This window comes from Nycticebus coucang, chromosome 21, assembly GCF_027406575.1.
Source record: "Nycticebus coucang isolate mNycCou1 chromosome 21, mNycCou1.pri, whole genome shotgun sequence".
Lineage (NCBI taxonomy): Eukaryota > Metazoa > Chordata > Mammalia > Primates > Lorisidae > Nycticebus > Nycticebus coucang.
The window spans coordinates 52825083-52968266 of NC_069800.1; the positions used below are offsets into that span (position 1 = coordinate 52825083).

Here is a 143184-nt window from a genome sequence, read left to right on the forward strand (position 1 = left end):
GCTGGCTTTCTAGCAGGGAGCTGGGAGCCAGAATCTGCCTCCTTTTGGATCCCGTGCCTGAGCCCGCCCAAGTCTCACCTCCTTAGCTCCGCAGGTGCGCGGGGTTCGCGCTCTGAGAGGTGTGGGATCCTCGCCCCCTGCAGCAGCCTTCCTCTCCGCTCCGCTTTCTGCCGCGGCCTCAGGCTGGTCCTCTGCTGGAGTAAGCGGGTTTCCTCCACTGATGCCGCTGGGCTGAAGCTGTTGTAGTCGGCTAGCGCAGTTCTTCCCCGCCCGCTGGTGGCGCCGCGCCCTGCACACCCGCGGTGCGCGGGGAGTGTACACACCGGATGCCCCGCTTGCCCACCTTTGCCTTGGGCCTCCCGCATTCCCTTCTTTCTGTCTGCTACATGGGACAACTCCACTGACCACGGGGGCAGGGGGAGTGGCGACCCGCTGGTTCCCGGGCCCCCCAGACCCCGGAATCTGGAATCCTGACTTTGTTTCACAAGTAGAAACCTCAGCCCCGCGGCAGACAAATGAAAAACCGAGGTCCAGAGCTGCTGAAAAGGGATTTGCCCCTCTGGACTTGGGACCTTTCCTTCTTACCTTTCCCAGTTGTCTTCCTTTCTTTTTCTTTTCTTTTCTTTTCCCTTCCTTCCTCCCTTCCTTCCTTCCTTCCTTCCTTCCTTCCTTCCTTCCTTCCTTCCTTCCTTCCTTCCTTCCTTCCTCCCTCCCTCCCTCCCTCCCTCCCTCCCTCCCTCCTTTCCTTCTCCTGCAAAGGAATTGTAAACTCTTGAAGACTGCGTCCCACATTCCCACAAGGATCTTGCTCCCGCTAAGCCAACGACACTCACACAAGCCAGTTAGGGATCTTTAGTTCCATGATAGCACAAAAAAGATGCTACGTAGCAGTTGAGTAAATGAATGAACATCTTTGTTTACTAGAGAAAGCTTCCTGAGGTGGGGAGCGCACTAAGCTTCACAAAGACATGGAGGGTGCTTTCCCGGCAGGCCTGCTCCCTGCCTGCACATAGCAGGTTCTGACCATGGTTTGCTGCAGCCAATCCATCAATCATGCTCTCTACAAATTATTTCATCTTTGAAATGTGAATTATAATCATGAATCATTGATGTCACCTCAAGAGTGTCCTTGGGAGGCTTACATGAGTCATGTGGTTAATAAAATCCATGTACAATGCTTAGCCCTGTGCCTGACTGTGACAAGGGATGAATACATTATTGATTACAATTAAATAGTCCTCTTTTCCCACCCCTTAATGTCTGAGCATGGTTTGAACTTCCAACTCTCAATCTACAGATCCTGTAAATGGGCAGGAAATGAATGAGAAGGAAGTTAGCAAGAGGATATTCCCAACTGGGGTCCAGACAATGGCTACCATTGTCAATCTTTGTCACAAATGACAGCTAGCATGTATGAAGAATGTATTATTATCTGGTTATGGTCTATGTGCTTTACATGTATTAATTCTTTTTTTTTTTTTGAGACAGAGTCTCACTCTGTCATCCTGGGTAGAGTGCCATGGCATCTTAGCTCACAGCAATTTCAAACTCTTGGGCTTGAGTGATCCTCTTGCCTCAAACTCCTGAGTAGCTGGGACTACAGGTGCCTGCCACAACATCTGACTAGTTTTAGAGACAGGGTCTCACTCTTGCTCAGACTGGTCTTGAACTCCTGAGCTCAAGCAATCCACCCACCTTGGCCTCCCAGAATGCTAGGATTACAGGTGTGAGCTACAGTGCCCAGACTCATTATTAATTTGTTTTATATTCACAAAACTCTACGGGGAAGGTACTATTGGTATCTCCACATTACAGACAAAGAAACTGAGGCCCAGAGTAGTTAAGTAACTTGCTCAAGGACACATAGGTTAGTAATGTCGGGGGTGGGGTGGGGGTGTGTGCGCTAAGATTTGAACCCAGGAGGCTGGCTGTGGGGTCTGTGATCTTGCTCATCACACTGTACTTCCTATCCCTCTGCACTAGACTCTTCCCTGAGATCTTTAGTGATAACACCCTACACTGGCCCAAGTGCCATGTGAAGTGCTTTACAGTTATTATCTTCATTTCCTATAACCCTAGTCAAGTAGGTATTATTATTCTCATTTTATAGATAAGGATAGATTTATTTTTTACTTTTTTATAGCGACAGGTTCTCTCTATATTGTCCGGCTGGACTTGAACTCCTAGGCCTCAAGGGATCCTACCACTTGAGCCTCCCAAAGTGCTGAGATTTACAGGTATGAGCCACCATACCTGTTTTCCAGATAAGGATGTTATGGTCCAGTGATTTCAATGACACACAGTCAGGGTCCAACCAGGAAGCAGAACCTCAAACTCCCAATTTATACTCCCTGTCCCCACCCTGACCCCAGCTGTCCCTTACTCAGCTCTTTTCAAGATGTCAGTTGCCAAAGATGCCCAGGATGGCCTGTGACCCCAGGGTGTGGCAGTCCATCCTGAGTGTGGTCCAGAGCAATCTTTTTACCCCTATTAATTGCAGTTGGCTCCTTGGGCTTCTCTTGTTCTAAGCCTGGCAGCTCTCCTGCCTACATAAGCTGCTCAGTTGCCAGAAGCAATCAGCAGTACTTGGCCATGAACTAAATATGTCTAAAGTGGAACTCTTTATTTTCTCACAACTTACCTCATTCATCTCTAGTTTTCCTCATCTTAGTAAAGGCAGCAACACCCACCTAGAAATTATTTCTTTCACCACTGACATCAATACTTAAGAAGTTCTTCAGGCCGGGCGGAGTGGCTCATGCCTGTAATCCTAGTACTCTCGGAGGCTGAGACAGGTGGATAGCTTGAACTCATGTTTGAGAACAGCCTGAGTAAAAGTGAGACCCCCATCTCTACTAAAAATAGAAAAACTGAGGCAAGAGGATCGCTTGAGCCCAAGTTGGAGGTTGCTGTGAGCTATGACACAAAGGCGCTCTACCCGGGGTGACAGCTTAAGACTCTACTTAAAAAAAAAAAGTTCTTCAATTCTGCATGTAAAACATACCTCAGAATTAATCCACTTTTAACTACCTATTGTCTGCCAAGACTTTAGTACATCTGTAAACTCGTTTGGATACTGAAATTATTTTCCAATGGGTCCCTTGATACATTCTTGTTCCTCACTCCAGCTTCATTCTCCATATAATAACAAGTGATCTCTTAAAAATATAAGTGATTCTCCTGCTTAAACCCTTCAATGGCATCCTGTTGTACTTGAATCTAAGGTGCTTTCTTTCTTTTTTTTTTTTTTTGTAGAGATAGAGTCTCACTCTATTGCTCTCAGCAGAACAACCTCCAACTCCTGGGCTTAGGTGATTCTCTTACCTCAGCATCCCGAGTAACTGGGACTACAGGCACCCGCCACAATCCAAGTGCTTTCTTAAGCCCCACAATGCCCTGCAAGATGATTCTTCCCCACTTCTCCCTCTTGCTGTCGTAAATCATTGATTTATGATTTTACCTGCAATTCCTATCTCCATGAATGTGTCAAACAAAACTAACCCAACCACCTTCAAACCACTTGCTCAAGACTTCTTGGGTGTGGCTCCCTGGGCTATGGTCACACACATTTTGTAGAGTTTGTGGTTTTTTTCCATTAGCTTGACAAAATAATTTGATAAGATAGATCAGAGAGTGGCAAATATATTCTTCAAAGGGCCAGATAGTAAATATTTCAGGCTTTAAGGGTCATGCAGTCTGTGTTTCAACTATTCAAATCTGCCATTGTAGCAAAAACAGACAATATTTAAACAAACCAGTGTAGCAATGTTCCACTAAATCTCGATATACAAAAACAAGCAAAGGCCAGATTTTCCCAAAGGGCTGTAGTTTACCAACCTCTGTGATACAGTGAAACTAGGTAGGACAGAGACAATATTAGGTGAAGTCATCAGGGGGGCTTCCCCAAATGCCTGAATAATGTGAAGGAAGAGTATTCCAGGAAGTGGGAGCAGCATGGGCATCCCCCTGGGGGTGCATGCAAACATGCCCAATGAATCTAAGGATCCTAAATCCATGTGGCCAGATCACAGTGAGCGACAACAGCCCCGTGTGAGATGAAGTCAGAGAGGGGAGTGCATGTGGGACTTTAGGGCCCAGGGCAGATCAATCAGGGTCCTGGCAGCAAAGAGATAATAGTTTCAAAGGGATAGTTAAAGAGAGTTTAATGAAGATATAGAGGTGGAGACTGGGTTTAGGGAAGAATGGGACATCCCAGAGACTGGCAAGAGTGGAAGCTGTTACCTCTCTGCAGCCAGGGGAACTGAGGCCATGGAAGAGGGACTACCAGACAGGAGCTGAGCAACAAGTAAGAAAGGTGGGCTCGGTGCCCGTAGCTCAGTGGTTAGTTCACCGGCCACATACACCGAGGCTAACAGGTTTGAATCTGGCCCAGATCTGCTAAACAACAATGACAACTACAGGAAAAAAAAATAGCCAGGCGTTGTGGTGGGCGCCTGTAGTCCCCTGTGGTGGGTGCCTGTAGCTACTTGGGAGGCTGAGGCAAGAGAATCGCTTAAGCCCACGAGTTTGAGGTTGCTGTAAGCTGTGACACCATGGCACTCTACCAAGGGTGACAAAGTGAGACACTGTCTCAAAAAAAAAAAAAAAAGAAAGAAAGAAAGAAAAAGAAATGGCTGCTGCCAAATAGCAGTCCCCAAAGGCTGGAGGAATAACCATCCTGACCCTTATCCTCCTTTGGATCATCTGCCAGTGCCTCCCTGTTAGCTGCCAACCCAACTAGAAGCCAGAGGGCAAGGAAGCCAGGATGTCAGGATTCACAGGGGTCAGACTCCTGGGGAAGAGGGTAAGTCAGAGGAGGGTAAAGAATGATCTGGAAGGCAGACAGGACATAGCAAGCCCACAGGGTAAGGAGTTTGGATTTTATTATAAGTTTGATGGGGATAGCATTGCCAAACAAAATACAGGATTTCAGTTCAATGTGAATTTCAGATAAACAAAGAATGCTTATTTAACATAAATATAAGGATATCCCATAGACATATTTATGCTAAGCAAGTTTTCATGGTTTATCTGAAATTCAAAAGCCCTGATCTTTATTATCACTATCTTTTAACGGAATGTTTTAGAGTAAACAAATGAATGCTTATGGAGCATTAGTGAATATTTTAGATGTATTGTCATTAGATGAGGGCAGGCCTATGAGATCAGGCCAACAGGAGCCTCATTTAAGAGAAGGGGAACCCAAGGTCACATGCGGGTAGCTTGTGGCTGAGCCAGGGCTCAGGGACATACTTATACCAAACAAGTATTTGTTGTTTGTCTGAAATTCAAGTTGAAACGAGGTATCCTGTATTTTTATTTGCTAAACCTGGCAATCCTAGGCACTCTAGGAATTTGAAGCAGAGGAGTAACATCATCTAAGATTTAACAAATACATTTATTTACAAAATCAAAATTTTAGGTTACTATACACAGGTTCAGAGGATTCAGAGGCACATAAGTTAGTTTCAGGAGCATTTAGATAAATTAATGATGGAAAGGCCCCATCTAACACGTAAAGCAGTATAGGCAAAAGGCCTATATGCCTCTAGCCAAAAAAGCTGTTTGAGAGGGAGCAGTGAAAAGACTTTACGCAGGCATACTTGTGAGAAACTGAGACAGAATCCCATATGGCCGGGTTGGTTGCAGGCATTAAAAACCCCCTGACTTAAGGCCCACATGGGAGCAGAGACTTGCAAACGAGTTTCTCTATGTCTTAAGAATTTCTTGACTGTGCCTTGCTTAAAGACTAAAGTAACTGCCTCCAAACGGTGAGGTCAGTAAGGCAGGTATTCGATCTATCTTTCTCCCCCAGAGCCTCAGGCTTTATCAGATAAGAGCAAAGAAGTAATGGCTAACAACATGTTCTCCATTAAGTCATGTATTTTTAGGAGGATTAAGTTTAGATGAAGTAGTTATCCGTGAATCGGTTAAACCTTAGCCCATAAGGATAGCTTTAGATAATGTTAGTAAAATGGTTATGGGTTAATCTGGTTAGGCCCGTAAGTACCAGGCAAAAGGCCTGGGGCCAAGGTTTAAGTCATGTGTTTATTGATTATGTGCCTATATGAGCTTTGGTAGAAGAAATAAAGATTGCCACGCGCCATGAGAGAGCGGTGGTCCTCTTTATTTTCCATACAATTTCAATCGCGGGTCTTACTCTCCGCGGCATGCTTCTCCGTGAGACCCTAACTGCAACAAAGCGGTAGACGCAGATAAGAGCCTCGACCCACCTGCAGCTGGCTCCGCCTCTGAATCTCCTTGGTTTCACCTTTGCATAGTCCTTTGCTGTTTACCCAGTCCAATGTCTTGTTCCATTCCTACCACATCCCCAGGCAGAAAATAGGTCTCATCAATTGCAATTATGTCATTTACGCCGATGTAGAAACTGAGGCTCAGAAAGTTGATGAAGTGACCTACCCCAGGTCACACGGGGAGAGAGCAGAAGTTACCACTTGGGCCTGTGTAACTACAAAACTCTTTTCTCCCTGCAGCTCCGCGTTCTGCCAGGCGTCCGGCATGAACTCGGCCCGTCTACCCCTGCCAGGGTTGGGGGCTTGGGGCAAGCTCAGGTGTCGGGCGCGGGAAGAACTCCCGCAGCGGCGCCTGCTGGCCTCGGTGCCTGTCGTAGCTTCTCTGGAGCCGGGCGTGCAGGTGGCGCACCCTCCTTGCCTCCTGGGCGGTGAAGAAGGAAGCAGCGATGGCGTGTCGCAGACGGCGGGCGTAGGTCTCCAAGATCACGGTGGAGCAAGCCAGGAGCTGCAGGGCCCCGGCGGCCAGGGGCGCGGCGGTGCGGGGGCGCCGCGCGGGCAGCAGCGGGCAGCGAGCTGCGATGAGGCGGAGCTCCCACCTGGAGGAGCGGTGCTCAGAGAGGAAGGGGCTCTGCGGGGGCGGCTGGTTGAAGAGGAAGGGGATGAAGCCCAAGACCGTGTATGCCGCCTTCAAAAAGGAGAAAAAAGAATTGGTCAACAGACGGGTACAGCTGCGAATGCCACTTGCGGGGACACGCCCAACTTTCCCTGCTTTCATCTGCAAAATGGGCACAGAAATAACCTTGTTTCCTGGGGGTTGGAAAGAAGTAAATGAAACTGGGAATCGGAAACAGGCTCTTCTGGCAAATAAAAGGCACCATACAAATGTTATTTTCGTTATTTTGTCTTTGAGCAGAATATTCTAGGGAAAACGGATGTTTGTGGGCGTTTACTCCTTCCTGAGCGCTTGGAGAAGGCTTCTGCTGTACAATTACCTGTTCCATCAAATATGCACACCTCTATGAGGGGCAGGAGCTTCAGGCATAAGACAGGGCCAGGATCTGGCCACAGAGACCCTGTCTCTAAATTCAAAAGACAAGATAAAATAAAATAAGAAAATAAAATAAAATACCCAAAGTTGCATGATGGGTTACATGTGGCTGACCCCACCAGTGAGTGAGTCCTAATGACGCTGTTCTTAAGCATTAAGCTCTTCATTGGATCCATCATAGCCAGGAAGAATGGTGTCTAGACGGCAGGGAAGTCAGAGGTTAGCAAACATTTGAACTTTGGAGTTAGACTGCTTGCGCTGGATTCTGGATCTGCCAGTACCTACTTCTCCCTGAGGCACAGTGGGCACGTGCTGGGGGGCCACAGCATTTTTAGAGGCCCACAAGAATGTTTTACTTTTGTTTACAATTAGAAGAACAAAATGAACTTTTAAGTGGAAGACTGTGTTTCACAATAGAATATTAATGTATTTGTTTTTATATCAGTGCAGTCACTGATGCTTATTATGGAGGAAGGGACCTGTGAAAGTAATGCCAAGGCCCCATAAAAAGTCACAGTGCAGCCTGATTCTGCCACTTATGGGTTAGATGAACTTGGGCAAGTCCCCCAATTTCTCTGAGCCTTGCTATCTTCTGTAAAATGGGGATGATGATCATTCCTATCTCATAGGATCATGTTGGCAATGAAATGAGCTACCTAATTTCATCAGTTCTGAGATGGATTTTTTCCCCCCACGTTTTAACACCTTTAAAATCAGGGTGTGACTTAAAAGTCAGTGACTTGTAACTGCTTTCAACAGCCCAGGAAGGTGACCCTGTTTTTGCACACATAAATTTGGTTTGATGTCTCTTATCTGTTGGAGCCGGGACACCAGGCCGCCGGCCCTGACCCTGACCCTGACCCTAATCCATTAAACTGTCTGGACGTGCTCTGGGTATGTATCATTCAGGTCTCAGGTGCCAAAGCACCTTAGAAGTCGCGGTCAATATTAGTGGGAGTGAGCATCTCAGCAGCAAACTCTCAGCAACAGTCTATCAGTCTTAGTCTGAGCAGTAGTGTCTCCTGAGGCTATTTATAGAACTGATACACCACAGGTGTGGAGACTGCTAGGCAATAATAATGTTGGTGTTCTCCTCTCATGCTCTTTAATGAGAGACCAGTGATGTTAAATCCCTTCCACATTCCCTTATTACCAAGGTGTTACTCTGGAGGTGTCTCCTACACACATCATCACTTCAAGTAGGTTATAAGTATTGTCAGTACGTATTTGAAGTTTGATTGCCAGGTCAAAATGTCCTCAAAAAAAAAAAATCCTGCTTTGATTCAGCTTAGAAGTGAACGGTTATTGTGTCCACCATAACCAAGGAAAGAGTAGCAGGGCATGAATATGATGTTACTGAAGCGAGTATTCACTTCTAAGGGATGACTCTTAGCCTGTATCTTCTGGCTAAGCAGCAACCTATAAAAGAAGGTTCATGTTGGGCGGCGCCTGTGGCTCAGTGAGTAGGGCGCCGGCCCCATATACCAAGTGTGGCGGGTTCAAACCCAGCCCCAGCCAAACTGCAACAAAAAAAATAGCCGGGCATTGTGGCGGGTGCCTGTAGTCCCAGCTGCTCTGGAGGCTGAGGCAAGAGAATCGCGTAAGCCCAAGAGTTAGAGGTTGCTGTGAGCCGTGTGACGTCATGGCACTCTACCAGAGGGCGGTACAGTGAGACTCTGTCTCTATAAAAAAAATAAAATAAAAAAAAAGGTTCATGCAAGTAGAGCTGAGTTATGCTGAGTCACTAACACCTGCGTGGAAAGGGAGTCTGTCTTTGGTTCACCTGTAAGTTGGGTAAACTTCTGAAGCCCTTGGAAAAGATGAAAGAATTTTAAAGCAGTGAGGATAAGGCATGGCCAATTCATGCTTTCCAGAGGGTCAGAGAGTGCCAGCACCAAAACTGGCGGAGTGGGTGTCTGCAGCTTGCAAGAAAATGTTGGCAACAGCAGTAAGGCGTCACCAACGCTCATGAAGGCACTGAGAACCATTTAGGTGAAAAGTCTCAGACATTGACTCCTGAGCCAGAGTCATTCAGAAAAATTAGGCTCTAAGGGGAGCACGTGTTAGGAAAACCACAAAGTTACTTCCCTATTTTTCTTTTTGTGTCTATGTGAGGAAGGTGTGGTAAAATCTATGTTAAATCACAAGCGAACTATTTTATACAAATACAATTCCCAGGGATGAGAAAGCATTACGTTAAAGTTTAATTGGCAGCATTTTCTCTCCTGATAATATATAAAATAGTGGTGTGACTTGTGATCGACGGCACATTAGATCCCATGAAATACAGAAGATCAAGGGACACACGTGGAACATTGCCCAGCACCCTGCTTTACTGCGACCTACAGTAAGAAATGCATTTTATGGGACTTACTAAGCACAGATTGTATTGTCACTGAAGAAAAATCTCACAAAATAATACATACCCAGATCACCTACAATAGAATAATTTTCTAGTCTCTTCTATTTCATTTTTAAAAAGCTGGCTATACCCCTTAAATGGATTAGATTGATTTCACATAGTTTAAAAAATGCTTTTTCTGAGGGGAGGAGAGGAGGGGTAAAACCTACCTATCAGGTACAATGAACACTATTTAGGTGACAGGCACACTAATAACCCTGACTTAAGCATTATAAAAGCTGTCCATGTAACAAAAACATTTATACCCCCTTAATATTTTGAGATAAAAAGGAAAAACAAAGCACTTTTCTTTTTTCCTTTTTTTAAAAAATTTATTTTTATTTTATTTTTTTAAATAGGGGTGTTGCACTTGGAGGCTGGGTGCAGCCTTTAACTCCTCGCCTTAAGCAATCCTGCCACCACAGTCTCCAGAGTACCTAAAACTACAGGCATGCGCCACCCTGCCTGGCTTGAAAAACACTTTTCTAGTATATATGTACTTGTTAAATATAAGCTATTAATGTTATTAGCTCAGGGTCTGGCACTTTGGCGTATTTTATACAATGAACTTTTATGCGAGATCTCACTAGTAAAAACAAAAAATGAAAAGATTCTGGCAAAAGACAAGATCAAAAACACAAATCTTGACCCTGTAGTAAATATATCCAATAGTAAGTAGAAGTAAACGTTTTATATATGTATATAAATATATATAATATATATATATATTTTTTGAGACAGAGTTTCACTCTGTCACCCTGGGTAAAGTGCTATGGCATCATAGCTCACAGCAACCGCCAACTCTTGGGCTCAAGAGATCCTCTTACCTCAGTTTTTTATTTTTATTTTTATTTTTGCAGTTTTTGGCCAGGGATGGGTTGGAACCCACCACCTCCAGTACATGGGGCCGGCGCCCTACTCCTTCAACCACAGGCATGACCCAGTTTTTCATTTTTAATAAAGATGGGGTCTCGCTCTTGCTCAGGCTGGTCTCAGACTCAAGCTTAAGCAATCTGCCCACTTTGGCCTCCCAGAGTGCTAGGATTACAGGCGTGAGCCACAACACCCAGCTTACATTTTATATGTTTCTATTTAAAAAGTAAAGATTTCAGGCTTTGTGGGCCATACAGTTGCAACTACTCAGCTTTGCCTTTTAGAGCAGCCACAGACAATGCCACATGCAAATGGAAGAGCTATGTTCCAATGAAACCTTTTTCTTTTTTTTTTTTTTGAGACAGAGTTTCACTATGTCGCCCTCGGTAGAGTGCTGTGGCATCACAGCTCACAGCAACCTCAAACTCTTAGGCTTAAGCAATTCTCTTGCCTCAGCCTCCCAAGTAGCTGGGCTACAGGCACCTGCCACAAAACCCGGCTATATTTTGTTGCAGTTGTCGTTGTTGTTTAGCTGGCCTGGGCTGGGTTTGAACCTGCCAGCTTCAGTGTTTGTGGCAGGCATGGTAACCACTGTGCTGTGGGCACCATGCCCCAATAAAATGTTTTTGTTTTTTTTTGTAGAGACAGAGTCTCACTTTATTGCCCTTGGTAGAGTGCTGTCCCATCACAGCTCACAGCAACCTCCAGCTCCTGGGCTTAGGCAATTCTTTTGCCTCAGCCTCCTCAGTAGCTGGGAACACAGGCGCCCACCACAATGCCCAGCTATTTTTTGTTGCAGTTTGGCCGGGGCCGGGTTTGAACACACCACCCTCGGTATATGGGGTCGGTGCCCTATTCACTGAGCCACAGGTGCCGCCCCCAATAAAACTATTTTTACAAAACCAGGAAGCTGCCCGATTTGCCCAGAGGGCCATAATTGACTGAGTCCAGATCTAGACTATTTCAAAGCCCTCCTCCATCCTAATATATACATATGTGAGCTATTGATAATGGCCCCTATTAAACATCTCTTATGTGGCATGGAGCTTATTAAGTGTGGGAAAGAAATCCTTACAACCCTGACAGGAGTGCAGCCACTTTGGGAGAGAGCTAGTGGGAAGGAGCAGGCAGAAACCAAGCTGTATGATCACAGCAGATTCCCTCCCCACCTCCTGGAATGCTTCAAGATCAAGGTTCCTGGGAAAAAACAAAGCAGTACTAGAGTGGCCAATTAAGGGAGCAACTCCTGGTTTGCTCTGAGTACAAAAATTAGTCCCTCTGCAGAAAGGATGACTCTGGCTTGGAGCCCCCTCCCACATTCAACCCTGCTGATTGATAAGGGATAATAAAAGCCTCTTGGAACTGTGTGAAAGCCCAGCTGGCTCCAGGTCAGACTCCATTCTGCTCTTCCTCTCTCTTTTCTCTGCTAATAGACTTTCTAGTCCCTGGACTGGCTTCCTCTCCTTCTTATGGACCCTTCCCCTGACGCTAACCCGAACCCCTCACTAGGTACTTTTAGAGACATGACCACATTGTAAGACTCACAGTAGCCTGGTAGTGTTAAGGATTGATCTGATTAGTACAAACAAGAAAAATGAGGCCAGGACTTGCTGCTACTTGTGAAGAGTGACGTGGGGTCAAGTTATTTTAAGGTCTCTGAGTATCATTATCCTTACCTGCAATAAGGAGGGAAAATAGAACCCACGTCATTGTTCCCACTATTGTGGGAATCGAAAGCGTTGGCTTACCCGTGGCCCAGGGCCCCAAAGCTTATTTAAGGGCTATGACTTGGAGGCAAGTATAATTTAAATGTAAGTCAGAGGGTTAACTACACCCCCCCTTCTCTCAAGAAAAGACCCAGTGCTCTTCTTCCCATCCTCACACTTACATCATACTTGACCGTGAGCGTGATGGGCACAGTGGGCAACTTCTGAGCCCAGTCCACAGCTGCCTGGGCCAGAAGGAAGGCCACGTGGTCTGTGGCCACCATCACAGCCGTTGCCACCAGGAGCAGGGTGAGCAAGCCCAGCCTCAGGAGACAGCTCAGCAGCTCCTCCTGTGACAGCCTCAGCTGGGCTACCTGGAGCAGCCAGGCAGGCGGAGCAGTCAGCAGGTGTGTGTCCTGGGCCTGTGTCAACTGCTGAGTGAGCTGCCGTGTAGCATAGATGTTGTCGAACCGTGGGTCAGTCAGATAGCGATGGAGGTACCAGGCTGACTCCACCAGGAGGCCCAGCACAAACAGCCCTGTGACCACCCGCTGTATCCCCAGCGCTGCCGCCTGGGCCAGAGACTCCAGGCCAGAGAAATCCTCCAGGATCTGCTGAGTGAGCCCAAGCATGTGGAGCCAGAAGGCAGAGCCATTGCCCTGGGCCTCAAATGTCAGGCCCCGGCTGCCCGCTTGGCTTGTGGAGCCCACAGCCTTGGATGCCTTATGCAGCTGGTGAGTGGTATTGAGCAGACTCTCCAGGGAGCCCTCTGTGACACACCTCAGAACCTGCCCGGCTGCACCCACGTTGGCCAGGATGTTTGGTAGCACAGCCATGGTCAGGGTGGCAGCACTATAGGATAGGAGCAGCCGGCGGCCTTGCTCCGTGCCCAGGGTGGGCACGCTGAGTGCAAACAGGCAGCGGAGTGGGGGTACCAGGCCCAGGCCCAGGAAGACCAGGAGGCCACAGACAGTGGCCACCATGGCTGACGGGCCCAGAGGATAAAGCAGCAAGGACGCCAGCCAGTGATGGATCAGACCTGCAGCAACAGCAGCCAAAGAACCACACAGGAGCATCTGGGTCAGCAGCTGGCCACAGCTGGCTGGGACAGGCTGGGAGAAGTCATCCCAGGCAGCCTTCAGTGGGGCAAGAGCCTTGCAGAGCCCCAAGTGCCAGAGCTTCCACCTGCACACAAGAAAATTGGGGGGCCCTCTATCAGGAGGGTGGGGGTGGGTGGGTGTCTGCCACTGCCCCTGCCCCACAAACCCATTGCCTGGCCTGCTAACAGACTCCACACTTTCAGCCAAAGGGCAGGCATACTTCTCAGGTGGACCAATCAGACCCCATACCCATGTGGTAAACTGAACCAATCAGAGCTTTCCCCAGTATTATTCTCACTCCAGCTGTCAGGGAAGAGCCCAATTTGCACACAGTTCCTGGGGATGGGAGATGGATGTCTGAGCTGCTTGAATCCATAAGTACCGTCTTGTGAGGGCAAGTGGTCCAAGAAATGAAGGGGTCATGGAACAAGAAGCACAGGGAAGAGAGGGAATGAAGGAGAGAGGGAGGAGGAGGGAGAGGAAGCGGAGAAAGGGGGGTGAAGGAGTAAGGGGGGTAAGGAATAGGGGATGGAGGAAGGGAGAAAGGGAGTGGGGGAGGGTGGGGGAAAGGTGGTGGGGAGGAGAGGAAGACAGAGTGGGGGAGAGTGAGGAAGAGGAGTGGGAGAGGGATAAGGCTCCTCAAGAGAATGGGCTGCCAGGAAGGAGAGAGATCCGAGACCTGAGCCCCAAGGCGCCAGAGGATTAGGCAGGGTATTTTCTTGTAGTTTGTTGTGTTTGTTTTTATAAGGAGCAGCAAAGGAGACTAAGAAACCAGCCTGGCGCTTGGGAAGGCAAGTAAACAAAATGTTTTGAGAAGGGCATGATCAAATATGTCAAATGTTGGTAGGTCAAGAAAGATGGAGACTGAGCAATGCCTACTGGATTTAGCCACTTGGAGGTCACTGGTGATCTTGGCCCAGGCAGCTTGGTGGTTTGCTGGGCCAAAACCTTAACTAGGTTGGGTCCAGGAGAGACTGGAAAGAGAAGAATGAGAAATACAAATACAGATAACTCTTCTGAGTAAATCCCACAGCAAAGGAGCGGGAAAATGGAGCAGGGGCTGGTAGGGAAAATGGGACCAAGAGAGTCCACCTAAGGGGCAACATGTAACATGTTTGCAAATGGGACATTGTACCAAGATCGGAGATCTTGGTGAAGGGGAGACACTTTGTAGTGAAACCCTTTGGTGGGTGCAGGGAGTGAATCTGAGAGCGTGCAAGGTGGGGCTGGTCTTAGAAAGGCGCAGGGGCTGTTCCTCTTCAATGCAGGTGGGAAGGCAGAGGAAATGCATGCTGATGAGGCAGAATGAAAGGCCAGGCCTGTGCACTTGCACAAAGTACCCTCTGATCCATGCAGAACAGAGTAACGTTTAAGGGCATGACCTCTGGAACACCTGGGTTCAAATTCCTACTCCACCACTCACCATCTGTGGGACCTTGGGCATGTTTTTTTGCCCTCTCTGTGCCTCAGTTTTCGCATCTATAAAATGGTGCAAGCTAAGTATGTATCTCATAGGGTCGTTTTGTATCTGGTAGGTCGTTACCATCTTGTCAGCTATTATCTCTCACTCGAGCGTCAACTCTGCCAGGGCCGAGACTTCGTCTCTTTTGATCACTGATATATCCCAAGTGCCTAGAACGGTTGATAGTTCGTTGAGGGTAGCTTGATTGCTTCTGTTTGCTCAGGCTGGCAAGAAGCAAGCTTTGCAGAGGGGGTAAGACGCTAGAAGGTGATAGAAGATTGAAGAGGAAAGAGAAAGCGTAAAATGGTTGTCCAGGAAAGTGACAGAATGAATGAGCCAGGGGAATAATATACATGCTGAGCAATAGCGAGGACCCCCCCTTGAGGGAAGAGATTACAAATTCTTGTAAGAGAGACAAGGCAGCGTGGTTACCTGGCAATACAGTTACACTAGGCAGGGAGGCAATCACTATGTCGGTCATAGACCAAGCCTCTGACTCGCTTACCACCCTCAGCTTCAGGGACCAGCATCTGACCAGGCCTAACCAAGACCTCGCACAGCTCCCTGTCCAAAGTGATTGGTGAAGAGATCAGCACCTGACCCAAGCTGGGCCGCCGGAGCTTTCCTTGTGGCTTTGCTGCAGTGAGTGAGAAAGAATTGCTCTCAGTCGTCATCTGGAGATCTAAGCTGGTAGGAAGGATGCCTGGAGCCTTGGGGACCACCATGTAGGTTTAGTCAGCCTGGGATAAAGTAACACAGGAAGGCGGAGCTAAGAAAGAGCGTCCCAGTAGCATTGCTGGAGTCCCTGGATCCAGACATGCCTGAAGCCCATCTAGAAATTTCAGTTTTTCTCAAGAGAGTGTGAGATCAATGTCACTGGCAACTAAATGAGTCCTAACTAATACAGAGACCTTTGTCACAGGGTTTCTGTGACAATAAAATGAAATAATAAAGCACGCTGGCATAAAAGAAAGACCCTATAAAATTATACCACTTCATACTATGATGATGGTGTGAATGTTCCCTGGATCCTTCTCTGTGTCAGGGTCTTTGATGACTCCTGTGGACATCGAGATAAATTAAGGCATGGTCCACACACTGGGAGGGGTCCACAGTCTAATTTAGGAGACCTAGACAGACCATCAGCTTTTAAGTTCTTTAAAAAATAACTCTCAGAAAGGTACACCCTGACTGGGGTATGGAGTAGTTGAGGAATGACTAAATGTTAACTGGGTGAGTCAAGAAGGCTTCCTAGAAGAGGTGACATTTCAGCTGGGGGTGGAGGGACAAGTAACCATGCTTAGGAAGGAAAGAGGCTTAGGCATCTCTGTCAGAAGGAACGAAGTGTGCAAAGGTCCTGTGCTCTGACCAGCACCGTCAGGAGTTAGGGACTGGGGGTGACTAGAACACAGTGGGGAGCTGGATACAGTCACAATGCTCCTGCCCCAAGGGCTGGATTCAGTGTGCAAGTGCATGTGTGGTTTACGTTGGCCTGCAGTGTGTGTGTGTGTGAGCTGCCCCCATTTGGAAAGAAGGGAGTTTCACATGAAAATCTAAATTTTCAGCTTTTTTTGAGAAATAAGAGGAGCTGGGTTAGAGTTCCCAGCTTTGCAATAGGCAGCTACAGCTGGGTATCCTGTGACCCCTTTGACGAGGGGACACCCCCTATACTGTGCCCTCCACTCATTGACATGTGGGTCTGCCTGCACAGTGGGGGTGGGGGCTCACACAGGTGTGTCCCCTTCCCACCCTGAAGGTATTTGCATTTGTGTCTAAACACCCCTCCTACAATATAGTTAGCACTTACAACACAGTCGATTTCGGAATAATAAAAATTGACTTTAAGAATTGAAAGCCAGGCACAGCGCCCATAGCACAGTGATTACAGCGCCGGCCACATACACTGAGGCTGGCGGGTTCGAGCTTGGCCCGGGCCAGCTAAACAACAATGACAACCTCAACAAAAATAGCCGGCATTGCAGCCACTTGGGAGGCTGAGGCAAGAGAATCACTTAAGCCCAAGAGTTTGAGGTTGCTGTTAGTTGTGACACAACAGCACTCTACTGAGGGTGACATAGTAAGACTCTGTCTCAAAAAAGGAAAAAAACAAAGAATTGAAAGCCAGTACTAAATCATGTTGGGTGACAAGTCATGTGCTGAGTTTTGTAAATGACAAAGAAACTAGCTGCCATCTATGAAGGGCTTACTTTGAGCTGAGCGTATGCCAAATCTTAAGCATTTTGTCTTTCAATTTTGGAACCATCTGCTCATTACATTATAATAACAGACATCGTTATTACTCTCATTTCACAGATGAGGAAACTGAGGCTCAGAGAGGTGAGGATTTACCCAGGGTCACACAGGAATGGCTGAGCTGGAGATTTGGGCGGTACCCCTCACACCTGACTGCTAACTGCTTTCTTGCCTAAATCTCCAGACCTACCTGGTCCTGAAGAAGAGCTCAGCTGTTCTATGGAGGCGCTGCATGCTTCCTGGAGAGCAGGGGTCTCCAGCAGCCGGAGCAGGTGGATAGGAAGTAGGGGAATCGCTGGGGCTTGGGAAACCCGGTGGCTTCTGCTTTTCCACCCTGCCCTCCTGGCATCTTTGTCCCGCCCCTGCTTGTGACCCACCTCCCAGAGGGCTGGGCAACCTGCTTCATCCTCTCCTCACAGGCAGGAGACTGTGGAAGGTGTGGGAGGAAATTAAAAGAGGCTTTTCCAAATAACACCTCTCTCTGATGTGTAGCAAGAAGGTGGAATCAGTCCCATTTCACAGAGGCGTAAACTGAGGCTCAGCGAAACCACACATCTATTAGCAGTAGTGACAGACAAGAGCTCCTCTCTGCTCCCTCCCCCTCCATAGTTTCCTGCCCTGGAGGAAGCCTGATCCCTGACTCTTGGGAGAGTATGAACCCACAGGCAACAATCAGATCCCTGCTAAGACAAAAAGTGGCTCTGGGTCTCCTGCTCCAGCTCCCATCCTGCCCAACCTTCAGCCTGACTGGAATCTGGTTTCAAATCACAACTCTGTCGTCCCTAGCCGTGTGACCTCAGGCAGGTGACCTCATCTCATCCTCTGCAGTCACTGCCCTCCATGTCCACTTCTAGGCTATTCTGAAAGCCAATTCTTACCTGAATGCTTCTTCCATTATCCCTGTGCCCCAACACAGCCAGCAGGTCTTGCTGCCCCAGGAGGCCTCTGCTGAATTTTCCTGGCTCCCACTCTGTGGGATGGACCCGTAGGGGACACAGGTAGATAGTATTCTAGGCAGCCTGTCATTTTTCCTTATAAGGACATGTTGCCTGAGCCACTTGCTCAGACCTGAAGGGGGTTCCTTGTGGCCTGGATAGGGGAAGTGACATTCTCATAGTCACAACAACTGAATGAGACACCTATGGCCAGAGCCCTCAGAGCACCTAATACCCTGCCCAGGTCATGAGCCCCTCCAGGAAGCCAGATCGGCATCCAGGTCTGCAAGAGCTAAGCCCACAGAGCAGACCAGGAGCCCTGAACAGGGGCTGGCCAGCTAAGGTAACGGACAAAGCAGGTCTAATGCCAATGGCAGCAAATTGCAAAGTGCAGACAAAGGACAAAGGGCAGTGGCTACTCACTTGGGTTGAGAGTCCAAGTCCCTCAATGAGCCCCAACAGTATCAGATTTTCTAATTTTTCCAAAGACATCAGTTATTCCCCTTTTTATATAAATGCCAGCGTTAAAAAAAATTAACACTACTGTGCAGACCAGTCTTAACAGGTCTGTGGACCAAATCCAGCCTGAGGGCCACAAATTTATAACCTGAACAGGAGGCCCCGGCCAGGCCAGTTGTCTAGCTGTTCCCCTGAACTTCAGGGGTCCTAGCTGAAGGAAGCAACCTGAACTCAAATGCCAGCGTTGTCACTTACTGTGCTGTGTGACCTTGGGCAAGATACTGTCCCCTTCTTAAGTTGTGTATCCTGTGCTATAACCAGGGGAATATAGTACCTGCTTCTTAAGGTTGTTTGAGGATTCAGTGAAATAGCAAGAGGCACAAGCTGCTGCTCTGTCTGAGGGAGCCCCCTACTGCTCAGACTTGATGAGGTCCCTGGGTCCCATCACAAAGAAACCTGCAGGCCATTGCAGAAGGGACCGGTCCTAGAAAACACCCACGAGCACGTACCCAGTTTCTGGAACTGACCGATAAAGACCACGTGGGTGATTTCCAGAAGTTCCTCTGGTGGATGTGCAAAGTTTGGGAGCAGGGGGGAATGGAGGGGAAAGGGTAAAGATATTTTTGGCTTTCCTCGGTAAATGTGGGCAGTCATTTCTGTCTATATAAGGCTGGTCTGACCTCAACATCCGGAGGGGGCTTCTGAATCATCAAAAATAGAACTAACTCTGTTGAGGGGAATTTGTGGGTGGAGGATTCAGAGCCATAAGACAGAAGAGGAAGAGGAAGCGGTAAGCCTTCAGATGCCTCAGGGAACTTGGTCTGGGAACAGAATCAGAGGTCCATGGGGTGTTACAGTCATTGAATTCTTCAGGCTGCTGGTTGCCACTGTCCAGGTGGTTTGCAAATGCGGACAGGCAGCTGAAATCTTACCATATGACCTGCGCTATCCAATAAAAACATTGTGAGCCACTGATATGAGCCACATATATAGTATAAACTTTTCTGGTAGCCACGTAAAAATGAAATTAATTTTAATAAAACATTTTATTCAACCTAACGTATACAAAGTATACTTTCCACATGTAAACAATATAAAAAATTATTACCGGGATGTCTTACATTCATTTTGTATACCATGCTTTCAAAACCTGGTGTGTGTTTTATATTTAGGACAAATCTCAATTTGGACTACACACACAGGTGTTACACACAGAGCAAGTGTGTAATAGTCACACGTAACAAGAGGCTACCATGTTGGACATGGCAGATAGAGACCACTTCCATCATTAAAGAAGTTCTGTTGAGCAGTGCTGCTCTAGGCCATTAGAACCAGTGACCACAAACACCTAAATGGACCTTTCCACGTCGTGTAGTTCAGGAGTCATACATTCAAATGCTTTTACAGGTCAGGAAAGTGAGAGTCAGAAGGAGAGAGCCAGGCTAAGGCATTAAGGAGTGGTGGGGACTAAGGCCAGGAGAGAGTTCATGCTCTAACTGAAGTTCCCCTCACAAACTACTCAGCTCCAAACAATTGTTACCCGGTGGAAATGAAGGTCTCATATTTGCTAGATCTTCTGGTATTTTCTTTTCCAAGAGAAGCAGAAATCCAGATTTTTATGTGAAATCTCCAGAATTTTAAAGATTAGCAACTGATTAATAATTTGCAATTCACTGGGAAGAGGACAAACAAAACTGAGGGCCAGTGGCAGAGCTGGGGACCACCAGACTGCAAGCTTAGATTTGGTATAAATCCTCCATGTCCCTTTTTTAAAAGGATTTGTTCTGTAAAATTTGGATTCAGTCAAAAGGCCACCCTCAGGGACCCAGAAGGTCCTATGTTGCCCCAGAGCTGCAGGTACCCCAGAGCTGCACCCAAGTCCATCATGCTGTGCACCTGTGGGTCTGTGTGCCCCCATCTTATCCTTAGCATGCTCCTCATTTATTTTATTACTGGTGGTCACCCAGGGGCTTCAGACAACAGTGATGCAAATCCTCCTACACTGTCTCCTTAGGGATCCAGGGGGTAGTCTGCTGGGATACGTCAGGCGTAGTATAATTGGGTCACAGGAATTCCCTTCTTTACAGCCAAGCTGCTGGCCGGGCTGACTGGATGGTTCGGTCTCACCAGCAGAACTTGAGGGTTCCTGTTTCTGCACATCCCACCATCACTTAGCATCCGAGTTTCTAGTGTTTGCTGATCTGAGTGGTAAAAATCTCATTATAATTTTCATTTCCCTGGTTATAAAACAAGTGGGTTTGGGCATCTCTTCATAACTCTTTGGGCTTCTTAGATATCCCCTTCCAGGATGGCTTTGCATAACCTTTGCTCAGTTTACTCTTGGAGGCTGTGGGAGATGGCTTCCAAACAGTGGGGCCCACCATTCCTCCCTGTCTATCAAGGGGGAGATCTGTTTCCCTCCCCTTGAGCCAGGCCAAATCTGCTTTGACCAATAGAATGTGACAGAATTGACATTCTTGGACTTTCCTGTCCAGGCCTTAAGAGGCCTTATGACTTTAGCTTTTGTCCTCCCTGAAGGCCATTGTCACCTGAAGAGGTCCAGGCTACTCTTGGAAAAGCAATATGAAGAGCTACCTTGAAGGATCAATGACCAACATGGACATTCCAACCCCAGGTTAACTGGTGAACTCTTAGGCCCAGTGGCCCTGGCTGGCCACACTGCACAGGGCAGAGATACACCATCCCTGCTGAGCTCTGTCCAAACACAGAAATGTGAGCCAAGAAATCTCTGTTTCAAGGCTGTACATTTTGGAATGGGTGGTTTATTATGCAGCCACAGATAACAAAACAGGTGTTTTGTTTCGTTTTTACCTTACAAGTGCGTCTGTGTCTCCTGATCATGAGCCCCTCAGCTATCTCTGTACGAGTCCTGGCATATTCCTGGCTCCCATGCCACCATGGATGCACCGGTCACGGTACCATGGTCTTCAGGGCACAGATCTTCTCTTTCTGAGAATGGCAAAGCCCTTCAGGCATCAGGACTGAGTAATGTCCAGTCAGAGCAGTTCTGGGGAGGGTGGGCAAGGGAGCAATGCTTTCCAAGGAGAGCTGCAGAGAGCGAGCTTGTAACCAGCCAGAAGAGGCAAAGTTCTAGTTCAGAGTCTCCAGCTAAATTAGGCAATCTTTGCTCCTCTGAGCCTCCAGGCCCCTGCACTTGCAGTCCCCTGCCTAGAATGTTCTCCCCACAGCCCTACAGCATTTCTCTTCTTCCCACACTGCCACGAGCATCCGACTGACTTCTTCAGGTCTTAGTCCAGCGCCACCTCCTTGAAGAAGTCCTCCCCAATCACCCTGGCTGATGTGGCCTCTGAGTCAGTTTGTCACACTGTTCAGTTTCATTTTCTTCTTAGTCCCATCACGACTCAGATTCACTTTATTTCCTGCTGCCTGTCTCCTCTGCTAGAATATAAGTTCCGTGCAGGCAGGGACAGGGAACCAGCACATAACAGGTTCTAAGTAAATGTTTGTTGAATGAATAAATGGGAGAATGAGTGAACAAAGCAAGGAACCAAAGAGACCTCAGATCAGAGAGTAAAATGGCTTTCTCATAAATTCTGGTGTCGATTTCAAATGTTTACTGAACACTTGAAATAAGTTACTGCAGTAAACAAAATAATATTTACAAACTAATAAGTGAACAAGTTGATATTCTAGAGAAAGAGGAATATAATAAACAAGAAAATAAATAATACGGTGTCCTAAATACTGAGTGGGGAGTAATGAGGGTGCCATTCTAGACAGGATGGACAAGGAAGCCTTTCTGAGAGGTGACATCTGAACAGGGACTTGCAGGAAGTGAGAAAGGGAGCCAGACATGTATCTGGGAGCACAGCCGTCTAGCAGAGAGAACAGCATATGCAAAGACCCTGAGGCAGAGACTTGCCTCTGTGGCTGGAGGAGAGAGGAGTGAGGAGAGCAGCAGGAAGTGAGATCAGACAGGGCACCTCTGTGGAATCTCCAGGCCAGAAATTTGGGGCACTGAAGCTCTGTTATGTTCAGAAAGGCAAATAATCTCCAGGCCTAATGTTGATTAACATTCTTTATTTTACAGTGTTTTTGATCAGAAGTATTTGGAATCATGATTCATCCGATTACAAAACCCATGGGTTTCTTGGTGAATGACCCTCCCCTCTTGTCCCACACAAGGGCGCCACCTACCAACCGCAGTGGGCAGTAACTGAGATTAAATACTGCTGTGCTCTCTTTGAAAGGAGGTGGAGCTCAACCTCCAACTCAAGGGCCTGCCCCCTGCTCTCTGGGAAGCACCTGTGACTCATTTGTGCTGTAGCAGGAAGGAGTTCAGCCCCTGTGTGCTGCCTCCACTGCTCTTGGGGGGGAAACCTCTGCCCCCGAGGCATAGGAAGGCAGAGGTGGGGGAATTCAGGGTCTCTGGGCTGGTGCCATGATGGTTCTGCTTGAAGCATGGAGGGGCTAAATCCTCTAGGATAGCCCTCTCCAGCCCTGGGTTCATGGAAAGACCTCAGTTTTCCCCATCTGTAGAAGGGGACAATATTTCACCTGCCTGAGACATTTTACCCTGGCCTTTTTACAAGGCCCTAATACACCTTTGAACTTTTCTCTCACCGCTTAAAAATGTGGCCTTTGCTAATTAAAATTCCTATCACTTGAAGTGGGGGTAAGAAGATGAAGACCAGCTGTGGAGACAAGAAGCAACGGGCTGTGCTGTAGCCACAGAAGTCCCTGAGGGTCCTGGCTGGAGGGGCCATGGGTCCCCTGTGAGAAGGTGGGGCCCAGGCCTGGCCTGATCCCAGAATTATGACCAAACTGAATCAGATTAAACAGGAGAATACTAAGCTTCTTGGGCAGCAATGGCAGCTGAGATTTCTAGAACTCCCCTGTAGTACTGTGGAGCGCAGAGAAACAGCAAGAAGGCTTTTCACAGTCTCTATGTCGTCGGGAATTCCCGTCACCCCCTGTCTCCAGGGACTGTAAAAAACATCCCTGGCTGTTGTGTGTTAACAGAGGGACTAGTCAAACCACTGCCATAGAATGGCGGTGGCAAGGACCAAGCAGAACTCACACTGGTGTGAAAAGCCGTAATGACTGGGACATGGCAGCCCCAGAGCCTCTCCCAGGAAAGTGATCCTTCACAGAGAAAGATCTTAGCAGAGTGTAACCTAAAGTACTCAGTGGGGGATAATATCAGCTGTGCCTTTGGGGATGGATGGCCTCCTGTCCCCACCATACAAGACAAATGCCGTTCCAGATTTGCTGAAAATTGCTAAAACCATGATCTCTTGCATCCTAATCACATCAACAGCTCACATACAAAGGAGCTTGTTTCTCAGGCAGCAGATCTGGGAGATATCCTGGCCTTGAAGTATGAGAGAGAAAGGGAAAGTGTCCTAGATAATGAGTCTGTGGTCCCCAGTGGACCACTGGAGGTCACCCTCCTTGTTTGCTGCATATTGGATTATGGAAAAGAATCGTTTGTCCTATAAGGTCCTAGCAGCAAGGGGGTGGTGACAGCCCTCTGGGAGGGCCCAAGCTAAAGGGAGTCCCTCACAGGAATTCAGAAGGTCTGAAATGTGTTGTTGGCCAAGGTGGGTGGCAGTGCTGTGACATTGACTGAGTAGACATCGGCCCAATCCGGGAAGGTGCCCAGCTGGAAGATGGTCTGTGCCCAGGTATTCATGGCCAAACTGAGCAGCAGGACGCCCATCAGGTTCATCAGGAGGCCCGTCCGCACCTGAAATGGAGCCATGTCATACAAATGGGGACACTCAGGCCCAGAGACATAAAGGCATTCACCCAAGATCCACAGCTGGGAAGTAATGGAACCAGGACACCCCCCACAATGGTCAATGCCCAAGGCCCTTCAACCTTTATGCCACCCCAGACTGTCACTCAAAGAGCTGCACTGAGTGGTTTCCAGGCATTTTGCTATGCAGTTATCAGAGGGTTATGTCATTTAACCTTGAAGGGACCTTGCAAAGGTTATTACTATTAATACCTATTTTATAGAAGAGGAAAATGAGGCTCAGAGAAGTTGGCTTGTCCAAGGTTATGCAACTTAAGAATAATCTTGTCTGATCAGTAAACACCCCCAACCTGCAACACACACACACACACACACACACACACACACCCTCACACATACACACACATATGTGTGCGTGCACATGCATGCATGCCCACACACATGTGCATACACACACTCTCTCTCTCTGGGTCCAGTCAAGGCTACACTATCTATCCAGTAGAATTTTTCTTCTATTTCTATCAATGCAAAGCTAGAAGCTGACCCATGTCTCCCTTATACTGCTGCGCTCCCAGTGGCTGGAATATAAAATGCATCCAGAAAATACTTGGGCAATGTATTAGTGAACAAGTGCCTGGGTGTCACCATCTCCCTTTGCCACCCCTCATCCCTATCTTCTGCCGCTCTTTCACTCTTCCTGTTTATTCTGCTGGGGTCCTGTGCCTGGAGAACCTGCATCGTGTGTTGGCTAAGCAGACCATCCTTCTCAGGCTGCACCAGCTCAGGAAGGATTGTTTGCATTCCTGGAATACCCATTGCACCAATACCCCAGGCAGCCAGTAGAGAAGGAAAGGGCTGCAGAAGGCAAGAGAGGGGAGGGAGGAGCTGGTTTAGCAGGGAGCTTCAGGGACAGTGAACCATTGCCAATGGCCCAATGCTGCTGGGTTCCTCCAACTGCCACAACCGTTGGCCTCTGTCTCACTCCTGGGCACTGAGGCCCACCCTTGAACTTCAGGGCATGTTGGCTGCTCTCTCTCCTAAACAGAGAAACGGAGCAGGTGGCCAAATAAGCAGGAAGAGAGAACTGTGCCCAGAGAGAGGGGAAAGTCCTTTGTCCCTGAAGCGAACTTTGGAAAGGAGACACTAAAGCAGTGTTTCCCGAAAATGTCTAACTGTGAGAATCAGCCCAGAGTATCTGCTAAAATGTGCATTCCTGGTCCCACACAGAGAGACCTACCGAAGAGATCGGGGCTTGGGGTCAGGGCACGGAGCCCTGCCCCACCCACTGCCCGGAACCCACCCAACTCTCTGGCCCTCTTCTAGGAAGAGCCCAGACTCACCATGTCTTTGACCAGCAAATGTCCAGAGGAGAAGGCAATTGAGTTGGGGGGCGTTGAGACCGGGAGCATGAAGGCATAGGAGCAGCCCACTGTGCCGGGGATCATCAGATACAGGGGGTGCACCCTCAGGCGGATGGCCTGGGACCGGGAGGGGCGGGGCAGAGCAGGACAAGTACAGAGAAACCAGAACAAGAGAAAGAAAAAGACAGAGATTAACAGAGTGAGGAGAACAACAGAGAGGAGAGAGAGAGAGTCAGAAAGACAGACACACGGGCAGAAGCAGACAAGGAGAGAACCAGACAGAGAGAGGGCGAGAACATTCCTAGGGTTAGTGACATTCCAGAGCCACGCGGGCATCCATCCAGTATAGGTTGGGGCGATCTATCTAGAAAACTCCCTCTCAAACACGAACATGCATCGGAACCACCTGGAGGGCTTATTACAACCCAGATGACCAGGCCTACCTCAACCAGAGTGGCTGAATAAGAAGATCTGGTGGGACCCAGGAATTTGCATTTCTGACAAGGTCCCTGGGTGATGCTGGGACTGAGGAGCTGAGAACAGGGCTCTGAAATAACCACCCCCTGCCTGGTCTGTCCTTCAGCCAAATGATCCCAATAGCTGGCCTTTGGCTATCTTTTGTTGGGGAGGTCTCACTAGATTTCAGAGATAAACAGAGCTCAGGGTGGCACCTGTTGGCAAATTTTTCTAAATTTCTAAGGCTGGATCAAAAGTGCCTGTGGGTTGGCCTCAGTCAGAGAGCCACGGGTATGTTATATACCTCTTCCCCTTCCTAGCCTCGCACTTTACTTAAGATAGGCTGTTTTGGTCCCTCTTGGGATTTTTTTGCAACCCAAAGTATATACTTTTTCTCAAAAAGCTCTAAAATAAAATAAATAAATAAATAAAATGCTCTAAAATCACTCCCTTGTGTGTAAAATGTTTTGATGTTAATGATAAGCAAAATGTATAAGAATGTGTCCTATCCAAGTGTCTTTTGCAGAAAAAGCTGCCCCTTTCTAAACCATGCTGAGTCATCCGCTTCCTTCCCTCCCCCATACCATGCATAGCACCCTCATTTCTCTCAAGCCCTAGATCCCTCGGATCCTGGGAAAGGGTATAATTAAATCCAATCGCACTTAGCAAAGACAAGAGAACTTCCAGCCCAACAGTGCTTGTGGAAGTACAAAATGATGAGCCCTGTTGGAGGGCACTTTGCTCATGTCTAAGCAAATTTTAAATGCACATGGTCATTAATCCAGGAATGTACAGGAGGAACTTCTCTAAATGTAAGATGCACAGACAAGGCAAGGTCAAGGCCGCACTGTGGATAAGAGCAAAGTCTGGAAACACCTGTATGTCCATTGGTAGGTGATTGCTTAAATAAACTGACAAGTGCCCATGGATAATGGAATGTTCTCTAGTCATTGAAAAATAATAGTGCTTATCTGTGTGCTAATACAGTGTGACCTCCAAATTGATTCATAAAATAAGTGACCAAAAACTACCAAGGTGATATAGATGAGTGTGTTGGTGTATCACTGTTTGGATACAAAGCATTGACTTGAGATAATGATTTAATTGATCAATATGGGATAATCATACGGTTTGGGCTTCTTTAAATCTGCTTAAATATAAAACTATATGGATAGTTTCCTTTTTAAAATTCCTAGTATAAAATCTGCCCAATTATGATATGTTGGTTTTTTTCATACAATCCTGGATTCATTTTCCTGTTTGCATGTCTGTTTATAGGTGAGATTGAAGTATAGTCTTCTCTTCCTTAACTCTCTTTCTCTGATTCTGGTGTCAGGGTTTTGCTAATACATATCAATTGAATGGCTATGTCTATTTTTTTGGTGCTCGTGTATAATTTGGGTGAGTTGTGAATGATCTGTTCTGGGAAGCTGTGTTTGCTGTCACCTGGCAAACCATCTGGGGCTGGTGGTTTTTAGCCCAGTAGTTCTCAACTAGGTGGAGAGGGAGGATGATTTGTCCCCTCAGGGGGCATTTGGCAGTGCCTGGAGATGTTTTTTTAGATTGTCAAGATTTAAGTGAGCAGAGGCCAGGAAGGCTCCTAACCTCTTCCCATGCGCAGGACAGCCCTTACAACGGAGTGGTCCAGCCCCAAATATCAATAGTGCTGAAACCCCTGCTTACAGGGAGGCTACGGCGTTGCCTGCTGTTAGAATTTCTCCTATAGTTATTTGTCTACTTAGATTTTCCACTGCTTCTTTGGTGATTTATATGTTCTGGAAAACTCTCCATGTCACCATGGGTTAATTTTCCCCAAAGAGGGAATTGGGAGGGTACTTTGAAAACATTTACTTTGTTTACATATGTCTTAAAGAAAATAAACACAGGGTGGCGCCTGTGGCTCAAGGAGTAGGGCACTGGCTCCATATGCTGGGTTGGCGGGTTCAAACCCAGCCCTAGCCAAAAACTGCAAAAAAATAAAAAGCACAGTATTTTTTTTTTTAAGTACCATGGTTCTGACACTTCTGTGAATTCTGGAAGAGAGCAATAACAGCTGTAGCCCCCAGTGAAGCTCTGGTAGCAGGAAAGAGATTCTGAACCCTCATTGGGGGCTGTCCCCTCCCCCAGAAGGACCCTCACCAGCTCCGCCAGCACCGGCAAGAAGATGATGATGGTGGCAGTGTTGCTGGCAAACTCAGTGAAGAAGGCGATGACCACTGTGATGAGCAGCACAGCCAGCGCAGGGGGCACGTTCTCCAGAGGATGCAGCTTCCCGCCAATCCACACAGACAGCCCTGACTCCTGCAGAGGGGAGGGCAGCCCTTCACACCACGGCCCACCCCAGCCGCCTCCCCAGAGAGAGAGTGGCATGGATCACAACAATGAAGCTGTACCCTTCACAGAGGGGAGCCTGAGGTACAGAGAGGGCTCACGCATTACTGCCAGCAGCCTCTCTACCTCTTGAACTCTCCACTCCATACTCTACAGTAGGGGACCTCAAACTACTGCCCGCCGAGGACATTTATCCAGACCTGGGTGTTTTTGCCACAGCTGCCTGTCCTGCTTAGTAGCCGACTTGTCCCAGCCACAGTGTGCATGTGTGGAATGTGCACCAACTCCCCGACTCCGTTCCTTCCCTCTGTCTCTCCCGGCTGGGTGTTATTTCTGTCCTGCTTAGCAACCCATTGTCCTGGCTGCAGTGCGCATGTGTGGAATGTGCCCCACACTCTCCAATTCCCCTCCTACTCCGCCCCTTCTCTCTGTCTCTCCCCGCCCCTCCTTCTCTCTGTCTCTTGACTCCTTATCTCAGTCTCTGGTGTAATCGGAGGAGTCACCAGGTTGCCTGTGCAGAGCCTGCTGCTGCCTAAGGACCGAGGTAAGAACAAGTAAGGATTTTTCTTTTTTTTGAAGTTAGGAGGTCTTTTTTTTTTTTTTTTTTTTTTTTGCAGTTAGTAGGACCTTTTTTTTTTTTTTTTGCAGTTAAGGGGGGCCTTTTTTTTCTGAAGTTAGGAGGTCTTTTTTTTTGCAAATAGGGGGCACCTTTTTTTGAAGTTAGAAGAGGCTTTTTTTTTTGAAGTTAGGAAAGCCTTTTTTTTTAAGTTGGTTAGTTGGTTGGAGATAGTTTCTAGGGGGATTGCATCACAGTGATAATGCAAATAGTCAGTGCTCAGTGCTAATACAAATTGTCAGTGCTCAGAGGTAATGCAAATAGTGCTCAGTGGTTATGATACTTGTAAGTGCTCAGTGTTAATGCAAATTGTTAGCGCTCAGTATTAATGCAAATGGTCAGTGGTCAGTGTTAATGCAAATGGTCAGTGCTCAGTGTTATCGCCTAGGGGCCCCAAACTGGTAATCTGCCTAGGGCCCCATGGGAACTTAATCTGGTTCTGCAGACAGCCAAGGAGTAGGAAACTCAATTTAATTGCCAGTAAGTGCATTTATATTCTTATTGCTATTCAGTTGTGAATGATGTTGTATGTTGTGTGCTACGTAAGCCCTGGTTCACACTGTTGCGATCTCTGAGCAGTGCGACTTCAGTCATATGCTTGTACGGCTGAACTTGCATTAGATTCGGAAGAAAAAAGGCATACGTGCCTTCTTTTTTCCTGCAGTGGAATCTGATCACATGGATCTTCTCACCCTGTGTGGTTTGCACAGGGTAGTGTGAACTGGAAAGGTGGTGGAGGAACCAGCTCTGTCATTGTGCCTGTTCCCGCACCACACCAGTGTGAGCCTGAGGTAAAAGCAGAGTTCCACCATATGGGCACTGGTGAGGCTGAAATGATGTGGACTGGCAAGGCTGCATTGATGGACACTGATCAGACTGCATTGATGGGCACTGATCAGACTGCATTGATGGGCACTGATCAGACTGCATTGATGGGCACTGATCAGACTGTATTGATGGACACTGATCAGACTGCATTGATGGACACTGATCAGACTGCATTGATGGACACTGATCAGACTGCATTGATGGGCAGTGCTGTCTATATGTCTCTGTGTGGGCAAAGTTATTGCTGGTATATTGTTTTTGGAGCGCTGTATATATATATTGGTATTTTACTAATAGCAATTTGGAATCCCTAGGAAACAATGATATCGAGAAAGAGAAAAATTGACTCAGAATGTAGGATATTCAAAGAACAATGGACTTATGATTACTTTTTCATGCAGTACAAGGAAAGAGCTGTGTGTTTGATATGCCAGAATATAGCATCTGTGTTCAAAGAATAAAATTTGCGTCGACATTATCAAACTCAACATAAAGATAAATACGATAGTTTGGTTGGAGAAGTGAGAAAAGGTAAAATATTAAAACTGAAATATACATTGACAACTCAGCAAAATACTTTTGTGAAGAAGAAACAGCTAAATACTTCATCACTGTGAGCAAGTTTTCAAGTTGCCAAGATAATAGCATGCACTGGCAGACCATTCGTGGGGGGAGAATTTGTAAAAGAATGCCTTCTTTCTGTTGCCAAAGAGATGTGTCCAGAGAAGGCCGATGTATTTAGTACAGTGAGTCTTTCAGGACCCTCAATTACACGAAGGATTGAAGAAATGGGAGACAATTTGCATCAGCATTTGCAAAACTCTGCAAAAAACCTTTCCTATTTTTCCTTGGCACTTGACGAAAGTAATGATGCTCATGATTCTGCACAACTTCTAATTTTTATTCGTGATACGAATGACTATTTCGAAGTCACAGAAGAGCTTGCTGCACTGCAAAGCATCAAAGGAACAACTACAGAAGAGGATATTTATGAAAAGGTTTGCCAAACCGTGAATAGTTTGGAGCTGGACTGGGCAAAAATAGCCAGTGTGACAACTGATGGTGCTCCTAGCATGGTGGGGTCTAGGAAAGGAGTAATTGCTCTCATTAACCAAGAGATGGACAAACATAACCATTCTCATCCAATAGCCATACACTGCCTCATCCACCAACAAGCACTGTGTAGTAAATCACTGAAGTGGGACTCTGTTATGAAAACTGTGGTATCTTGTGTTAACTTCATTAGAGGTAATGCACTAAACCACAGACAATTTCAGGAATTTCTGTCTGAGCTAAATGTTGCCTGTGAAGATGTTCCGTACCACACAGAAGTCCATTGGCTGAGTCGAGGGAGAATTTTGAAACATTTCTATGACCTACTTCCACAGATTACAGCTTTTCTGCTTTCAAAAAACAAAGAAGTACCAGAGCTCAGTGATGCAGAATGGAAATGGCACCTTGCCTTTCTGACAGATGTAACAGAGCTACTCAACAGTTTCAATGTGCAACTTCAAGGAAAGGGGAAGCTCATCTATGATATGCAATCACATGTGAAAGCATTTGAAGTAAAATTAGGCCTCCTCATCAAACAAGTGAAGGAGGAAAATTTCTGCCATCTCCCCACAACTCAAAATCTGTTAGCGGAAAAACCATTGGTTACATTCTCAAACAAAACATGTGTGGATTCACTGGAAAAGTTGCAAAAGGAGTTCCAATTTAGATTTAAAGAGCTTCATCTCCATGAACAGGACATACAGCTTTTCCATGACCCATTTTCTATTGACATTGAAAACGTGGATATGATTTACGAAATTGAACTGGCTAAACTGCAGAATTGTGACTCTCTGAAAGATGCATTCAAGTCAAGCAGCCTTCCTAATTTCTATGCATCTCTCCCCTCTGAGACATACTCTGATCTCAGGAACCATGCACTCAAAATGGCAACCATCTTTGGCAGCACTTATGTCTGTGAATAGACGTTTTCCAGAATGAAACATCTGAAATCTCCAACCAGATCTAGACTAACAGATGCACACTTGCATCACTTGTTACGACTAGCAGTGACAAATATGGAACCGAACATTGACCATCTCACTAGCCAAAAGCAGGCCCATAGTTCCCATTGAAATACTGATAAGTTTGTTGATTTAACTTTACTTGTTCTTCATTTTAAATATTGCATTTGTTCCCATCTTGTTTTTTTTACTTCAAAATAAGATATGTGCAGTGTGCATAGGAATCTGTTCATAGTATTTTTTTTTTTTTGTAGAGACAGAGTCTCACTTTATGGCCCTCGGTAGAGTGCCGTGGCCTCACACAGCTCACAGCAACCTCCAACTCCTGGGCTTAAGCGATTCTCTTGCCTCAGCCTCCCGAGTAGCTGGGACTACAGGTGCCCGCCACAACGCCCGGCTATTTTTTGGTTGCAGTTTGGCCGGGGCTGGGTTTGAACCCGCCACCCTCGGTATATGGGGCCAGCACCCTACCGACTGAGCCACAGGCGCCGCCCCTGTTCATAGTATTTTTTTAAAACTATAGTCCGGCCCTCCAGCCGTCTGAGGGACCGTGAACTGGCCCCCTGTTTAAGAAGTTTGAGGACCCCTGCTCTACAGGACAGGGCCCAAACCCCTAGGTCCCCAATAATCCATTTAGTTCTGACACCCCTAAGTTCCAACTTGAGTGGGAGAGAGAAATCGGACCTTCCGTGGAAAATCTTCTCTTCCCTCCAACAGTGGCTATTAATCCTCAAACTATATGTATCAACTATTACTTATATAAAATATTCATTATACTTACTATATAATAATACATTAATATGCAGCAAATGTAATATGTAAGATTTACTATATATCATATATAATATTAAAATATGTATAAGATATGAGGGGTTTCCAGAAAGTATCCAGCCACACACGTCTCTATTTGTCATAGTACATGGCTACTTTCTGGACAGCCCTTGTATATATCAAATGCAACACAATGTAGTTATCAAGAATAAAGCTATCTATAATCAATAGTAAGGAAGATTAATACAATGATGATAATACAGATATTATTACCTTATTAGTTGACATAAGAATCACCATTACTGAGGCCCCACAGGGGGCCAGGCACTTACCTGCAAGCACTACTTGTTGAGTCCTCCGCAAGGTAGATATTATTTGTCCCTGTTTCCCTGTAGAGGAAACTGACCTGGGAAAGTTCTTGTAACTTGCCGAAGGTCCCTCCAAGTAGTGTGAGGTAGACACGTACCTTCATAAGCTAACGTGCTTCTGCACAGCTCCCCCGCCCGGCGCCTTCCTTTGGATAGCCAGTCTGTTACTTTATCTCTTAATTAAGAAAAATGCCCCCAGCTACTCGCTGTCCTCCAGGACCGTGAAGGGTAGGGAAATTCCCCTAGACTTCATTCTCTCACGGATGCTGCAGAATTTGGGGGGTGCTCTCTCTGTTGACTACTCCAGAAGTTACCCTATTGACCGGGATATAATATGCATTCTTCCCCGCCGCCACCTCTGCCCATGCGTCATCAGATGCATTATCCTCAAATAACCCTGATCCAATTCGCTGTGACCGCTTAGTGCAGAGCGGAGAACACCAAATTGTGCTCGATGCTACCCCCTGGTGGTGCCATGGAACAATGGCGCTATATGCTACAATGGCATGGTCAATCAAAGGTGACAAAGGTTTTAGGAGTTGGATTGGTCTCCTAACATTTAGAATCAAATGCATCTCTACCATAGCCCTATTATCATCCCCATACCAAAGAAACTATACATTTTCTTTTATTCTTTAATATAAAATTCACTGCTTATTCAGAATTTAAAATTTCAAAAACAATTCTAGAATATGGTATATATTTTTACACAAATAAAATAACACGTATATATTTGCCCCTTTAATTGACTTAAAATTTACCTTTAATGAATGAATAATAAAGGGTTAAGGACTGGTGCGGTGGCTCACACCTGTAATCCCAGCACTCTGGGAGTCCAGGAAGGTGGATTGCTTGAGGTCACAAGTTCGAGACCAGCTTAAGCAAGAGTGAGACCCCATCTATAAAAAATAGCCAGGCTTTGTGGTGAGCATCTGTAGTCCCAGCTACTTGGGAGGCTGAGGCAAGAGAATAGCTTGAGCCCAAGAGTTTGAGGTTGCTGTGAGCTATGACGCCATAGCACTCTACTGGGGACAAGAAAGTGAGACTCTCTCTCTCAAAAATAAACAAACAAACAATAAATAAATAAACAATAAAGCCTTAAAAATATTTTTGCTCTAGAAGAGTCCTTGTATGATTAAGGTGTTTCTCGTACATCTGTAGTTTGATGCCTGGTAAATACGGTACAATGCAGAGTGGAGGCCCCAGCCCCTCCCCAGAGAGGGCTGCAAGGGAAAAATGGGGCCACTGGTTTTTCCCATAGGCCACATCTCTAGCAAAGAGACCAACCACAGTATGTGTGACTAAACAGAGAGAGGCTGGAGAGAGGGAATATTAATGACTTGGGTGAGTGAGAAGCCAAGCGCTTCCCTGTAGCTGGGCCTCTGAGTGACGGGCTTCCAGCCAGCGTCCGGCAGCCACTCGGACCTTGGCTGGCCTCCCACACTGGAGGGAGGTCTGGCAGCTTCCAGAGGCAGGAACACCCCCAGCTGCTTGGGGTTCTGTTGGGGACTCTAAAGGGACTTCACCTGCTCTTTCCCATTCCCGTAGGAATCCGAAGCTCCATTTCTTTGGAAACACAGAGCCCCACAGTATTCCCAGGGACTTCATGGGCCAGCAACAGCCAAGGTCAGAGGCAGTATGGCCAGAAGGTCAGGAGAAAGGGCTCTGGAGTCAGACAGAATTTGTTTCCCAGCTTAATCCTTTCTGGCCATGTCATCCTGGGCATGTAACTTAACTTCTCTGTGCCTCAATTTCCTTATCTGTAAACCAGGGGCCCTAATAATGCGTGTCCCGGGGTTACTGTTGGGAGATAAGAGTTAACCTGTAAAGTACCTAGAAAAGTGGCTGGGCAAGTGCCCAAGGTGTGCTAGTACCATCAAGTTGCAAGACCCAGATGTGACAGAACTCAGAAATTGTCCAAATGTAGTAGCTGTCAAACTGTGCTCTTTAGAAGCCCCAAAGATGGCCAGAAACATCTGAGGCCACCTTGTAGGAGCCTCAGCGGGTGGGATGATGCCCCCTTTTCCCTTCCTTCCCACTTCAACCAGACCCTTGCCCTCTTCTTGGTCCCTTTGATATATAAATAGGGTCACATCTTATAAGGAAGATGTTACAGTATAAATTCAAAGCTACCAGTCAAAATTCCCTGTGGTCAAAACAACCTTAAAAGATTAAAAATCTTTTAATAGGTCCTTAAAACAGTAGGCTCAGCTATGTGTATACAACTTCGTATAATAATTCTTACGTAGAGAAACTAGTGAATTGTATTAAAAGGAAGGGAAAGAGAAGGCTTTATTTACATGAGTGAACAGCCAAGCTATTGCACCATTTACAAGCTGTGTGGCCTTGGACAAATGAATTAACATCTCTGTGTCTTGGTTTGTTTAAGAGATTACAGTGAGGATTCAATGACTACACATAAAAATAGTCTCTGTACATAGTAAGCACTTCATATGATTTATTATTATTTATTTAATTTATATAATATGCATTCTTATCATGATCACAATATAGTGCTGAGTGTGTGCCAGGCACTCTTCTAAGTACTGTTCTAATATTAACTGATTTAATTTGCATAACAACCTCATGAAGCCGGGAATACAGATGCTCCTTGACTAGTGATGGGGTTATATCAATTCCAGCCAATTTCATTAGGCTGACTATCCAATAAGATGATCGTAATAATACAGATGATGCTCAGATTTCTGGCAGAAGATGAGGGGTGGGGGAGAATACATGTTTCTCTTTGCCTGTAGGATTTACAATATCAAGCATCCATAACCTCAATACATTTGTAGCTAAATTTACTGTGGTGATTGAAGGTATCTATCTATCCATCTCTCTATGTAAATACACACGCAATGTGTACGTATGTGTATATAAATCTATTGTAATAATCAATATATATCGATCACGTTTGTTATCTTGTATATTGTATCTTTTGTAATTGCAGAAGTCAGACTTAAGTATTATAACTTTAATACAGCTTTTTCCTTTCTTGCAATGCATATTAAATTTTTGGCACCCTCTGGATATATGAAGGGAACAGGAGAACATCAGTCTCTCATCCTTAAGACAGTAAAATAATAACAGTTCTAACAGCAGGGAGGACAGGAGCGGCTCCTGGTTCCAGCACCTGATATGCATTAAGCTCTCTTTGAGGTGCTTTGCACACATTGTGTCATTAGTCCTCAGAATAGCCCATCTCATAGGTCATTTGTTGAGTACTGTTAGGTACTAGGATCTTCTAGATGCCTGGAGCAGAGGTGGATAAGACAGAGATGGTCCCTGGCCTCCTGGAGCTTCTGTTCTAGCAAGAGAGACAACCAACGGGCACAGCCCCCAGGATCACTTGGAGGGCAGATGTAGCATGAAGGAGACAGGCAGGGTCATGGGAAGGAGAGGGACAGGGGGTGGGGGCTGTGGATGTGTGGGGGCCCAGGAGGGCATCTCCGAGGAGCTGAGACCTGAAGACTGAGGACTCAGGTTTCTCAGGAAGAGTATCAGACCAAGAAAAGATGATTGTGAGTCTAGCACAGCTGAGAAAGGTGCCCAGGGCCAGGGGACTAGAGAAGAATTCAGGAAGGGAGAAGCTAGTGCCTGGGAGGCAGGCAGGGCCAGGGCACACGCAGCCTGGGGTGCAGGCCCAGGGAAGCCCCGGACCTGAGTTTGAGTACGTGGGGAGTCAGGACATGGTTTGCAGCAGGAGAAAACTGCGGGGAGGACGCTAAATGGGCATTAGCAAGTTGTCCAAGCTCAGAGCAAGCAGGAGTACATGCTTCCAGCCCTCGCCACCAGCTTTGGGAGCCCACACATCCAGGCTCATCCCAGACCCCATCCGAGCCCACACATCCAGGCCCCACCCCAGACCTCCAAACCTCACGAGGCCTGGCTGGGGCCTGGTGAAGACACCAGGCAGGGGCCAGGAGCCAGGATGTGCCATAAGAATTCTGATTGCTCCTGGGCAAGGCTGTGGCTGCCCCGGGAGGAGATGGTCCCGGCAGAGGTTGGGGGACAGGGGCAGCTGCTAAACAAAGGCCCCGTTGAACAGAAACCCCGGGCAGCTGCCCAGGCCTGGGCTGAAAGCCAGACTGGCCTCCCAGCATGCTCAGCAGTCCTGCGGCCCAGCCCCCACTGACAGCCAGAGCGTGTCCCCACACTAGATTGCAGGGTCATCTCATCCAGCCCCCTGCCTCAGGGTCAGGCCGGGTTCAGATCACTGTGGTAAATAGCACCATTTCCACAGAGCTGCTCAGGCCATGAACCTCTGTGTCATTTCCCTTTTCTTTCTTTCTTTTTCCTACCTTCCTTCTTTCCTGCCTTCCTTCCTTCCTTCCTTTTTGAGACAGAGTCTCACTATGTCAATCTTGGTAGAGTGCTGTGGCATCACAGCTCACAGCAACCTCAAACTCTTGGGCTTAAGCAATTCTCTTGCCTCAGCCTCCCAAGTAGCTTGGACTATAGGCGCCCGCCACAGTGCCCAGCTATTTTCTTGTTATAGTTGTCATTGTTGTTTGGCAGTCCAGGCTGGGTTCAAACTTGTAAGCCCCAGTGTATGTGGCTGGCGCTCTAGCCACTGAGCTATAGGTGCTGAGCCTGATTTTCCCTTTTCAACATCCGATCATAATACCCAACTGTGTCAAGCCGTGTTCTAAGTTCTCTTTAAATATTGATTCATTTAACTGTTGTGAGAGCTCTACCAGGTGGGTACCGCTGTTGCTCCCATTTTACAGATGAGGGAACTGAGGCCCAGAGAGGTTTAGCAACTTGACAAAGATTGTACACGTAGGAAGTGGGAGATCCATGATTCCAACCCAAATGGTGTGGCTCCATTCCACTGCATGGCCTCTTCAAGACTTGGATAACCTGCGAGCTGCTTCACCCAAGATTACACCCATTCCTGGGCTGCCTGTAGCTCCCAGGGTTTGAACCCGGCCTGGGCCTGCCAAACAACAATGACAACTGCAACCAAAAAAATAGCCAGGCGTTGTGACAGGCGCCTGTAGTCCCAGCTACTTGGGAGGCTGAGGCAAGAGGATCGCTTAAGCCCAAGAGTTAAGAGGTTGCTGTGAGCTGTGACGCCATAGCACTCTACTGAGGGTGACATAGTGAGTCTCAAAAAAAAAAAAGAAAAAGACCTGGATAACCTGTCACTTCCTTCAAGAAGCCTTCCCTGATACACTCCCAGTGGGGAGCAGCAGTATGAAAAGCAAGACTGACATGTGTTCAAATTATAGCTCTGCTGCCAATGACCTGTGTTACCTAGAATCAGTTACTTAACCTCTCTGGGCCTCAGGATTCCTAAAATGGAGACAAAAACAGTACTTCTACCCATCCATCCCTTGGTTCCCTTTTAAGTCTATACCATTGTACAACTTTTTAAAATGAATAAAATAAATTTTGTACAAAAGAGTACCTGTGCAGAAAACCTGAATATGCCACCCAGATCCTTTCAGTGGAGGCCTTGTTGCCCCAGCTCAGGGGCTTTCTTTGATCTTGAGAGTTACTTCACCCAAGGTCACACCCACTCCTGGGGCAGCTGGTGTCCGCAGACTGATGGATGAACGCTGAGATGCAATGGCCTAGCTACCTCCAACCAGTCAGGCTCCCTCGGCCCCAGTGCTCCTGTGGCGTTGGGTCTGACTCCATCCTCACCTCTCCCTCTGTCCTCTCCCGTGCACAGGTAGTGACACTGACGGTACAACCTAATGAAGCCCCTCTTTGCTCATCTCCATCCCAGTCTGCTTCTTGGAAGCCCACACTGTGACAATTCAATGAACCGTATACATACAGTTCTTAGCGCGTAGTGGCTAGGTGTTGGGCCATTTCTTATCCTCTTTAATTCCTTCCAACAACCCCTTAGAGTAAGGACTTTGATCCTCAATTTATAAAACCAATTTATAAATGGTTAAGAAACCTGCCCAAAGTGGCCCAGCGAGGGGCAGCAGAGCCCACCTTTGAATCTAGGTACTGAGATCCCCAAGCCTGGGCTTCTGGCCAGTATTACAGTTAACAAGTGTCCTACACTGTAATTTTAATTGAAACTGAAAATTAAAATTGTATTAAAAAAAAAGAAATGTAAAGTAATTTCAGGTTTCTTGCATCTTAATTTCAGATTGGCCCTAATTTGTTGTGGTTTTGAATGCCTTGGGTTACAAGGACAGACTCAGGGGTCGGGCTGTGAAGCCTGCCTCTACCATCTCCAGGCTGCACATTTAGCTATTTAGCCCCCTTTTACCTCCATTTCCCCATCTTTAAAATGGGACAGTAATAGTATCTATTTCAGTGGTGTTTATGAAGATTAACCGAGTTAATATTCACAAAGTGCATCAAGCAATACCTGGCATGTGTGAAATTCCCTGGAATAAACTATTAGAAGGTCAGGCTCTGAAATCAGAGAGTTTGAATCCTAGCTCCCACACAGAGTACATTTGTATGACTTTAGGCGGGTTGATTGATTTTTCATGCCTCAATTTTCCTACCTGTGAAATGGGGATAAAAAAACTACCCAGTTCTCAGGGTCAGCGTGAGGATTTAAATAAGAAAATACATTGATATATGTTGAACACTGAGGTTGCTCTGTCCCTGAGCAGGGCCGGCTGACCTGCACTTGCACACCCCCGAGAGCGAGCACTTCCTGAAATTCTGCACTCAATGTGCGTCATCTTCCCCACTCTAGTCCTAGCCCCGACTCTGAGCTCACAGAGCCCTCTGGAATAACATTAAAAATAACACTAATCTATTAATATTCCTATCTAGCACTCATATCACAGTGGTTAAGAGCATGGATTCTAGAGTCAAACTGCCTGGCTTCTAATCCTGATTCCATAGCTGTGTGACATTAGGCAAGTTGCTTCACCTCTCTGTGTCTCGAGTTCCTTATCTATAGAGTGGGGGTAATAACAGTATCTACCTCATTAACTTCATTGGGAGGTTTAAATGAGTTAATGTGTGTTAACCATGTTGAACAGTCCTCGGCCTGGGGCGGGTATAAAACATTGTTATTCCTCTGTACTCACAGATCCCTAAGTCATGACATATTAGTATTAATATTATGCCCATCATAAGCTCCATGAGGGTCCAGATTATGCCTTTTTCCCTCTGAATGTGGGCCCATGTGATCAGATTAATTTAATGAATGAAGAAGCTGGCCATGCCTGCAAGGTCCTTGCTCTGATCCTGAAGGAGCTGGGACTGGACCTGCCCACATCTCCCGGGGCCTATAGCCCACCAGCTGCTCCTGCTCCCTCCCACCCTCGTCTTACCTCACAGCCTTTGGCCATGGCGAAGCCTCCTCCCAGGAGAAGGATGATGTTCCAAGGCACTGTCTCCTGGGCCTTCTTCCAGGTCAGTAAGGGTTCTGTCTCCGTGCTGGGAGCTGGGCAGAAAGAGATACCCAGCACACTCAGGGCCACTCAGCCTCAGGAAGGGGCCAGCAGCCCCACAGGCCCATTTTGTGGGGAGACTCGGGGACCCCAGGAAGCCAATGGCTGGCTCCAGCATCTGATTTGGAGCTTTAGAGTAAAAGCCTAGGAGCATCATGCTGGGGTGTCTGCTCTACTCGGGATGAAAGTAATTTTCCTGACTCCCACAGTTGAAGAAGTTTCTACAACTCCACATCCAGGATGTCATTTAAATCTCCCAACAGCCCTTTTGTGCGGGTGCTATTTTTACTCTCATTTATAAAAGAAAAGGCTTTCTTTGTATTTGAACATGTACAGAGAGGAACAAAAGAGGAAGGAAACTCAGAATAGAAACTAAGGGTATCTTTGGCCGATGAAATTACAGAATGGTTTTTTTATTTCCTTAAAAGAGGCGATGCATTTGATTAGAATGGGGAGCGGATCAGCCAACTTTTTCTGTTAGGGTTAGAAAGTGAATATTTTAGGCTTTACAGCCACACTCACAATCTCTGTTGTAACTAGTCTGTCTTTGTAGCATGGAAGCAGCCCCAGACCACGCATTAGCAAATGGGGACTGTTGTAAAGAAAATTCTGTTTACAAAAGCAAGTGTGGGGCCAGATTTGCTCTCTCTGGGTTGAAAGTTAGGCCCAGAGACAGACCAAGTCCTGGTCCCACTGCGTGCCCTTGAAAAGTGACCTTACCTCTCTGATCACCATTTCCTGAGCCAACACATGACGTGAAAATAGTAGCTAGAGGGTTCCCAGGAACATTGACAGAGGCAATTATGGACCCACAGGTGGAGGGGGCATTTTGGTTAAGTTGACACTTGCATCCCCAGTGTCCACAACAGTGTCTGGCACCTGATAGTTACCCCATAGGTATTTGTCAAATGATGTGTGTGACACATTCAGTCCAATGGTTGGTGCAGAGTAAACACTCCAGAAAAGGGATTTTTCTCTGCAGGCTGTGGCCAGGGAGGCAGAAAGGACAGGTCTGGTCCCTTCCTGGCAGTTACCACCTCCCAGGACACTTCCTGATCAAGGAATCACTGACATTTTGCTTCTGTTTTTTAGCTTTTCCCCAAATTTTACACTGTAGTTTATCCAAAATAAGATGTTATCTTCAGGAAATAAATACAATAAAAGCTACTTAATGAAATCCTTCCATCAGCTAGCATGTAGCCCACAGGTGTACCCAGTCCACAGGTGTATAGAGCCCACAGGTGTATGCCACCCACAGGTATACACAGCCCACAGGTGCATGCAACCCCCAGGTATGTGCAGCCCACAGGTGTGTGCAGCCCACAGGTGTGTATAGCCCACAGGTGCATGCAGCCCACAGGTGTGCACAGCCCACAGGTGCACGCAGCCCACAGGTGTGTGCAGCCCACAGGTGTGCACAGCCCACAGGTGCATGCAGCCCACAGGTGTACATAGCACACACGTGCAAATGTACAGTGCAGGTGTTACGTGCTGCCAGGGGATTCTTGGTCCAAATGTAACACACGAGTAAGCCCAGAACCAGAAGGGGCAACCTGAGATGGCAGGTGGCCCAGCCCCCTGCCTGCCAGAGATAAATATTATTTCACTAAAGGGGTACAAGAGGTCTGAAAAGGTAAAGTGACTTGCCCCACATAGAAGGCAAGGTTGAGATGGGAGGAGGGCGGTGGCATGAGCATAGTCTCATGTCACGCAGATGAAATGACGAAGGTTTTTGGAAACTGCTGTCACATGCCATGCCCTCGGTTAACATTAGCTATTCTTGTTTTTATTATTTTCCCACCCAACTGTGCCCTTGCTTCACAGCCTCCACCTATGTGGATTTCCCACTTCCAGCTTGACTTTATTCTACAGCAGCAGCTCCAAGTACATGCTTTGAACTAAATTGGAATCCTAGCTCAGCTGTGGACTTGGACCAGTGGCTCTAGCTCTCTGAGACTCAGTTTCCTCATCTGAAAAATGGGGTAACAGCACTTCCCTCAGAGACTTACCGGCCAGAAGAAAAGGGCCCCTCTGTTGGAAGGACTCTACCCAGCGCCTTAGCCCAGAGAAAGACCTTAGTTATTTGTTTAACGAATATGTATTGAGTTCTTCCCACTGTGTTTCAAGCACTGTTCCAGGCAGTGGGGATACAGAAGTGGTCAAAACAGTGAAAATTCCTCTCCCCAGAAAACTTACATTCATCTGGGAAAACAGGTAATAAACAAATAAATGCGCTACAAAGAAAAAGAAAATACGGTAACAGAATAAAGAGCGAAAAAGAAAGGCTCTTCTAGCTGGTAGAGTCAGGGAAGGCTTCCCTGGGAGGCGGCCTTTGGACAGAGTCTTGAATGAAGTGTTGGAGTGAGTTGTGAAGTTATGAGGACACAGAGCTTATAAGGACATGAGTCCTCACCATCGCCAGTGTCACCCTCCATTTGTCAACCATGAACACAGTGCCTGGTACTTTCTCTCCATAGAAACCGTGACCACCTTCTAAGGCCCCACGTGAGTCCTGAGTGCTGAATCCTAGAAAGTGTCACCTTCGCCAGAACTTCACAGGTCAGCTGGTGGCCAAAGGGTGGGCAGTGCCCACAGAGCCGCCACTGCCCAGCAGGCAAGGCTGGAAATTCCAGCTCAGGGACTCCTCCACTGAGGTGGCCCTCTGACACTCTGACGACCAGACCCCACACACATGTTTTTTAGTGCTGCTGCAGTTGGCCCACACAGCATTTGTTTTTCAATTTGAATTAGTGGCCAACATTTAAAATCAGGGAGATTTCATGTGACAATACAGACTTTGCTTCTTTTGAAAAACCAGCAAATGTGACTAAACTAGTCCTGTTTTCCTGCCTGGTGACAATCACTGGAGACCCAGAAGCATCTGTCCTCTTCAAGTGGACATTGGCTCACCAGTTTTTCACAGATCCCACCACGCTATGACACTGAGGATCTTGACATTTGCTGTCCTCAGCTGCTATCTTCCTTATAATACAGAAACTAGTCTCTGTTTCACAAGTAAAAGAGGCCGGGCACAATGGCTCACGCCTGTAATCTTAGCACTCTGGGAAGCGGAGGAGAGTGGATTGCTTGAGCTCAGGAGTTCGAGGTCATCCTGCGTAAGAGTGAGACCCTGTCTCTAAAAATAGCCAGGCGTTGTGGCAGGCACCAGTAGTCCCAGCTACTCAGGAGGCTGAGGCAAGAGAATCACTTGAGCCCAAGAGTGTGAGGTTGCTGTGAGCTGTGATGCCACAGCAATAAAGTGGGACTCTGCCTTTAAAAAAAAATGTGAAAGGCAAGATAGCCATGGAGGGACATGTGTTTCATGAGACACATCTTCCTGCACCCAGTCCGCTCCGACCTCTCTGTAGGCATTTAAGATGACAAAACCTGATCTATAAAACTTCTAAAAGCCCTCAGTGGATGGCCTCTAATGGATCCTCATGTTCTCAGTGGGAAGGCCCAGAGAATATAAGAACTTCTTTGAGGTCACCCAACAAATTAGTAACAGAACTGAGACTCCTGTCCTCTATGCTGAAGTGCATTAGGAGTTCACCCACAGGTGACAGATGGAGGGGCAGCTGAGTGAGGGCAGCCAATCACGGGCTGGCCAGGAATCCCCGGGGCTGTGAGACAGATCAAAACAGGCCAGACCGAGTGGCTGTCACTCTCCAAAGTGGGAGCCAGAGAAGAACTCCCAGAGGTGAAGGGACAGACGGAGAGTGAGGCGGTGTGACACAGGTGGGGCAGGGGTGAGCTGAAGCTGTGTGAGGAAGTGACACTAGCAGAGAGTAGATGTTACGAAGAAGACACGAGAAAACGAAGCAGAAGCCAGAAGGCTGCGAACACTATGAGGTGACAAGCAGAAGGAAAGATGAGGGCAGCCAGCTGAGGGACAGATAAGGAAATGGAGCTGGAGGGAAAGCTGGATGCCGCTCAACTGCATGTGAGCTAAGCCCCCATCTGTGCCACAGGCGGACCGGTGTTGATGGAGCCCTGGGAGCTATTTGTCTCCCCTCAAAGCCTCACGCCGTCCTCCCCAAACTTAAACCTCGACTCTCCCATGGCCGGGGCTCTCTGCAAAACGCCCTATTTTTTTTCCCGACAACGTAGTTGAAAGATAAACTATTCCTGACTCCTAATCCAGAGCTTACCCCACCTCCCCAGGAAGAGAGGTGCAGGGTGTGGCCTCTGTCCAGGCAGCAGGTGTCCATGTTACCTTGTGACAGACATCTATGGGAAACCCAGCGGGGCTACAACCCAATGGACATTTTGGTTGGGGGGTGGGGGGCTTGGTGATTTTTTAAGAACTGAATTTGAACTTTAGGCCATTCTGTCTCAGCCCCACCACTTCCTATTCCGTTGAAACCCCCCGTGGGTTCCTCATGCCTGGCTCCTTAGGCATCCGAGGTGCCTCTCCTGCTTTGGGCCAGAAGGTCAGCCACATTTTTCTGTAAAGAGCCAGAAAGTAAATATTTTTGGTTTTGTGGGCCAAGAGGCAAAATTGACGCTATTGTGTAGGCTCTTATATAACTGAAGAAAATAAATTGCCACAAATGTCTTGAGGAAATGCAAAACTTCTTTTATGGGATGCTGAAATATGAATTTCACATCACTTTCACGATTCGTGAAATATTTTTCTTTTTGATTTTTTTCAACTGTTGAAAAATGTGGAAACTGTGTTCAGCTAATAGGCTGTACAAAAACAGGCAACAGCTGGATTTGGCTCGAAGACTGCTAACCCCTGTTGTGGGCTGTCACTTTGGGCAGCCCTAAGTTCCCGGACAAGGTGACTGCTCAGACAGCAAAAGGGGAGAGCAGGCAGGGTCATGTGGTCACCACCATCAGCTGCTCCAGGCCGCTGCATTACCACGGGCCATGCCACAGTCCTCCCTGAGCCCACCAAGACCCCAGCCCTGGCCACCTTACCTTTGAAGTCAAACCACCACTTGAGAGAGGGCTTCTGGGATGGGAAGAAGAACAAAATGATGACAATGGCCACTCCGGTGACAGCATCAGAAAGAAACCTACAAATGAGAAGGCCCCGAAGCATGTGACCCGGGCGTCTCAGCAGGCACAGGTTGGCAGATTTGCAGCTGAGGATTTGTGGAAGGGCATTAGACCTGCTGTGAAGGGGGCCCTGTTGGAGGCTGTGCCACTGGGCTCCATCCTGTGCTGCACCCAGCACGATGCCAAAGCCCTTTACCCACAGCTCCCTGGGGGCATTTGGATGCTGCTGGAGCCCAGACAAATGCTTGTCCACCCAACTCAAGGACCAAAGAGGGAAGAATCTGAGAGCCACACAATATTCACGGAACCCCCATAAGTCACCCTAACCTGGACCCGTGTAAGAGCCCCCTGTGTTTGCGTCCCTCCTGGGGTAGACAGCTCATCACACAATGATGTGGCCCACTCAGACCAGGAGAGCCCAGGTATACCTGTGGTCTATCTGTGGTCTCTGATGATGGGCCTTGAACCCAGAATGTTCTGGTTCCAAGTTCAGTGAAGCCCGGAGCCCCTAGCTAACAAAAGCTCTCTCAGCTCACACATTTGGAAAGAAGAGTATTCAATAGCCAAGAAGTTGGAAGAGATGGTCAATATCACTAAAATCAAAGCACTAATGGAAGACACGCACCATTCATCTGCCGACAGCCAAAACTTGAAAAGGAGAATAAACCCTGGTGAGGGTATCGGAAACATACATGGGCAGTGGGAATATAGGAGTTTCACCTTCTGGAGGGCAGCTGGCAGCGTGTCTGAAAATGTTACCTGTGAATACACCTTGATCCAGTTATTTTACTTCTGGCAATTCATCCTCAGGAAATAATTGAACTCTTGTGCATAGATTATGTACAGGGATGTTCATGATCAATAAGAGCCAAACAAAAAAAAGAAGAAGAAAAGACTTTTGCTAGGGACATGTTTAAATATTGTGCCATCCATATTAGGAAATACCCTATATCTGTTTTAAAAAGATATAAAAGATCTTCACGTATTGACATAGAGTTACAACCAAGATACTTTGTAAACCATTTTTTTTTGGTTTTTTTTTGTTGTTGTTGTTGCAGTTTGGCTGGGGCTGGGTTTGAACCCACCACCCTCGGCATATTTAAAAGGCAAGTCTTTGTAGTACTGGACACAATCCAATAAGAAACTGGTTAAATAAATTGAGGTGCTCTCATTCTGTGGAACATTAGACAATATTTAAAAAGAATGAAGTTAAGCCTAGGCAGGGGCTCATGCCTATAATCCTAGCACTCTGAGAGGCCAAGACAGGACAATTGCTTGAATTCAGGAGTTCAAGACCAGCCTGAGCAAGAGTAAGGACCCATCTCTACTGAAAACAAAAAAAATTAGCTGGGCTTGGTGGCAAGCACCTATAGTCCCGGTTATTCAGGAGGCTGAGGCAGGAAGACTGCTTAAACTCAGGATTATGAGGGTGCTGTGAGGTAGGCTGAGGCCATGGTACTGTAGCCTGGGCAACAGAGGGAAACTCTGTCTAAAAAAAGAAAAAATGAAGATAAGTCAAAAATGGCAAGTTGCCTGTGATCATATTATAGTACCTTCCTATCTTTTGTTACGTGTGTGTGTGTGTGTATGCGTGTATTAAGATATGTGTACCTATCTGGAACAATACACACCAAACTGTTCATCGTGACCATCTCTGGGGAGTGGGCCATAAGTAGATGAAAAACAATTAGCATTTACTTTTTCAATTCAGCATTGTTTCCATTTGTATGAGTATGCATAACTTCTGTAACTCAACAAAAAGGAAAAAAGCAGATTATGTTTTTTAAAATAATACATTGACTATGATCACATTTATGTTTAAAAAATCTGTGTTTTGAGTAGGGCGCCAGTCCCGTATGCCGGAGGTGGCGGGTTCAAACCCAGCCCCAGCCAAAAAAAAAAAAAAATCTGTGTTTTGATAGGGTTCTTTTCAGTGAATTGGCCTGTGTTTTATTGAGATGTAATTAACATGTAATAAAAATGCACCCATTGTAAGAGCATAGTTCAAGGAGTTTTGACAAATATATAACCAACAATGTGATCAAAATTCAGAGCAGACAAGCATTTTTTTTAAAGTTAGAAAAGATTGGATGGCGCCTGTAGCTCAAAGGAGTAGGGCGCTGGCCCCAGATGCCAGAAGGGCAGGTTCAAACCCAGCCCTGGCCAAAAACTGCCAAAAACCCAAAAAGTCAGAAAAGATGTATATCAGGACTGGAGACAGATTCTAGATGATTTTCATGTTCCCTACATTGTTGGAATGCTTACAACACCCATTTTTTATCTGGAAAAAATAACAAAATGCCTACAGGTTTGGAACAAGCATGGTAATAGCAGTAAGAGCCACTTCTCTGAATTCTATGAAATTCTAGTGTTTCTTCTTTGCAACAACTTTCAGGAGATCAGACCTTCCAGCAGCCCTTTTGCCGGTGTAGAGATTGAGGCTCAGAGGGTAAGTTATCTACACAGCTGGCGTGGCCTCCAACAGGGCAGACCCAAGTCACACATGTGGGCCAGGGGGCACTTTCTCAAATGTGGCAAGACCAAACTGAGATGTGCTTTTCATGTACAATACATAGCCGATTTTGAATGTTTAGTATGAGGAAAGAATGTCAATTTATTTTATATAATAATTTATATAAAAATATCTTGTTAATATGTTTCTTTTAATTTTTTTAATGTATCCACTAAAATGTTTTTAAATACAGATGTGACTCACATTCTGTCTCTATCGGATGGTGCTGGTTGAAATAATCAGATCTTGCCAGATCCTAGACACATCTCTCGTCCAAGTATGTTCCTAATCACACAGCATTTGACATAATCGCCCAACCGCTCTTTCTTCAAGCACTCCTGTCTCTTGGCTCCGTGCTAGTCCACAGCTCCAGCTCTTCCTCTTACTTCACTGCCCGCTTCTCTGTGTCTCTAACAGGATCATTCTTCTCTACCCAGCTCCTAAGAGGTGGAGTTCCACACTCTCTCTCTATACATTCTCTTCTTGAGTTCATTAACTCCCATGGGTTTAAATTCCAGGTTTATACAAGGACTCCCAGATTTATTTCTGAAACTCAGACACCTCCCCTGAGTGCTAGTATTGCATATCTAACTGCCTATTGAAATTGATGGGTCTAAACCATGTCCAAAATGGAATTGTGGATAAACCACCCCTGACTCCCATATCCTTTCCCAACTAACCACCACCTATGTAGCTTACTCCCAAATCCAACCCAGTGCAAGTCCTGCCACACCTGACTTTGAAAATTGTCTTTACCGCTCCATCTCCACCGCTGCGACCTTCATTCAGACCATCAAGGCCAGCTGCCTAGACCAGTGACGTTCAACTTGTGTTCCACAGTACACTGGTATGCCATGAGAGGATCTTAGGTGTGTCACAAAAATTTTTAAAGATCATTAATTAAATTATTTTCAAAAGCAGTTCAGAATATAGGAAGTATATTCTTTATTTTACCTTTTTTTTTTTGATCAACATAATTTAAGTGTGCCGTGGAAGTTTAATTGCAGGTTCAAGTGTGCCATGAGATAAAAAAGGTTGAAAAACGCTGCTCTAGACTGAGGATCCACAAACTTCTTCTCTAAAGAGCCACGTACCTTTGACCTTGTTGCATGAAAGCAGTCATAGATACATATAATCAGATAGGTGTGGTTGTAGCCAATAAAACACTATTTGCAGACACTGAAATTTCATATAATTTTCATGCATCAAAAACATTATTTGTCTTTTGATTTTTCTCCAGCCAATTAAAAATGTAAAAGCCATTCAAAAGCATGTAGTGGACTGAATTTGGCCCATGCGCTCACTTACACCTGTTTTCTGGGACCATCTATGTGGTGTTATATAAAATCTCCTAATTTTTCTTTCTGCCTATATTTTTGCTCTTGCTATCCATTTCCTAATGAATGTAGCTTACAATTATTGAGTTCTTCCTATGTGCCTTTCTCATCACTTAGCACATATTAACTCATTTATCCTCAGAACAATCTACTAAGAAAGGTGCCGTTTTACAAAGGAGGAAACTGAAGCACAGACAGGTTGTGTAACTTAAACCCCTCCAGTAGCTGCCCCCTGCTCTCAGATAAAAAAGTTCAAAATGCAGAACAGGCCGGACAAGACACCTTGTGATCCGGCCCTCACCTGCCTTCTAGCTGCTCCACACCCATTTTACTCCCTTCTCACCAGGGCTCCATCACGCCGGCTGTTTCCAGTTCTTCAAACAGGTAAGTTTGTTCCTAGCTCAGGTTTCAGGAGAAGACATTCCCAGTGTGCCTCCACTGCTTTTATCTCTACCTCTGTTTCTTTCCAGAACAATTCAAAATCAATGCTCTCATCCCATTATTTTACAATGGAACCCCCTCCTGCTTTCCTTCATAGCACCCACTACAATTTGCAGTTATTTATCTTCTAACTACATGCTTTTGATAGAGTCTCCAGCATCTAGCATGATGCCTCGTACATAACAGGTTCTCAGTAAATGTCAACTGAACGAATGAATGAATGAGTGAATGATTTACTCAGATTCACCCAGCTCAGAAGTGGCAGAGCTAGACTTCGGATCCAGTTTTGTTTGATTCCCAAGCCAAAGTTCCTAACACAGGAGAAGCTAAATGTTTTATCATTTAAACCTAAACCCTTTTGAAAGTGAAATATGAATATAATTAATAATCCATAATAATGGTATTAATATTGACATCATTATTATGATAATCTGGACACCAGTCTCCCCAGCCGTGATGCCTGTCTAGCTCCCTGTGGCCCATTCCAGAATCCTCCCTGTTGAATCCCATCTTGGGGAGTCCCCAGAATCTCACCCGGGAGTGAAGAGGCTGGCCCAGCCGGGGATGAACTTCGGATCCCGGGAGAAGAGGAGGACGGCGAACATGCAGAAAAGAACGAAAACAGCCTGCTCGGCAAACCTGTGGCACAGATATGCAGGCACAATGGTGACCCTGAGTTTCAGGGAGATCATAGTATGAACAGGCTCAGACAGGTGTCTGTAGGGCATGACTGGGCCCAGGCCCCACCTCTGAGGAAGCTGAAAGAAAGAATCTACTCTCCAGGGAGTCCCCAGAGTGAGGGGAGGGATGTCCCATGGCATAAGCAATTTATATCCTGGGGCTTCCACACTCCCTCACGGTCCTTCCCGAGCATCAAGACAGCCTGTCCCCAAACTGTTCATATCCTTATCACTGGGAGTTTGCCAAAGTCCTGTGGAAAAGCAAAGACAGAGAAAGAAAGTGAGAAACAGAGGAAATGACCAAAAAGCAAGAGAAACGGGCAGCAATGGAGGCAGGCGGAGAGAGGGGCGCCTACAGACAGAAGGAGAAGAAAAGCACGCGTGGAGGAAGATGACAGACACAGAGAGAGGGTACTCATACGGAGAGACAGACTGGCGGACGGCGAAGAGAGAATCCTCAAATGCTGGAGGGAATCACTACTCCATGTGCCCACTTCACAGTTTGGGGAGCACAGCCAAGAAAGGGTCGGTGCCTTGCCCAAGGCCACATAGGAACTAAAGCCTAGTTGTCACCACGTGGGGAAATATGCATTAAAGAGGGTCTTCAAAGCCACCAGAGACAGTGTCAGATATCCCATATGATTCAAGTTCAAATTCTAGTTCATATGCTTTTGAACTAGTAGGAACAGGGTATGTATGGTGGAAAGGCAGCATATCCCACCCCAAGTAAACCCTGAGGGGCTTTTTATCTTCCACCAGGGCAAGAGGCTGACTGTGTAAGCTACTTCCCACCCTCCATCTCAGGGTCTCAGGCCTTTGATCCTGAAATTCCCTGGGACTCAGACCCCATGGGCCCAAGTCCAAGCCAGGAGGGAGCTCCCCTGGAAGACAAATGCCTGGCTCACTCCCCACCACCAGTATTTCACGCACTTGGTGGGCCCCAGGTTCTGGAATTCTTCTCGAATCACACCTAGAGCCCTGTCTTCGGCATCAGCTCTTATTGAAGATTTCTTCGCCCTCCAGGCCCTGCAACAGAAAGCCGGTGATTAGGAACGGCCACTGCAGATATAACTAACTTCTTACCTGCCATCACCACCATCACCCAGCCAAGCCACATTGCCTCTGTTCTGGAGACTGCCCCTGCCTAACTACTGGTCTTCCTGCCTCTGCTCTTCCCTCTCTAAAACTGTCCTCTCCACCTATAGCCTGGCTGATCTTTTAAAATTGTGAATGTGATCATGTATCTCCCAGGCTTAAAATCCTTTAGTGGGTCAAACAGGTACATGAATAAACAGAAAAATCAATAGAAAAAAAAAGAAAGTCTGCAAATAGATTCAATCACAAATGTAAATTTATTCTATGAAAAATGTGACATCCCAGATTGCTGTGCAAAAAAAAAAGGGGGGGTGGATATCTGGTAAATGGTGCTAGATATAGAGATTAATGGAATAGAATGGGAAGTCCAGAAACAAACCCATCCATCTATGGGCAACTGATTTTTGACAAGGGTACTAAGACCATTCAATGGGAAAGAAAGAGTCTTTCAACAAACCGTGTTAGGACAACCGGATATCCATGTGTGAAAGAATGATTTTGAACCCCTACCTCATACCTTACACAAAACTGAACTCAAAATGGGCCAAAGACCTAAATGTGAAGAGCTATTAAAACCATAAAACTCTTTTTTTATTATTAAAATCATAGCTGTGTACATTAATGTGATCATGGGACACCATACACTGGTTTTATAGACCGTTTGACACATTTTCATCACACTGGTTAACATAGCCTTCCTGGCATTTTCTTAGTTATTGTGTTAAGACATTTATATTCTACATTTACTAAGTTTCACATGTACCCTTGTAAGATGCACCGCAAGTGTAGTCCCACCAATTACCCTCCCTCCGCCCATCCTCCCCCCCTTCCCCATATTCTTAGGTTATAACTGGGTTATAGGTTTCATATGAAAGCCATAAATTAGTTTCATAGTAGGGCTGAGTACATTAGATACTTTTTCTTCCATTTTTGAGATACTTGACTAAGAAGAATATGTTCCAGCTCATAAAACTCTTAAGAAAACACAGGGATAAATTTTCATAGCCATGGATTATACAGAAGTTTTAGATATGACACCAAAAGCACAAGCAACCAAAGATAGATACATTGGATTTCATCAAAACTTTAAAATTTTGTGTGTCTGGGCGGAGCCTGTGGCTCAAAGGAGGCCAGCCCCATATACCAGAGGTGCCGGGTTCAAACCCAGCCCCAGCCAAAAACTACAAAAATAAATAAATAAAATAAAAATGAAAAAATAAATAAAATTTTGTGTGTCAGTACATGGTGGTAGAACAACTGGATGGCCATCTGGAACAAAAATGAAATTGGATACAAGCCTCACACTCTACCATAAGGATGAACTCCAAAGAGACCAGAGGTTTAAATGGGAAAAATATAAAAATACTAGAGGAAAATACAGAGTTATTTCTTTTTTAACATCTGTAATGGGAAAACCTTTCTAAACTGTAATGGAAACTTCAGAAGCCATATGAAAAGAGATTGATACATTCACCTACATAAAATTGACAAATTCACATAAAATTTTTAGAAGAAAGGAGCACCATAAGTAAAATCAAAAGACAAATCAGGGAAAAAATTATAAATCATATTGCAGAATAAGCACTAAACTCTATAATATGTAAAGATCACTAGAAATCAATAAGAAGACCAAGATCAACAATCCATTTGAAAAAATGTACAAAGCATGTGAACATATGGTGTAATGATCCATAAGAAAGGAAACACATGGCCCCCAAACATATGAAAAGTTGCTCAAAATTATTCCTGGTAAAATAAACATGAATTGTTTTTCTCTTATCAGATTGGCAAAAATCCACTTTGCTACCAGAAAACAGACACTCTCACACATTGTGCACAGGAAAAGAAATTAGTGCAATTTTTATAGAAAATGATTTAATAATATCTATTAAAATTAAAATGTGTTTATTCTCTGACCCCAAAATCCTACTTCAGGAAAGAGGATTTTTATCTTATAAAAATGCCTGCTAATATACAAAATGAAATTCATCAGGAAGACTGGCCACTGGGAAGATGTTTGTGTCTGCTTATATTTGCTCAAGGAAACTCTGGAAGTCCAGGAAACCAATTAAGAGTGATACCTGTTTGAGGGGGGATATGTTGGGTGAGTAGACCAGTGTTGTTTGGGGAGAAGAGACCTCATTGATACCTCTCTGTATTGTTTTGAGTTTTGAGAACTATATGTATGTGCTGACTATCCAAACTAAATAAACAAACAAATTATTAAAAAAACAAACCGCACAATAGCTTTTTGTGTGAAGATCAAACTCCCACAAGGCTCTCAATAATCAAGTTGAGGGATTTTCAACCCCGGCACTATTGACTTTGGGGGCCAGATAATTCGTTGTTGTTCTGTTATTGTAAGATGTTAAGCAGCATCCCTCCCTGGCCTCTACCCACTAGATGCCTGGAGTACTTCCTCAGTTGGGGCTACCAAAACATCTTCAAGCATTGCCAAATGTCCCCTAAGGGGGTGGACAAAATAATCCCCAGTTGAAAACGCTTATTTCCTTCCCTGGCCTTATCTCCCACAAATCTCCCCCTCACTCCCTGAACTCAGTCACTTAATCTTCTCTCAGTTCCAGAACATTCCTTGCTACCTCTGGCCTCAGGGCCTTTGCACTTGCTGTTCTGTCTCCTTAAAATGATTTCCATCCCCAGGGTGGCGCCTGTGGCTCAGTCGGTAAGGCGCCGGCCCCATATACCGAGGGTGGCGGATTCAAACCCGGCCCCGGCCAAACTGCTACCAAAAAAAAAAAAATAGCTGGGCATTGTGGCGGGTGCCTGGAAGCAAGAGAATCGCTTAAGCCCAGGAGTTGGAGGTTGCTGTGAGCTGTGTGAGGCCACGGCACTCTACTGTGGGCCAGAAAGTGAGACTCTGTCTCTACAAAAAAAAAAAAGATTTCCATCCCCAGCTCCATCCCTCCCTTTACTAAGTAAACGCTACTCATTATTCATATCCCAATTCAAAAGTCAGTTCCCCAGGAAAGTTGTGCTGACCTCCCAGGCTGGGTGGGAGAGTCCACCCAGGCACTCATTTTTCTCTTCCCTCATGGTATTTATCACTGTTGTCATTCCTGTAGTCTCCCCCGTCTAGAGGGCAAACTCCCCAAGAGCAGGGATGATCTCTGCCTTGGCCACTGCTGCCTCCTCAAGACCTATGGCAGGGCAGGCACATAGTAGGTACGCAGTGGATATTTGCTGAGTGAAGATGGAGTCATGGGACTGGCCTGAATGTTTTCAGTTACTCACTCAGCAGCACCTCTCTCCCTGGGTTCCCTTCTACCTGCGTTTTCTCCATTGCAGCCTCCTTTGAGGTCAAGTACTACAGGTGCTATGAAAACACTAGAAGGACAAAGGGCCTCTGTTTGGGGCTCAATCCTAGGCAGTTCAGTCATTCTTTCTTATTCAGGTGTTACTTTTGATGTAGCTAACTAATTTTTATCCTCAATCTACAAGAGAAGAAATTAAAAAAAAAATTAAAAGCCCAGGAAAGTTCCCGAGTTGCTCAAGATCACATTGAACCATGATTTGAACTCTGGTCCATCTGTCTGGGCTGCTTCTCTGTGTTCGACTGGGCTTTGAACCCTGAGTTTCTGCTATAAGGAGTCCTAGAAGACATTTGAGTCAAGGATCATCACACTAGAGCCTTTCTGTTCTCAAAAGGTTTTCACACCTGTTTGCTCCAGGGTTGTTTCTACTGGTCCCATTTTATAGATGAGAAAATTAAGGTTTAGAGATGAGTGGACAGGAGTGGGTCAGAGAACAACTTTACAACATGCCTACCGCCCCATCCCCAGTTCTGACTATTTCTCAACCTCTAGGCATTCATAACTTATCTTCACAAATGTTGCTATAACTACATACCACTGGGCTCTCATATTAGCTACATATTTTCTTCCAGAAAGACTCACCGTTTGAATTCTAAAAATGTATTTAAATAGAGAACTTTAGGTAACTCCCATAAATAGAGAACAAGAATCATTTGCAATACATACAAAGTAACTGTAAAAATAAATATATCAGCTGGGTGTGGTGGCACACTGAGAAATCTGAAATGGGAGGATCACTCGAGCCCAAGAGTTCAAGATCAGCCTGGACAACACAGCAAGATCCCATCTCAAAAAAAAAAAAAAAACCCAACCAAAAAAAATAAGTAAATAAATAAATGAAAGCAAAACACCGCTATTATATTTTGGCTAGACATCATTACTGGCTTAAATCTCTAAGCCTGAAACTTGCTGTTTATTTGTTTAAAAGGCTGATTCAGAAATGTTAGAGAGCTGCTAAAATTTCTCCAGCACTCAGATGAGACTTTCTCTTCAACATAAGCAGGTTGAATTGATGAGAGGAAATAAAGGAATATTGTTCCCACAATACGTTTTTTTTTTTTTTTCTTGCAGTTTCTGGCCAGGGCTGGGTTTGAACCCGCCACTTCCGGCATATGGAGCCCTACTCCTTTGAGCCACAGGTGCCGCCCCCACAATACGTTTTGAAGTTATTTAATACCTTGCCGTCATGCCTCCCCCCAATTGTCTTCTCTACCAGAGCCCCATAAAATAGGAAGCAGCGCATTTTTCTCTCCTCTGGTTGTGAGTGTTTATCTTATTTAAAGAAAATAACTATTAATAATTATTAATGACCAGTGACATTAACTGAGAGCCTGGGTGTGGCAGGCAGGCTATACACACTTCCAATCTTTATGTCCCTGGAAAGTCAAGACATGACACTATGCCATGAAATGATGTCAACCATCCCCAGTGTTCAGAAATGGAGGCTGAGACCAGGAAGGCCATTCCCTAGTGAGCTAGGAAGCTGGGAATCTACACCATTCAGTCTGCCTCTGAAGCTCCAGCCTTTCCACTTCCCTGCTTCTTCTCCCAAGAAGAAAATGCGAAGTACCTCAAGCTCATGCCCCCGTACAGGAAGGAGATCCACAGCCAGCCCGCCAGCAGGAAGAGCAGCATGAGAGGAAAGGCGAAAACAAACCAGGAGCCAAAATTCACCACGTCACACTGCGGGAAGAAACTGGGAACAGAAACAGAGGAGAACAGAACAAGATCAGCCGAGCTCATCTGCTGAGGAGTGGGGTGGGGAGCGAGAATGAGGGAGGCAGGAGCTACCAGCACAGCGGGTCAAGGTAGGAGTCATGGGCCCTTGCTATTACCCTTTTAAATCTAGCACATACATTTTTCCATCCCTCTAATAGAAAGTGCTCTTTTTCTCTTGTTTGGAGGCTGCTGATTTTGCCCTAATGGGACCTTAAGTGGCCGGTGGTCAAGAATGAGTGAGTGGTCAGGTTTGGAGGCTCAGGCTTATAATCCCAGCACTCAGGGAGGCCAAGACAGGCAGATTGCTTGAGCTCAGGAGTTCGAGACCAGCCTGAGTAAGAATGAGACCCCCATCTCCACTAAAAATAGAAAAATTAGGCAGGTGTTACAGTGCGCACCTGTAATTCCAACTACTTGGGAGGCTGAGGCAAGAGGATCGCCTGAGCCCAAGAGTTTGAAGTTACTGTGAGCTTTGACGACCCCACAGCAGTCAACCCAGGGTGACGGTGTGAGACTCTGTCTCAAAAACAAACAAAAAAACTGAGTAAGTGAGGCAGGCTGAGCTAGACCACAGGGCATGGAAGTGGGCACACTTCATTAAAGGGGTTACAGGCTATTTGCTGCCCCAGTGGTACAGGCCTGGTAAGCCCAGAACTGCATTTTTACCTGAAATTATGTAATAGCCAAATGTTAGCAATCTATTACAATGTTCTCATGACTGTGGGGCTTAACAAAGCACAGCCGAGAGCTGCAGCCTCTGCTCCTTCATTATAAAATAGTGTGCAATTTTAAATTACAAACAAACTTTATGGAGACCTTTTATTATATCCCTGTATGTAGATCTTAAATATTAGTCCTAGAGTGATTTCTTTCTCTGCTAAACATGGTTAAACAGTGTCCAAACTCAGTTTCATCAAGACCTCGTTAAGTGTGAAAGGATTGAGAGCAATAACACTCAATGTTGGTGAAAATATGGGAATATAGGCAGACTCCTGATGCCTGTTCATTAGAATGCTCTTTCTGGAGAGGAATTTTGTAAAATGCATTCAGAGCCTTAAAAGCATGCGTTATCCTTTTACAGAAATTCCACTACTAAAAATGTATCTTTAAAAAAAAACCCAGAAATGTAGTCAGGAATGTATGTGCTAGATTTAAAAGGGTTAAAGGGGGCAGTGCCTGTGGCTCAGTGGGTAGGGTGCTGGCCCCATATGCTGAGGGTGGCGGGTTCAAACCCAGCCCTGGCCAAACTGAAAAAAAAAAAAAAAAAAATTATAAAAAAAAAATAAATAAAAAAAATAAAAGGGTTAAAGGAAGTTACAGAGTGATTTGTTCAAAAGTATACAAATATAGGGTGGCGCCTGAGGCTCAAAGGAGTAGGGTGCTGGCCCCATATACCGGAGGTGGGGGTTCAAACCTGGCCCCGGCCAAAAATTGCAAAAAATAAAATAAAATAAAAATAAAAACAAAAAATAAAAAACGAAAGTATACGAATACAACTTATTCATGGGCATTGCTAATAAAACAAAATACCAACAGTTTTTATATAATAAATAAGCAAATAAAAGAAAATATCAATTAAACCCTTTGTAGTGGGATTCTGTTATTTTCCTTTTCTTTTTCTGTATTTTCGACAATCAATAAGGATATGTGTATAATTAGAAAAAATAAAAATATTATTTTAAAAACTGAAAATAGCAGCAGTTATTTGATCAGTCACATAATTCATAATAGCAACATAATAATAATAATTACAAAGTAAAAACAATCTAAATGTCCATGATTAAATAAAGTATGATACTTACCCCAAATGGGATACTATATAGTCATTAAAAATTTTAGTAAAAGTTTTAATGACAAATCAGACTATAAACAATATGATGACAATAACACTGTCCCAGCAAACCCTAAGACCAAACACCCAGCTTCTCTCCCAGCAGAAAACTAAGAAATCTAATCAAAGGCCAAGCCTCATTCTCCCCACACCTGAAGCAGGAACATCTTGGTTTCTGGATTTTCTGCCATTGACCCAAACCCACAGGGCACAGCCAGGCCTTGTTCAAAGAACAGAGATAAAAAGACACATAAAGACAGTAAAATTCAGTGGCCTTAAACTGGATCTCCGCAAGTGAGGGTCAGACTGCCCCGGTGATTCTGATACATACTGTCATCTGGAAGTCACTGGTTTCTATCATCAAGTGTTAAAATCAAAGAATTTCAGGCTTGAAGAATGTAGTGGCAGTTTATCTCACCAGATCTTAAGGGGAGATCTTAAAATGATCACGTGGGGCAGAAGAGCGGCATACTGAAAAGTTTCTCATGAAAGTAACTGATTACTCAGACGCTTAGTACTGATGGAAGATGAACCCAGCTGGCTGTCCCTCTTCATCCTCACAGCTTTTTTTTTTTTTTTTGCAGTTTTTGGCCTGGGCTGAGTTTGAACCCGCCACCTCTGGCATATGAGGCCAGCACTCTACTTTGAACCACAGGCTCTGCCCCATCCTCACAGGTTTTGATTCTTTGGATGTGCACCAGGTAAAGAAGTTGGCCAGCTTTGGAGCCATGATAATTTTTGTTGCCCATTGCTTGTTTGCCAAATGCATACATTTGGATTTATTTATTTATTTATTTATTTTAATTAATTAATTTTTCTTTTTTTTGTAGAGACGGGTGTTGCTATTTTGCCCAAGCTGATCTTAAGCTCAAGCAATCCTCCTGCCTTGGCCTCCCAAGGTGCAAACATGAGCCACTACATGTGGCCTACATTTGCATTTAGGGACATTGAATGAACATATGACGATGCCTTCTCCATTGCAAAGGGATCTTAGAAATCCAGCCTCTTAGATCCCAGAATCTGAAAATCTTAAGAGATAGAATTTCAAAATAGGGCGGTTGCCTGTGTCTCAATGAGTAGGGCGCCAGCCCCATATACCAGAGGTGGTGGGTTCAAACCCAGCCCTGGCCAAAAAAAAAAAAGAATTTCAAAATAGATGTTTAAAATCTTGGAAGCCAAAGGCTTCAAATAATGGAATTGACAAGTCGTGCAGTTATAGAATCCTTCTCTTTCACTCTTATGCGCTGACTGCTGACCACCAGTCACCGCAGGTCACTGTGGTGGGGAGACCACCTCCCAGCTGGGCTCACTCTAGTCTTCCCAGGACAGGACAGCCACAGCCGGCTGCTCCTCTGCGCTCAGCTCCAGAGGAGGAGCCGCCTGCCTGCCCTGTAACCTCACCTCCTCCCGCCCGCCCTTCGCCTGGTACACCCAGCCTCTCTGGTCCTCTTGCTGTTCCCTAAACCTCCCCAGGAACAGTCCCACCTCAGAAAGCCTTTGGAGGAGCCATGGCCTCTTCTGGATCGCTCTTCCCTCCCATGTCCCTGTAGCTCCCTCCCTCCCTTCTAGGTCTACAGATGACACTTTATTAGAGAGGACAGACGTACCTGCACAACCCACGTAAAATAGCACCCTACTCCCAGCACTCTACCACCTCTGTTATCTGTGCATTTGCTGTTCACTTACTGTTCCCCTCCCAACAGAATGGAAGCTCCCAAGGGCAGGCATTTTGCTGAGTTTTGCACATCTCTGTGTCCCCACAACCTGGTTAATAGAAGGCCCTCAAGACACATCCCCTGAATGTTGAATGAATGAGTTGGAGGATCGGGAGGAGCAGAAGCTCCCCTGGCAGGGACACTTGCTTTTACCTCTTGAGCTGGCCAAGCAGGATGAGGTTGGGGGCTGTGCCCGTGAGGGTGGCGGTGCCCCCGATGCTGGCCGAGTAGGGGATGGAGATGAGGAAGCCCTTCCAGATGTTCCTGCGATATTCCTCCTCCTTGGAGTCACCCAGCGGGTCCCGGGGAGCCTCCACCTCCTCAGTGTGGCCTTTGCTTCAAACAAACCGAAAGAGAAGCCTCTCAGAACACATGGAGAACCGGGCTGCACGCTGCTTGGGGCTTGGGAGAGCTAAGTGGTTTTTCTGGAAGGCAATTTGGCATAGCTATCAAAACCTTCAAAAATGTACATCCCTACAGCTCAGACGGTCTCCTCTAAGAATTTGCCCAAGGGAGTTTGCCACGGCATTAAATTAATTTAAATTAGAGACGACCTAAATGTTCATTAAAAGGGGCCTGATGTTAAAGATGATTCTTTATCCTGCAGGGAACACTAATGCAGCTGTGATGATTAGACTGGTGTTTATTACAATAAAAACAACTCAGCATACAAACTAAAATGAAGAGGCAGGTCACAGTATTATTTAGTTTTCTATTTTAGAAATATTCATAAATATGCAGATACTTTAAAAGTCTAGAATAGTATATACAAAGTTGTTTGAGTGCCTTTTGGGGGAGTGGAATTATGGATTTTTTATTCCTTTTTTTTATCTTCTCAGTTATTTTTCTTACACAATTAAACAGTTTGGGGCAAGTATGAAATTAAGAATTATTAAGTATATAATTAAAAGCTCATGATGTTGACATAAATATATTGAGTGAGGATGGCTCCATTAAGTGAATCATACTCCATTAAGTGGAGGATTATACTCCATTAAGTGAAATAGCAGGTGATATAACAGCATATGTAGAATTATCAGCTTTTAATTTAAAAATGCATTTATGTATACACAGAGATATCAAGAAATAGTCCAGAGTGATATTTACTTAACTGTTATAATCTACCTCTGGGGAGTGAGATATCGTATGTCTTTTTCTTTTTGTTTGAGTATTTTTCTGTACATGTGTTAATATAAAATGTTTATAAGTGAATGAAATTAAGAATTGCTATAATGCTGTAACTATGTGAAGTAAGATATGTTGGTTAGCTTGATTGTAGTAAATACATTAATTTTGTATACATATATTTAAAAAATCTCCTTGTATGCCTCAAATGCATACAATTTTTATTTTTCAATTATACCTCAATAAAGCCAAGAAAAAGAAAATTAAGATAAAAAAAGAACTGTTCCAGTGTAACAAATCAACATTAAAATTTTTTAATTTTATTTTTTTAAATTAAAATTTAGAATGTCTTTTTAAAAGAATGAAATATAATTCAAATATATTCTGGCCTTAATTACTACATAGAAACTTCCTCTCCAAAAGCAGTAGGGACATGACCTAGTGTCTGTGTGTGACAGGAAAGCAAAAACCAGTGTCATGGTCTGATTTCTTAGGGGGGACAGTCCTGGGACCCCAAATATAATGAGTATCAGCAGAAGAATAAGAAAAAAGAAAGGACCCTCTGTTTTATCTGGTGCAGCACCTTCTTTGTTCAGATGGGGAAACTGAGACCCAGAGAGGGGAAGGGGTTTGCATGCAAGGGATGTGGACGTCCAGAGGGCAGGGACTGGGTTTTTTCTAGTAGACCCAGCACAAGCTCTACCTGGGCTGATGCTTAGAACATATTCCCAGGTCTCACAGTTATGAGTGGCTGGTCCAATCACAGAGTCCAAATCTCAAAGTTGGACTCAAAGCCCCAAAACTTGCCAGAATGGGGCATAGGCTGGGGGATGAAACAGGTGTAAGATCAGGTCTCTTCTCTGCTGAAACCCTCCATTGGCTCCCATCTCATTCAAAGTCCAGGCTACCTTGATGGCCTACAAAGGCCCACATGTCCCTCCACCCTTAAGCTGTCATCACCCAAGCACCAAGCAGTTTCTCAGGCCCACCTCCTATCATCTGCTCACTCACTCCCTTAGCTCCAGCCTCACTGGCTTCCTGGCTGCTCTATGACCTCTCTGGAGCTTGGCACATGCTGGTCCTTCTGCTGAGAGCACTCTTCCCACAGAGTCACCTGTGACCCATCCCCAGGTCCTGCAGGGGTTTGTTCAAACACAACCTTCTGGGTAAGGTCTTCCCTAACTGCCCCCCAGCCTCCCTTCCTCCCTCACCCTCCTTCTTGCTCTATTCTCCCTTGTGGACTTACTGATCAGCTGCTGTGCTGTGAATTTTACTCATTTATCTACTTCTTGCCACTAGAATGTGAGTTCTGTAAGGACTGGCATTTTTTGCCTTTTCCTTGTAGCATCTCTGTACCTAGACCAGTGTCCGGCTCATCATAAGTTGTCAATAATATTTGTCCAATGAGTGAAATAGACTTGATCAATGCCCAGCACTGCCTTGAGCAAGTCACTTTACTCCCTGCTATTTCATCACCATTAAATCAAGATGACAGTGTCCTAATAACAAGCGTTACTAACTTACATTAAGGCACGGTCAACCTGCTCTATCAATATTATCTCAGTTAATGTCAAGACGACCCACATGGTGGCTTCCCATATCATGTCTAGTTGATAGGCAAAGATTAACTGAGGCTCAAGGAGGTTAAGTGATTTTTCAAGTCACGCAGCCAGTAAGTGGCAGAGCCAGAGTTCCAAGTCAAGTCTGTGTGACTTCAAACCCTACCATCTTGACCACGCCGCCATAATGCAAAGGATACATGTGACGTTAATGTGAAGATGCTTTCTAAATCACCTTGCTGTGAGGATTGCTATTGCTTTTTGGTTCTTAGAGCTTCTGAATCCTGCCTCTTCCCTCTCCTCCTTGACCAATACGTAGTTTGTATCTCGCCACTCTTCTGGGTCCCTCCTTTCAAGAGGAAAGCTCCGAAGACCTGGAGATTTTCAGGATTTTTTAGGCTTTAATGTGCTTCCCTATGCTTTTCACATCAGGATTTTTTAAAAGGAGACTCTTGAGGTCCATGTTGAAGCCATGGGAGTGGAAACCTAGGCCTTAAGTCATTTGGTGACAATGACCTCCATGGGAGGGGAATGGTTTGCAGCATTGAATTCTTGTTCATTGTACCCTTGAATTAAGAACTGGCCCTTCCATAATTTCACCAGGGACTTACTCTTCTGTGCTGGCAAGAAATTGCATCTCCATGGGTACAGTGGGCAGGCCGTTTCTCCGCACCGCAGCTAGGAGGAAAGAGCATGATGTCTTTAGGGCAATTTAGTAAGTGGGGCAGAATTGTTCCAATTTCTGTGTAGTCAGTCAAGGCTGCTTCTTTATTACCAAGAATCCTGTACTATTCATACTATTCATTGAATCTTTTTTTTTTTTTGCCTAAATAACATTTTTCGTTTGTTTTTCTTGTTTTCTTTATTTTTTTATTAAATCATAACTGTGTGCAAAAAAGAGAGAGAAAAAAAGACAGAGACAAGGCTCGCAGGATTCCATCCTCCTGCCCCACCATCCATATTTGGAGATGGCCCCGGGTCAGTGGACAGAGGATTAGCTGCAAGCCTGCTTGACAGCCCACAGCTCAAGCCTAGGCTTACCTGAGCAGCCATTGCCAAAGGGATATTTGGGAAAGTCCAGTTATCAGTGGTAATGGGTCAGCAATGGGTCAGGTGATCCCATTGTCCATTCATCCAAAAGGTATTTATTGAGCTCCTACTATGACTATGAGCTCAGAGTACTCAACGAACAGTATAGACAAAGGTCCCTGGCTCCTGTGAAGATCATATATTCTAGAAAGAGAGAGAGGCAACAAATGAATAAAGACCATTTCAGATAGTGGTGAACGAATGGCATGGAGGAAATAAAATAGGGCAATGCATGGAGGGGAGTAGGTGGACCACTGAGGTTGGGTCAACAAAGAAATCACTGTGTGCCGATGTCATTTCATCTGAGACCTCAAAGATAAGAAAGAGCCGGTCACATGAAGAGTCTTGGAAAAGAGCGTTCCAGGAAATGGGAACAGCAAGGCCAAAGGCCCTGTGGTAGGGGGGAGCTTGGCAGAGTTGAGGAGCCAAGGAAGTAAGTGTGCTGGGAAAGGCCAGGAGTAGATGGGGGATGGGGCTGGGCTGGGCAAAGATCAACAGGAGCCACATCAGGGATGTGGATCCCATGCAGAATCCAGTGTCTAAGAGGGATGACATGACTTACATATTGCAAGCATCCTTGGATCTGGTTGGAGAGCATGGACTGTGGACGGTGGGGTGGCAAAAATGGAAACTGGGAGCCCAGGTCAGGATTTATTGCATTTTTCAGGAAAGATGATGGCAGCTGGCCCAGGCTGGTGACCACAGAGATGCTGAGAGTGAATAGGTTGTAGAAGTGTTTCAGTTCTTTTTTTGAGATAAGAGCTGGATGTCGCTTGGAACCCAGGGCAGGAACTCAGGCCCATGAACCCCAGCCAATCCACCAATCAATTCCTATGGAGTGTCTCTGTGTGCTTGGCACTAAGCAGCAAGAGATAAAGGTCCATGTCCTCATGGCTGATCTCCAATAGGGGAGACACATCATAGGTGACTAAGTAAAATGAAAATGAGCATCATGAAGGAAAATTAAAAACAGACGTTTGGGGTTGAGTCCCGCAAATATCTGGGGCAAGGAAGAGCATATGCAAAGGCCCTGGGGTGGGAGTAGACATAGTATGTTGGAGAGGAAAGGGGAGACCAGTGGGGCTGGAGGAGCCTGAGGGAGACAGAGAGAGAGGGGAGGGGAGGTGACAGGAGCACAGAGGGTGGGGGTGGCAGGAAAAGGGCTGACCACCCAGGGGTCTTGGGGCTCACAGTAGGGCCTTTGATTTCTCCTCTGAGTCAGACAGGAGCCAGGGTAGCTTTTGAGCAGAAGAGAGTCAGGTCAGGATCTTACTTCATTTTTAAAGTATCCTGCTTGACAGATCAGACAGCCTAGGAGTCTTGACAGTGTTTTGGAGACCAAAAAAAAAAAAAAAGAATGAATTAAAAGTTCCTGCAGGGCCTGGCACCCATAGCTGAGGCAGTAGGTGGCCAGCCACATACACCAAGGCTGGTGGGTTCAAGCCTAGCCCGAGCCTGGTAAAGACAATGACAACTGCAACCAAAAACAGCCAAGTGTTATAGTGGGCACCTGTAGTCCCAGCTACTTGGGAGGCTGAGGCAAGAGAATCACTTAAGCGCAAGAGTTTGAGCTGTGAGCTGAGTTTTACTATGAGCTGTGATGCCACCAGGGTAACATAGTGAGACTCTGTCTCAAAAAAAAAAAAAAAAAAAAAAGTTCCTGCAGCCAGAACCACCACAAAGGAAAAAGTAACGCTCCCCTGGGGCCTGGATCTGTAACTGGTGGCTAACCATGTGAGCCCTGGGTTCAGATCACAGCTCCATCCCTTACTATGTGACCCAGTGGTTCCCAACTGGGGTCAATTCTGCCTCCAAGGATGTTGGACAACGTCTGGAGGCAATTTGGGTTGTCATAACTGGGGGCGAGGGTGGCACTGCTACTGGCCTCTGAATTGTTGCTAAACATTCTTCAACACAGGCCACCTCACCCTAACAAAGAATTACCCCACCCAAATGGCAATAGCACTGAAGTTGAGAAATCCTGATTGACTCTTGTCTCACCATAATGTCCCTGAACCTCTTTTCTTTTTTTTTTTTTAAGGCAGAGTCTCACTCTATCACCCTGGAGTTGAGTGCTGTCGCATCATAGCTCACAGCAACCTCATACTCTCGGGTTCAAGCAATCATCTTGCCTCACCCTCCCGTGTAGCTGGGACTACAGGGGCCCACCACAACACCCAGCTAGTTTTTCTATTTTTAGTAGAAACCAAGGCCTCGCTTTTGCTTAGGGTGGTCTCGAACTCCTGAGCTCACACAATCTGCCCACCTCAGTTTCCCAGAGGAAGCTGGGATAACACAATTCTGCCTTCCAACATCCCCTGGAGGGAACCACTGATCTAAGGTCAGAAAGCAAGGGATGGCTCTGTGATCTGAACCCAAGGCTCCCATGGTTAGCCACCAGTTACAGACCCAAGCCCCAGGGGAGCGTTACTTTTTCCTTTGTGGTGTGGGTTCCAGCAGCAGGAACTTTTTTTTTTTGAGACAGAGTCTCACTATGTTACCCTCACTTCTTTAAATCACAACACGATTTAGAGATCACAGTTCTCTTAGGGTTGTCAAGAGGATTAAAGCAGGGACCAGCAAACTTCTCCTGTAAAAAGCCAAATAATAAATATTTTAGGTTTGGGGGGCTGAATGGTCTCTTTGTATTGACTCATCTCTGCTGTAATCGCAGGAAGGCGGCCACTGATATCACATACATGACTTGAGTGGGGGTCAACCTTCACACTGGGATACTGAAATTTGAATTTCAGATAATTTTCACATAACGAAATATTATTCTTGTTTGGGTTTATTTCAACCATGTAAAAATACAAAAACTATTCTTAGTTTACAGGGAGCACAAAAGCAGGCCAGATGTGGTGGCTCACGCCTATAATTTCAGCACTTTGAGAGGCCAACGTGGGAGGATCCTTTGAAGCCAGGAGTTCAAAACAAGCCTGAAAAACACAGCAAGACCCTGTCTCTAAAAAAAATAGAAAAATTAGCTGGGTGTGGTGGCATTTGCCTCTAGGCCCAGCTACTTGGGAGGCTGAGTCAGGCAGATTGCTTGAGGGCAGGAGTTTGAGGTTGCTGTGAGCTCTGAGGACAACACTGTACTCTAGCCTGGGCAATAGAGACCCTATCTCTAAACCCCACCAAAAAAAACAAATAAATAAACAGACAGGCAGCAGACTGGATTTGGTAGGCATGGTTTACCAAACCCTAATATAAAGAATTTATAAAGAAGCCAAGTACGAGCAAGGATTCAATAAACGCTGGTTACTCTTGAAAAAGGATAAAAAAGCGGCCATGACGTCAGGAACTGGTCTGACACCCATAACCAGGCCATGTTGTTCTCCTGGTGGACTTCAACAATCTAACAGAACACTGGCCTCAGACAAAGTCCCTCTGAGACGATGACAAAACGAGACAAAGCTAGTCCATTTCATAATCTTGTCTAAGGGCAAGGCCACTGTGCTGTCCACAAGATATTAAGCATCTCCCTCTCTTGCTCATTGAGTGGCGGCTACTCCTTTTTTTTTTTTTTTTTTTGAGAAGACAGAGTCTCACTCTATCACCCTGGGTAGAGTGCCAAGGACTTCCAGAGTGCTAGGATTACAGGTGTGAGCCACTGCTCCTAGCTGCTTCTTTACCCAGTCTTAGAATTGCCTCTGGTTTCTGACAGTGCGCAACCTAAAGCCCCATCCTCTCACAGGTTCTTTTTAGCACCCTCCTACTGATAGAGTCACGGTGCAGGTGCCCCTCACTGCTGCGGGATCTAAGCCTGAAAGTCAAGTCAGCTCACCCTGGCTGGCGAGGACAAGGGTCTCGGAGCTTTCATGCTAGAACACAAGTCCACAGCAATGCATGAGGCCAGGGGCCCAGTTCTCTGAAGCAAGGAGGGAAGGGTTGTTAATAGCATACCAGAACGGCAAGCAAGGTTGCTGCTCTGCAGGGGATGGCCAGACAGAAAGAACTCTGACCCTGTGACACCTAGCCCGCTATCTCGAGCTCATTCTGCAATCTTCCCACCTGGGCCGAGACCACGGCTGTCACGCAGCATCCCACATCCACCAGCTTCTCAGGCATGATCCACCTCCGTCCTCCAGCCCTGGCTGGACATTAGAATTCCCTGAGGGTCCCAGCCCAGAAGGTCTGGTTTAGCAGTTCTGGAGTGGGGCTGGGGTCCCAATATTTTTGAAAGTTGTGCAGATGATTCTTTTATGCAGACAGGGTTGAGGGCAATTCATCTGAAGTTGCAGATATGGAAACTGAAGACTCTGGTGGCTGCCCAGCACGCCCTTGGAGGTGGGGCCGGTGTGTGCTCACCAGTCTGCCACAGTCTCCATAGGAGCCCCTTCACTCATGCAAGGCACCTGGGCACTCGCTGCCAGCACGTGAGTGGGAGAGGCTGATGTGAGACTGTCCATACTGTAAATACCCAGTGGAAGGTGTCCTTACACACAGAGCTGCAAACAGTAATTAGCTTTAGCACATACAGTCAGAAAGGGGGCAGCTAATCTTTATGCAGATTTGTAATGTCAAAACATTTTATACCAGCTATTATTTTTCTAATGATGATGATAGTGATTAAGTCAATGAAGAGGAAATGTTTAAAAATAGGAGAACCAGAGTGCTGAGCACTCTTAACCATTTACCCAGGGTCCAACCCTGGGCTTCCCATGACCACAATGGCCCAAGAGACCACGTGGAAAAGGCCAGGGGGGCAAAGTCTCCAAAGAGACTTCTCTGGGTCCAGAAATCACCAGTTAGGAGCTTCGTGTTTATGTAAGATCTTAATCAATTTACGCCCATCCTGGAGTTGGTGTCAGGAGTGGGGACTGGGAACTTTCACATTTGAAATCTTACAGCAGCCTTACAAAGCAAAGCAAGATTTTTCACATTCTTTTGTACATGTGGGGAAACTGAGGCCTACAGAGGCTGGTTAAAGTTGGGATGCAGAAGATCCAGTGTGTCAGTGGCAGAGCCAGGCTTGTACCCAGGACCGTTAACCCCTTGAATCTCACTTCATGTCCAAGACCTGTCACTTAGCAAGTCTGATGCGGACTGATAACTCTCATCTTGCCTCTCTAATAGGACTGAAATGACCTTGAAGTTTGCCATGCAGAAGGGTGAGAAAGAATTCTTCCGTAAATTAGAGAAAGAGCACCCCAGGGAAGGTCAAATGCCCCGAAGTTAGGCAGGTTTATGTCCGTGAATTCATTTAGCATTGACAACAGTCTAGGCCAGCAGTTCTCAACCTGTGGGTTGCGAACCACAGGAACTGTATTAAAGGGCCACAGCATTAGGAAGGTTGAGAACCACTGGTCTAGGCAGTAAGCATTATTATTTCCATTTTGGTGCAAGGAAACTGAGGCTTTGAACAGTTAATTAGATGGATTATCCATTCATTTATTCATTAGTTCTATACCTTTATTAAACACCTACTATGTGTTTATGGGTCAGCAGTGTTTTAGGGGAACAAAATTGTACCATTGAAGATTGTTCACAGCAATGAAAAAGATACATCCCTTATGTAGCTCGGAGTCTTTGGAGGAGACAGGTCATGAGCAAACAGTGAAATCCCTCCCAGGGAGGAGCAGGAAGCATCAGTGGGCGTCAGGGTGGAGGCTCTTATTCCTGGTCCTCCAATGTGGTTTGTGTATAACCACCACAGGTGCCCTGCTTCCTATGGACCTGGCTCTTACCCTTGTTTTATAGATGAGAAAAGTCTCAGGAGGTGGATCAACATTGTGAATGAAGAGTGACCTGAAAAGCCACTGTTTCAGGAAGGGTAGAACCTTGGGCACTCTTGGTGGCCAGCTAGTCTTCTTTGGGCAGAGAAAAGACAGGGGAAAGAGTTTAGATTCAAAAGCCAGGGGGGGCCCTTCCTGGGCAAGGGACATTGGTCAAGTCACCATTTCGAGTATCAGTTTTCTTCTCTGTAATATGGGGGTGCCGGTGCTGTCTCCCCTGCAGGGCTGAGAGCATGCTCACAGGAGGACACTTACCACTCACAAGGTGCCAGGTCCCCCAGGCAGTGCAGGGCACAGAACTGGGTGCAAGAACTGGGGAGAGGCAGTGAGGACCCCTGAGGTCTTGTCCTGTGAGCCCCACCCTACCCCAGGTTTGACCCCTCTGTACCAGGCCACACAGCATGGAGCTCATAGGCATAGATCTGAATTCAAACAGAACTCAGTGACTAACTCATCACTACCTTAGGCAAATCATTTTGCCTCCCTGAGCCTCTGTCTCCTCGTCTGTAAAATGGGGGGTCATCACTTTCTAGTCCAGTTATGAAGATTAAGCAAGCTGATGAGTATGAAAAATTCAGCACGGTGTCTGATGTATGACGGTTCTTCAGGAAATGGGGGTTCACATTATCATCATGATTACTGCCATGGATGACCCGTGTGAACTTAAGCTCCTAGGAGTCTCCATGTCCCTCTCCTGGCCACTAATAGAACTCCCATTCTTTTTATCCCTGTCCTCACCTCCTAACTCCTGGTCAAAACACAAAAACTAGGTAAAAGGGTACATTTCTCTTTGCACAGGCATTAGCCTTGCTTTAGGTCTTAGAGGCTGATTATTAACCGATTCCTGCTCTCTGATCCCAGGCCTCAGAAAGCAGGTGTCTGTCCCAACCCCCCAGGGTCCCCTGCCCCTGATGTCCTGCAGTACAGGGGAAAAGATTCTGGATTTCACTGCATGACCACTGCATGTGACCTTGGGCAAGTCCCATCCCCTTCCTGAGTCTCAGATTTTACCCTTACAAGGAAGGACTTGGTTTTCAAACATTTGCTTGGCTACTTTGAAAAAAAAAATCTCATGTGGGAGAAAGAGGCAGGCTCTGAAGTCAGCCAGCCTGGGTCTAAAACACCAGAGACACTGCTTTGAAACCAGGTAATCTGGAGGGCTACTTCATCCTCTTTCTTAATTTGTTCCTCGATTTCCATGTCTCTAAATAGCTCACTCCTTGTTCGTCTCCTTCAGATAGAAGGCCCGTGAAAGAGTTACCTGGAAGCACTGAATATAAAACAGATAAAGTAGGTGCAGCTGGGGTTGAAATAGGGGAAAGGGCAGAGTCCCAGCTGCTTGCTGTCCTCCCCAGGGTGACTAGGGGGCAGTTTGCTTGGAGCCCCCAGATTTAGAGGGTACATTTAGAATGCAATAAAGCTGATACTGTGCAGCAGAGGTCAGCAACTTGCCCTAAGCAGGGTGAAACCAACCCACTGCCTGAGTTTGAATGGCTTGCCAACTAAGAAGGGTTTTTATACTTTTAACTGGTTAAAAAAAAAAAGAAAACAATAGAAGAATGCTATTTCATGATGCAAACATTATATAGGATTTTAATTTCAGCACACCTGCGTGAAAACGTATTGGCACAGGGCCATGCCTCCTCGGTTATATTTTGGCTGCTTTCTCTCTGCAAGGGTGGAGTTGAGCAGTTGTGACAGAGTGGCCCATAAAGCCTAAAAATTTACTATCTGGCGATTTATAGAAAAAGGTTTCTGATCCCTACAATACAGCCTTTTTTCCCTTCCACACAGAAGCGTTTGCCTATGTATGGATCTGGCTATGCTATATTACCAACGGTGTGATTCTGGACACATGATTTCACCTCTCTGAACCTCATCTGTGAAGTACTTATCATCATTTGTAGCCTTCAGGGCTGTCATGGGAATAAGATGAGCAGGACTCCTAAGTGAATGATGGGGAAATATACCAGTGTCAGTAAGTGAGGCTAACTTAGATGGTACATGGAGCAACCTCTAAATTCAACAGGTATGTAGTTTTTTTTAGTGCATAGTTGAAAAAATATGACTAGCACACAAAACTCATGGTTTCGTGGCTAATGCTTGTTGTGTTCGTTGGGTAAATGATCCAAAGCGACTAGGACAGATCTCCCATCTATCTCTGAAGATGTGGTTTCCATCTTTGAGTCTCAGGTGTTATCTCTTGCTCCCACCATCACATTCACATTTCACCCAGCAGAGAGAAGGAGGGAAAGAACCCAGAAGTTGCACACATCATTTCCATACATATCCCATTGGCCAGACTTACTCACCTGACCAGATCAGATCACAAGGGAACCTGGGAAATCCAGCCTTTCTTCTGCACAGCCTGTGTGGGCTTCTGTTCATTAAAAGAACAAAGGACGACTCCACGCTGGAGCTATAGGAGCAACTTCTGCCTTCGTATGTATTGATTTAAAGCTTCCTTTTAAAGTATATTTATATAAATACAAAAAAAAAGGTATTTCAAAGTGGATGTGGCAGCCACTTTGCAACCATGAGAGAAAGACCAAGGGAATCACAGAGTTGCCAGTGAAAGGTCCTGATATCACTGTGCCTCTGAACTGACCCTGCACCTGCCTTTCTCTGACTTTGCTGTGTGATTTGGGAAAGTCATTTCCTCTCTCTGAGCCCTCAGTAATCATCTAAAACCATAGTGGCTAGGCCTGGTGCAATGGTTCGTGCCTGTAATATTAGCACTCTGAGAGGCCAAGGTGGGTAGATGGCTTGAGCTCAGGAGTTTGAGGTTGCTGTGAGCTGTGATGCCACAGCACTCTACCAAAGGTGACAAAATGAGACTCCGTCTCAAAATAAATAAGTAAATAAATAAATAAATCACACAGTAGCTGCTTATATTTTATTAAGAACACAGTTTCAGGGCTTCAAGGGACTCATACCTCTCAGTTCATAACACATTATCACTATTTGTTGCACAAGGACCCTCTTCTATTTGATGGATTTTTTTTCAGTCCCTTCCATTCCAATTTGCCACTCCCACCCTTCCCATGGCCATTATTCTGATGTGTTTAATGTGTAGCTTTTTGGGGGTTGACATTCTTGCAAAATGCTTCACCATTCATATGTACTTTCAGTTTGCAGATTAGGATTACTCCCTATATCCCGTTCTGTTTTTCCCCCCATTCATAATTGATTTGTGAGACCCATCTGTATAACTATATGACTCACTAACCCTTCTCTTGTAAAAGCAGCGTAGTGATCAGGCGCAGTTACCTATGCCTGTACCAGCGAGGAAGCCCCCAGGGCCACCAATGCCCACACCACAGGGAATGCTCCAGTGAATAATGCTGTGTGTGTCCCCTCCTGAGTCTCTGGGAGAGTTCCTTCGGCATTTGTACTCAGGAGCAAAACTGCTGGGTTACAGGGCATATACACATTTAATTTGATTAAATTCCTGAAGAATGCTCTTAAGAAAGGCTGACCTGGTACACTCCCTTTCTCGAAGTGCACCAGGGTTCCCACGACCTCTGTTCTTCCCAACACGGGCATTATCCAGCTTTCTTATTTTTGCACCTCTCACGGATTTAAATCTCATTCTTTCAATTGGCATTTCTCTGGGCATTAATGAAGCCAACCCTCTCTTCAATGCTTTAAAGTAAGATTTCATTACAGTACCCACTTCATAGGGCCATTTTGAGAGTTGAGGTACAGCATTTAACTCTTTGCTCAGTATTTTAGTAAGCACTCCAGTGCTCAATTAATGCTTTTTTTTTTTTTAAACAAAGTCTGGTTCTATTGCCCAGACTGTAATCCACTGGTGTGCTCATAGCTCACTGTAACCTTAACTCCTGAGTTTAAATGATCCTCCTGCCTCAGTCTTCCAAGAAACTAGGACTACAGGCACATGCCACCAAGCCCAGATAACTTTTAAAAATTTTGTAGAAATGGGATCTTACTATGTTGCCCAGGCTGATCTCAAACTCCTGGCCTCAAGTGATCCTTCTGCCTCAGACTCCCACAGTGCCGGGATCACAGGCATGAGCTACCATGCCCCACAAGGAATGCAAATTTTTTAAAACCAACACACCATTTTTTGACTTCTCTTTATTATTATTATTATTAAAACAGCTGGCACATAGTAGGTGCTCGATAAGTGCTGCCTGCTCTTGGCCTACCTGACATTCTGCTCCCACTCCCCTGTACCAGTGGCGTCAGCTCCAGTCCCTCTGCACAGCCTCACCTGTGTTCTCTTCTCTCTCCTGGCTGAGGTCCTTTGCAACTTCCTTCTGGCCAAAGAGACTCTTCAGTATGGCGTTGGCTATGGGCAGCATCATGGCAGTGGAGGCAGTGTTGCTCAGCCACATGGACAGGAATGAGGTGGTCACCATCATCCCCAGAATGAGCCTGGGGAACAGAGGGAGTTAGAGGCAGACCCAGAACCGAGGGCACTGGTCCCACTTTGCCATCCCTGAGAAATCCATCCCATCCATTTCACAGAACATTGAAGCTCAGAGACGGCAAGTCAGTGGGAAAGCAGGGACCAAACCCACTTGTCAGGTTTATTTTAGATCTAGGAAAACTGTAGCTCCATATATTTAGGTAAACTGATCACAGGTGCCCGAAGTTCTAAATACATCCTAGGGGTGACATTTTCTTTCCCTTATCCCCAAATCTTTGATGGCACCCGTTTCAAAACAACGTTGCCAGGACAGCAAGACACTCCACCGTCTTGCCCTAATGGCCTTTCCAGACTTCTGCCACCCCATATCCCCTTTAACTCCCACCAGCCACCCTCTGCTTAGACTCTGCTGAACTCGCCAGCACCCAACACGCCTGAACTCTCCTGTCTCCCCACCTCTGCTTGGTCCATCCCACCAAAAGAATCCAAGTTTCATGATTTTTTTTCTTTGTATTGAACTCTTAATCCATCTGAAATTTGTTTAGATGTGTCGTATTAAGTCAGATGTAAATAGATTGTTTTTCATGGAATGAACCAATTGTCCCAACTCCCACCATTTATTGAATAATCCTCCTTTTCCTTGCTGATTTGGACTTTTTCTAGATTATTTATGCTGTGTTTTAAAATCTGTTTGTGAGCTAGCATCTTGGTGCTTTCATTGTAACTTGATGGTTGACAGTGAAAGCAGCCCCACCCAGTCTTGAAAGAGGAGCTGAAATGTAACCTCCTCCAGGAAGTCTTCCCCCCTTCCTCTACATGCCACGTGGGCTCCAGCACTGGGATATGCCTCCGGGGGATCAAATTCCTGTTGGTGTTGAACTCCAGAAGGAAACACACATTTGCAGAACCCAGTGGAGTGCTTAGCACAAAGGAGATGCTGGAAATTTGCAAATCATCCAGAGTCGTCGTCTTCTACATTCTCCCTCCCATCAATTTTATCACCCAAATAACTCTCAAACCTGTCCATTCTTTTCATTCACCTCCATGGCCAACCTACCATTGTCTCTTGTCTGGACATGCAAACAGCGTCCTAACTGGGCTGTATCATTTCTCATCCCTGTCCTGCCCACCTGGTCTCTATAAGGCAGCTAAGAGGAACCTGTGAAAAATGGAAATCTAGCCGGCTCACTCCTCAGCTTAGAATCTTTCTTTTTTTTTGGAGACAGAGTCTCACTTTGTTGCCCAGTAGAGTGCTGTGGCATTATAGCTCACAGCAACCTCCAACTCTTGGGGTCAAGTGATTCTCTTGCCTCAGCCTCCCAAGTAGCTGGGACTACAGGCGCCTGCCACAACATCTGGCTATTATTTTAGAGATGAGGTTTCCCTCTGGCTCAGGCTGCTTTCTAACCTGCGAACTCAGGCAATCCCCCTGCCTCAGAATGCTGGGATTACAGGCGTGAGCCACCATGCTCGGCCCCCAGCTTAGATCTTTTAAAACAGAGATTTATAAAAAGTAGGTCCATGGATATAGTTCAAGACCAAAGGGGGGAGATTTGTATCTTCATTTTGCTAACGTCTAATCAAAATTGAGTATTTCCTTCAGTGATAAACAGGCAACAAAGTTCAGTCATATGAGCAGAGCCTGAGACTGAACCTCCAAAAACAATCACAGATATTTGCATATCCCATTATGGTAGTTGCAGATGTCTGGAAATATCATTGACATTCAAAATTGCGACAAAGTTATGGTTGTGGTTAGACCCATCACAATGTCTTGTCATTTGCTATGTCAGTAAAGGAACACATATCATGCTAGAGCACAAAGGTGTGTATGTGTGCTTTTAAAAATTATTTGGATAATCTGGGCACAGGGGTTCTTGCCTGTAATCCCAGCACTCTGGGAGGCCAAGACAGGTGGATCTCCTGAGCCTAGGAGTTCAAGACCAGCCTGAGCAAGAAAAACCAGATGGATGTTATGGTGCCTACAGCCCCAGCTACTCAGAAGGCTGAGGCAAGAGGACCATTTGAACCCAGGAGTTTGAAGTTTCTGTGAGCTATGACACCATGGCACTCTACCCAGGGTGACCAAGTGAGACACAGTCTCAAAAAAACAAAACAAAACAAAATTATGTGGATAATTGTGTTTTGTTATCGTTGCTATTGTTCCAAATCCTATGTGCTGTGTTTTGTGCATTTAAAAACATTTTTCTGGCCAGATCTTCAAGATTTACCAAACTGCCAAAGGGGTTCATGGAAGAAAAAAAATTGAAATAATACCCCGATTTTAAAGGCCACCCAATTCTCTGCATTCACCCAGTTAGTCCTCGCTGCAACTCTGTGAAGCAGGTACCTTGGCATCACCACTTCATAGGCAGAGGTGGTCAGGCATTTCCCAGAGCAGCTTTTCAACCCTCTCCCCTACACACCTTTAGAAATAACTCCCCACAGGCCTAGCACTGCATCTGGCACACAGTGGGTGCTCACTAAATAGTTGAGGTATAATTAAGTACATGGATGGCAGGAAATGACAAGTCTCTTGGCCTGGATAGTTAACCAAAGAGAGCAGGTTTGGGCTCCGAAGGTGTGCTCTCTCTGCCTCCCCACTGCAGGGCTGGGCCCATTACCTGGTGTCACCTGCCGTACCTGGCCTTACCTGGCCGGCTGCACCCCAATAAGCATCAGGACCTTGAGGGCGATTCTGCGGTGCAGATTCCACTCCTCGATGGCGCTGGCCATGATCAGGCCACTGAGGAAGAGGAAGTTGGTGTCCAGGAAGTACTGGGGGCAGACCTTGCTGGAGGGCAGGATGCCCATGAAAGGGAAGAGGACGATGGGCAGCAGGGCTGTCACCGAGAGGGGCAGGGCCTCCGTGCACCAGTACACCGCCATGAGCAGGATGACAAACAGGCAGCGGCCCTCCTGCAGGGGAGACGCACACTCAGGACAGCTGAGCTTAAGGGCACAGGGGAAGAAGGCCTGCGCGGGGCATGGCAAGCATGTTTCCGGGAAGCAGCAGAAGTAGCTAAGTGCCCAAGGCTTTGACTTTGAGCAAGCTTTGACTTTGACTTTGAGGCACCTTTCTGAGCCTCATTTTGCTCAACTGTAAAATAGGGAAGCTATATCTGTCCACCTCTTAGAACCGTTAAGAGGATTAAATGAAATATTCTACTGTCCAAGACAACACCAGGCCATGTTCTACACTGCTTCCCAGGGTTCCCCATCAGAATTGAGCTCAGGGCGCCCACAGTGGTAACTTTCTCATGAACTCACTCTATGTTGGCTTCCTCCTCCGTGTCGCTTCTCCACCGTCCTTCCAGGACTTCCTGAGAGCCCTATCAAGTAAACTGTTCTCATGCTCAGCTATAGCTGAGCAGATTCAGGTAGATCAAGGCCATCCACCTCCATCGCTGGAGCTCTTATACACAAACCTTGCTGCCACTCTCAGCTGAATGTTAGAAGCAATCAAAGGCAGACAAAGCGATCGGAGATTCAAAACAAAATTGATCAGTGGTTGTTGGGCTGGGGTGGGAGGCGTACATGTTGCAAGCAACGGGTATTGCGAAGGAGCACAGAACGACCTTTTGGGGTGATGGAAATGATCTAGACCTAGGTTGGTTACCTTGGTGTGCACATTTGTCAAAACCTGTTGAACGACGCACTTGCTCTCATCACAAGAGTGATGATGATAATGCGTTCACATCTGACAGATCATGTCCCACAGGATCCGTAGCGCCTCCTCCACGGTCACTGTTGGAATGAAAGTGCTACTGCCCTCTGCTCGCTGTCTTTGTTCTCTCAAGGCATTCAACTTGCATGTTCCAGGAAACACAAACTTTTTCTTGGATTTGGTACTGCTTGGCACCATTTTATGATTTTTACTGCTTACTTGCGGCAAATGTTGTGGACTTTATTCTATTTCCACAGTATGTTGAACAGAGCACCATCCTAACAAGAATCATCCTAATAGAGCCTATCCTTGGCAAAACAGGCCAGTTACCAAGTTATGTGGGAGACACTATGCTTAATTAATCCGTCTTAAAAGGAGACATGGGAAGGACCAGACAGACCTGTAAGACAGATTTGGCAATAACTCAACTGAAAGATACCAGTCCCCAGGGTCCGGTGGGGGCAGTGGAGGTAGAAAGAAGTAATTTAATTTGTTATCTATTTCCAAGGTTAAGCCTAACAGTTTTGCTGATGGATCTGCTGTGATGGGTAAAGCAAAGCAAGAAGTCATGATCAATTCCAAAGTTCTTGGCCTCAACAGTGCAAAGATAGGGTTGTCATTTACTGAGATGAGGAAGCCCGTGAGACACACATCAATTTCCAGACCTAGAGAAACAAATCCCAAGACTTTGCTTAACATGCCCTACCTTGGGGAATTCCCAGATTCCCAAGTTCCCTAGCTTGTACCGGCGCTCACATGCACTCATGAAATTTGCAGAATTACAGAAAGTCTCCTACGACAAATCCTATTTTCCTATTGGCTTGAGATATATCCTTCTGGAGGAAAAATAAACAGATCCCTAGAGTTAATACAGAGTTATCCTTTAGAACATCTAAAAATCATTTGTTGGAGGCAGGGAAGAACAATTAATTATAAAACAAATTAACTCAACTTGGAATGAATATTCCAAGAATCTAGGTTACTGGACACACGTTAAAGGTGGAACGCAATAATAGTGAATTAAATCCCACAACTAACATTCCCTAAGTTTTGACTTGTCATCTTCTTTTCAGTTTCCTAAACTAGGTAGATCCCTACATCTCAGGAGTGAGATGTCTTAGAGTACTGGTTCTCAACCTGTGGGTCACGACCCCTTTGGGGGTCAAACGATTCTTTCACAGGGGTCGCCCAAGACCATCCTGCGTATCAGATATTTACATTACAATTCATAACAGTAGCAAAATTACAGTTATGAAGTAGCAATGAAAATAATTTTATGACTGGGGGGTCACCACAACATGAGGAACTGTATGAAAGGGTCGTGGCATTAGGAAGGTTGAGAACCACTGTCTTAGAGACTCACAGAGACCAGAATCCATAAATAGGCATAGCCCCCAGCCCTTTGTCCAAGCAAAAATTGTATATTGAATCACAATATTCTGAACAGAAAAAAATCTCGAATGTAAAAATCGGATAAAAAGGAGCTTTTCTGGGAGAAGCGGGATGAGGAGCTCTCTACGGGGCTTCCTTGTTCTGTCCCTCTGCCCACCCTGGAAGCTCCTAAGACCTCCCTGATTCAGGAATTCCTGGCAGATAGTCAGATCACTATCAGTTGTGTAACATTTCCCTGGCTCTTCAGATGTAGGGACTTGAATCAGAAATGGGGAAAGCATAAGACAATAGGTAGATGTCAGAACTGTTTCTAGAACCCCAAAAGCTCCCCAAGCAGCCGAGACCCCGTAGAGGGCTTTTTGTGAAAAAGGCCCCCTTAGCCTCCCTGGGTACTTGAAGCTAAAGGATGTCACTCCAGGGTTCTGCAGAGGCAAGCAGAGGACAGGTCCATGCCAGGGATTTCCAGTACAGCAAACAAAGATGTAGGAAAAGGGCAGTACAATAAACAACACGCTGTTTACAAAACTTCAAGGTTCTGCCTGCAGAACTCCTGGAGCCACCTGGTAAGCCAGTGTGTCCAAAGCTTCCGATGCGGCCAAGGCCAACTAAACATTCTTAGGGCCTGTACCTCTGCAGAGGAACCCGAAAATCAACAACAGACAGTCAGTTTCCATTGCTCAGAGAGGTGAAGTGGCTTCCCTAAAGGCACACAACTTTGAGAGATGGAACCATCTCTCCTCCTGACCTGGCTCCTGGTATGGAGGAGGTACGCTGCCCTGTCTCCATGCCCCTATGGTTTTTGATTTGCTTCATGTAACTGGTCATCCCCTGAAAGCAGATTTTATAGCTCTATTTGTTTTTTCTCCCATAGAATACAAGCTCTAGGATGGCAGGAATTGTGTTCGCAGTGCCAAGAACAGTGCCTGGCACTTAATAGGCACTCAAAATGTTTGTTGATTGACTAATAGCTGCTTCTACAACGTGCAGAAAATCTGTAACACCTCCTATCATCCATTCATCTACCCTTTCAGCAAACATTATTCCTGACCATATCCTAAGCCCTGGGCTGGGCGCTGAGATGAGAAAAATGACTAGGATATAGTCCCTGAATTTTAACAAGAAAATCTGACCATGCCGATCATAAAATGGTCCTTGGCTGGGCTCGGTGGCATGAGCCTCTTGTCCCAGCTAGAGGCAGGAGGATCATGTGAACGCAGGAGTTCCAGGCTGCCACACATCACAATTAGGCCCGTGAATAGCCACTGCAGCCTGGGTGACATAGTAAGACCCTACCTCTAAAAATGAAACAAACCTCCAAACATTTCTTTATGGCCAGCGCTTCTCAAGCTCAAATAACTTTCCGGACTCTTTCTGCCAAATATCCCCTAAGCAGAGGTGTGCTGGTAAATGCTGAACAACTGGTTTTCTGAAAAGCTGTGTGCATGCACATATATGTTTATTAATGTTTAATTTAGTAACTGGGTAACAATTTTTTTAAAGAATTGACAATTGGTGGGCAGCACCTATGGCTCAAAGGAGTAGGGCACCGGCCCCATATACCAGAGGTGGCAGGTTCAAAACCGCCCCGGCCAGAAACTGCAAAAAAAAAAATAAAGAATTGACAATTGGGGGCGGCGCCTGCGGCTCAGTGAGTAGGGCGTCAGCCCATATACTGAGAGTGGCAGTTTCGAACCCGGCCCCAGCCAAACTGCAATAAAAAAATAACTGGGCGTTGTGGTAGGCACCTGTAGTCCCAGCTACTTGGGAGACTGAGGCAAGAGAATCACCTAAGCCTAAGAGCTAGAGGTTGCTGTGAGCTGTGATGTCACATCCCTCTACTGAGGGCGACAAAGTGAGACTGTCTCTAAAAAAAAAAAGAATTCACAATTGGATTTCATAGGACAGCATGAGCTGGCTCCAACTCACCACTGCGGGCCTCCAGGCAGAAGAACATCCATGTATTACGGGAAGTCTGGGTCACATTGAACTGCAGATTTGCCCTCTTTAACCCATGCTTCACATCATGCTCCACCATGAATTTATGCTTTTTAAAATATACAACTACTTCCTGTGACATCTTCCTGCTGGTTCAGGACCCTGTGCTGGGTCCCGCCTGGAAGACCAGCAAGTATCCCAATTTGGAATATCCAGGTCCTCAGCAGGGACTGAAATCTCACATGCCCACAGAAGCTCAGATGTACCATAAACGAAGTCTGGGCCTCCCTCTTGGACAATGTCTCGTTTTTGCATTTTGAAAAAGGCATGAATATAAGATGTTTCGTTCTCACTTAAGGTCTATCATAAAGCATCTAGACTGCTAGACTGGAGTCAGCCCCTCTCTGGGGTTGGCACCTGTCCCTCCTTGGCATTCAGGGTTTAGTGCCGAGCCTATCCCCCAGTTCATCTGGTTCCCTACTGCTCAAGGAGGCAGACATGTAGGCAAATCCCTCATCCCCAGAGAGGCAAGTGCTAAAACAGAGTTAGGTACAGTGAGCTACGGAGCAGAGGAGGAAGGGAATTGAGATGGCCAGTGGGGTCTAAGGAGGGCAGGCTTTGCTATGGTCTGAATGTTTGTGTCCCCCCAAATTTATATGTTGACACTTAAGCCCCATTGTGGTGGTAATAAGAAATGGGGATTTGGGGAGGTGATTAGGTCAGGAGGGCTCTGTCCTCACCAAAGGGATTAGTGCCCTTATAAAAGGGGCCTGAGAGCCTTTGTTCCTCCCTGGGAGGACACAGCGATAAGGTGTCATCTCTGAAGAGAACAGCAAGTCCTCACCAGGCACTGAACCTGCCGGTGCCTTACCCTTGAACTTCCCAGCCTCCAGAATCATGAGCAAGGAATTTCTGTTTGTTTAAAAACCACCCAGTCTAAGGTATTTTGCTATTGCAGCCCACATGGACTAAGACACTGCCCCATCGCCCTTTGGCTCCCACCATTCCTGTTTGGACCAGTGACTTCTTCAGCTTTCTTTAAATTTGGAAGCAAGTTTGGCCAGGAATGCCAGGGAAATGACACTCCTAGTCTCCCAACAAAGAAGTTTGGTTGTCTTTCAGGTGGGACAAGTGAGGCATGTCAGTAACTCAGAGGGCGCCAGTAAGACTGAGTCCTGATGTCCCCTTAGTAACCTCTTCATTGACACACGTGTTCCACTTCCATGCTCTCCTCTGTTCCACTTCCCCATTGGCCCCCAAATTCCTTACAGTCAAATCCTTGTTCCAGTGTTTATCTGGAAAACCAACCTAAGAAGACTTCTCAGAGATGGTAGCATCTTTCTGAGCTAGGACTTAAAGGGGGTTTGACACAGCAAAGGAAGGAGGCTGCCTTCCTGTTTATCCCCGAAGCTTCTTTGAGTTAAAAAGAAGGATCATGTCTTCCAGCTGGATTTGGGGCTTATCTGAGTCAAACCCAGTAGGGAGAAGTCCCAGGCATGACGTGATATGAGAGAGTTCAAGCCCTGTCATCAGAGCCTGAGGGTTTAGCTCCCTCCCATGTATCCCAAGGTCAAACTCTTGCCCAAGGTCAAACTTTCATCGGCTTTCACAGGACTATTTCCCCCACCTTTACACTGGTCTTCATGGCTTCAATACATCCTCCAGATGAGCCACCAAGGGAATATTTCTAAAATGTACCTCAGATCATGTCCTTCCCCTGCTCCAACATCTCCTGTGGCTCCCTATGGCTCTCAGACTCATAGGCATGGCATTCAAGGCTCATCAACTGTGTCCCAAAACTCTCTTCTGACACTCCCCACTTTCACTGCTCTCATCAGCACCATTTGCTCACTATTTGTCATTCTCTGGCGACTTAGCACATGCTTTTCCCTTTGCTGGGGAAAAGCTAGTGTATTATGACTCATCTTGGAAAGGCCAACTGTACTGTATCTTTCTCACCTCTGACCCCCACCCTGAAACCCCAATCAGTTCCAACATCTACACTTCCACAGCACCAGAGGGCAGGACAGCACAGGGAGAACAGGGCTTATTGCCAGACCTTTTGGATTTGAACCCACACCTGTTCCACCCCAACTTGGGTGACTATGGGTGGGTGACTTAACTTACCTGTGCTTCAAGTTCCCGTCACTCACAACTCAGACTCCTGACTAACACACTCTCCTTGTCACACCCTATGTTTTATTTTATTTATTTATTTTTCTGTGGTTTTTGGCTGGGGCTGGGTTTAAACCTGCCACCTCTGGCATATGGGGCTGGCGCCCTACTCCTTTGAGCCACAGGTGCTGCCCACACCTAATGTTTTAACAGACTACATTGTATGTGATCTCTTTACTATTACAAAATTAAAAACATCTTTGTCACATGAGCGTGAAAAGGGAAGAACAAACCTTTACCAAATGTGTACTACATGCCTGAAACTATTCTAAGTATCTTGCTTCTATTTGTTCATTGAACAATCTTATGAAGGGAAGGTTACTATGGTCTTCATTTCCATCTCACAGATGAGAAAACTCAGGTACAGAGAGGTTAAGTAACTTACCCAAAGCCACACAGCTAGGAAGTGATGGATCTGAGGCTCAAACTCAAGCAGTCTGGTTCTAGACTAGGTGTTCTTATCAAATATGTCCTATTGGCTTATCTGGAGTGTCTTGGTATGTCAACTGGTGGGAAGAGACAGGAGATAGGAAGGGAGGGAGGGAAAGAGAACAGCAGACTGTTTCCCAGTACTTACTAGTGTGAATATACAAGATCAATCTATTTATTATTTAATAGAATAATCACAGGTTAACTTTGTTTTCGGAATATTCACTTGTTACTTTCAAAAGAATCAGCCAATATAGGCATATATATATTTATCAAGTAGACACTGGAATAAAAGAAGCTGTGACTCCTGACCCAGAAAAGTACATTAAGTACGTTCTATACCAGTAGAATAACTGGCAGCTGAGTCAGTTTCTAGAGGCCGAACCAGGAAGTCTTAGGAAATCTCCATGTCACACTTCCCGGTCCATCATCCAAAGTCACGTGACATACTCTCGAGAAAGAATTCTAATGCCAGCTAAGTTTTTCCAAGAACTGTTCTGCCTACCACTTCCCTAAAAATTCATAGCTAGTATGTTGAAGGCTCTAACAAATCACACCATAAGCACATTTGTCTTAACACAAAGTTCCCAAAATGCATTTGACCACAGATTGAAATACCCCTTAAAATCGTACATAACTTGTGTTCCAAGGGAAATATCTTGGAAATTCTGCCAAATTTTAACCTGCAAAGACTCATTTGTTCAAAACAATCTGCTTACTCGCCATCTGCCTGACTAGACTGGAAGGGGAGCCCTGTCTGTCTTGTTTCACTCACCCCTGGCCCCAGCAGCCAGCACAATGCCCAATGCACTATAGGGGCTCAGCATATCGGTAAGCGTGAAATCAGGGAATAAATAACTGGATTGTGACCCTTATTCTTTGCTGGCACTATGCTGGGGGATCCAGACGTAAAGACGAGTAAGTGAACATCTTCCCTCAAGGAGCTCAGAGCTAGGGGTAGGGAAGGTGGGTGCAAGCTCAGGTAACTACAGCACAGAGCAACATGTCCAGTGGTAGACATGGTTCTAAGTAAGTTAAGGACGTCTAGGGGAGAGCAATTAGCTTAGCTTAGAGGACAAAGGGGAATAGCAAGGAAAACTCTACTTAAACTAAATCTTCAAAGAATGAAAATTTTTGCAGGGACCTAAGGTCAGAGTCTCCCACTGTCCAGCAAGCATTTGGGTATTTATTTACCTATTGTTACTTTTAAATCTGAGGGAAATTTTTTTGAGCAGTAGAGACTCTTACAAATTTAGTTTTCTAACTCTACAGGAAATGTTGAGAGAGGGAGAGAGAGAGACCATTGCACAGCACCAAAGTTAAAAACCTAAGAAGATAATATCATTTCCCTGCTAGTAATACTCTAAGATCAAAACTTACTAGATAACAAGAAGAAAAACAAGGACATGACTCCAGATCTTACAGTATTAAAGTGATAATAAAGAGATCATTTGAACAACTTTGTACCCATAACTTTGATAACTCCAAGGAAACACAGAAACTTGGGGGAAAACATACCTTACTCAACTAAAAGGAAAAGAAATGGAAAAACTGAATATTTTAGCATCTATTAAAGACTCAGAATCAGTCCTTAAAAACCTTGACACACGGGTGGCGTCTGTGGCTCAGTCGGTAAGGCGCCGGCCCCATATACCAAGGGTGGCGGGTTCAAACCCAGCCCCGGCCGAACTGCAACAAAAAAATAGCCGGGCGTTGTGGCGGGCGCCTGTAGTCCCAGCTACTCGGGAGGCTGAGGCAAGAGAATCGCTTAAGCCCAGGAGTTGGAGGTTGCTGTGAGCTGTGTGATGCCATAGCCCTCTACCGAGGGCCATAAAGTGAGACTCTGTCTCTACAAAAAAAAAAAAAAACAAAACCTTGACACACACACAAAACACTCCAAGCCCTGTGACCTTCAACAGCAATCCTACCCAACGTTAAAGGAATAAATAATACCATCTTACACGAACTCTTTCAGAGAATAGAGAAAAAATGAACACTTCCCAGTTCGTTTTATGAGGCCGAGATAATCCTGTTACTTGGGTTATCCTGGCAAGAGCATCAGAAGAAAAGGAAACAGAATGTAATGGTTGAAAACAGTGGCATGCAGAGTCACCCGGGAAATTTCAACTCTGAGAAGCTCCACCCACAGTTTGCTCTTCCTTCCTGCCTCTATCATTGCGCAGAAGAATGGTTAATGGTTACAGTCGAAACGACCACCACCACTACCACCATTTTCAGAATATTTACTAAGTTCCGAAGTTCCAAGCATCTTCCATGTATTTTTTTATTAAATTAAATATTACATGTATTAACTCACTTTAACATCCATAACCACCTTTTTGAGCAGGAGTGCTGTTACTTTCCCCCTCTGTTCAGGGGGGAATTATAAAAAGACATTGACTTAGGTTGTGCATACAAAGCTGTGATTCAGTTCCAGCCTGCCATTGCAGGTCACGATCTGCATAGTCTAAACAGGAATTCCAATTTTTAAACACTTCTCTCTCAATGAAAAGTCCCCAAACATAGTGATGGCTAGCACTTAATTAGTAAGTAATTCATTTCCAAGTAATGTGCAAGTGTTAACCCATTCTATTCTTACAACGACACTTTGAGGCAAGTATTAGTAGCTCCATTTTACTGGTGGGGCAACTGTAGCAGAGAGGATAAACCAGATAACTTGCCCAAGGTTCCCAAGGCAGAGACAGGACTTGAACCCAGGCAGTCTGACTCCAGAGTTTTGTAAATTACCACTATGTATTTCTGCACAGTCCATGACTGCTCCTGTCAAATCCCCATGTTCTCTTTTACCTCCTAGCATGCCTGAAATCTCTCACATTCCTATGCCCAAAGAACCTCTCTCAAGCTCCCTGTCATGTTCTGGCCACCTCTGGCCTCCATCATGTCCCATGTCTACCCTACTCTGTCCTGCAGGGCACGCTCTTAGTAACTATCCCATTCCCTCCCAGTGCCCCATCCCAGGAGCCTCATCCCTCTAGTTCTGGCTCCTTTTCTCCAGAAAACAATCTACCTAGAAGCTCAAGTCCTTCCTCTTTTCATGTGATAGCAGCAAAACCCACTACCGCCTTGACACTAATAATAATCAACACCCACTGAGAATTTGCTGTGTGCTAGACACTGCTCAAACTAGTATACCTGTGTTACCTTAATTTAATTGTCATTGTCACAACAACCCTATGAAGGTAGGTTCCGTGATTATCTCCCTGTCACAGATCAGGCAACTGAAGCACAGAGTGATGAAGAGTTTGTGTAAGAAGGCAGCTTGCTAGGTAGAAACCAGACTCACTGCTTTATGTGTTATGCTTCTAGGGAAAAGGGAAGGAGGGGAGGAGTTGAGCAGGCTGTTCCCAGATGTCCTATCAGCATTGGGGAGAAATAGCAAATACTTTTTAGTAGGAGTATTTCCCATGTGCGATTTGGGATATACTTATACTTTAAAAGAACTCTGTTCATCTGACATTGGAAAAGAGCTGGGCATCCTGTATTTTATCCAGCAACTCACCTGGGCTAATATTTCAAGGATATGAGGAGAAAAAGCTCACATGATTCTAAGGACCAGATGTGGGTCACAAAGAGAGAAGTCCAGCTCAAGGCCATTTTCCACCCTGCCTAAGAGGTCTGCTTCTGAGGGACATAGGACCCCCCAAAAGCTCCCATGCATGGGAAACCAGGGCCTGGAGGGAAACAGCCAGAGAAAAACATTTCCCCTAAGAGAAGGGCAGAACCTCTCACCCCCCAACTCCTACGAGGTCCACAAGAGAAGCATCTGCTGTGAAAGGAAGCTGGGTGGAGAGGCAGTCATATGTCAGCTGCTTCCCTGCCTCTCCTTGTCCCCAGGTTCTCCACAGTGGAGGTCAGAAACCTCGCTCAAGAAATGAGGGATGCAGGGCACAAGGACCCTCTTTCCCTCTTCCTTCCCAGCTTCCAGCCTGTAGAGCACCCCAGTCGGGGAGGGGAGAAGATATCACATCTAATCATCACTTGGAGCTGATTCTGCCCACATTCTCTCTGTCTCTCCCCTACTAGGCCTTAGGGACGGAACTAACTGCCAGAGAGCGACAACTTCCCAGGGGGCTCAGAGGCAGGGACAGAGAGCAGACCTGTCACATACTAAGAGGTGGACTCTGAGATTCAACAGGCCTGGTCCCACCTCCAGGTCTTTGCACTGCGGGTCCCTCTGCCTGGACCTCTTGCTGCAGCCCCAGCCCCCTCTCTGGCCAGTTGGTCCCTCCTTGTTCAGTGTCATTTGTTCCCTCTCTGGGGGGTCCTTCTCTGATCACATTCTTGATCACAATGATCACATTGTTCTGGCTTCCTTCTTGTCATGTATTACTAGCTGCAGTTTCCTTTTTGTTTTTCACTATTATTATCTCACTCCTCCTCTAGACCCTGAGCCCCCTATAAACAGGGTCCTTGTCCGTCTTTGTTCACCTCTGCCTTCAGTGCTTCAATAGACATTTGTTAACTAAATGAATAAATGATAGAAATCAGGCATCACACACTCAAATGCAGGAGGCAATTTCATGAATGAAGTTGAGCTGGTATTAAAAAAAAAAACATCATTTTCTCAAGTCTGATTTGCGCTTCTGACAGTGCTGGATATACAAAAACACGTTATTTTAGCAGGAGAAAGAAAGGCCCAAGTTTGATGGTAACTTACAGCTGGCACTGGACGTCAGTGTCACGGGTGCAATAAGGAGGGGTGGAAGGGAAGGGACTGTGAGGAAAAGGGAAGCCAGACCACCCCTGCCACCCACAGCTAACAACTGCTGCTCAACTCCTCTGCTTGTCCTGATGGAAAATGTGCTCCCCGCAGTGCCAGATCCTATTTGTCAAGAGACAATTGAATTTGTGCTTTTATGTAAAATCTCACAGTTTTAAAAGATTTGCTCATCAAAAGGAAATTGTGCCCCCCCCAAAAAAAAATCTGCAGGTCATATCCAACCATATTGGGATCCAACCATATTGGTTTCCATAGTCACCAATTTATGACCTCTCACCTCAGTTGTTTTCATTGGTGGAGTCACGGATGCCTTTAGTAATTAATGAAAAACCCGGAAAAGTGCTTACACATACCCCCTGATACTGAATGCAATGTCAAGATGTTGACAGATTAGTAGCAATCATAAGGCCCTGTATTAAAAATCCTTGTTCCATTTTAAAATCCCCAGGTATAAAAACTGAGGAAGAATGGATTTCTTCAGCACCGTCCTGGATACCACTGAAGTTAGCAAAAGCACTGAGGGGAATCCAGGTCGACCCCTGGTTTTGCTCCACCCCACAGCAGTTCTGTTCCACTTCTGTCTCTGGCCTCTCTGTTTTGTGAACTCAGCCCAGCCACGTGGCCACGCAGGAGGTTCAATCTGCGTGTTTGCAAAATGGAAGCTTCTTTTGATCTCTCAGGGGCAGATTACGGTAAGAGCTTGGAGTCACATGATCCCAACGCACCGGTTCCTTTGAATTTTAACTTCTAGAGTTCAGAGGTTGGGAGAGGTGTTGTACACTCATTTCCTGGGTCAACTCAAGTCAAGCAGTTGGCCGACTCACCACTTTGTTCTGCCCAGAGGCTCTTCTGCAGAGAGCAAAGCTTGCTGAGCCCACCCGGGGAGGTAGGATAGCTGCTCCAGGTGAAACTTACTCAACTTATTCCCTCGGCCTCCAGAAGCTGTACTGGCTAAAACCTCTAGAAGGGGAGAAACAGGAGGGAGGCCCAATGGAGATACCAGCCAGAGAAGTCAGGTACCACAAGCAAGAAATCTGGTCCTAAATATCAAGACTGACCCTTGAGGGCAGACAGTGGAAGAACTTGATATGGATGGGACCTGAGAGAGGACTGAAATGCAAAGTGGTCAGCTGCATTCCAAGAGGAGAGAAGGCCAAAGAACTCTAGAGTTGGGCTGTCCAAACACAAGAGCCCCAGACCACGGGTGGCGTTTAAGTTTAAAGTAATTAAATGAAATGAAATTGAAAATTCCAGTGTGAGTAGGTAGCATCTACTATTTTGGACAGAGTAGACAGGGAACACTTCCACCTTCACAGAAAGTTCTATGGGATTGAGCTGCTCTAGAGAATTCAGGCCAGAGGACCAGGAAACCTGGGCATGGTGGTTCTGCTATTGAATTCTTGGGGCAAGTTACTGACCACTCTAAGCCTGAGTTTGTTCATAATGGTATTGGGATGTCCACGCCACAGAGGATCCCGTTAGGATAAATGTCCGTGAAAGCATTTGAAATGTGTACTTAATGGGGAATAATCTTAGAGCTGAGGTTATGAATACATTTTAATTTCTTCTTTATATGTTCTATTTTTCTTTTTTTTGTTTTTTTTTTTATTGTTGGGGATTCATTGAGGGTACAATAAGCCAGGTTACACTGATTGCAATTGTTAGGTAAAGTCCCTCTTGCAATCATGTCTTGCCCCCATAAAGTGTGACACACACCAAGGCCCCACCCACCTCCCTCCTTCCCTCTTTCTGTTTCCCCCCCATAACCATAATTGTCATTAATTGTCCTCATATCAAAATTGAGTACATAGGATTCATGCTTCTCCATTCTTGTGATGCTTTACTAAGAATAATGTCTTCCACGTCCATCCAGGTTAATACGAAGGATGTAAAGTCTCCATTTTTTTTAATGGCTGAATAGTATTCCATGGTATACATATACCACAGCTTGTTAATCCATTCCTGGGTTGGTGGGCATTTAGGCTGTTTCCACATTTTGGCAATTGTAAATTGAGCTGCAATAAGCAGTCTAGTACAAGTGTCCTTATGATAAAAGGATTTTTTTCCTTCTGGGTAGATGCCCAGTAATGGGATTGCAGGATCAAATGGGAGGTCTAGGTTGAGTGCTTTGAGGTTTCTCCATACTTCCTTCCAGAAAGGTTGTACTAGTTTGCAGTCCCACCAGCAGTGTAAAAGTGTTCCCTTCTCTCCACATCCACGCCAGCATCTGCAGTTTTGAGATTTTGTGATGTGGGCCATTCTCACTGGGGTTAGATGATATCTCAGGGTTGTTTTGATTTGCATTTCTCTAATATATAGAGATGATGAACATTTTTTCATGTGTTTGTTAGCCATTCGTCTGTGGTCTTTAGAGAAAGTTCTATTCATGTCTCTTGCCCATTGATATAAGGGATTGTTGGCTTTTTTCATGTGGATTAATTTGAGTTCTCTATAGATCCTAGTTATCAAGCTTTTGTCTGATTGAAAATATGCAAATATCCTTTCCCATTGTGTAGGTTGTCTCTTTGCTTTGGTTATTGTCTCCTTAGCTGTACAGAAGCTTTTCAGTTTAATGAAGTCCCATTTGTTTATTTTTGTTGTTGTTGCAATTGCCATGGCAGTCTTCTTCATGAAGTCTTTCCCCAGGCCAATCTCTTCCAGTGTTTTTCCTATGCTTTCTTGGAGGATTTTTATTGTTTCATGCCTTAAGTTTAATATATGTTCTATTTTTCAAATTTAAACAACCCACAAGAGTATTTTTTAAAGGAAGACGTTCTCTGAATACAAAAACAATATAGCTGAAAAATTCTTGGGTTACACTTTGAGCATTTTACTGGATATTTAATTATTATACTGCAGACATTTGAGACCAACCTGATTTCCTCTCCCATATAGCACCCTTGACTTCTTTGCCTGGACATCCATAAGGTGTTTTGGTGAAAACTTGAAGTCCATTAATGTTAGCACAATGTATCTCCATGTGAGTGAGAGTCTGTAAGTTTTTTCCAGGAGACAGTAAGCTCTTTCAATCTGCATATATTTTAGTTTTGTTTCAGAGAAATTTTCTTCTATTAATGATTCTAATATTAGTTTTGTGTTTTATTTATTTTATTTTCTTCTTCAGGAATACCAGTTATACATGTGTTAAATTTCCTTTGTCTTCCATATCGACCATTTCTTGTTCAAACTTTCTTACTGGTTTTTCTACTTCATCTTATTCAGTCTTCTTTAGCTTGTATATCGTGCCTCTGATTATGTTTTTAATATTCTCTCATTTTGCTATTTCTAATGAAGCTTTGATATTAGAGTGGCTGTATTTTTCTTTTCTATTTACTTTCGAAGTACTGCTTTTTCATCTCCCTCTCCTTCTTAATGTTTTCTTTGAACTTTTAGTTTCTTAGTTTGAGATTTGCTTTAAGAAGGCCATAATTTCTTAAATTTTTTTCATATTTCACAGAGAAATATCTGTTCAACAGTTTCTCCTAGTTCATAACATAATGCTTCTAGTATTTGTTCTTTGTTTCCTTTTTTATGTTCCTTTTCTTCTTCTTTTTTTTTTATTTTGAGACAGAGTCTTACTATGTCACCCTCAGCAGAGTGCTGTGGCGTCATAGCTCACAGCAACCTCAAACTCTTGGACTTAAGTGATTCTCTTGCCTCAGCCTCCCAAGTAGCTGGGACTACAGGTGCCCACCATTTTTTTGCCCGGCTATTTTTTTTTTTTATTATAGTTGTCATTGTTTTTTAGCAGGCCCAGGCCAGGTTCGAACCTACCAGCCCCAGTGTATGTGGCCAGCACCCTAACCACTGAGCGATGGGCACTGAGCCTTCCTTTTCTTGTTATTACTCACACTACCTTCTGGTAGGTTCCAAGCTGGCTACTCATCACAGAATTGACACCATTGTTTTAAGACTAATTATTCATTGGAGGAATATGTGGGGAGAGGGGTTGGGCACAGGTGTTTAAGCACTGGCCCTGCTATCTCACAACCCTTTCTTACCAATACTGCCCTGGCACATGCCTTCCCTCTAAGCAGGCTGGAAACCCAAGAAGATCACTGTTTTTTGGTGTTGGCATTCTTGACTAACTGGGAGAGAAAACCAGAAGGTTTACAGCCATATAGTAGATCACTGTCCACCACTGTCTTCCACCTGCCACCCCAACATCCTGCTCCTTGCCAAGGGTCTTGGAGCATCCTCAGTCCTTCCTATGTGTGCTTGCCCCAGATTTTTCTAGTGGTTGGTCATGGTCCCCAATCCAATCCCACTCTAGTATTAGGAAAAGCTCATGGAGTTGGAAAATACTTCTGGAGAACTCTGTGTCCTGCCCAGAATCTGCAGGAGTGTGTGTCACTACTGATTTCCTTCTGTGGTTTGGTCCAAGTCCCACTGCTATTGTCAGACATTTTGCATACACTGGAAGTGGGGTTGTCGTCGTTCCTTTTTTCATCAAAGATGGCCTTTTCTTCTCTTTTTCTTGCCTTTGGAGGCTGTTTTCTTATTGGTTCAGAAAAGTGAACGGAACAGAAAAGTCTTTATTCTACCAACTTAAACCACAAGTACCTTCCACCTCGTAACTGTGTCATCAGAAAGCGCTGTGTTTTCATTTGCAAATCTGTACCTTCTAATCTTTCTGCAACAAACATGCACAATATTGAAATAACATGGGCTTTGGAATCAGACGAGCCTTAATTCAAGACCTAATTCTTCCACATTCAGGCTGTTAGTCCTGAGCCAGGTAACTCTTCTCACTCTCCATTTCCTTTCATGCTGTAGACACATATTAATAGTACCTACCTTGGTATTTAGGTATAAATGACAGTATAAGTTACAGTGTAAGTTAACCATGGACCCAGTGTTAATACTTAAAGAGTACTCATAGTAAATATGAGCTATTATACTTTACTATGATTAATCATCTGTTAACACTATAATAATACAAGTTTAATTTCATAAAGCCAGACTTCAAAGTTACTGGTTTTTCTTTTTCTTTTACTTTTGCTTAGGTTTTAGAGACAGGGTCTCACTTTGTCACTCAAGCTGGAGTGCAGTGGCCTGATCGTAGTTCATTACAGCCTTGAACTCTAGGCTCAGTGATCCTCCTGCCTCAGCTTCCCAAGTAGCTAAGCCTACAGGGGTGTGCTGCCACACCCAGCTAATTCTTTTTCATTTTTATTTTATTCTTTTTAGAGACAGGGGATGGGTCACACTATGTTGCTCAGGCTGGTCTCGAATTCCTGACCTCAAGTAATCCTCCCATCTCAGCCTCCCAAAATCCTGGGATTACAGGTATAAACCAGCATGCCCCGCAAAAATATTGTTCTTAAATCTTAAACTATGAGAACAAGAATGAATCTAAGATCATGTATTCCAATGGTTCACAACAGAGGGTGATTGTGTCCCCCAGAGGACATTTGTGATTGTCATGATTGGTGGCATCTAGGGAGTACAGCACAAGGATGCTGCTAAGTATCCTCCAGGGTCCACAATAAAGAATTGTTTGTTCCCAATAGTGTCGTCGTCAATAGTGCCAATGTTGAGAAATCCTGGCCTAATCTAACCCCTAGTGCAATGGAGGAAATGGTTGCACAGAGAGGAAAGTGGCCTGTCTGAGGTCACACAGCAAGTCTGAAGTAGATTGTGCAAGCTAAGGACAGGTTTTATCTCAGTTCCTCGGAAGAGCACTGTGCCCTGAGTTTTACCAGGCAGCAGGAGTTGGGAGTAGGGCAGGCACCAGAGTAAGGCTTGCATGTGGACCTGACAGTGAGCACCTCTTCAGTCCTGCTCCTCAGACCCCTCACTAGGCTTCCCCTAGTCCTCGCCTTGGCTGGGAGTGAGGACGGTGGGTGGAGTTGTGGTGGTTGGTCATGGTCCCCAATCCAATACCACTCATGCCAATCCAACCCAGACACAGTCTCCAGGCTCTGGTTTTCTTACAGAAGCCTTGAAATCCCAGCTTCTCAGGCTTAGCCAATACATTACCACAGAGATTAAAGTCTGCAGAAGTGAGGGGGGAAGGAGGGAGAAAGAAAATGCTATGTCAGGTGGTTAATTTTTGAGCCAGGGAATGATTTCCAGGCAGACACAGACAACTTTTCTCCTGCTGCCCCCAAGCTTGTCCTGTTCACTCAGGAAAGAAAAGAAAGAGAAATGGTCTGTTCCCCAGGGCCTAGGGCGGGAGCTTTCAGGACACTGTCTGTACAACCACTGTCCCCTTCCTCCCGGCTCCCTGCTGGGCTGCAGCTGGCATGCTGTCAGGGCACTCACTGTGACCAGGCTCTTGGCAGGTTCTGCTCCCTTCACGCCAGGCAGAGAGTTGGCTGGCCAACCCTTTGGGGAGCAGAACTGGGCCCAGCTGCCCGTGGCAGTGTCCTCCTGCTGATTGTGAGGGGTCCACTACCCAAAAGTGTTGAGGGCTGGGGCTGTGAGGCTCTAAACGTTGAACTCTGGCAAGGCAGAAGCCAAGCCTTAAACCTCATGGTGTGCCCTCACCAGCCCTGGCCCAAGGCTGTCCCTGCCCAGCGGTCAGAAACTCCAGAGCCCACATGGGGTTTGAAGCACCATAGCTCAAGCCCTTGTGACCCATGTGTGTGATCTTGGCCAAGTCGCTTACCTATTCTGAGACTCCCTGTGCTCTCAGATAGCATGGGAACAATGAATAGCATCACAGAATCCCCAAAGGGGGACAATGGCTGGGTGGTGGCCAGCTCCAAGAAGCAGGAACCATCAGGATCAGTGGAAAGAACAGTGAAGAGGGAGGTGGGAGATGGGGGCTGAGATCTGGACCCAATGCCAAGAAGTAGAGGTGCCTATGGGTTCTGAGCTTGGCATCCGGTGCCAGAGGCCGTGGGTTTGAATCCCGCCTCTACAACTTCCTAGAGCAAAGGATTCTGTTCCCCAGTTTCGTTATTTATAAAATGGGGAAGATGATAATAAAGCTAATCAGAATCTCAACCTCACAGAGGTATTGTTGGGAGGATCAAATAACTCCACATAGGTAAAGTGCTGGCATCAACACGTAACGCAGAGTAAGCTACATATGTACACATAATACACACACTTCCGTATACGTTGTTAGCTACTGCTGATGGGCTGTGTTGCTCTGAGCCCATTTCTTGCCCTGTCACATGAGACATTTCATCTCAATGCTCCATAAGCCACTTGCATTTGGGGATGAAGGTAACGACTGTGGCATCACCTAGATATGGACCCCAAAGGAAAGGAGTTGGGAGCACACACATGGCAGGTCCAGGGGAAGGACCCAGCCTGGCAGGCCAAGCATCACCTAGTAGGAGGCCTCCACTTGGAAAGAGGGGACTACTAAGGCCAGCTGAGGCTCAGGGAGACAAGACCTCTAGGAGCCACATGGTCCTGGGTGCATCTGTAAGTGAGCATGTATGCTACTTAGGACATCCTCAGAGCACGTCAGGAGGGAGATCGGAGGGCACATGGACGTGCCTGTGCTTTGATAGCCTTGCCAGGCTGGGCGTTTCTCCCCCCACCTTGGAGGCAGCCTTCCCTCATGGCCTTGGTGCCGTTCCACCACCACTCAGGATAACTACACACCAGGCACCATTCTGCAGATTCACTTGCTAAACTCCCCCCACCGCCTCCAGGAGGCAGTGACAACTGCTGTTTGTGGGTGCTCGGGTCACTTTGCCTCCATGCAGTAGACCAGAAGAACAAAGCTTCCATGTCTGCAGGGCGTGGCGTGCCCTGGGTTATGGCAGACTTTGGTTTACCTGCACATCACAGCGACTCTGTTCGGAAATGAAAACTGAGGCACAGAGAAGTTTGGCAACTTCTTCATCTGTGTATGCACATCTAGCAAGGGATAAAGCTGTGATGCCATGTAGGAGTCTGACCCCAGGACCCTCATGCTAACCGTATGGGCCCCGGACCTGAGGGTGAAGGTGATAGTCACAGCCAGCATTTACTGAGCACTTACTATGTGTAAGTGCCAGTGTTAAGTCCTTTCGCTCCTCACCCACGTTGTACCAGAGAAAATGAAAGGACAGACACTCAACAGCAAGGCCTCTATAGGACTTCACATGCCCTCTGGGTCTGAGCTGTTCTTAGTGTGCCCATTATCTGGAGGGAGAGACTGAGGCAGGGAGGCTTAAGCCAGACATTAGCCCAGGGTGGTGCAGAGGGAAGTAGTTGAGGCGCCCAGAGGACTTGTCTCTGATTTCCAACCAGGGCTCCCCCCACCTTCTGCCATGCCCAGAAATGCTCTGCAGAGACAGTTGAGGGCCCAAGACTCAACAGGGGCCAGAGTGGGGTGGGGAGTGGGCAGACCTGCCCCCCGCTACCCCTCCCCTAGAGTAGAGAGTGTTAGACTCCTGGACTCATTAGTAGATGTTGTGACAAGTTCAAGTTCTTGGAGCCATTCATTTAAAGTATTCTGGGGCAGCTCACACCCTGTGGCTGCCCAGGCCTCACTAAACATTCACAAGCCAGGCAGGTGGATGGGGTGTGGGAAGCCACACCGGGGCACAGGAGCCCTGGTGGCCTCCCTCAGCCTGAGGACAGAACACATTGTTCTGGGAAAAGAAGCTGACTCACTGTGTGACCTTGGGCAGCTCTTTCCTCCCTTTCTTTCTCTCTGGGCCTCGGTCTCTCCATCGGTCTAGGGCATGGAATGGGGGCGGGGGTGCCTGTGAAGCTCCCCTCAGGCCTCTTCCATCTCCTGCTTCTCCCAACAGCCGTCCTTCACCTTTGAAGGCTGGAACCAAGAGGAGACCTTTCTCTGCTGCAACTGAAACCCTTCCTGGGGGCACGGGGGTGGGATGTGCCTTTAAATCCTTCCTAGGCTCTTTAGTTCTGAGACAGGGGACCAGGAGACCAGGAGCCAGCATCCCAGGAAGGGTTGCTGAGAAGACCAAGCAAGATCACTGTATGTCTGGCACACCTGCCATGTTCCTACCTCGGGACCTTTGCACTTGCTGTTTTCTCTGCTTGGAATGTTGTCCTTCCAGATGCTTGGGGCTTGCTCTTTCACCTCCTTCAAGTCTTTGCTCAAGCATCGTCTGGGGACATGTCCGTATGCTCTCTTTCTGATAAAACCCTCCTGACTCTGAAAGTGTACCACCCCAGCTCTTCCTCCCTGCCCCTCTGCTCTGCTTTTGTTCTGCATGGCACTTATCCTTGTGTGACAGACCATTCAGGGGTCCTCAAACTGTGGCCTGCGGGCCACATGAGGCGGTGTGATTGTATCTGTTCCTGTTTTGTTTTTTTACTTCAAAATAAGATCTGTGCAGTGTGCATAGGAATTTGTTCATAGTTGTTTTTTTTTTAAACTGTAGTCCAGCCCTCCAACAATCTGAGGGACAGTGAACTGGCCCCCTGTTTAAAAAGTTTGAGGAGCCCTGCTAGATCTTACTGATTTAGCCAGTGGTTTGGGGTTTTTTGCTTTTCTGTTTTATGTCTCCACTTCTAGAATGTCAGCTCCACAAGTGTAAGGACTTGTAACTGTTGGGTTCACTGCCACATCCCCCTAGGATTCTAAGTTGGTGCCTAACAAGTACTCAATTACAACTTTTATATTGACCATATTAGTCACTTGTGGACAATGTCCAGCACACCTGAAATCCTGAAGAAATGTCTGTTTTGATTGCACATTCCTTCAGGACATGTTTATTAAGCATCCGCTGTGTCCAGGCATTGGGGTACGCTGGTGAACAAGATGGGCCAGGACTCCATTTGCACTTAACTATTCGCAGGGCACTTGACTGTTTGCAAAGCCCTTGGTTTCCCTGGCTGTTTGTCACAGCTCCAGGAGAGAAGGGGACCCATGGGACAAACAAGGAAACCAAGGCTGGCAAGGGAAGGGCCTTGCTTTCACTCATAGAGAAAGTTCTTGGTCCAACATGCATCCATCCCAACTCATCCAAGCCCACATCCTACACTCCACTGCTTTTTGGGTGCTGGGTGTGTGCCCTTCTTGACATTTCCAATTCTCTGCTGTTTACTGTCATCCCGCCCACACCCTGGTCCAGCTGGCCCTGCCACAGGCATCCTGAGGTCACACAGATGAGGAACCAGCGTAGTGCTGGGGAGGCTGACCCCTGCTGCAGCAGCCTGGCCTGTGGCTATTGCAGGCTCCTTCTGACAAGGAGCCTCCACCTCTGTATCCCCTCACTTCTCTCGTCCCTGGGGCTCCAGGATTCTGGCCAAGAATAGAAGGACAAGGGAACCTTCACTGGAGTCTTTCTCTGACAAAGCTTATCTCTAATCTTCCCAGCAGCCCCCAGGAGGTGGGCTTTATTCCACTTCATAGAGGAGGAAATGGAGGCTTAGAGAACGGAGGAATCTACCCAGTTGAGGAATCTACCCAGTGAGTAGACAGTGAGACCGAGAGGATTCAGTAATAAGCCTCATCATTCCAGCCCCCAGATCCATGGGCTCCCTGGTAGTGCAAAAAACAATACTGCTGCTCTCAGTAGTAGCAAACATCTGCCTAGCACCTTCCATGTGTCAGGTGTACCCCTAAGTACTTTGGGTATGTGAGCCAATCCTCACAACATTCTTATGAGGTAAGTCCTAGCAGTATTCTCATTTTACAGAGGAGGAAACTGAGGCACAGAAAGGCCAAGCAACTTGCCCAATGTCACACAGCCAGGGAGTGGCAGAGTAAGTCCCCACTTACTTAGAGTTCACATTCTCCTGGTGCTGTCCCTTCCCACCCACACCCCCGCCTAGAAAGTGGTTCTGGGGTCACAACAGCCCAGGTGAGGCAGGCCCCTTTTGGAGAGTGGGCAAGTCGAGGTCTGGAGCTCCAGTTTCCAAAGCAAGAAAAATGATGGGAGCAGGAAACAGTCAGGTGTCCCAGGTGGACATCCAGTTTAGTGGGGTGAGGTCCTTTCAGAACAGGAGGTGGGAGCTGGGCGTCTGGCCGGGCTCCCCCAGACCTGGACCCCCGTGGTCCCAGACACTGGCAGAGCTGGACTTGCTTCTCTGTAAGGCACCTGCATTTCTGTTTTTGGACTCAGGCACCATGAGTATTTCTGACCGGCTCCTGCCCTTCCCAGAGAGGGCTGAGGGAGCTGCACAGACTGGGGCAGGAAATGGTTAGAAGCAGCAGGAAGAATTTTCCTTTACTCTTCCCTTCGCCCTGGGGCCCCAGAGCCAACTTCCAGCTTATCAAACGAGAAAGATGCAGGAGGCATGGTAAAGAGAGGGACTGAGGGATGGTCAGGGCTGTGGGTGGTGGCGACAAGGCTTCTACTGTCATCTTTCCAGAGGCGCCTGCAGCCCACCCAGCTTTGAGAGACCTGGGGACCAGGAGAGCTTTGGTTGCACCTGGGCCACCTTCATTTTCAAATCCTCTCTTTCCTGCTAGGCCCTCTGCTGTCAGGCTGCATGCCCATAGGCAAGCACTCCTCTCTCTGAGCCTCAGTTTCCCTATCAGCAAGACGGGACCCTTTTGCTGGTAAGAGTTGTCAGGGAGATCAAAGGAACGAATGCATTTAGGGTAGGGAGTCTGAGCCTTGGCACTACTGACATTTGAAGCCAGAGAATTCTCTTGTGGGGCCACCCTGTGCACTGAAGGGCTGTTAGCAGCATCCCTGGCCTCTACCTGCTAGTTGCCAGCAGCACCCTACCCCATTTGTGACATTCAAATTGCTTCCAAATATTGCCAGATGCCACCTGGGAGCAAATATGCTTGAAAAACCACTAATTTAAGGCATGTCCTCTAAAGCCTGAAACGCAGCAGCTTTTTTATCCATGAAGGTAGCCAACGTTTTCCTGAGTTCTTTACAAGCACCAGCTATTACAGTCATACCCATTTTACAGATAAAGAAACTGAGGCACACAGAGGTTAAGTAACTGGCCCCAAATCACACAGTTGGTTAACAAGCCAAGATTTGAAACTTAAGTAGCTGAGCCCAAGCTCTTATTCACCCTACTTGACCTAACTAACTATGTTAGTTCTTCTCTTCATAAAATCCAATCTTCAGAGAGCTCTCTGAGACTTCCAAACTCTTGCTGCAGTGTCTGAATGACATGGCTCTCCCCTAGGAAGATGTCCTCTGCTCCATTGATCAAAATCGCTCCCTTTGCCCTGGTTCCCAGTGAACCATGAGGGAGAGTGGGCCATCAGCAAGGCACACCTGGGCTCTAATGCCAGCCCCTCTGCTCATTGGCTGCCTCTCAGACGCTGAGCAAGTGGCTTCATCTCTCAGGGTCTCGACCTCCTTGTCTGAACAAAAGGGTCCTCACCTCCAAGTCACGGCATGGCTGAGAACAGACTCCAGAGCCAGAATGCTGAGGTTTGAATCTCACCTCTGCCACTTCTCAGCTGTGGGAGCTTGGGCAGGTGACTGAACCACTCCGTGCCTCAATTTCATGTGCAAACGTGGAGAACAGTAGACCTGCCAGAGGGGTGGGGAACCTGTGGCCCTGGGGCCATATGTGGCCTTCTGAATCCTTGAGTATGGCCTTTTGACTGAATCCAAATTTTATGAAACAAATCCTTTTATTAAAAGGGGTGAAGGGCGGTGCCTGTGGCTCAGTGGGTAGGGTGATGGCCCTATATACCAAGGGTGGCAGGTTCAAACCTGGCCCTGGCCAAACTGCAACAAAAAAACAGCCGGGCGTTGTGGTGAGTGCCTGTAGTCCCAGCTACTCGGGAGGCTGAGGCAAGAGAATTACCTAAGCTCAAGAGCTGGAGGCAAGAGAATCGCTTAAGCCCAAGAATCACTTAATGCCACTGCACTCTACCAAGGGCGATAAAGTGAGACTGTCTCTACAAAAAAAAAAAAAAATAGTAATAATAAAATAAAAGGGGTGAAGAAGAGAAAGATGAAGTTTTTCTTGCCTCCTTTGGTGCTTAGAAAAGAACAATCTTGACATCAGAAGGCTGCACCTAGTAGGTGCAGAAAGGCATTGGTCAGGGCTTGTGAGGCCTTGTGGGGGACACAGATGAGGGCATGTGGCCAGGATATCAACAAACTGAGTTCACTTCCTGCGGCCTCCTGGGACAGCACCTCCCTGCGAGAATGCTTAATACAGTTGAAATCAAATCCTTCTCTCAGCCCAGACTGCTGACGAGGCCCCCCACAGGAGAGCAGAGCAAAAGTGTGTGTGTGTAGGGGGGCTCCACGCTGGCTAGCAGGGCGGGGAGGGGCGGGGGCCGGGGTGCTGGCTCCCTGGCCCTTCTCTGATGTCTTCTCTGGCTGGAGTTCGCTGCTGTGCTCTGTGTATGGGCACTCGTACCACCACCATGGGCACATTTCCACTGACCACCTCTCCTCAAGTGTATGTCAGGGACAAGTACACAGAGCAGAGACCCTGGTATCCCTATTTTGCAAATAATAGCCACAGCAGCAATGCTTTATTGAGTACCTACTATGTGGCAGGCACTTTCAAGTCTCCCAGGAGGTGAGTTTCATTGTGCCTATTATGCAGATGAGGAAATTGAGGCTCGGGGAGGGAAACAATATGCCAGGAGGCAGTGTGGCCTTGTGTGGCTCTTCCCAAGGCCCTGATGCATTTCGGGCACACGTGTGTGACTTGTTCCAGGCCCCAGTCAGGTCTGGTTCTGGCCAGCATGCTGACTTTGTGTCTTCACAGACGGAGAGTGTCAGAAAAATCCTGCTCATCAGTCCAGAGGGCACTGTCCTGTTGAGTTGGGTCAGGAAACACGATCTTGCTCCCACCGTACCACTGGGAATCACGGCGGCCTGTTTACACACCTGGCAGGAGCTCCAGGAAAGTGGAAAGTTGGCTGGGCCTCAGAGGAACTATTCTGAGGCCCGCAGGTCTGCATGCCCACTTAGGGGAAGGGGTAACAGGTCAAACCTGGTGGGGACAGCATGTAGGGCGCACAGGTGAGGGATCTGAGACCACCTGGCTGGAAGAAGCTGGCAAAGACCATACATGTCCCCTCTGGGCCTCAGTCTTCCCGGATCAAAAAGAAATGGCTGGAAATACTGATTCCAGCTCAAATGTTCCACAAATCAGGAGGCAGCTCGGGTTTCAGGAAGAATGTGTGTTCTATAATCAGAACCTGGGTTCAAATCTAAATTCATTTATTCGACACTTGTTTATTGAGCACCCACTATGCGCCAGACACTGATCTGAGTTCAGGGGCTGCTGCAGAAACATGACGGACATGGGGCCTACCTAGGGAGGCAGACACTGAACAAAGAAATGATCATTTCAGATCAGGAAGAATGCCATGAAGGAAATAAAACAGGAAGCTGTTTAACAGAGTGATCTGTGGGGTAAGGAAGGCAAGTGTGCTTAGGAAGAGGTAATCAGGGGGGACTCTCAGGAGGAGGTACCACTGGAGCTAAGACCTAAACTACCAGAAGGATTCAGCTGTGGAAGACCAGGGGCAAGAGTGTTCCAGGGAATAACAAGTGCAAAGGCCCTGAGACAGGAGCAAGCTTGGCAGGTTTGAAGAACCAAAAGAAAGCCTGGGAGGCTGCAGCATAGCGAGGAAAGAGGAAAGTATGGGAGATTGTAAAAACCACGTTTTCTAGTCTCTGTAAAGAAAGAACCAGAGATATCTCCACTTCTGCATATGGGGAGACAGGTTCCGAGGTAAAGACCTTATGAATCACACAGCTCATCGGGGCACAGGCCAGAGATGAGACCATATCCAAATTAGTCCAAAGCTGGGACCTTTTTCACCAAACTGGGCTCTCTCCTGAACACCAAGTTTTGTATCCAGGGAGCAAGAGGCCCACGTGATGGGATGCTCATGTGATTGATGGGCAATTAGTACATTCAGAGATAGACATCAGGCTAAACTTCCCAAAGCCCTCCTGGAAGAACCTGGTGGGGCAGTCCTGCCATGTATTCATTTCCTATCGTTGCTGTAACAATTTACCCCAAAGGTATGTGCTTTTAACAACACAAATATACTCTTTTACAGTTTTACAGGTCAGAAGTCTGAAACCACTTTTGCTAGGCTAATGCCAAGGTGGCTGGACTGGTTCTTCCTGGAGGCTCCAGAAGAGAATCCATTCCTTGCCTGTGCCTGCTTCTGGGGGCCTCCTGCATTCCTTGGCTCATGGCCCCATGTCACACCACTTTTTGCTTCTGCTTCCATCGTCATATCACCTCCTGACTCTGACTCCTCCTGCTTCCCGATTACAGGACTTTTGCGATTACACTGGGTCCACCTGGACAATGCACCTTCCTCTTTCAATTTCAAAACCCTTTACTTGATCACATCTGCAAAGCCTCTTTTTCCATATAAGGTAACATGCATGGATTGAGGGGATTAGGACACTGGACATCTCTGGTGGATCACTCTTCAGCTGACCACATGCCAGAGACTTCTTTTACTTAGCAGCTCTCTGAGCATCGTGGTGGAAAGAAGGCCATCTGGATAGAGAGGAGGAAACTGAGGAGCTGGGCCTGGCAGCCAACCTCAGGGGTCCCCAGACAAGGCACATACCCAGGCAACAAGTCCAATATTTCTTGAGGCGTAAAAGGTCAATTCCAGAAGACTTTGGATAGAACACTGAGGTTATTGACTTTTTAATTCTTTTTGCCCTCTCATTATTTCCAAAACAAAGTCTTAGTTTGGTACTAGATGTCTTTAACGCCTCACTTAATGATTTCCCTCCCTAACAAAGAGAGTGCAGGTCTCAAGCTCTGGGCTTCAAGTACGTAGCAGCATGTGATCAGAATTAACTGTTAAATATTTATCTATTTATTGCTAGTTTTCTTCTTTTCATCATTCATGATCCTGATTTTCCATGCATGGTACCAACATAAAATCTCCTTTTTAAGTCACTGAATTTAAGTTTTTTTAAATGGAGGGTAGGGCAGAAAGGCATTAATGTAAAAAAAAAAAAATTAGGTAAATAATAAGAATGTAATTAAGTAAATAATATTGAGTGGGGAGGGGGTGGTATCTGGATGCTGGAAATTAAATCAGATGCCACTCCATTTGGGGTGCATGTAGACAAATTCCCTGTCTGAGCCTTCTGAGGTTCAAGTTTAAAGCACTAGGAAGCATCTAGACAGAGAAAGTGCTCAATCTGAAGCTGGACATGAAGTTGTTTTTTGAGAAACTTTTGTTTTGGGAAGACTCTCAGAACTCTGACCACCTATCTTCCAAAATTGAGGACCAAGAGATGGGGAGACATGACCAAAGTAATTTTAATAACTGTGTGACCTTGGGAACATTTCTTAACTTCTCTGTGCCTCATTTGCCTCATCTGTAAAAAATGGGGATAATCATTGTTCATTCATTCTTCTTAAGGCCAATGTGAAGAATAAATTAGCTAAATGTAAATAGCATATAAAAGAGCATTTGGCAAACGTGGGGGGAAATTTGTGGCTATTACTCTTATTATAAACTCCCTCCATATATTGGGTAATACAGTTTTTGTATCTTCTATTAATTTGCATAACAACCCTTTGGAAGGGTGTGAGTCCTCCCCCACTTCACAAATGAGGAAACTGGAACTCAGAAATTCAAAGTCTCCAACTCAGGCCCACTTCTTTCATCGTTTCAGAGCCAAGAACCAAACCCAGTTATGCCCAATTCCATGGCCCATATTCTCCATCATTTAGTTTCTTTTAGCCTCAGTTTTCTTATCTGCAAAATGGGAGAGCTAAAAATTACCTGGACCATTGAAAAGTATGAATTTATAGTGTAGGCACAAGATATTATTTCACTGAGCCCAAATAATAACCAGAAAGGAATGTGATATTATCACTATGTTACAGGTAAAGAAACTGAGACCCAGAGAAGTAAAGTGACTTGCCCAAAGTCACAGACCAAGCATGTGGAATGAGAATCCAGATTTGATTCCATATCCTCAAAAGTGGGAATGAAAGAACCATTGTTCTGGTTGCCTCACTGCCCATGATTGGGCAAAGGCAAGAACGTGAGCCTCTGACTTTAACAAGTATACTACCGTCTCCAACAAAGATTACCACCTCAGAACAAGTCTGCTGCTAGCTCATGTGACAAATTTGTGCAACTCAGAAAGTAGACCCAGCTGTACACCAGGCGCACATCTTGGCACGTGGAATCCAGTCTGGTTCAGCTGCACTTGCCTCCCCAAGGCCCCTTGTGCAGTACACAGCCTGCACAACACTCTGTAGCAGCCCTGCCTTGAATATCCTCAAACTCTTCCTCCTTAGAGCATCTTTAAAGTCACCTGTGAGCACCTACTGTTTAGAACTCATCTTGGACAGACTGTCTGTACATCTCACTCTGGTCTGGTGGGTACAAGGCAGGAAAGGGGACAAGACTTCTCTGCAAACATCTGGGGCTCATGCTTCTTTGAAAAAACCTATTTTAACAGTCCCATCCATACCCACTAGCTACTAAGCCCACTCCCCAAACCTCCAACTCCCAAGACGGCCATCATTGGAAAACTTTGGGGTGGTCCATTAGAAAGTATCTGCGCTTCCCGAGCCTCTGGTACTCTTCATAGCAAGAGCCAGGATCCTCAGTGGCATTGGAAATTGCAGCCACTGCATTCCAGAGCTGTATCCCACTCTTTTCAGCCTGCTGACTGCGTTCCTGAGCAGGAGGACATAATGTAAGAATTGTTCCTCCCGATCTGCTCTGCGGATTGGCTGCAGCCTCCCAGCAGACCGGCTCGCCAGTCACCAGATACACAAGGACCAACCCTCTCTACACACAGATTCCCAGAGCGTCAGAGCAGCAGCGGCCTGGGGACCTCATCAGGCTGGGAACCAGGTCCAAACAAGGGGCTGTCCCTCACTCAACCACCCAACAAGTGGCAGATGACCAAGCATCTCCAATCTCTTTCCCAATCTGATATCTGCAACTTCTCAAAAAGTTTTAGGATCCATACATACAATATAATCTGCATTGGTGGCTCCAGAATTTTCACGTGGAAAAGCCTTAGAAGTAGCAATCCGATGGATGGGGTGGATGACGAGGACACTTATCTTAAAGTCATATTAAAGCATGATTTCAGGTTAGGTCAGTGTTTTTCAACCTTTTTATCTCACAGCACACTTGAACCTATGGTTAAACTTCCATGACATACTTCAATTACGTTGATCAGAAAAAAAAAAAGAATATACTTATTATGCTTTGAACTTCTTTCAAAAATAATTTAATTAATGATCTTTAAAATTTTTCACGGCACACCTAAGATCCTCTCTTACCAGTACATCAGTGGAAAATCACAGGGTTAGACCACCAGCCTTTGTGTGGGAAAGCTATCACAGGGAGTGACTGGTTAAGATTACAAGAATTGTCCTGAAGCTCTGTGTGCACAGCAAATCCACTGTGTTTGCTTCAAATGTATGTCACAGATCAATAAAACTCACAATGTTTTCTAAGGATACATTTTTATTCACATTGTACATTAGATTGAGCAACACATCAGTTCTTAATATCAGAGAATATAATAATGATAATTGTATATATTTTGCTATATGGGGAAAGGGCTTCGGCTAAGGTCCTCCAAGAAGCCAGACCTGCCTCCTGGGAGGAGGCCCTGGTTTATCAGTCACTTAAAGAGGGAGTGACATCTACAGCCACACAAAGGATCCCACAAGGGAACTGTAGGGAACAAGGACAAGTTTTCATTGAATTCCAACTGAGGAGAGCTTGCAAGGCACAGCTGTTAGAAATACAGACGCTGTATTCTGGCTTTGTACCTGCTGGGGGACCTTGGGCAAGTCACCTAACCTTGCCGAGTTTCTATTTCTTCATCTGTCAAATAGGAATGCAAATAGTATCTGCCTCCCTGATTGTTATGGACAATATATGGGCAACTCCAGACAAGTTCTGAGAGTGGTAACTAGCACAGAGGAGCTTAGCCCTGAGAAAAACACCTTCCTCATCAGGCTTAGCACATCACAGAAGGTCATATCACAGGGACACTCACTGTGAACTCCTCCCCTGCCATTCAGTTTCGCACACTGGGGTACAGATGGAAGGGAATTCCCTGTGAAGCTAATGAAGCTTAAACTTCAGAGCCTCTCCCAAACCATGCACTGAATTTTGTATTTGTAAATCTGTATCTTTTTCTTATAGAGGACTCCCCCGATGCCCATCAACTGGTAGGGCACTTGGATCTGCTCTGGGGTTCAAGTCCTTGGTAGAGGGCAGAGCACTAAGAATCTATCAGGATACACAGCCTGTGTCTTTCATCTCTTTTCCCCTAGAACTCTGCCCAGGGCTTCAGAAACCAATCAGTCCAGGCTTATCCACCCATCCTTTTACCAAGTATGTTTCCCAAAGCCTTGTTCAACCCCTCACATCAATCCCAGAACCAAGCGTGGTGATCACCCCATTTCACAGAGAAGAAAATAGGGACCCAAAGAGGAAAGGGGTTTAGTTCAAGGTCTGTAGGTCAGCAAGTGGCCCAGGACGGGCTGGTTTGTGAAAAGGTGATCTAATTCTTATTCTATCATGTATTGTTTTTTCCCTTCCATGTCAATAAAGTCTAACACCCTGGACAATTCCAAACTAAGGAACTTGCTTGTGTATGAGCCCTGGGTCTCCTTGGAACCATCTGATACCACTTTCCGACTCCCTGTGCCCAAAGAGGGCTCTTCCCTCCTGGCAGCTCCCCCCGGTCTCTGACGATGAGTGTTGGGTGACACGCCACTAAACTACACCTTCTGTGAACTTTTACTTGGGTGACCATTGAACATCTCAGTGAGAGAAGCAACTTCCTGGAGGCAGCCTTGTCTTACAAGCCTAGTGCTTTCTGATGATGCCTGAATGGGCACAGCTGAGGGAACCAGTGGGGACCTGTGTTACCATCTCCTTCCAGTCCCCACTGGTGTTGACTGTCATCACGATCTGAACTCAGTCTGCAGCCTTTGATCTTACAGTAATCACTTTCTTTGGGAGTCTGGAAACAGCAGGAGTTCTGGATTCTGAAAAGCCAGAGACTGAATTCCTTCACTCACTTGCTGCGTGCGTGACTCTGAGCAAGTCATCTCCCCTCTCTGAGCATCGAAATGGCCTAAATAATCCTCCCCCTCTGAGGGGTACTGAAAGGATTAGACAGGGTGGGTGATGTGCAAAAGGCAAAAAGCCCTGCCTCTAGTCAGCACCCATCACATCTTGGCTGCCCCTATCACCCAAGGGCCTGGTGCAGAAAAAGACTAGCCAATGTTTATCTGCCACTTACCACGTACCAGGCTTAGTTCTGGAAATTTTACATAGAATTTCTCATTCAAACTTGTATTCAATCACTACCCAATGGGTTGGCACTACCATTTCCTCCATTTCTATGTCTGAGTAAACTGAAGTTGAGAGAGGTGAAGGGACTTGCTCCCCACTGACTAGCACTTGTTATGTGTTCCTTGTGACTGTCAAGCAAAATGTGCAATCCAGCGCCAGGCACGTGGAGCTCGGAAAAGACATCATTCCTACTTAATCGAGCAAGTCCCGAGGGTGGGGTGAGACTCGGCCCTCGGAGCAGCGGGAAGGGGGAAGAGAAGTCGGGGCCGCAGCTTCAAGGGGAGAGGGTGCGCGGGGGTCTGGCACCTCAGCGGCTTGGGAGAAAAGGGTCCCGCCCGCCCGTGGCAGCCGGGAGGCACGGGCAGAGGAGGTGTTACCTTAACTGGGAGGAAGACCACCACCGGCAGCAGCGCGAGCGGCGTGAACAGCAGCACCAGCCGCCGCCGCACGCTCCACACCTTCTTGGCCGCTGCCGCCAGCACCGCCATCAGCGCGATCGCCCGGCCTAACCCGCCAGCCAGGGACTGCCCCGCCTGCCCCCTGCGCGCGCTTAAAGCCTGGGGGGAGGGTCCGGGGAGGGGACTGCGCTCGGGAGCCCGCCCTCTCCTACTCCTCCCGGAGCAGAAGGGTGGTGCCTGCGCCCCCGGGACAGGGCGAGGGAGGCCCGGAGAGGTTGGGCAAAGTTAGGCGCAAGAACTAGGGAACCAGGACCCCAGCGCATCGGGGCAGCGTGGCCTTGGGTTTAAGCCTAGCTGCTTCCCAGTACGTGGACCGGGGCATCTGGCTTAACCTCTCCTCGCCACTGTTTACTCGCCTGCGGAAAGGCTGCTAATGAATGTGAATGTGCACTTGCTGGTATTACCTGGGTTCAAAACCTGGCTCTGCCGCAACCGTCTCTGCGTGGCCTTGGGCTACAGCCTTTGAGCCTGAAAGTGGATGACGACAGTCTTTACTGGACAGGAGGCTTGTTTAACAAGGCAGGTACCTGCCAGACCACGCGCTCAGTCGGAGCTGCTAGATTGCTATTGATACGGTTGTTCTTATTTCTCCTAGGGTGGGTGAGTCACCTGTAGGCTGGAGAACAGAGCAGCCTTATCGCTCCTTTTGGATAAACGCGCAGGAGTGCAGCTGTTGGGTTGAGTGGTAGAAGTTTTTAAAGAAACTGTCAAACTGCTTTCCTAAGTGGTTGAACCATGTTACACTTCCATCAGCAATGTAGAAATAATCCAGTTTCTCCACATCCTCGACAGCATTGGCTTGGACACTATTTTGTATCATATTTTAACCATTGTGATAGGAGTGTAGTGATTATCTCATTGTGGCTTTTTGTGGTTTTGGTTTTGTTTTGAGATGGTGTCTCACTCTGTTGCCCCAGGCTAGAGTGCTGTGGTGGCCACAGCCTAGCTCACAGCTACCTCAAACTCCTGGATTCTAGCGATCCTCCTGCCTCAGCCTCCCAAGTATCTGGGACTAGAGGTGCCCACCACAATGCTTGGCTAGTTTTTCTATTTTTAGTAGAGAAAGGGTCTCGCCCTTGCTCAGGTGGTCTCAAACTCCTAAACTCAAGCAATCCACCCGCCCCAGCCTCCCAGAGTGCTAGGATTACAGGCAAGAGGAGCCATGTCCAGCCTCACTGTGGTTTAAATTTACATTTCCCTAATTTGCATTTCCTAGTGATGTTTAATATCTTTTCATGTGCTAATTTGCCATCTGTATATCTATCCTCTTTGAGGAACTAACTCTTCCTGTTGTTTGCCCATTTTCTAATTGGATTATTTGACTTTTTTACTGTTGAGTATAAAAGTTTTTCTATTACTCCTTTATCGGATATGTTGTTTGTAAATATTTCTCCCAGCCTGTAACTGTTCATGCTTTTAACAGTCTTTCACAGAGCAAACATTTTAAATTTTGATGTTGTCAAATTTATCAAATTTTACTGTGGCTCATGCTTTTGGGGTTAACCTCTTTGCACAGCCCTAGATCCCAAAGAGTTTCTTACGTTTAGTTTTATTTTTCTAAAAGTGTCACAGTTTTGAAACTCTGAAATCATTCCAAAATCACTCCCCAGTCTCTTCTCCCCCAGCCTCTGGAAACCTTCGTTCTACTTTCTATCTTTATTAATTTGATTGCTCCAGGTAGCTCATATAAGTGATTGATCATAGAGTATCTTGTCTTTCTGTGATGAGCTTTATTCATTTAGCAGAATGTCTTCAAGGTTCATCCATGTGTAGTTGGGTACAATGGCTCACGCCTGTAATTCCAGCACTCTGGGAGGCCAAGGAGGATGGATTGCTTGAGCTCAGGAGTTCAAGACCAGCCTGAAGGCTTGGTGCCTGTAGCTCAAATGGCTAAGGCACCAGCCACATACACCAGAGCTGGTGGGTTCGAATCCAGCCCAGGCCTGCCAAACAACAGTGACAGCTACAACTAAAAAATAGCCGGGCGTTGTGACGGGTGCCTCTAGTCCTGGCTACTTGGGAGGCTGAGGCAAGAGAATCACTTAAGCCTAGGAGTTGGAGGTTGCTGTGAGCTGTGAGGTCACAGCACTCTACCCAGGGGGACAGCTTGAGGCTCTGTCTCAAAAAAAAGAAGACGACCAGCCAAAGCAAGAATGAGACTCTGTCTCTACTAAAAATAGAAAAACGAGACAGGCATTGTGGCAGGTACCTGTAATCCCAGCTACTCAGGAGGCTGAAGCAAGAGGATTGATTGAGCCCAAGAGTTTGCGGTTGCTGTGAGTTGTGACACCACAGCACTTTACCCAGGGTGACAGAGACTCTGTCACAAAAAAAGTTGGGGGGGGGGGGTTCATCCATGTGGTAGCATGTCAGGATTTCTTTCCCTTTTAAGACACAATATTCCATTGCGTATCTGTACTGTATTTTGTTTATCCATTCGTTTGTTGATAGACATTGGGTTGTTTCCACCTTTTGGCATTTGTGAATAGTGCTGCTACAACCTGGGTGTGCAAATATGTGTCTGAGTCCCTGCTTTCAGTTCTTTGGGGCGTATACTGGAAGTGGAATTGCAGGATAATGTGGTAATTCTGCAGGGTTGTTTGGGTTTGGGTTTGGAGAAATGGCCATAGTGTTTTCTGCAGACACTGTACCATTTTACATTCCCATCAACAGTGCACAAGGATTCCAATTTCATCACATCCTTCACCGCCAACGCTTTTTTTTATGAATAGCCACTCTAATGGGTTTGAAGGGGTACCTCGTTGTGATTTTGATGTGCACTTCCCTAATAATGAATAATGTTTAACCTATTTTTATGTGTGTCGTGGACACTTGCATATCTTCTTTGGAGAAATGTCTTTCCAAATCCTTTGCCCATTTTTCATTTGAGTGGTTTGGTCTTGGTTGTTTGTAGGGCTTTTTTAGCAGCTTACCCTACCTTGGACGTACATAGCTTATCACAGTCTACTGGCACCACCATTTCACTACCCCCGGTAGGTATCTTTATGTCCCTTTACTTTACTGTGTTTAAAATATTATTGTTTTGCTGTCTGAGACCATGACAAGTGTTTGGAACCTTCTTCCATCTCCTTCCCCTTCTCCTTCACTTCACTTTTGGCTGAGACCCAGCACCTGGGCTGTCCTGTGGCCACTGTGGCTTCAGCTCCTGCCAGGCCAGGGTGTGGAGAATCTCAGCTACCTCCACGGTGGTGTGTGCTAAGCCTGTGTGGGCTTCCACCTAATAAAGGAGTGCTCCTGATTGTGACATCACATCCATCCCCTTGGCAATGGAGCTTGTCACTAGGAAGGAAGACTTAGGGGGACAGTAGCCAACAAGATGGGCTACTGGGAGCATCTCCTGAGTGGCACTGAGCACCAGGGGGTAGGAGCCCTGTGAACAGGGACGTCTCCCTCCCAGCAACACTCGGAAGGACCTGGGTTTCAGTGATGAGACATGGGGTATGATGTAACCCACTTCCAGGGGGATATCGATGAAGACCTTACCTGCCCTATTTGCGGTGGAGCCCTGCGGGAGCCAGTGCCCGCACCCCACTGTGAGCAGGCTTTCTGCCATGCCGGCATCACCCAGCAGTTCTCTCAACACCAGAACAGTCCAGTGGACCATAGCGTTGTGATGTCGCCTCCTGTGCCCTGTACCTCGGATCCTGCGGAACATGCTGTCAACCTGCCGATTGCCTCCGACAACGCTGAGTTTGGCTTCAGTGCCCTTGCTGGATTGGATAATCTCACATCTCACCTAAGCGACCGTGAGCACAACCCCAAGCGGCCTGGGACCTGTGAACAGGGCGGAGGCCCGGAGATGCCCAAAGATGAGCTGCCAAACCACAATTGCATTAAGCACCTGCGCTCAGTGGTACAACAGCAGCAGATACGCATCGCAGAGCTGGAGGCCATAGCAGCGGAACACAAGCACCAGCTGGCGGAGCAGAAGCGAGAAATCCAGCTGCTAAAGGCATACATGCGTGCAATCTGCAGTGTCAACCCCGACTTTCTTCGCAACCTGGGGCAGACGAATACAACGAGATCCTCGAGCGGGTGAACTCCCCTTCAGCTAGAGTGACCCGCTGGGGAGGGATGATTTCGACCCGAAGCTGTGCTCCGGGCTGTAATCAAGCGCCCCCTGGTGGAGAGGCTGCCCTGTCTCTATTGTCAACAAGCTGATTGAAAACGCCCATGAGCACAGCTGGCCCCAGGGTCTGGTCACACTAGAGACTGGACAGATAAATTGGAGCTCCTGTGAGAACTACGCGGCCAAGTGCATCCCTGGCAAGCAGGCTGTTGTGGTAATGGCCTGTGAAAACCAGCATATGAGCGATGACATGGTTCAAGAACGGGGGCTTGTCATGATATTTGCACATAGTGTGGAGACATAGAACTTGAGGGGCTATTAGGAAGAGATGGAAACAAGAAAAATCCCATTGCTCCAGCAACTGGATCCTGAGTCTTCCCCACTGTCCTTAATGCTTGGCTTATATTTGAGCCATACATCTCCCGCTCTTCTGGCACTGAAGGACCCTAGGGTACTTTGCTCAGCCTTTCAGGTGGGAAACCTAAATTTCCTCCTTTTGCTATATTTCTTCCCCTGAAATGTCTGTAAATGCTCGGTCTGGGTGGGGGAATGTCCCGTATCCATTGTCCTGCCTAGGGTCCCTGGTTCTAGATATTTTCAGAAAGCACAAAGAGATTGGCTTTTCTTAGAGGATCAGGGTGGAGTGAAGAATCTAATCAGTCCCTCTCCTCCAAAACCAGGGATCAGAGTAGGCAGGCCTGTGGACTCCAAGCAACATTTAGACGGCAGCTCTGGGGAGCAGACATCCTGAATAAAGGTAAGGGTAGAGCCAACACCCTAGAAATAGTGAGGCCTGTGACTGTGTCACTGACGGCCTTTAGGAAGAGACCGGACCTCTTTGCAAAGCAATATCCCTGTTCAGCACATTTTAAAGGTGCAGGCTTACACCAGGTGTGGTGGCTCACACCTGTAATCCCAGCATTCTAGGAGGCTGAGGCAGGTGGACTGCTTGAGTTCAAGAGTTTGAGACCAGCCTGAGCAAGAGCAAGACCCCATCTCTAAAAAATAATGTGGCAGGCACCTGTAGTCCCAGGTACTTGGGAGGCTGAGGCAAGAGGATGATTTGAGCCCAAAAGTTTTGAGGTTTCTGTGAGCTGTGATACCATGGCACTCTACCAGGGTTGACAAAGTGATACTCTGTCTCAAAATAAATAAATAAATAAAAATAAATAAAGGTGCAGGATCTCGCCAGGCCTGCAAGTCCATAGGTTGGGATTCCGAAAATTTCCAGACTTCTTCTTTCCTACACTTCTTGTAATTAGGGAATGTCAGGGTTGGGATTTGGGGTTAGTTTCTCTGGGCTTCTGTGTTCAGCAAGAAGCCGCTGTCTGGCTGTTGCTGAAAAGGCGTAGGACCTGCCTCTTGTGGCACAGGCCATCATAGCCCCGTAGACCCCCTCTCCAGCCCTGTGAGTATAGTTGGTTATTCTGATAATTTCCCTTGGGCATTATTTGTTTATATTTCACAAGCCCCACCCTCTCTTCACTATTTTTTTTTTTTTTTTTAGAATGACCTGGTTATGGCTACCCCACTTTCTAGCCCAACCACATTGTTGGCAATTTAATTTATTTACTTTTTTTAAGAAAGGAAAAAAGAAAAAAAAATCAACAAAGCTGAAAACTTTACTTTTGCTGTTCCTATCATGGGGATTCTGGATAGGGTGGGGCAGTGATGGAGTCTGTTTTATATTTTTCCTTTTTGGTACAACCTTTGACTTTAATATAGGAAGAGCCAAGGGAGTCCTTAGCTGAAGTTATCATGATGTCTCTCTTAACCTTCTAAAACGCCATCTAAAATGAGGAGCTTCCTCTATTCCCTTGATGGATGTGACAGTTATAGCAATGCTTGTGCCCTCTGGAAAGTTTTTGCCTAGCCTTTCCAGGGTCTCATCATAAAACTCTGGACTTAAGAGTATTAATTGGAAGGCACTCCCTCCCCTCCCCCACACACGTAAGTTTTTCTTGGAGCTATATAGCTGGATTCACCAGGCAAAAGAGATAGAAATTATGCTTCTGTATCTTTAAGTACAGGCTGTGCTAAGCCTAATTCACACACACACCTGCCAAGGACTTCAACTCCATTCCAGGCTACCTGGGGCATCCCTTGATTCCTAGGGTGATTGGCAAAGTGAAAAGGGAGGGATAGTAGATGTGATTAGTTTAATATGTAGGGATTAGGGCTGGAGAAAGAAAATCTCCTCCCTACTATAACAGCTTCTCTTCTTTTTGGAGTTTTTTCCAGGTCAGTTTGCTGTAGGCCTAGGCAGTTGGATCGTGGCTCCACTGAGATTGGGGTAAAGGGATACAGTTTGAGGGGAGTAGGGAACAGTCATGTGTCCCAGCTCCAGGACACTGTGCTCAGGAATTTGAACATGTTGCTTTAGTCTGGTCACTACATTTCCTCCACTCCCCTGCTCCCACCTGCCTTATCAAGGCCCGTACTCTCCTATCCTTACCCTCAGACGGAGCCGGGAAGCTCAGGTGAGGCTTCCCCACCCTGTCTCTGCAGGTGCTGGTTGTGTTGAATCCATGGTGTTGACTGTTCTAATAACAAACCTTTCACTCAACTCTAAAAACAAAAGAAATTATTGTTTTCAGTATTTTCTCTACATAGATCTAGAACCACTTTAGACAACGTTGTAATTTTTTGCTCCAAGGGTCAAGCATAATTTAGAAAACTCAACAGGAGTGAGAGGCTATTGCATTTACCTATATTTTTGTTCCCTGTCTTCTTTCCTCCTTCCTGATGCTCCAGTATTCCTTTGTTCATCGCATCCCTCTGTTGAAGAGCTTTCTTTAGTCATTGTTTCAGAGTAGATCTTCTGGCAGCAGATTCATTTAGTTTTCCTTCAGCTGAGAGTATCTTGATTTGCCTTTCATTCCCAAGGGATATTTTCACTGAATATAGAATTCTGATCTTTTCTTTCAGTGCTTGAAAAATGTTTTGCATTTTCTTTTCTTTCTTTTTTTGCAGTTTTTTTTTTGGGGGGGGCTGGGGCTGGGTTTGAACCTGCCACCCCCAGTACATGGGGCCGGCACCCTACTCCTTGAGCCACAGGCATGACCCTGCATCTTCTTTCTGATCTCCATGGTCTTTGGTGAAAAATCAGCTATCACTTGATTGTTTTTCCTGTCGGGGTAAGAGTCATTTCTCTCAAGATTTTATTTTTCTTTGTCTTTAGTTTTCAGGAATTTGACTGTGATGTGTCTTGGTCTGAGTCTGGCTTCTGTCCCTTAAAGCAGTGTTTTCAAGGTTCATCCGTGTCGTAGCATCCATCAGTATTCCATTTCCTTTTATAGCTGAATCATTCATTGTGTGGATAGACCACATCTTTATCATTCATTCATCCGTTTATACAGTTTGGATTATTTGCACTTTTTCTTTTTTATGCAACGTTTCATGAATGTGTGTGTCATCCCTGTGCAGGGGCCGTGCTAATCTTCTCTGTATCGTTCCAACGTTAGTATATGTGCTGCCGAAGCAAGCACAGTATTATTTGCACTTTTGAGCTATTCTGAATAATGCTGCCTCAAACGTGGGTGCATGTAATGCAAGTTTTTCAATGGATGTATGTTTTGTTTCTCTTAGATATCTAAGAGTAGAATTTCCGGGTCATATAGTAAGTCTATGTTTAATCTTTTGAGAAACTTTCAGATTGTTTTCCAAGGTGTCTGCACTATTTTACAATCCCACTAGCAGTTAATGAGGGTTCTAGTTTCTCTCCATCCTTGCCAACATGTGTATATTATCTGTCTTTTTCATTATGGCCATCCCAGTGGGTGTGCTCTTTATTTAAAAAGATTCCTCTGGCTGAGATGGTAGTGGCTGGGATCAGAGTAGTAATGGTGAAGATGATAAGAAATGATGCAATTCTGTATCTGTTTTGTCAATAAAGCTAACGGGTCTTGCTGAAAGTATAATGAGGTTATGAAAGAGAGGAATCAAATGAGATAGTGGAATATTTCCCAAAGCGTGAGAGGCATACCAGTGAGGAAACACAGGTAATTTGATGTTGTACTACATGGCATTGAAACAGTAACATTGAATTGCATAAAGTTGTTATGTCGGACATTTATGACTGTGTCTTTTAAGGGGCATAGTCTTTTTGTTCTTCCTCTCTCGTCCTCCTTCCTATTCCTGGAATGTGGGCATAATGACTTGCATACCAGCAGCCTTCTTGGATCATGATATATGAGAGCATTGTCATATCGGATGTCCCCAGTAACCCATGCCTCCTGGGACTCACAGTTTTGTATAGTTCCTCCAATAGTGACTCTGGGCTTGGTCATGTGACTTGCTTTAGCCAATGGAACATTAGCAAATATAATACAAACAAAGGCTTGAGAACTGCTTGCATATTAGGGCTTGTCTTCTTTAATGCTCTGTCTTGGCAGCCAGTGTCGTACCACAAAGAAGCTTGGGTTAGACTACTGAATGATGAAAGACTCTATAGAGAGGGACTCAGATGAAAGGCCATTTTGGATGTCCTAGCTCCAGCCATGCTCCCAGCTAAATGTAGCCACCTGAGTGACCTCAGCTATATCACATGGAGCAAAAGAACCACCCAACTGAGCCCAGCCAACCACAGAATTATGAGAAATAACAAAATTGATTTTGTTTCAACTGTGATTTCTAACACAGTAATAGACAACTAGAACACATGGAGACCTTGAAAATGGAAGGTGCATACTAAGGATGGCAAAGCAGAAAGATAGGAGTTAGGATCCTTAATGAATCTATGGAACTACCTTTGAACTTTGTTGATGAGAGGGTACAAAACCTGATTGTGGAGACTTCTGTGTTTACATGTTCAGTTATCTGCAGCTGAAGTTGCCGCAGTGGGGCTAGCATGAGCAAGTGGGAGACTTATTTCCACATCACTCACTGTTATGGATGCTGCCATGTTCTGGCCAGTGACCTTAGAATGAAAGGCTCCGACTGCTGGGAATGCTCCCAGCAGCCAATCCTTGGCTATCAGCCCATATGGGGATTGCCTTAATGAACAGTGCCAACTCAGCCAAGGTCATGTTTGCTTCCTGGGTGGCCTGCATCCAGTAACTGATTGAAATGGGGATGCGAGTGCTCAGCCTGCTCACCTGAACATGAAATAACTTTCAGGGGCCATCCCCCTTAAGAGCATCCATAAAACTGGCCAAGGCCTTTGCTGAGGCTGCATCACAGCTCAGCTTCTCCCTCTGTCCAATCTTGTTCTCTTCTCTTACCTTTCATGCGTATGGATCCCAAGGGCAAGCTCTAACAAATGTCCTGCACACTAATCTCCAAATCCTGGGGAACTCAACCTGCAACACGGCCTTTTGAATTTTATATGTCTGTACTAACTGTAAAAACAATTAAATAAGAGTTCATATATAAAACCATATCACAGTGTGGGTTCTCTAGGAAACGGAGGGAGTTAGAAGTACAAAGACTTGACAATAACACCTGTGGAAAGGAAAAGGAATGGGGAGAAGCAGGTTTGGGTAGAGGGGGCCACCAGGCAGCATGCAGACCCAACAGAGTTTCTGCCATGACAGTAGAGAGCTCCAAGCAAAGTGCACCTGTTGGAGCACTGGGTGGTGGGAACTCATACCACCATCTTGCTCAACCAGCCTCCGGGCAGAGGGCTCCTGAGAAGAGCACGACCTTGACTTGAAATCTGAGGCAGTCCCTCAAGGAGCTAATGGCTGGGCAGGATTCAGTTTGAACGGTGATCTGAGTAGCAGATTTCCATGATTGCCACTACTTTTTCAGAGTCCCACTTAACAGATCAACAAACTGAGAGTCACAGTGTCTGTTCCAATACCAGCCCGAGAGTCAGGGTCAAACTACTACCAGTTCCCTGCTTGGAGGTCCTTCCATCAGATTTCAAGCCAACTCAAGTGAAGAGAAGGAAAGTATGGCTTGGAAGCTCCCTGCAGGCATGGGCCATGTCTCCTCATACATGGCTGTTTTCTCCACTGCCTGGCACAGAGTGGGTGGAAAATAAATATTAGGTTGAATTGAATTAATGTACAAATCCCAATATTTGGCAACCTCCCACTGGAAGGGCAGGCTGCTGGGATTCCTGGTGCTCACAGTCCCAAGTGGCACCATTAACCCTCAAGCTATGGAACCCATAGCCACAGGAGGAATGTGTGGATTTTGTAATCACCTGTTCATTCATTCAGAAAACATTTATTGAGTTCAAGTAGTCTATACCAGGCCCCGGGGATCCAACATGAGATGAAGCAGGCAGCTTCATTCTTTCCCTGTAGGGCTCCCTGTCTAGTGGGGAAGGCAGTTCAAATGTCAGTTCTCAAAGTGTCTGTGGTAGTTATAAAACATAGCCATGGACCTTACGCCAATTTTTCCACTGAGAGGTGGGGTCTGCGACCAACCTTCCATTCCTGCAAGTGATATGACTGTGTGGCTTCCAAGGCATGGTCATAAAAAGGTCATGTGGCTTCTGCCTTGTTTCTAGAATACTCTTCCTTGTAGCCCTGGGCCACTTCCCCGAGGCTGCCATGCTGGAGAAGGCCACACGTAGCTTCTATGGTTAACAGATGAGCCTAGGCTTTGGCCATCACCACCACCACCCAGGCACAGGACATGTGAGTGAGGCCATCTCAGTCCCTCTGGATGATCTCATCTGCTGCCTTTCCTGATACAGAGAAGAATCATACAGCTGAGCCCCACTCCCATTTCTGCCCACAAAGTAATGACATATTATTATAGAGTTGTTGTTTAAAGTCTCTAAGAACATTCTCGTCTGTTTTTTAGCAGCAACAGATGCTTGACGCTGAAACACTGTACCTCCTGAGGTTGGACCACCTCTCTGAGCTGTTATCCAGGAGAACGAGGAAGTCTCAAGCATCCCCTGTCATATTCCCAGTGCCTGGAACATGGTAAAAGAGCAATAAACATCAAAGGTTAGAGCATGCTTTTCAGCATTGTAGTCTATTGTTATAAACATCCAGCAAGACCACCAAGCACCTGGGCATCATTCTGGGGGCTAGGATATACTGCAGTGATCAAATCAGATACCGGAGCTCTTATATGGTAAGGTAAATGAGTAAAATATGCAGCATATCACATGTGCACAGTGCTGTGTAGAAAAATAAAGTAAGGACTGGGACAGATCAAGAAGGAGTATTATCAGCAAATCTCAGCCTTCCCTCTGCACAAGAGCCCCTCAGTGCCCTCCCCCAGCCCCATCTCTGAGCCCCATACCACTGTTAGCATCTCTCAGTGTGACATTTTGTTCAAGGTCTCTGCAGCTCCAAGACCAATATTGGCTTTGAAGCAGGTCCCATCAGAGAGCCCTCAGACCAGAGTTGCGATTGGTCACCTCCTTTATGTCCCCTGGAGTTGGGAGTCCAGCAGCTTGGTCTGGCAGGGCCTCTCCTCACTGTGGAGGTGGGGGCAGGCCCTCCTGGCCTGAAGCTTTGACTAACTCTGGGTTTGGGGCCATCCCCTAACCTCCTCTATCCCCGGCAGAGGGTGAAGGTTTACAAACACGGAGAGGCCTTTGATCGGCATTACACCCCCAGCGTTCTGACTGTTTTTTGTTCCAAACTGCAGGCCAGGATCATACTCTGCTTTGCCTCCAGCAGGGAAGACTATGGGGAGGTGGAGTGTGTGTGTGTGTGTTTGTGTGTGTTTGGGGGAGGAGAAGGAGATTCACAGGGGATCCTCAGTTGTCTTTCCTACGGGCAGGCTGTGTTTGCAAAAGAGAATTCAATCCAACCTAAAAATGTTTATGGAGCACCTTCTAAATTCCAAGCACCATTATAGAAACTAGGGTTAGAGCAGTAGGCCAAACACGGCTCCCTGTCCAGGTCCCATGTCCTGGGGGTGGGGAACACAGACAGCAAAGAAGCAGGTGGATGTGGAGGCTGCCAGGTGGTCGCACATGCAACGGGGGGGAATAAAGCTGGGGAGGCACACAGGGGCTGGGGATGGAGGTGCCGTGGGTAGCTTCTCAGACAAGGTGGCATTTGGCAGAGACCTGAAGGCAACAAGGGAAGTAGCCATGCGATGATTTGTGGGAACAGTGTTCCAGGCAAAGGGAACAGCACATACCATCTCACCAGGGATGGGAGTGTGACTGGTGTGTTGGGGGAGAGGCAAGGAGCCTGGTGTGGCTGACTCAGGGGAGCAGCAGGGCAGAAGAGCAAGTATTGGTGTGGGGGCAGGTGGCCCTTAGTTGGGAGAAATCACCAGAATGTTTTTTCCTTTCTATTCTTTCGAGAGATGAGGTCCGGCTCTGTCACCCAGGCTATTCATGGCTCACTGTAGCTTCTAACTCCTGGGCTGCTGGGATCCTCCTGCCTCAGTCTCCTGAGTATGTGTATGTGTGTGTACGTGTAGGAGGGGAGGGATGTTCAGAGGGATCCTCAATTGCCTTTCCTACGGGCAGGCTGTGTTTGTAAAAGAGAATTCAATTCAACCCAAAACAGGTGTGCGCCACCACGCTGGCAGATGTGCCTGGAGATGTTGTCACTTTCTCCAGGCTGCTGTGGAAACAGACTGTGGGGTGAGGGTGGCAGTGGAAGACCAGTGAGGGGCAGCTGGAGGGCTTCAAACAAAAGGTCACATGGCCTCAGCCAGGGTGGTCAGCAGGGGGAACAGAGGTAGGTTCTAATCAGGTGCTCAAAATCTTTGTATTGCAGTGCAATAAATAGATACAGAAAAGTACACAAACTCAATCCGCCCCGTGCAACCAGCACCAAGCTCAAGAATAGAACTTGCCCACCCGCCCACCCCAGAATTCCCCACACACACGCCAAATCACTGCCTCTACCACAAGGGCAGCCACTGTCTTAACTTCCTGATTATATTTTGAAAGCAAAGGTGGTAGGATTTGCCACTGGACTGGAGGAGCGGAGGGCTGGAGAAAACAGGGAGTTCCCAGATTGGGGCTGATGCTCTGGACGCGGAGCTGCCTTTACTACCATGGGAGGGTCGTGGTAGGGCACAGACCTGGGACAGGACCAGGGGTTTGTTTTAGACATGTCAAATTTTGAGATACTTGTGATACAGCAAATGCAAACGCTCATAGGATCAGGAACACAGGAGTAAGAATTACCCCGCTGTGGGCCGGAGATGGTGGCTCACGCCTATAACCCTAGCATTCTGGGAGGCTGAGGCAGGAGGATCCCTTGAGCTTAGGTGTGTGAGACCAGCCTGAGCAAGAGTGAGATCTCATCTCTACTAAAAATAGAAAAAGTTAGCCTCGTGTTGGGGCACATGCCTGTAGTCCTAGCTTACTTGGGAGGCTGAGGCAGAAGGATTGCTTGAGCCCAGGTTTTTGAGGTTGCAGAAAAGAAATATCTCATTCTCCTTAACTCTATAATGAGGAGAAGAACAGGACCAGCATGATGATATGTGGTGACTGGCAGCCAGGCTCAGAGTGAGGAGCAATAGGGAGGGGTGTGCACTGGGGTATCTGGTCCAACAGCAGAGGTCTTAGAACTGGGGCCCTATGGCCAGATCTCCTAATGATGTTTCCAGAGAAATCAGATATCTGGATTTTTATATGAAACCGTCTCAATTGTTTAACCTTGGCAACCAAAACACAAACATTATGTGGACCCAACAGAAACGTCTACAGGAATAGCACTGTAGACTCAGACCAAAACTTCACTTTAAAGGTGGGGACACTGAGGCCCATGGAAGTCTAGAATTTCCCCACACTCACAGAGATTGGCCAGGCCTTGAGTAGGCTGGGTCTCAGTACAGAGGTCTGGCCTCCCAGCCCTTGGTGAGAAGGGGCTAGAGTCCATCTGTCATCACTCTTTGACATGGCTCTGAATAGAGAGGACTATTTTTCCTAATATGGCCAAACCCAACAAGATGCTGCGAGATGCTGTGAACAAGCATTCCCCTGGGGAACAGAGCTCTGTACCCGGTTGGGTTAGGAGTGCTTCTGACTTCAAGTGATAGAATTAACAATGGCTTCGGCTTTAGAGATGCTTTCTTATGCATGTAGTAAGTCTGAGCAAGGCGGTTTGAGGAAAGGCATGCACTCTGCCATCTCTCTCCCCAGGGTCTTCCTCTCACTGAGTCTTTCCCTCAGGGCTGGCCTCATGGTGTCCAGATGGCTGCTGCGGTTACCATCACTGCATTCAAAAGCAGAAGAGTTGATAGGATGTGTTGGGGTCAGAGCAGGGAGAGAATTCTAATACCCCTCTCACCTTGTACAAGAAGCAAAATCCAATCTCCCACAAAAGCAAATTTTGCAGATTTGCTTTTGTGACTTATTGGTCAGAAAAGGGTCACATGCTTGTCCCTGTATCAGGAACCAGCTTGACCTCTGAGATGCAACTCTGGGTTCCGTCCAAAGGGTATAAGAGGGATGACCTGACCTCTAAGATGAAGCTCTGGGCTCTGTCCAAAGGGAATAAGGGGGATGGCTTTCGGAAGGCACCAATGCCTGGCACAATCTCTACCATTTACAGGCTGATGACTCTGGGAAAGTTGCTCAGCATCTGAGCCTCAAATCCCTCACCTATAAAATGGGTATGGTAGATAACTGTTGTTTTTGGCTCTCCCAGAATCCATTTCCCATTTTTCTCATAACACACCCAGATTTTCCTTAGAGCAGATGTTCTCAGAATAGCCTCAGTATCACCTGGGAGCTTGTTAAAAATGCAAATCCTCAGCCTTGTCTTAGAACTTCTGATTCAGAAACCCTGGAGTTGGGGCCTGGCAAGATGAGAAAGTGGGTCTTGTCTACCCTCAGCTTGTATGGGGAATAAATCGTGCTGTATTATAATCATCTGATGTTCTCTAAAAATAATAGCAATGTGATAGCATGATCACATTAATAGCAATAATTGCTCATTGTTACAATGCGCCAGGCACTGTGCTAATGCTCCATGTGCATGGAGGCTTGTGGTGGACATCGATGTGCGACCCAGATCCCTTCTAGGAAGGACTGCTGGCCTGAGAGGCAGGGAGAGCAGTCAGCCCCCTCGGGAACTGCCTCATGGTGGGCACAGAATGGCTTTGCCTGAGCTCGTGCCCCTTCCAGGGGTGGCCCACCAATGACTGTGCAATGGGGGGTTGTGAGGGGCTGGCTATCTCAGCCCATCCTGGGAATATCTCTGAAAGGCCATTCTGGCTGCAGAGCTCCAGCCCCACTTCTCCCTCTGTCCTCTACTGCTTCCCTCCCTGCTGTTGGATGTTGATTCCAAGGGCTGCACATCTCAGACTCTGCTTCCTGGGGATCCTGACCAGTGCCCATGCTCACAGCAACTCCGCAAGGTGTCACCATTGTCAGTCCATTTTACAAATGAGCACACTGAGGCTGAGAGAGGCTCAGGCCATGCAGCTGGTAAGCGAGGAGATGTGGGATGAGAAGCCACCGAACTTTTGAATAGAGACGTAATACAATGTGGCTTCAAAAGAGTCCCCTGGCTGCCAAGTGAGGAAGGACAGAGGGGCGAGGGCAGAAGCCGGGAGAGCAGTGAGGAAGTCGCTGCTCCAGCAGAGCAAGTAGGGGTCAGAGGACTTGGCGGTGGCTGGACTTTTTCTTCCCTGCAGCTTCTTCAAGAGCCAGACACAGCCACAGTGCTCACAGAACACCCAGGGAAGAAATGAGTGAAGACAGGAAGGAACCAGACAGCCTCATGCTTGCCTTGCTTATTCATTGTAACTGGTGACTAGCACAGTGCTTGCCATGTCAGGTGGCAACTAAGGTGCTGAGTGAATCAATGAACAAGTTTAAGGGAGGGAGGGAGAGAATAAAAGACGGCAGGGAGTTGGGAAGAAAAGAGGGTAGTAGAGGAAGGAGAGAAAACAGAGAGGAAGGAGCGAAAGGGAAGCAAAAGGGTCGGAAGTGAAGAAAAGCGGTTTCTGTTGTTTTGTTTTTTTTAACCTGTTAGCACAGTGAATGACAGTAACTTGCGACCTCTGGTGGCAAAAGAGAGCAGTTCTTTGGAATTACCTTGCTGCAAAGTAAAGACTTAAAAGAGGAGAAGCCTAGTTCCCAAAGAGAAGGTTAGGTAGGGGCTGTATTCGTTTTCTATTGCTTATAACAGAATACTAGAAACTGGTTCGTTTATAAAGAAAAGGAATTTATTTCTTACAGGTGTGGAGGCTAAGTCCAAGATCAAGAGGCTTTGTCTGGACAGAGCCTTTTTGCTGGTGGAGACCCTATCATCCCTTCAGGGAGTCCTGAAGCAAAGCAGGGAATCACATGGCGAGGGGACTAAGTGTGCTACCTGAGGTCTCTTTCTCTTCTTGTAAAGCCAACAGTCCCATTCCCGCAATAACTGATTAATCCATCACTCCATGAATGGATTAATTCTTTCATGAGAGCAGAGCCCTCAGGCCCCACTTGTCAATACTGTACTGCCTGCCACATTGGGGATTAAGTTTCCAACACAAAACCTTAGCAGGGGCCAACCTTCCATCAGGGCCTGGCTGTCAGGACCTGGGACACGAACTGAGGCACTTGCCTTGGGCACAAATTAAGAGAGTGCCAAAAAAGTCGATAATCAAAACAAATATTTTAGTGTAACAGTTTCCAAGATCAGACTGGCAAACTATGGCCCACAGGCTAGCTGCCTGTTTTTGTAAATGAACAAATGTATTGGAACCAGGATCAGGATTAGGGTTTACTTTCTTAGTTACGTCAGAGATTATACTCGATGAGCACACCTGCACAAAGATAGATGTTCGCAAATCCCCTCACCTAGCACGTGGTGTAAGCATGGTCAGCTCATCTAACAAGAAATATATGCCTTGTTTGGAGAGCACACTACACCAGGCTTTAAAGATAAGTCCAGGTGCAGTGGCTCACGCCTATAATCCTAACACTCTTGGAGGCTGAGGCAGCAGGCTCGCTTGAGCTCAGGAGTCTGAGACCAGCCTGACCAATAGTGACCACATCTTTACCAAAAATAGAAAAAATTAGCCAGGCACAGCAGGCGCCTGTCGTCCCAGCTACTGAGCAGGCTGGTGCAGAACTCCTAGTTTGAACCTAGGAGTTTGAGGTTGTTGTGAGCTATGACGATGCCCTTGCACTCTACCCTGGACAACAGAGTAAGACTGTCTCAAAAAATAACATAAAGGTGAGTCTATTCTGGATCTATGTCTCTTGACCCATGGACTAGCCACAAGAGCACCTTTAAATGTTCCAGGAAATGTGGGCCTGTGTCCTTTTTAGTGTTGGACACATCTCAGTGTCACTCCACATTTCCCTGGCTGTCACTCACTGAGTGAACATAAGACAATTTATCTGTGCCCACTGGCCGCCTCTGTCAAGTGGGTCACTGCACGCAAAGAACTAAGTAACCACTTAAGAAAGTCAGCTGCAATTATAAAAAATTGGGGTTTGAATCCCAGCTCTGTCACTTACTGTGATGTAGGACATACTTCACGTTGTTGAGTGTTTCCTTGGGTGTAAATGGAGTTTACAATCCTCGTCTGGTTGGGGTGGGGCCGGGGGAGGGGGCGGAGCTGCACAAAGCTGCCAGTGCTGTTGGCTCAGCTCTGCAAAGCAGCACTGTTCCCCATGTGGACTGAGGGCTCTGCAACTACAAGGGATCCTTAGCCCTTACTGACAATGAACAAAAGGAGAATCCACTGATCCCCTAGAAACATTTGTTTAACCGCTCCTTTCCCATCATGGGCCAAGGACTGAGCCCACAGCTGGACAGCAGTCATTCTGGGGACATTTATGAAGCCTCTCCAGTCTCCAATATCCACCTCTCTCCCTCTCATTATTGCTTCCCCAATGCTGCTGCCACTTTTACAGTCACTGGCCTTGTTCCCGACCCTGCTGGATGGCAGATCCTGTGCCACGTGGTGGGAGAACACTCACCCCTACTTCCAGCCTTGGCTACTGACCTGGCCAGCTGCAATAGTCTTCTTGTTTCTACTTTTGCCCCTTACACTTTTTCTGCAATCCTTTCAAAACAGTCATCAGATGTCATCCTGTTAGAAATGCTCAAGTCCTACATGCCAGCCCCACTGGCCTTCATACACCTCAACGATGTTGCTCCTTCACCAACTTCAGACCCCATGGTCCTTCTGCCTGGGATATGCTCTCCTATCCCCTTCATTTCTGGTTTTCCTCCACATCTTTGGTCACCACTGTCTGAAATTGTCTTACGTACTTATTTTACATTCCCTGGGTGAGTAATTATCTCCAGAACCTGGTACACAGCGAGCCCTAAGGATTTTGCTGCTTTAATGCCTGCACATGTAAGTCATTTGCCCCACAATATAGGTATTAGCTTACATACAAGGAATACATATATGCATACACATAGCAATACATATAAGGAAACTGAGGAATGAGAAATCTCAGTCACATTGAAAATATTAATAGAAAGAATTATTGCCAGCTTCTGTGGCCCTTGGAGTTCCTAGAAAATAAGGTTGTATTATGCCAAGACGTATTATAATATAAAGATGTGCCAAAAATCCAATTATCTCATTTCTTAGTGGAAAAGAACAAAAGCTTTGGAACCAGGTAAAAGTACCTCTTGCTACCTGTGATATTCTAGACAAGTTCCCTCCTTCGGGGGTCCAGTTTCTCATCTATAAAATGGGACAAGACCTAACTTGGAGTTGTTTTAGATCCAATAAGAAAACTCCTAGCACAATGCCCAACTGGCAATTATGCAGGCAATGATATTTATTCTCCTCTCTAATAGTCACAGCTACCCAGGAAGGGAAGTTTTCACTCATTCTTGGTCACCTGTCATCAGCAAGGCACTCAGGTGGGGGCTAAATGTGATGAACAAAAAACATGGTCCCGGTCCCATCAGATGTTCACTCTGTAAGAACAGGCACTGAAGTATCACCTCTGATCACAATGGAACAAAGCTGGAAATGGGTAATTAATGGAACACTCACAAGTACGTAGAAAGTAAATAGATTCTTAAACATAAAGAGACTCTTAAACAATCAAGGGGTCAAAGAAGAAATTATAAGGGAAATTAGAATATACTTACACCAAAATTTATGGTATGTGGCAAAACCAGGGTGCAGAGGGAAATTTATAGCTGTAAAGGTCTACATGAAGAATTATGTGAGGGAGTATGTTAATTAGCATGGAGGTAATAATTATTTCACAGTGCATATCAAACATATCATGTTGTACACATTAATATATAGAGGGTACCAGAAAATGTATACACATTTTAAGGAAAAATTGTATCAAATTTGTAATTACTCAAGTCACATTTGACTTCTGCAATTATAAGAGGTGCTCACCTTGACTTGTATTTGCCTTTTATCATCAGTAGACATGGAATAATACAAATTTAATAGTTTTCTCCTTTCTTAAAATGTGTACACATTTTGGGGGCACCTTCTGAATTTATTATACCCCACACACACACATCTTTCGGAAAAGAAACAGGCTGAGCAAGGTTAAGAGCTAGCTGCTGGCACTCTGCAAAAGCAGGTTTCCCGCGCCTTAAAACAGGATTTATCAAACTTTAGTCATTCATGAGCCACTTTAACATTTTTGCTCTATCTACTTACTGCTCGTGGTACAAATCAACTTAGTTTTTGCCTACATGTAAGTTTATTTATTTATTTTGAGACAGACTCTCACCCTCAGTAGAGTGCCATGGCATCACAGCTCACACAGCAACCTCAAACTCTTGGGCTAAAGTGATCCTCTTGCCTCAGCCTCCCAAGTAGCTGGGACTACAGGTGCCTGCCACAACGCCCTACTATTTTTTATAGGAGGTCTCACCCGGGCTCAGGCTGGTCTCTCACTCATGAGCTCAGGCAATCCATCCACCTTGGCCTCTCAGAGTGCTAGGCGTACATTAGAAGGCAACCATAAAAATACAGAACAATAAAAATATTAAATAAATTTCATTTGCCTAAAAGCTTTAAGCTTGCTTTTTTAAAAAAGAAACAGGAGTTTAACAGATTTTCCATCTTTTTTAGTATAACCATCAAAGACCAAAGTATTTTACATCAGAACCTAGAACTATCTGGCTGGCTCAGTCAGTAGAGCATAGGACTCTTAATCCCAGGATCCTAGCTTTGAGCCTCATGTTGGGCGGGCCTGGTGCAGTGGCTCACACCTACAATCCCAGCACCCTGGGAGGCTGAGGTGGGAGGATCTCTTGAGCCCAAGATTTCTTTTTTTTTTTTTTTTTTTTTTTTGAGGCAGTCTCACTATGTCACCCTTGGTAAAGTGCCATGGCATCACAGAGCTCACAGCAATCTCCAACTCTTAGGCTTAAGCGATTCTCTTGCCTCAGCCTTCCAAATAGCTGGGACTAGAGGCACCCACCATAAAAACCCAGCTATTTTTTTATTGCAGTTATTGTTTAACTGGCCTGGGCTGGGTTCGAACCTGCCAGCCTCGGTGTATGTGGCCAGTACCCTACCCACTGCCCTTGAGTCCGAGATTCTGAGGTCGCTGTGAGCTATGACAACAGGGTACTCTACCCAGGGTGACAGAGTGACTCTGTCTCAAAAAACAAAGAAAAAAACAACCCTTGTCTATATATACATTTGAAACAAGTTTCATAAAAAAACACACTGATTATTTTCTAGTCTATGATTCTATTTCATTTTAAAAATGCTAGTTATATCCTATGAAGCTGGTTTCATGTGCATAAAAAAACAACATTGTGCTGGGTGCAGTGTCTCTCACCTGTAATCCTAGCCTGAGTCAAAGCAAGACCCCGTCCCCAAAAAAAAAAAAAAATAGCCTGGTGTTGTGGCGGGCGCCTGTAGTCCCAGCTACTTGGGAGGCTGAGGCAAGAGAATCACTTGAGCCTAAGAGTTTGAGGTTGCTGTGAGCTATGATGCCACCGCACTCTACCAAGAGCAACAAAGTGAGACTCTGTCTCAAAAAAAAAAAAAAAAACAGGGTAGCGCCTGTACCTCAAGGAGTAGGGCACTGGCCACATATACCAGAGGTGGTGGGTTCAAACCCGGCCTCAGCCAAAAACTGCAAAAAAAAACAAAACTGGGTAAGAAGGTCGATATACTATCACCAACTGAGACTTTGTCTTTGTCTCACCAGGAATAAAAAGAAGTGTCACTAAGGAGTTTGCTGCTATACACATGAACATGAGGTCAAAATTTGGGAGAAAGCCTAAGATTCATTTTAAATACCCAGTTTTGCCTAAAACATGTCTTATGCGGATAGTAAGCTTTTGAGAACAGTGAATTACAGATGATAATGACACTTTACATGCATAAGCATAGACACTACTTAAAAAAAAAACCAATACTTTTATTTAGGTATAACCTTAGATGCCTAGCAGTTCTTTAAATTTACTTTGAAAAAAGAGCGTAATTGTGTGTGGCCACCACTGTTCTAACCAACCATGGACCTCTTTCTTCCTCTTAAGCGAACTTCATCTAACTTTTTTAGCACTGGCCTGGGCTTTTTGGAGGAGATGAAGTAGCTCTTCAGTAAGGCTTCAAACACAGTCTCAGTGTTGGGATGGGTACTGAGGAAGGCTTTCTCCAAGACGTACAGGTCTACTCCCTTATCTTCCGGAAGTCCTGAGACGAAACTCAGTCCAAAGTCTATGAGCACAATGTTCTGCTGTTCCAAGGGGGGTTTCAGGAGCATGTTGGAGGTTGTGAGATCCCCATGAATAAGGTCTTCATCGTGCATTCGAGCCAAAACCCGCCCAATTGTCTTGGCTAAGCCAAAGAGACCTTGAGGAGATCTGTCAGTCTCCATAGCGGATTGGATATAATCTCGAACAGAAACTGAGCCTTCAATTTCTTCCATGTATAAGCAGTTGGAAGCATAGTCCACAAAAAAGACAACTGGAGCAGATATTCCTGCAATCAAGACATGAGTGGTTACAGGTTGGGCTCTTTTTTAACTTTCAAAGATTGATTCAGTTTTTCAGTCACCTCTACTTATTTCAGAGTCTTAAGAATGCTGCAGAAAATGGTGCGCAACTTAACTCAGGGAAGTTTTCCCTGCTCATGCCCTGGAGGATATGCCTGAGACCACCCCAAACATAGATCTCTTTTTTCCTCTTAAGCAAACTTCATCTAATTTTTTAACACTAGCCTTGCCTTTGGGAGGCGGTGGAGTAGCACAGATAGTCTATGATTCTATTTCATTTTGAAAATGCTCAAAAAAAAAGGGCGGCACCTGTGGCTCAAGGAGTAGGGCACCGGTCCCATATGCCAGAGGTGGCGGGTTCAAACCCAGCCCTGGCCAAAAATCACACACACAAAAAAAGAAAATGCTGGCTACATTCCACTTGGCACATCTAAGTGGAGGGGTACCAAAGTTTCCTCCTCCTTTTCTAAACCACCATTTATGAGTGGACTTCCTTTGCCACACTTACTCCCCACACTTACTCCCTACAACACAAAACAAAACAAGAGCCAGGAGGGGAAGCATGGCCCAGTTAGAGCAGTTTCTGACAAGGACACAGACAGGGTGCCAAGCATTCTGTTGGCTTACAGATTCTTCTTGGTAGACAGAAAAGAATGGGGTTCAAAGCCTTGCTCCCTTTCACATTAGTTGTGCAACCTTAAAGTTACATTAACCTCAGTTTCTGCCACTATAACATGAGAATAACACCTCCAATAAACTAGTTCAATGAATCTTCACTGAATGCCAATCATGCTCGGGATACTTTTCTAGAAACAGAGCTGTATCAGTGGGGACACAATAATAAACAAGGCAACTACACCCCCTGCTTAATAAAACTTGTCATAGGCGAGAGAGAAAATTTGAACACACAAGTAACTCCATTAAATCTCTGCAAGGGCAGACGTGTCTGCTTATTCACTACTGAATTTTCCCCCAGATCTCTCAGCACCTAACAATGTCCCAGCGCACAGCAGATACCTAAAAATTACTAATCAAAGGCAAGAAGTGTAAAGCCAGTGCTTCTGAGTCACGGGATACAGTAGTAAATGGCTGGGCCACATCCTCCTAGTGTAACCGTGGGCAGGTTACTTTTCTGAGCCTCAGTTTCTCGTCTGAGGACAAGGTTTATGGAGATGGCTGCATAATAATATTTCAACGAAAAAGTAAAACAAATCAATGAAATCTAATATTTAATGATTAGAAATGCCAGGAACACATTTAAACACAATACATGGCACATATACTTCCTCTAAGGGTCATAAGATCCCTGTGACACGAATACTGTTACTGTGACGTCCATTTACTGATGAGGAAACTAAAGCTGAGAGGTTAAATAACTTGTTGAAAGGCTGCATGTGAAGCCGCAGAGTTAGTATTTGAAGCCAGAAAGCCTGGCTTCAGAGCAAGTACTTGTGGTTGCATTTGTTTCTTAAAACGAATGAAGAGATAATGATTGAAAACTGAAAGGATGGCTGGGCGCGGGGGCTCACGCCTGCAATCCTAGCACTCTGGGAGGCCCTAGTCCCAGCTACTCTGGAGGCTGAGGCAGGAGGCTCGCCTGAGCCCAAGAATTTGAGGTTGCTCTGAGTTATGATGACGCCATGGTACTTTACCCTGGGCGACAGAAACTCTGAAAAGAAACAGAGAGGAGAGAGGGAAAAGAAAAAAGGAAATGGTACAAATAGGAAAAGCCAGGCAGAGGCACAAAGAGAAACTGAGGCGAATCGAGGGACGGAGAGCAGGGGACCCTCTACCCGCCGTCGCCCAGCCCCGGAGCCTCCGGGTCCCCGCACGCCCTGGCCCCAGGTGCGCTCACCTAGGCGGCGGCAGCGGAGCAGCGCCCGGGCCTCCTGCACCGTCCGCCGCCGGCTGAGCCGCGCCTCCAGCGCCGGGTGCCGGTAGCCCTTGGGGAAGCGGTGCTTGACCACGGCCGCGCGGCCTAGGAAGCGGCCGCGGAACACGCGCGCCTCGGCACCCTGCTTCACTAGCTCCAGGCCGCTCAAGAAGCGGCTGCTCCGCTCCCGGGATGCGGCCAGCGCCTCCGTTTCTGGCGCGGGGTGCTCGCCTTCCCCAGGAGCAGCAGCAACAGCCGCCATGGTGGCGCTCTGTGCGGAGGATCGAGCCGATCAGCGATCTCCAGAAGCTGTCGCGAAACTTCCGCTCGCTCCGGAAATCCTCGGCCTTCCTCTGTCACTCGAAAGCCTCCGGCGCCGACACTTCCGGCCTGTGGCAGGAGTTCCGCCTCCCAACTTGCAGGCTCTTTCCCAAGTCTTCCAGAGCCATCCGGAAACGGCTCATGAGGCCCCGCCTCCCAGGTCTTCGTGTGTCTCCGTATAGGCTCGGCAACTCTCGGGAAGCGGCGCTTCCGCATCCTCCGCTGTCCCTGAAGACTTGGGTGACTCTTAACCTCTGGCTTGTTGGAGAGCGTCCACCTCCCAGTTCTTGGCTTCTCCCGGAAAACTTAGGTTCTTTTGGAGAAAAATGCTCTTTTTCTCGGATGCTGTTTGCTCTTCTCAAGAGTCCCTCTTTATGTTGGAAGGCTGCGTTTCCGAGAAGTCTCCTTTTGTTACCCAAGAGAGTCAGGCCGCCTGTCACTCAGCCAGTATGCAGAGATGGGGGTAAGTCCACCAGACTTTTTCAGAAGGCCAGCGATTCTGGAGAACAGTGAGAGTTGCCTCTTCAAGACTGTTCTGTTCTTCTTTTTCCAAAATCACAGTTTTATATATGAAAGTTTAAAGTATAAACCATGTTAATCTTTATCTTAACAATAATCAGCATAACCTAGGACCCATAACAACATTCCAATTCAAAAATTAATCTCCTAAGTCATCCTCCTAAAATACTCAAAATAGACATTGGAGGTAGGAGCTAAATTTACAAAACAATAAGAATGGGAGTGGGGGGTTGGGTGGGGGGTTTAAGGTCACTTAGACTCTAAACTGACCGGACCAGCAGTGTGGTGTTGGCCCTAGCCTGACTGACTCCATCTTATTTTCACCACATGTGCTCTTATTTTTGGAACTTCTTTTACTCCTAAATTCCCCCTAAAAGGGGCTCTCACTAGTCAAAGTTGGACCAGGCAGATACTGAATTACATTTCCGACATCATCTTGAGTGCTAGCATAATAATAACTACCATTCATTGAGTGCATTCTTAAACCTTCCTTTTTTTTTCTTTTTTGCAGGGGCTGTGTTTGAACCCTCCACCTCTGGTACATGAGGCCACCACCCCATTCTTAAACCTTTCTTAGGGAAAAGAAGATGAAGACTCACAGGACTGTGAGATTTGGGGAGAAGGGAAGAATCAAAGAAAGTTTTTCAGAGACAGGATCTAAACTGAATTGGGAGTAATTAAACTTTTTCTGTTTCTGTTTCATTACAAAGCTAATACAGGCTTTAACAAATTCATATAATACAAAATTTTGCACATGCACAAAAATCAAAGATTTCCTTTCCCCTCACCAATCTATGCTATGTTGCCATTATGAAGTTTCTAGAGTTTTCTTTTACAACTTGCTTTTTTTCTTTTGAGCAGTTTATCTTGGATAATTTTCTAAATCAGTACATACAGAGCTACCACATCCTTGTACATAATCACACAAACCACTGCTTGTTGCTAAACAGTTGTTTCCAGTTTTTATGGGTTTTATGGAGTTCCCCCCAGTAATGCTACATTTACTGTTACCAGTGTATTTATTTATATTTTTTTCTGAGACAGGGTCTCACTCTCTCACCCAGTGGCATGATCATAGCTCACTGCAACCTCGAACTCCTGGACTCAAGCAATCCTCCTGCTTCAGCCTCCTGAGTACCTGGGACTACAAGTGTGCACCACTACATCCAGTTAATTTTTAAATGTTTTATAGAAATGTCTCACTGTGTTGCCCTGGCTGGTCTCAAACTCTGGCCTTCGGGCAATCCTCCTGCCTCTGCCTCCCAAAGCACTGGGACTACAGGTGTGAGCCACCCTAGCCTATTACCAGTTTATTATAAAGGATGTTATTAAGGATACAAATGAACAGCCAGATGAAGAGGCAGCAGATAGAGCAAATTAAAAATTGTTTGTATTTATAATGTACATTTAATTTTGAACTGTGTATACATTGTGGAATGGCTAAATCGAACTAATTAATATATGCATTACCAAACATATTGGTCAATTTTGTGATTAGAACACTTAAAATCAGGCCAGGTGTGGTGGCTCACACCAGTAATCCTAGCCCTGTAGGAGGCCGAGGTGAGTGGATTGCTTGAGCTCAGGAATTCAAGACCAGCTTGAGTAAGAACAAGAGCAATATTCCATCTCTGAAAATAGTTGGGTGTTGTGGGCACCTGTAGTCCCAGCTACTTGGGAGGCTAACGCAAAAGGGTCAATCAAGCCCAAGAGTTTGAGGTTGCTGTGAGCTCTGATGTCAAAGCACTCTACTGAGGGCAACAAAGTGAGACTGTCTCAAAAAAACAAAACAAACAAACAAAAAGCACTTAAAATCTATTCTCTTAGCAATTTCGAAGAATACAACACATGTTTTTAAATATAGTCACCATGTCATACAATAAATCTCTTGTACTGATTCCTCTCTAACTAAAATTTTGCATCTTTTGATCAACATCTAGATGTCTTTCCAATCTCCTTGCCTCTGCCCCAGCCCCTGGTAGTCACTACTCTCTGCTTCTATGAGTTGAACTTCCACATATAAGTGAGAACATGCAGTATTTCTCTTTCTGTGCCTGGCTTATTTCACTTACAATGGTGCTCTCCAGGTTCATCATGTTGTCCCAAATGAGAGAATTTCATTCTTTTTCATGGCTGAATAGTAATCCATTGTGTAGATATACCACCTTTTCTTTGTTCATTCACCTATTAATGGACACTTAATATAGATAACATAACCCAGCTATTGTGATAATGCTCCAGTGAACATGGGGGTGCAGCTATCTCTCAAATAGACTGATTTCTACTCCTCTAGATGTATACCTAGGACTGGGATTGCTAGATCATAGGTAGTTTGATTTTTAGTATTTTGTTATACTGTTTTCTGTAACAGCTATACTAGTTTACATTGCCGCCAACAACGTGCAAGGGGACTCTTTTCTCCACATCCTTGCCAGTGCTTGTTATCGTTTGTATTTTTGATAATAGTCATTCTAACAGATGTGAGGTGATATCTCATAGTGGGTTTTTTGTTGTTGTTGAGACAGAATCTCACTACGTCGCCCTTGGTAGAGTGCTGTGGCATCACAGCTCACAGCAACCTCAAACTCTTGGGCTCAAGTGATTCTCTTGCCTTAGCCTCCCAAGGAGCTGGGACTACTCTGATGATTGGTGATGGTGAGCATTTTTTCTTTCTTTTTTTTTTTTTTTGAGACAGAGTCTCACTCTGTCGCCCTTGAAAGAGTGCCACAGGGCGGCACCTGTGGCTCAAGGAGTAGGGCGCCGGTCCCATATGCCAGAGGTAGCGGGTTCAAACCCAGCCCCGGCCAAAAAAAAAAAAAAGAAAGAGGGCCATGGCATTATAGCTCACAGCAACCTCCTACTCCTGGGTTCAAGTGATCCTTTTGCCTCAGCCTCCAAATACCTGGGACTACAGGCGTCTACAACAACACCCAGCTATTTTTAGAGATGGGGTCTCACTCTTGCTCAGGCTGGTCTCCTGAGCTCAAGGGATCCACCTGCCTCAGCTTCCCAGAGTGCTAGGATTACAGGTGTGAGCCACTGTGCCCAGCCTTGTTTACCATTTTTATATGTCTTCTTTTGAGAAATGTCTGTTCAAATCTTTTGAACATTTTTTATCTGGGTTATTTGCTTTCTTACTCAACTGTAAAATAAGATTATTAGATATTCATCTTGTAGGGTTTTTGTGAAGATTAAATGAGTAACTAGAGGCAAAACATATAGAACTGTGCCAGACACATCACCACTCCAGAAATGGGAGCCAGCCTGGGGTGTGGTGGCTCATGCCTGTAATCCCAGCACTGTGGGATGCTGAGGTGGGTGGATCGCTTGAGCTCAGGAGTTTGAGACCAACCTGAGCAAGAGCAAGACCCCATCTCTACTAAAAATAGAAAAATTAGCCGGGCCTCATGGTGGTGCCTATAGTCCCAGTTACTCGAGAGGCTGAGGCATAAGGATCACTTGAGCCTAACAGTTTAAAGTTGCTGTGAGTTATGACACCATGGGACTCTACGCAGGGTAACAGAGTGAGACTCTGTCTAAAAAACAAAACAGAAATGGAACCATTATTATTTATGCAATGTTTAATATGATAGATGTTATAATTAGGCCATCAGCATGCAATCACTGTTCCTCATGGGGAAAGAGGCTTCCCCCTTGTGTGACATCCTGGGGGAACACAGAAACAGCCTTCCACTTTAGAAGCCTCTCCTTTGTCCCATCTCTCTATGCTTGCAATAAGAACCCTGCCTTGTACTACCACTGAATGGCTGTGTGTTTTAATGACTGTATTAGTTAGTTAGGGGCCAAGATAAGCTGCTGTAACCTAAAAATAGTGGATTAAATATAAGAGATGTTTGTTTCTCTCTTACGTAACAGTCCAGATCTGTCATCTTCCTCTCCTTGCTTCCTTTTCTGAGCTTATTCCACTTGTCACTTTCTCCACTCAGTAGAAGGGCAATGAAGGCTAGGAAGGAGAGAGCAAGTAGCTGAAAACTTAAACCAAAGTTAAACACACATCATTCCCACTCACATCCTATTGGCTGGACTTGGTCACATGGCCCACGAAGCTGTAAAGGATGCTGGGAAATGTATTCTTTAGCAGGGCAGCCATGTGCTTTGCTAAAATCTTGTTAGATGATTACTATGAGGAGGTAGGGGAGGAATGACATCGGGGTTCAGTTACTAGACTATCACAGTTTTGATATTTTAAGCTGCAAGTAACAGATTAGCCATCTAATTCTATGAATTAGTATAAACAATAAGTTCATTTATTCTCTCAAAAAATTTCAAGACATGGGGGGCTCAGGTGTCATCAGTCACTTGTGATTGGACCCAGATTCCTTCCATCTTTCTGCTCCACCAGCCTAGCATGTTGTTTTGGTTTCTACACTTGTCACTTTATGATCTCAAGATAGGCACCTAAGTAAGGTCCCCCACATCACATGAAGACACAGCAACATCTAGCTAAAAGTAAGAAGTACTACCTCCTGTACACCTGTCTTTATTTGGGAGAAATATTTTGCTGGCAGTCCCCCTCTCCCCATCAGACTTCCTCTGTAAGGCATCGACTATACTTGGCCCATGTGTCTTTGCCTTTGCATCACGGGAAGCTGGAAAAGTGAGGAACTGGCATTTTCAGCCCGTGTAGACCAAGATGTATTCCACGAGAAAGAAGGAAGGCAGCTGGGCATAGTTTCTGGGGAGGTAGCCACAAGTGCCTGGCACATTGTGACACAGTAACCAACATCATTTCTATGAGTTTCAGTTTCATCATCTTCAGAATGGGAATACTTAGTTCTACTTTGGCAAGTGCTTATTAAAATTAAAAAAGACTACTCACCACACCTATAGCTCAAGAGGGTAGGGCGTCAGCCACATACACCAGAGTTGGCGGGTTCAAACCCAGCCAGGGCCTGCCAAACAACAATGACAACTACAAACAAAACATAGCTGGGTATTGTGGTGGGCACCTGTAGTCCCAGCTATTTGGAAGACAGAGGCAAGAGAATCTCTTAAGCCCAAGAGTTGGAGGTTGCTGCGGGCTGTGACATCATGGCACTCTACCAAGGGTGACATTGTGAGACTCTGTCTCAAAAAATAAAATAAAATTTAAATTTAATTAAATTAGAAAAGACATTGATCATGAGGGTGCCTGGTGGATAGCAGACACTCTTCATATATTCATTTTCCTCCGCCCTCCCCCAATCATTGAGGCCTCATTTGAAATACTAAAGAAAAGCTCTTTGGTCTGAGGGTTGCTATGACACCAATGCCCCCGACTCTGCAGGCCCCGGGTTTCATTCATCCACATGGCAGGTCACCTTTTCAAAAATCACACTCTTTATGTGGACATAATGTGGTTTCTAGCACCTTTCATCAGCCCAGACTACCCAAAGCTCACCCAGAACCAATTCTATTTATAACCTCCAGTTTTCCCAAGTTTGCAGTTTCATTATCATAATTGTTAGAGTTCACGTAGCCATCTCTATGGTTACCAAATTCATCTGAAACTCTGCTTTCGAAATCTGCTGTGAAAACATATTTACAAGCTTGTTATGGTCAGACTAGTGTTGGTTTCTGTGGTAGGAAACTCAGTTTAAAACTTTCCAGCTCCCACTGAACTTAGGATAAAGACCCAATTCTTAGTTCAGCCCACAAGGCCCTGCATGGGACTCCTGCATCCTGCATCTTCTTCCAGACCCATCTCCCAGCAAACTCCCCTTTGGTCTCTTGTCTTCAGACATATTTACCTTCTGTCAGTCTGTGATCTTCAGACACCTTTATCTTCTGCTTCCTCTTGCCACAGGGCCTTTGTACATCCATTTCCCCTGCCAGAAGTGCTCTCCCCTCTGTCGTCTAGACCCATCTGAGTATTCTTCCATCTTCAGATTCTGGTGCTTCCTCAGTGAAGCCATTCCTAACTTCTCAGAGGAAGGGAAAATCCAACTTGTATAAACTCCAGTGTCCCTGGGAACTCCTCTTTAATGCGGCTGGAGATAGCTTTTGTTTCTTCTTTTTAATCCACTACTATGAGACCTATGACAGAGATTCCCTTTTTTGTTTGTTTGTATGACTCTCTGATTAATGTCTCTCTCCCTCACTAGCCACCAGCTCCATAGAGGAAGAAGCTGGTCTGTTTGTTCACAGTACTGCAACACCCTAGACCAGTGTTTTTCAACAATTTTTTAACTCATACACACTTGAACCTATGGCAACACACTTAAGTTGTGTTGATCCAGGAAAAAAAAAAAAGTAACAAAGAATATACTTGTGCTTTGAACTTCTTTCAAAATAATTTAATTAATGATCTTTAAACCAGCCCAAACCCAGCAGAAGAAAAGAAATAACCAAAATTAGAGCAGAATTAAATGAAATTGAAAACAAAAGGATTATACAACAGATCAATAAATCAAAAAGTTGGTTTTTTGAAAACGTCAATAAAATAGATAAACTTTTGGCTAACCTAACCAGGAAAAAAAAAGTAAAATCTCTAATTTCATCAATCAGAAATGGTAAAGACGAAATAACAACAGACGCCTCAGAAATTCAAAAAATCCTTATTGAATATTACAAGAAATTTTATTCTCAGAAATATGGAAATCTGAAGGAAATTGACCAATACTTGGAAGCATGCCACCTTCCAGACTTAGCCAGAATCAAGTGGAAATGTTGAACCAGCCTATATCAAGTTCTGAAGTAGCATCAACTATACAAAATTTCCCTAAAAAGAAAAGCCCGGAATCAGATGGCTTCACTTCAGATTTCTACCAAACCTTTAAATAGGAACTAATACCTATATTACTCAACCTTTTCCAAAATATAGAAAAAGAAGGAATACTACCCAACATATTCTATGAAGCAAACATCACCTTGATCCCCAAACCAGGAAAAGACCCAACAAGAAAAGAAAATTATAGACCAATATCACTAATGAATATAGATGCAAAAATATTCAACAAGATCCTAACAAATAGAATCCAGCAACACATCAAACGAATTATACACCATGACCAAGTGGGTTTTATCCCAGGGTCTCAAGGCTGGTTCAATATACGTAAATCTATAAATATAATTCAGCACATAAACAAATTAAAAAACAAAGATCATATCATTCTCTCAATTGATGCAGAAAAAGCTTTTGATAATATCCAGCATCCCTTCATGATCAGAACACTTCAGAAAATTCATACAGAAGGACATTTCTTAAACTAATAGAGGCCATCTACAGCAAACCCACAGCCAATATCATATTGAAGGGAGCTAAATTGAAATAATTTCCATTCAGATCAGGAACCAGACAAGGCTGCCCATTGTCTCCACTGCTCTTTAACATTGTAATGGAAGTTTTAGCCACCGCAATTAGGGAAGAAAAGGCGTTCAAGGGTATCCACATAGGGTCAGAAGAGATCAAACTTTCACTCTTCACAGATGATATGATCATATATCTGGAAAACACCAGGGATTCTACTACAAAACTCTTAGAAGTGATCAAGGAATAACCTGAGATGCTTACAAAATCAACACTCATAAATCAGTAGCCTTTATACATACCAACAATAATCAAGCTGAAAAAAGTCAAGGACTCTATTCCATTCACAGTAGTGCCAAAGAAGATGAAATATTTGGGAGTTTACCTAACAAAGAATGTGAAAGATCTCTACAAAGAGAACTATGAAACTCTAAGGAAAGAAATAGCTGAAGATGTTAACAAATGGAAAAACATACCATGCTCATGGCTGGGAAGGATCACCATTGTTAAAATGCCCATACTACCCAAAGCAATATACAATTTTAATGCAATCCCTGTTAAAGCTCCACTGTCATACTTTAAAGATCTTGAAAAAATAATACTTCATTTTATATGGAATCAGAAAAAAACCTTGAATAGCCAAGATATTACTTAGAAATAAAAACAAAGCAGGAGGAATCACGCTACCAGACCTCAGTCTATACTATAAATCAACAGTGATCAAAACAGTATCAAAACAGCACAAAAACAGAGAGGTAGATGTATGGAACAGAATAGAGAACCAAGAGATTAACCCAGCTACTTACCGTTATTTGGTCTTCGATAAGCCAATTAAAAACTTTCAGTAGGGAAAAGATTCCCTATTTAACAAATGGTGCTGGATGAACTGGCTGGTGACCTGCAGAAGACTGAAAATGGACCCACACCTTTCACCATTAACTAAGATACACTCTCACTGGATTAAAGATTTAAACTTAAGACATGAAACTATAAAAATACTAGAAGAAAGTGCAGGGAAAACTCTTGAAGAAATCACCCTAGGCGAATATTTTATGAGGAGGACTCCCCCTGGGCAATTGAAGCAGCATCAAAAATACACTGCTGGGACCTGATCAAACTCAAAAGCTTCTGCACAGCCAAGAACACAGTAAGTAAAGCAAGCAGACAGCCATCAGAATGGATATTTGCAGGTTATGTCTCTGACAAAGGTTTAATAGCCAGAATCCACAGAGAACTCAAATGTATTAGCAAGAAAAGGACAAGTGATCTCATCTCAGGGTGGGCAAGGGACTTGAAGAGAAACTTCTCTGAAGAAGACAGGCGCACAGCCTACAGACATATGAAAAAATGCTCAGCATCCTTAATCATCAGAGAAATGCAAATCAAAACTACTTTGAGATATCATCTAACTCCAGTAAGATTAGCCCATATCACAAAATCCCAAGACCAGGGATGTTGGCTTGGATGTGGAGAAAAGGGAACACTTCTACACTGCTGGTGGGAATGCAAATTAATACATTCCTTTCGGAAAGATGTTTGGAGAACACTAAGAGATCTAAAAATAGATCTGCCATTCGATCCTACAATTCCTCTACTGGGTATATATCCAGAAGACAAAAAATCACATTATAACAAAGATATTTGTACCAGAATGTTTATTGCAGCCCAATTCATAATTGCTAAGTCATGGAAGAAGCCCAAGTGTCCATCGACCCACGAATGGTTTAATAAATTGTGGTACATGTATACCATGGAATATTATGCAGCCTTAAAGAAAGATGGGGACTTTACCTCTTTCATGTTTACATGGATGGAGCTGGAACATATTCTTCTTAGCAAAGTATCTCAAGAATGGAAGAAAAAGTATCCAATGTACTCAGCCCTACTATGAAATCAATTTATAGCTTTCATATGAAAGCTATAACCCAATTATAGCCCAAGAATATGGGGAAAGGGAGAGGAGGGGAGAGGGGAGGATGGATGGAGGGAAGGTAATTGGTGGGACCACACCTACGGTGCATCTTACAAGGGTACGTGTGAAACTTACTAAATGTAGAATATAAATGTCTTAACACAATAACTAAGAAAATGCCATGAAAGCTATGTTAACCAGTTTGATGAAAATATTTCAAATTGTATATAAAACCAGCACATTGTACCCATGATTGCATTAAGGTACACAGCTATGATTTAATAAAAAAAAAAAAAAGGAAAATGATTGATCTTTAAACCCTTTTCACAGCATACCAATTGAAAAATCACTGCCCTAGAGAGAAAAAGTGCTCATGACAAAGAACATTAAAAATAAAACTCTAATTATCATATTTTTTTCCTTTTTTTTTTCTTGTATTGCCAAAGGATGAAGGAGGCGAGTGGACAGGTCCTCATTCGTTGTGGCACCTCACCATTATTAGAACAGCGAATGTTAGTTTGAGGTAGGGTTGGAGACCCAAGAGG

The 143184-nt window shown here is 45.8% G+C and overlaps 4 protein-coding genes, 1 non-coding gene and 1 pseudogene across 7 annotated transcripts; 2 read left to right on the plus strand and 4 right to left on the minus strand.

Annotated features, from left to right (window-relative positions):
- Window positions 1-5426: 5426 nt before the first annotated feature.
- On the minus strand, window positions 5427-17999 carry OCSTAMP (osteoclast stimulatory transmembrane protein). Its single transcript, XM_053574634.1, has 3 exons — window positions 17976-17999; window positions 12465-13467; window positions 5427-6939 (listed from the first exon to the last, which is right to left on the minus strand). Exons 1-3 carry the CDS (start codon window positions 17990-17992, stop codon window positions 6535-6537), a joined length of 1425 nt encoding a protein of 474 aa, XP_053430609.1. The 5' UTR covers window positions 17993-17999; the 3' UTR covers window positions 5427-6534.
- A 4541-nt stretch (window positions 18000-22540) lies between these two features.
- Window positions 22541-108971, minus strand: SLC13A3 (solute carrier family 13 member 3). 3 transcript variants are annotated; one of them, XM_053574628.1, is made up of 14 exons: window positions 108813-108952; window positions 108007-108125; window positions 76595-76860; window positions 73783-73946; window positions 63330-63396; window positions 60188-60370; window positions 56340-56465; window positions 51273-51368; window positions 50197-50301; window positions 45292-45389; window positions 40246-40358; window positions 28191-28352; window positions 25575-25712; window positions 22541-24222 (listed from the first exon to the last, which is right to left on the minus strand). In XM_053574628.1, exons 2-14 carry the CDS (start codon window positions 108040-108042, stop codon window positions 24046-24048), a joined length of 1731 nt encoding a protein of 576 aa, XP_053430603.1. In that variant the 5' UTR covers window positions 108043-108125; window positions 108813-108952; the 3' UTR covers window positions 22541-24045. The 3 variants fall into 3 exon arrangements, with proteins under 3 accessions (XP_053430603.1, XP_053430604.1, XP_053430602.1); XM_053574627.1 differs by lacking the exon at window positions 108007-108125 and having other exon boundaries at window positions 22542-24222; window positions 108813-108971; XM_053574629.1 differs by lacking the exons at window positions 56340-56465; window positions 108007-108125 and having other exon boundaries at window positions 108813-108971.
- On the plus strand, window positions 28916-32127 carry LOC128574021 (general transcription factor II-I repeat domain-containing protein 2-like). The gene is made up of 2 exons (XM_053574641.1): window positions 28916-28936; window positions 30141-32127. The coding sequence occupies exon 2, from the start codon at window positions 30540-30542 to the stop codon at window positions 31800-31802; it is 1263 nt and encodes a 420-aa protein (XP_053430616.1). The 5' UTR covers window positions 28916-28936; window positions 30141-30539; the 3' UTR covers window positions 31803-32127.
- A 3376-nt stretch (window positions 108972-112347) lies between the features above and the next one.
- Window positions 112348-113287, plus strand: LOC128573538 (E3 ubiquitin-protein ligase NRDP1-like; annotated as a pseudogene).
- Window positions 113288-116364: 3077 nt separating this feature from the next.
- On the minus strand, window positions 116365-116471 carry LOC128574307 (U6 spliceosomal RNA). Its single transcript, XR_008376684.1, has one exon. It is a non-coding gene; the product is annotated as a U6 spliceosomal RNA (small nuclear RNA).
- Window positions 116472-130173: 13702 nt separating this feature from the next.
- TP53RK (TP53 regulating kinase) lies at window positions 130174-133039 on the minus strand. Its single transcript, XM_053574642.1, has 2 exons — window positions 132621-133039; window positions 130174-130752 (listed from the first exon to the last, which is right to left on the minus strand). The coding sequence occupies exons 1-2, from the start codon at window positions 132898-132900 to the stop codon at window positions 130274-130276; spliced, it is 759 nt and encodes a 252-aa protein (XP_053430617.1). The 5' UTR covers window positions 132901-133039; the 3' UTR covers window positions 130174-130273.
- Between the last annotated feature and the right edge of the window lie 10145 nt (window positions 133040-143184).

Excerpts from the sequence above, each read along its gene's own strand:
- OCSTAMP (XM_053574634.1), bottom strand. Across the intron at positions 6,940-12,464 it reads CGCTCACGGTCAAGTATGAT|GCGGCATACACGGTCTTGGG; the intron begins GTAAGTGTGAGG and ends TCCTTTTTGAAG.
- LOC128574021 (XM_053574641.1), top strand. The coding sequence starts at position 30,540 with ATGTGTCCAGAGAAGGCCGATGTATTTAGTACAGTGAGTCTTTCAGGA.
- SLC13A3 (XM_053574627.1), bottom strand. The coding sequence starts at position 108,923 with ATGGCGGTGCTGGCGGCAGCGGCCAAGAAGGTGTGGAGCGTGCGGCGG. Across the intron at positions 51,369-56,339 it reads TACGGGGGCATGAGCTTGAG|GGCCTGGAGGGCGAAGAAAT; the intron begins GTACTTCGCATT and ends TTTCTGTTGCAG. Across the intron at positions 40,359-45,291 it reads GTGGTGGTTTGACTTCAAAG|CTCCCAGCACGGAGACAGAA; the intron begins GTAAGGTGGCCA and ends CTTTCTGCCCAG.
- TP53RK (XM_053574642.1), bottom strand. The coding sequence starts at position 132,900 with ATGGCGGCTGTTGCTGCTGCTCCTGGGGAAGGCGAGCACCCCGCGCCA. Across the intron at positions 130,753-132,620 it reads GCTCCGCTGCCGCCGCCTAG|GAATATCTGCTCCAGTTGTC; the intron begins GTGAGCGCACCT and ends TCTTGATTGCAG.